Source organism: Pinus tabuliformis, chromosome 7, assembly GCF_031772625.1.
Source record: "Pinus tabuliformis cultivar Carrire ecotype Pingquan chromosome 7, CPIR1, whole genome shotgun sequence".
Taxonomy (NCBI): Eukaryota; Viridiplantae; Streptophyta; class Pinopsida; order Pinales; family Pinaceae; genus Pinus; species Pinus tabuliformis.
In genome coordinates, this window is record NC_142293.1 from 1,296,428,377 (window position 1) to 1,296,572,555 (window position 144,179).

A 144,179-nucleotide genomic window follows, 5' to 3' on the forward strand; every position below is an offset into this window, starting at 1 on the left:
ACATCCAAACACTCTAAGATGAGATACACTGTAAGACATACCTGGCCATGCTTCTTATGGCACTCTGTCCATCACATTCTTTGTAGGAGATATGTTTACCACATAAATAGTGCATGCAACTGCTTCTTCCCAATACTCATTAGATAAGTTTCTTCCTTTCAACATGTTTCTTGCCATGCTCATAATGGTTATGTTATTTCTCTCTGCTAAACCATTCTGTTGTGGTGTGTATCCAGTTGTAAACTTCCTTTTGATTACATCTTGTTTACAGTAAGCATGGAATGCATTCAAATTATATTATTCACCACGATATGATATCAATACTTTGATATGATATTCTCTGTATTTCTTAGCTAAGGCTTTGAATTATTTGAACTTTGCAAAAGTTTCAGACTTCTACTTCAAAAAATAGACCCGTGTCTTTCTACTAAAATCATTAATAAATGTGAGGAACTAACAACTTACACCAATCGATTGAGTCTGCATAGGTCCACACAAGTATGTATGAACTAACTCTAGTGTTTTGTTTGCTCTATGCAACTCCTTTCGGTAAACTTTCATGGTGTTTCTTTCCCAACATACAACACTCACAAGTACTAGAAGGTTATTTGATGGGAGGTAATCTTGTAATCATCTATTTTTGCTACAATAATCTTAAACCAGAGAAATTAAAATGTCCAAACTGAAAGTTCCATAACTAATAATCATCTGAACATGCAATCATAAAAGAACTGACCTGATCTTTGTAATTCATTATCAGAGGAAACAATATATTCCTTGTCATCTGCACCTTGGCTATAAATTTCATGCTTGGGGGCTTATCATATATAACACAATCTTGTCCCTCAAAAATAACTTTGTATCCTTTCTCCATTAATTAACCAACAATTATTATATTATGTTTGAGACTAGGGACATAATATACCTCTAAGATTCTCTTTGGCTCCTCATACTTGGTCATAATATTCACCATTTTTTTTTTCATTTATATCCACAATCTTGTCAGTGCCCAACTTTACCTTTGTCTTCATAGATTGATCCAAATTTGCTGCCGGATTCTTATTTCTTGTCATGTGGTTACTGCATCCATTGTCTAATACCCAAACTTTATCAAAAGGTTCATGCATGGTATGGAAAGCTAGGAACATGGAGTTATTATTCTTTGTAGTTACATTAGCTCTTTGATTTCGTTGATCAACTATCCTCTTTCTTCAATCACAATCATAGAGACCTAATTTACTGCAATAATAACATCTCACCTTTGATTTGTCAACTCTTTTATTTTTTTTAAGCTTCTACTATTGCTTCCATTTTCTTCCTCCTACTCTTCTCTGTCATCTCTCTAACCACTTTCTCTTCTTCCTCTCGGTCTACCTCTGCCTCAACTTGTGTCTCTTATGATAAAAACTTAGCTTTTAAAAGTGGTTTCTAAGATGGAATCCTTATTTTTGTCTATCCTCACATCATGGGATAGAAGTGATCCCATCATTTTATCAACTTCCAGTGTTGTCAAATCTTAGGCTTCTCCAATAACTGCTATTACAACAACAAACTTAGTATACAGAGATCTAATGATGTTCTGAACCATTGTTTCATATTTAATGTCATCGCCATAAATCTTTGACTGGTTTACGACGGTCAAACCCTGATTCATGAAGGAATTGTCATCCTTTGTTTCGTTCATATACAGACTTTCAAAATATCTCCTAGTATTCTATAACTTAAATATCCCCCATGTTGTCTTTTCTGAAGACGTAGTCATAATCTTTTGGAAAACTACTTGCTCCACACCTTATTGGATAAGCTACAATGGTTGTGCATTCTTTTTTTTTTCTTTCCTAAATTTCTCCCTCTCTACATTGGTGAGGGCTCATTATTTTTCTTCATTCCGAGGTTCCAAAACTCCAAACTTGACATCCTCCCAAACATCATGAGCCTTTAGCGTTGTCTCCATCTTAACAGCCCACATATCATAGTTATTCCCTGTAAATGGTGGAAACTGTGACTGGAAACTAGATAAAGCCATCTTTAAAAATCTTCTTCAAATAGTAAAGAACCCTTCCTTTTATAAAATCTTTTTTCTTTAATATATAAAAAGAAATTTTCAAAAAATCCCTTTTATAAGCTTTGCAAAACCCCTTTTTTAAAACCTTTTTTAAAAACTCCTTTAATATATTAAAAAAAAACATTTATAAATAACCACCACTCATATAACACCTTAAATATGATAGCTACATACAAATGATCACACAGAATTTGAAATCCATTACAGCTCATCCGGGTCTTTCAGCCTCCGAGATATTTGCAAATAAAATGGTAATCCTAAACAGAAGTCAATTAAATGGGAAAAGAATAAGATGATCAAAGATGAGCAGATCCTCAGAGACACTGAATTTGAAATTGAACAATTGAGTGGATTGGAGAGCTAAGGGTTTTTCTCTATTGATGCTAAAGTAAATTTGATCCGACTTGAGATCGAACGGAGTAGGATCTTGAAAGATAGGGAGGAAACTTGGTGACTCCGAAGCAGGGTCATCTGGTTAAAGGAGGGGGATGAGAACACCAAGTTCTATCATCGTATTACAAACACGCATCGGGCCATTAATACCATCTAGAAACTTGTGGATGCGAAGGGAACTCATGCAAAGACCTTCCATGAATTGGCCAATCTTGGTATTTCGCATTTTGGGAGACTATTCAAAGCTCCTCCGGAGGCAAATCTTGTAGAGATCATTAGGGTAGCTGGACTTTTCCCTAGATATGTGGACCAAGATACAAGTGAATAACTACTTACCTAATTATCAATGGGGGAATTAGAGGCCACTATAAAGTGGGTTAAGAAAGATAAGATCCATGGACTAGATGGATGGTCGATCCAATTTTACATTGCTTTTTTTGACATGATTGGACAGGAGCTACTTCAGATCATAGAAGAATGCCGGACTAGTGGTCAAACGTATGATGCTTTCAAATCTGCATTTATTTATCTCATTCCCAAGTTTGATGACCCACAAAGCTTTGAATAATATAGGCCCATATCCCTTTGCAATTGCTTATACAAGATAATTGCCAAGATCATAGAAAATCACCTCAAGCCCATATTATCTGAGCATATATTTTCGAAGAAATTTTCTTTCCTTGATCATCAACAAATTCATGAAGTTGTGGGTACAACACAAGAAGCCCTTCATTCCATCAAATCAAATAACCTCAAAGGAATGATAATTAATATTGATTTGGAAAAAACATTTGATCGCACCAGCTGGCTATACATTCGAATGCTATTAACTCATCTTGGATTTCCTCTACCATTCTTCCAATGGACTATGTGTTTCATATCCAATGTATCATATATTTTTTTGATCAATGGATCAACATCCTCCTTCTTCCATGCAGAAAGAGGACCGAGACAAGGTTTCCGCCTTCCTCCTCTACGTTTTCTAATGATCATGGAATGTATGAGTAGGCTCATCTCGACATATTGAATGCAGGGTAGACAGAGGGGTATAGAGAGCACAAACCATTGCATTCTTAGACATCTCCTATTTGTGGACGACATTCTCATATTTCTGAATGGATCATTAGGGGATTCCACTACATTTGCGGCCACATTTCGATTATTCTTCTTCGCTACAGGTATGCAATGAAACAATCATAATCCACCCTATCAACCTTCGGGTGCAACCAAAATGAGATCCATTCAACACTTCAACACTTCCCATTTATCACTCTACAGATTGAGGAAGGACTCAAATACATGGGCTTCAGGTTAAAACCATCAAATTATCAGATTTTTGATTGAGTATGGTTGGTTGCGAAAATTGAAAGAAGATTAAACATCTGGAATCATAGGTGGTTGTCTAGAGTGGGGAGACTAATTCTCGTCAAATATATCCCGGAGGCCACTCCGGTTTACTGGATGTCCTTGGCATGGATACCAAAGGGAATTATTAAAAGAATGCAATAATTATGCTACAGATTTCTCTAGGGGGAAAACAAGTGGGACACACCTTTGCCTGGGTTAGATGGGACAAAATCACTCTTCCAAAGAAATGGGGGGGATGGGGTTTGAAGAATCTAGATTACTTTGCTAGTGCTCTAGCTGCAAAAATGGGTTGGAATGTCCTATCATCCAAGAACCTTTTGATAGAGGTTATTTATCAGAAATACATTTCCCCATTACATCTGCATGACTAGATCAGGCTTCCTACATGGGACAAGAACAACATATCCACGATCTGGAGGGTGGTACTCAACACTTTGAACCATGTTAGGGATGGATTGACATGGAGAATTGGCAATGGAATATTTGTTTGGATTGGCATGGACCCCTGGATTGGTTGTGGGAATGCTCATTTACTCCCACCAAGTTGGCAGGTCAATTGGCAAAACTATATAACAACATTGATGGAATCACATGTCCGGATTACATAGTGGGAGGATGAACTAAATTGGTCACACTCACCAAATGGGAAATACTCCCCCAAACATGGATACCTACTTATTAATGTTGAACACCAACCCCTTGCATCAGAATGGTGGTGGGCTATTCTATGGAAGCTGAAGGCGACCCTTAGGGAAAAACTGTTCATGTGGTGCATCCTTCGGAATAAGGTTCCTACTGCAGACAACCTACTTAAACGCACATTTCATGGCCCGACTTGGTGTGTATTGTGCAAGAAGGAAATGGAAACATGTGATCACTTATTCCTAAATTTCACAACCACTACTTCCATTTGGATCGAGGTAACTGCACAATTACAGATTCATAATAATTGGCTAGGACAGGATACTTGGGAGGCATGGCACCGATGGTGGACAACTTCTCATACACACAAGTGTCAGAACCTACCTATTATGGTTTGTTGGTATATCTAGCTACAATGGAACAAGATAATATTCACAGATATTGTACCATGCTGGGCCAATATCATAGCTTCACTCACCACTGATTATCTAAGTTTACCGGAGGAAACCCAAGACCCACCTGCACGCAACATCATAGCTGAAAACATTGATTATGATATGCCATGGGCTTATTTTGATGGATCGACACAACAACATGGATGTGGGGGAGGCATACTCCTTCATATCAAACACACACACTCCTACAGGATTCAAATGGGATTGGGGGGGGGGGGGGGGGTACAAATAACTTTGCAGAACTTATATCTCTCTGACATTTACTATTTTTTGCACTTGTCAAAGGATGTCAAAATTTGCAGATTTTTGGTGACTCACAGATCATTATTAAATGGTTTAATCAACAAATTGTTTGTCACACACACACACTATGACACATATTGGATGATGCTTTGAGACTGAGAACACATTTTGACATATCTTCTTGTCACCATATATACAGGGAACGCAACCAAGTTTCCGATAAGCTATCCAAGGAAGCCACGCACCTACCAAGGGGGGTCTAGTTGATCCAAGAACAACAGGATATGGACTCGTACAACTACTATCACCGCCCATTCATGGATGGGAAATTTTGATGGGGCCAGGGGCCCTGATTTTTGAGTATTTTATGACACAATTTTGTTGTAAATATTTTAATTATAGCATATTTATGTCTATATATTACTGAAATTTTGTATGTAATTATTCATAGCAGTCTCTCGTTGATGGGATCGACATATATTTTTGAGACAACAACACAGATAGTGGCCAGACCATTGATAACTCATATGCTACCTAACATCTTCAACATGTAATTTTCCTTTTTATAATGAAAGTCATGATTTTTCCATGGGAAAAAAAACACCTTATGAATAAACCATTTTTATTAAAACTTTGTGAAAGGGATTGACACATACTATTTTAACTCATAAAGAAAGGAGTAGTCTAAATAGTCGACGATTTCCCCTTATTTTTTTGCGCTCTCCTCCCACCGGTGACTGTCATCCAAAAACCTCAAATTTCTTTGTGTTGCTAGTTGTCTATTCTGTCATGACATATGCTCCCAAACTCTATTAACATCTCCCACCATTTAAAAACTTTCGTTGTCTGACACCATCCATCTACATCCATGGATCCATCCAACCCAATTTAAATTTGAAATTTGAAATATTGGTGGGCTTGAAAGTACAGATTTGAAATTTGAATATGATGATTATTTACCCAGTATGATACTTCCATGGGATCATTCGTATACTAGTGACATCGAAAGAATAAGCTTGAGAATAGAATTTAACGATGTTTTTGCAGTGATTTTAGTGACCACGACTAATTTTGGTGCCTAGGTTGTTGATTCTAATAGTTTGATCAATATATTGAATGCAAAATTATTTGTCAGGTCTCTTGCAAGGAGGGGTACTCGTTTTCTTGGTACTGGAGAAGAAGAACCCACTAGGAGAACCAATAAGGATGTCAGGGATCGAAACAAGGGTGATGTGAATAATGGCAGAAGGGATAACACGGCTTTGGTACCTACTAGTAGCATTGCTATGAAAGGAAATCAAGAGAAGAGAAATGCAAGGAGAGATTATTTCATGCTCATTCCCATTGATGGAGCCCCTGAGTCAACAAGTATGCATTACTGATTCATCTATTTCATTTCATTGCAAACTCCTTGTATTGTTTACTATTTAGATAAATATATGGGAGCTTCAAGATGAAACAGTAATGGATTATTATTTAGGACATTCAAAAGTTACACTAGTACCAACAACATTTGTAGAAGAGAGGAGTTAAAAAAGATATGAGGAATGCGCTCGACCGGGGTTTAGTGTTTCTACAAATGCAGTTCTTTAAACTTGCAAAGACAACCATGTTATTCATGGGATTAATTCATGCTGTTTTTTGTCTCTGGGTACTTCTGGTGTTTGGTGTGTGGGTACATCAATTATTTGATTCATAGTTATCATGTAAAAACAAAGGCATCATGAGGATTTTTGTTAGAGCAAACTTTCACTTCAGTAAATTTATCTAAATGATCACACTCGAAATTTGAAGGGGAAAAAGAAAAATTAAGTAACTTCACAAAGTTTTATTTAGCTATAGTTGTTAACATAGTTGTAGTTTTTCTTTGTTGAAACTACTTTGCGATAATTCCCTATGATAGTGGTGGAAATTCATCTTACAGTAACCCATTTTTAGCTATCATAGTTAGGTTAGCATTATCATTGTTGTGTTAAAGACATTGAAGCGGCAGGTAAAAATATTACTTTTGACGTTGGTAAAAGGTGGGAGACAGTAAGAGATCCAGGGATAAAATGTCATGATTGAATAGACAGCTAGCATCACAAAGAAATTTGAGGTTGCGGAGGATAATCGTCGGCGGTATGAGGGCACAAAAATATAAGGGAAATCGTCGACTAGTTAGACTACTCCATAAAGAAATAACCCTCATGTGACTCCTTTATAAAACTTTTTGAATTTCCTTTCACTTTTATGATGATTAACACAGCCTTTTTAAAGGTGAGCGAGATGTCACACTTCCTAATAGACTGTACCTGCAATAGTGATCCAAAAATCCATTTTGTCACACCTTTTATACTAGCAACGTTCGGATATCGCACCAAATTGTTGCACTTTTAACACTTTAATCATGCAACAATTCTGCAAAGTAATTTTTTTTGTTTTTAAATTGTCACCTTCTTCAATTAGCTCTCTTCTATCTTGCTCTGCAGGCTCCACAGATCTTGTATGCATTCTCGATTCTGATACAAATTTGTTGGAAAGGCGAAGGAAGAAAGGCACAAATTTGACACACAAAAACAACACGAGTTGCTACTCTTCTATTGATCACACAATACTTCATGATTACAATGAACCCGATGAGGGGTATTTATAATTTTTCAACTAGTGACTCACTAAAAATAACGTCAACATGCAAACGCCCTCCAAATTTGACTTTACCAGATATAAGACCGAACTCGAACTCACTCACACTTGACTCAATTATCTCTAACTAAAACTAGTTAATTCAAACTCTAAATTTGGATTTCTCTTCATGCAGGACTAATTAGCTATCTTTAACACTGGTGGTGTTTAGGCCTTTTTGTAATGACCCATAATTTGAATATGCAACTAATTACATAAATTTATGTGATTAATAATCAACACATGACTATTCAACTAATAAGCATAGAATTTCAAAAAAAACAAGAGAAATGACAACTTACTTGTAACGATGAAATTCCTTGTGATTTCAGAGTTGAACACTATTTGAATCCCACTAAATACAACAAATTTTTGGGGACAACTCTCCACCCAACCGTAGGCTCAGTTGCACATAATCTTTCTATAGCTGGCCACCCCTGAGCCCTCAATCAATGTACTACTGCCCGGGAATCCTTTATCTCATGATACTCTTCTCCCGAAGAATGAATGAATCTCATCTTCCTCATCGTCCATTGAATAGAAAAAAAAATGGAAAGGGATCTGCATGCACACATTCCATGTGTCAACATGCCAACTTTTGTTTCTATATTTTAAGTTTTACTTAATTTAATATTTCTCTTAATTTAACTATTTCTTATTTTATTTTATTTTTACACCGTAAGGCGTTCTCCTTTCAAAAGAATTTCCCCAACTGACACTGTGTACAACTCTGAACCGTCAGATGAATTGTTAGACAATTGAACCATCATCTACCGTTTGATTGAACCTCCACCACGGTTTACAATTTCAACTGAATAGGATACATAGTATATGACCCGTCCAGTATGGTGCGCTTCACCTTCCATTTGCTAGGGTTTCTGAAACAGTTATTGCAGGGCCCCTGTACAGAGTTATGGTGGCTTGCAGAGTGAATTTTTGCATGTTTCTCATGCCAACAATGTAGCTTTGGCCCCCGACCATTCATCTGTCTTTATTCCAGCACCTGCAGATAAATGTTTTAGTGGTTTCATGATCGAATTTATCATGGGAGGGGTTTCTGGTGCAGTATCCAAAACTGCAACTACCCCCTATTGAGCATGTGAAATCATTGATACAAAACTAGGATGAAATGTTGAAGTGTAGATGTCTTGTTGAACCATACAAAGGGATCAGGGATTGTTTTTCTAAGACAATGAAGGATGAAGGTATCATTACGTTATGGAGAGGAAACACTGCAACTGTTATTCGTTACTTTCCCACTCAGGCTTTGATCTTTGTGTTCAAGGATTATTTTAAGAGACTCTTTAATTTCAAGAAAGACAGGGATGGTTACTGGAAATGGTTTGTTGGAAACCTCACCTCTGGTGGTGCAGCTGGTGCATCTTCTCTCCTTTTTGTTTATTCTTTGGACTATGCTCGAACTCAGTTGGCTAATGATAACAAGGCTACAAAGAAAGGAGGGGAGAGGCAATTTAATCGGTTGCGTTCACCTTTCACGGTAAGAAAACCCTTTTTTCTTCGAATAAAACAGTGATTTCTCGCCTATTTTCTTTATTTGATAACAGTTTTTCATTCGTAGCTAAGAACTCAGCCTTGGGTTTATTTTTGCAGTTCTTCCACCTGACATGGTTATGGTAATTTTTTGGAAGCCACCCTTCTCTGGAGCCATTAGTGTTCACCTTTCACAGTAAGAAAACCCTTTTTGCTTTGAACAAACAATAATTTCTTATTTATTCTCGTTACTTGATAACAGTTTTTCAATCGTAGCTAAGAACTTAGCCTTGGTTTTATTTTGGCAGTTCTTCCACCTATTTTGGCTATGGTAATTTTTTGGAAGCCACTCTTCTATGGAGCCATTAGCGTTCACCTTTTCACTGTAAGAAAACCCTTTTTTCTTCTAACAAACAATGATTTCTAGCTTATACTATGAGATGTGGTGTAGTTTATTTTAAAGATTTCCAATTTTTTTCTAAAAACTATAGTAACATTCTTAGCTATGGAATCTTCAAAATTTTAGTACAGATAGGAGTGATGTATGATACTCAGTATTGTGTTTTTTTCCAATTTTTAGGAAAATGTTGAATATAAAACTCCATCTGTGCATACCCGAAACATGTTGGATGATTGTTGGCTGGTCAGAGTCGCTAGTTCAAATGGTCCATTTAGTAAATATGTTGTGGGAGCATCTGCATGTTGTACATTGGACTCAGGTTTTTTTTTAATGGGACTTCTATAGTAGAGATATTATGGCATTCCACACTGAATCAAAGGCTTTTGCTTCAACCTCTAGTACCATGTCTCCAATTTTTGTTAGGAGGGACGTCTGGGGGAGAAGTTTTGGCTTTGTGAATGTTGTTCCAGAGAATCAACATTGGTGGTATAGGCCATATGGGCCTCTTTTAGTATCCACTTCAAGTCCCCAAAAGACAATTAGTATTTATGATATCCATCATGTAGATCCTATGATCAACTGGGAGACACAAAGGCATGTAGCAAATATGAACTATTATAGCCCGCTGCAATGGAGAAATAAAGGAAAGGTAGTTGTAGCAAAAACTGAGGCTATTGGCCTTTGGGATGTTAATTCTATGGATCCTCATCCTCTACAATCTGTTGTTTTTCCAGGTAGAAATGTTTCAACTCTTCATGTGCAAAATTTAGATGTTGAATGCAGTGGCAGTGTAAGACAAAGTTATGGTGAGAGATTTTTGTCTGGGGGTATTTTTTTGTGTGTATCACAAGTAATTTTTGGGTCAAATAATCATTAGTTGTCGCATATCTTAGAAAGGTGAATGTGTAATCAATCTTTATTTTCCAAATGCAAGGAAATTTCTTCAGAAATGGAAGGTAATGACGGAGTCTTCCAAAACAAAGGTGCAATCAATGTATTAGACTTATGATTGCCTTCTGGAAAAGACCACAAAATCCCAACTTTTGGAAAGACTGAGAAATAAATTTATGCTCAAGTTGATTCAATTTTTGGAGGGATTGTAAATACAAGGTTCTCTTCAAAGGCACCAGTTCGATGGTACATAAATGGTCTATTTGGAAGGGAAAGTTTATTTGTGTTTATGTGTTCCCAGTGTCTAATGCCCACTCTGAACAACTTTATGCAACTCAAGTCTAGTGTCCTTCCAACTTCATGGTGTCTATTAATGGAAACGGGATATTTTATTTTTATTCTTATCAGGAGGATGGTATGCATTTTCCAAAAATGAAAGAAAGACACGCTTAAAATTAACATGCCTAATAGCAATATGCCATGTGTACCATGACCTTTAAGTGTTCATCCATACTGTGTCAATTCTGGTATCAAACAATAAAGATTTTCATTTGGCTTACAAGTCATAACCCACTAGGCTTAGTGCTCTTATTGAAACCCATATGTAAAACATGATGACAATAATTCAACAGGGTACTCTACAACCCCCCTTAATGAAGAAGAATAAATATCAGGATAAGTTCTACAAATTACATTGGAATCTTGACCATGCACCCATGGGGTACATCTCTCTCTTTTATGATTACTTGGCATAGCTCCAGACTAGGCCCTTACCTAAGCAAAGAAGCCCAATTCTAGTGAAATCAAAGTAGCCCAATTCAAGTGAAATCCTCAGAGACCTTATTTAATAGACTTCCTGAGCACTATGCTGCATATTCAAATGGCTTAAAATTTCTATGAGCAATAACTGCATTAAAAGGGTGACTCCCCATTCTCAAAAACACTGAAAAAAACCAAATGGAGAATCGGTTTTCACTAGCTTCTTGAAGTCTTTTATTATCTCAAGCTATGTGAAGCCAGACTCATATTGAAAATACTGCACAACAAGCTGAATCCTATTGTAATATGTACCATCTCTCCATGCACTAATTGCCTTCTCATAGAACATCCTTTTGCTAAAACTCACAATACAGAGACCACTGGGCCTAAGACTCATTCATAATTGGTTGTCCAGATTTCATTCAGGAATAGCATTTTCAGGAAATATGCAAACAAATATTTTGTTGCAATTGATAGACTATTACTCCTTGTCTATGTAGGTAAGGGTAACCTGTCAGCTCAAGCATCATCTCCATCCGATCTGAATGCCAAATACCAAACCTAACCACACTATTACAAGGAAAAACACAGTCCATTATTACTTCTGTATAAAAATGATAGGAAAAATCCAATTTTTACATTAGCAATAACTAAAAGAAGTTATGTTACATCAACTAGAATAGAGCTAAAAGCAGTTCTGTTACATCAACTAAAATAGAAAAAGATGGCATTAGACCAGGCCTAGAATTTGAAGTTTAACCGATTTTTTTTAATGTATTTTTATAATGAATAAAAAAATTTAAAATAGCTAATAAAAATCACAGTAATTTTGGTGTACATACGTTTATGTTAACCACTATAAATTAATTTATAATGGGTGATTGTAGATGTGTAGGTTCGTTAAGGTTGATTCCAGTTAAAGAAAACCCCTTTTCAACCTTGCAAAGTATTGTTTTCGGTTGAGAAGGAGTTGTTCCCTGATCATGATCGTCAAATATGTTCTGAGAATCTTCTATTTCAAGGGTTTCCCTATTAAATGTGTTAGGAAATTAATGAGAAATGTCTTTTATTTTCAGGGTTTTCCTATCAATTACCTCCAAAAAGTTGGGGCGATTGTTGGCTGATTAGAGCAACTAGTTCAAATGGCCCCTTTGGTAAAATTCAAATAGTAAGTGATTGGCCCCTTTGGTAAAATTCAAATAGTAAGTGATCCATCTTCCAAATGATGTTCTCTCGCAATAACCTTGGACAAACTTGGTGGTAGAGTGGTAGTTACAACCATGCTCTCAAATATTTTTCATAACCCAGGAGGAATTCAAAAGCTTATATTAACAAACGCAAGCGCAATCATGGGCTACTTGCAGGAGAGAAAATGCCCCTTTAGCTCCTCCTTCATATCATGTACGAATGTTGGGTGGGTTTGACACATACTCTGCCAACTTCACTAGTCCAAAAAATCAATCGAACCATGGTGGATACGTAGACTGGAAAGTCATCAATTTAAACATCTATATCAAACACGTTGGGAGGTTTACCAAGTGAAAAGTAAATAACAAAAGTGAATGAAGTATGAACTCTGGAATTTGTTTGACCATGACATATGATGTAGTAATTTGTTTTTCTTTGCATTTTATGATTAATGGTTATGCATGGAAACATTTTGTGCTTTTAAAATTTTGATGGCAGTTACCTTGAATCTTTTGACAGTTTTAATTTAAAAAAATGATTTGGGTAAATACTATGAAATGTGGTGTCTTTTGACAGTTTTAATTTAAAAAAATGATTTGGGTAAATACTATGAAATGTGGTGTAATGTATTTAAAAGATTGTTAATTTTCTTACTTCTATCTTTTTTGCTACTCTTTCCTATGCTCCCGCCTTACAACATTTATATATATATATTTATTTAGAACTCTAGTTTATTATTTACTATTTTATTTATTTATTATTATTATATATATTTATTCAGAACTTAGTTTATTATGTGGTGTAGTGTATTTAGAAAATTGTTAATTTTTTTACTTCTATCTTTTCTGCTACTCTTTCCTGCACTCCCGCCTTACAGAGTTTCTATTTCCTACACTCCTGCCTTACAAAGTTTCTATATATATTTATCTAGAACTCTAGGCCTTACGCCGTTTCTATATATATTTATTTAGAACTTTAGTTCATTATTTACTATTTTATTTATTTATTGTTATCCGGCCTTACGGAGTTTCTATATATATTTATTTAGAACTCTAAGCATTACGCCTTATGGAGTTTCTATATTTCTATTTCCTACGCTCCTACCTTACGAAGTTTCTATTTCCTACACTCCTCCGGAGTTTCTATATTTCTTAGAGAAACGCATATTTATTTGGAACTCGCCTTACAGAGTTTCTATATATATTTATTTAGAACTCTAGGCCTTACGGAGTTTCTATATTTTTATTTCCTACCCACCCGCCTTACGAAGTTTCTATTTCCTACACTTCACTCTAGGCCTTAGAGTGTTTCTATATATCTTTATTTAGAACTCTAGTTTATTATTTACTATTTTATTTATTTATTATTATCCTGCCTTACAGAGTTTCTATTTCCTACTGCCTTACGAGTTTCTATATATATTTATTTAGAACTCTAGTTTATTATTTACTAAGTTATTTTTTTATTATTATCCCGTCTTACGAGTTTCTATATATATTTATTTAGAACTCTAGTTTATTATTTACTAAGTTATTTTTTTATTATTATCCCGTCTTACAGAGTTTCTATTTCCTGCACTCCGGCCTTACGGAGTTTCTCTATATATTTATTTAGAACTCTAGTTTATTATTTACTATTTTATTTATTTATTATTATCTCGGCTTACGGAGTTTCTATTTTCTATATATATTTATTTAGAATTCTAGGCCTTAGAGTGTTTCTATTTATATTTATTTGGAACTCTAGTTTATTATTTACTATTTTATTTATTTATTATTATCCTGCCTTACAGAGTTTCCATTTCCTAGTGCCTTACGAGTTTATATATATATTTATTTAGAACTCTAGTTTATTATTTATTATTTTATTTTTTTATTATTATCCCGCCTTACAAAGTTTCTACGGAGTTTTGATATATTTATTTAGAACTTTAGTTTTTTATTTACTACTTTATTTATTTATTTATTATTTACTATTTTATTTATTATTATTATTATTATATTCTTTTGGGCCTAACAGGGGTGTCGAGGAGATTTGTCCCCATGAACTCCCAACTTGGGGGTACTTAGCAATGGGAACTCGACCAACTGTACTAACCCTTGGGGATTTTTATTATTATTAAGAGCATTACAATTTACTTGAGACATATATTTACTATTTACTATTATTATCTTTTCTTTTGTTTACTATTTATTTATTATTATTATTATTTTAAAGGGGCATTACAATTTACTTAAGACATTCAAATTTTGTGTGACTTTTCTCTTTTCACATATTTGATAGTAACATGAAACCATTTATGTTCATTTATGTGATGTCTTAAATTATCATTATTTATAAATGATCATTTATAAGGGCATAGTAAAAAAATAAAATTAACTTAACCAAATTTAAGTTAATGATATGTGTTATGTTTTAGATTATAATGATGTAAAAGTGTAGAGTTTTTTGTTTTTTGTTTTTATTTTTCGTTTTTTTTTTTTTAACTTGATTTATAGAGATTTGAACATCAATTTTTATGGTTTACATTATACTTCATAACATAGTAGTGTCTAATTGAATTTCTCTTTGTAAATTTATTTATAAGTGCACAATAAAATAATAATATTAATGTAAATAAATGTGAGTGAATGGTATGCCTTAGGGGTACTCTAACTATTTTATACTTTTCTTTTTTTAAAAAGAATTTTGTAACATAAAATTCAACAAGTTTTTCCTTTATTTAAAAGTTTTTTTTAATTTATCAAGAATTTAGTTTATTGATTTTTTTTAATTAATTGGATTATGCAGATTTTCATGACTCAGACTTATGAGTTAACAATTTTAACAAATCTTTTGATGGCTAGAAATATGTTTACGAAGAAGATTATTCAAATTTAACAACAAAAATTAAAGCCATTATAGAGAAGCTCATTGTGCGACTTGCAGGAATCGAACATGGATAGGGAGGGTCCCAATCATTCCTTCAAACCACTCAAAATAGGCCCAATCAACATAATTATATGTTAATAATTAGATAACATATATAAAATCTGGACAATTTCACTTATATAAATATTACACGTTATGTGATATATGATATTAAATGTAAATAATTAAATACGAAATACAAAATAAAACATTTGAGTCATGAGGTAATGTCTAACCTGCACCTTGATTAGACACTACCTAGATGTATATAAGTTATCTGGCTTGGGCACAGTAGTCCTTAGCATGACTAACTTTTTCCCCAAAGACTTTCCAATGAATGACCTTTACACGAATAGCCCTTAGCATGACTAACGTTTCCCCACAGACTTTCCAATGAATAACTTTTACACCATTGAATACTTTAACATAACACCATGTCACCATTTACTATACACTAAATAAATGAAAATGATATATATTTTTAACAACATTTCTTTAAAAAATTAATTAAAATTATACTTTCACTATTCATTGAATTAGTTTATTTTCCTTAAATTATTTATAAAAATTTAGTGCTTATGAACATTAATTAATATTGATGTCCGTTTCATATTAAAAAACGTTAATGTAAACGTTAATTTTTTTATTTTTTTTAAGCGAAGTTGCTGATTGCTGGTTATATTATTAACGATCAAAATTCTAGGCCAACAAGCTCACACATGATGAGGCAAGGTACCGAAATCAGCGTGTTAACATAATAATCAACGTTACTCACCAATCATAAGGCATGGTACCGAAATCAGCTTGTTAACATAATAATCAACGTTACGTAATTACCATAAACTAAATTACAATCATATGTGTGTTTTTTAGCCAGTATTGAGATAATTCACACGCCTAATTTATGGTTTGATTATCTGATTCAATTTTTGTTAGTAGATTTTCCAATCACTTTTAAGTGTCTTAACAGAACATCTTCTCACCTTTTACTCTTTAATCCAAATAAATGAAAAAGATATATATTAATAATAACAAAATCTTTGGGAAAAAATATGTTGACACATTTCGAACCACCCAGTGTGGTTCATCTTCAGGACAAGATGATGAATCAGATCCAGGCAATGAAATAAATAGATGAAGAGAGCAGTTAACTAGCCGTTAGAAAAAACAGCTAGTTTGACTCAGAATAATTATTTATTTATCACTATTTTATTTTTATTTTTGATTTAATTTTTATTTTTATTTTATACATCTTAATATTAATTTTTATAGTATAGATATATTTAATTTGATGTTATTCTAAATTCAAACTTTCCAAAATACATATATATATATATATATTCTTATTATAGTATTTTTAAATTCTTTTTAAACTGGGTAAAACCTAAAAAATAAAAATAAAAATAAAAACAATAATAAATAAATAATTATTCTTAGTCAAACTACGATATTACTCCTATGTGATTTTTTCCGAAATATTAAAAAATATATATATTTTTAACAAAATTCCCTTTAAAAATTAATTAAAATACTCTACTACCAAATAAGTGAAAAGATATATATTTTTAACCAAAAAAATCCCTTTGAAATATGTATAATTAGTTGCATACTTTCACGATTAATTGCATTATTTTATTTTCTTTGAATTATTTATAAAAATTTAGAACTGGAGGATGATTATGAACCTTAATTAATATTGGTACCGGTTTCATATAAAGAAACGTTAATGTGATTGTTAAATTTATTTTTTCAGCTAAGTTGCTTATTTCTGGTTATATGATTAACAATCTATTTTCTATGTCAAGAATCCCACTCACCAATGATAAGGCAAGGTACCGAAATCAGCATAATAATGAACGTTACGTAATTACCATAAACTAAATTACAAGAGCATGTAGCGAAAGCATTGCTACGAATATTAGAATACCATAAACTAAACTACAATAACATGTAGCCAAAGCATTGGCAGCTAAATTAAAGCCATTAGGGAAAATAGGAAAGCCACTGTACATAAAACCCCACGGTACCTAGCCTCTTCCTACGCTTCATCGCTGGACTACAGTGGAAAGCTTACCCTCAACCTTGGATAAGCAAACAGCGGAACTTGCCTTGGAATCGTCAGCCCACACACTTCCGTCATATCGAGCTGCGACGGATCACCTTCAACTCTCCAGTTAAAAGTGTGCATCAGCTGAGCCAATGCGAGTTCAATGGTGGGAATAGCCATGGGTGCCCCTGGGCATCCTCTCCTTCCTGCCCCAAACGGAATCATACGGAAGTCTGATTGATCTGCTGAATTCACATGTTCATCCTTCATGAATCTCTCCGGCTTGAATTCGGAAGCATCTGCCCCCCACACATTGGGATCCCTTCCTATAGCCCACACATTCACAATCAACATTGTTTTCCTAGGGATAGAGTATCCGCCTGCTGTAACAGCCTCTACAGATTCATGAGGAATGGCTAGCGGAACCGCTGGGTATAATCTTAGCGTCTCTTTCACTACGCAGTGGAGGTATTTCATCCTCACTACGTCGGATTCAATCACTTGGCGATGTTTGCCCACTACATCTTCGATTTCTTGCTGCAATCTCTTCATGTCATGTGGATGTCTGAGCAGCTCACTCATTGCCCATTCTAGTGTAGTTGACGTTGTCTCCACCCCGCCCGCAAACATGTCCTGAACAAATACAGATCCAATTAATGCAAAAAAATTGATTGATCATGTCCTGAACAAATACAGATCCAATTAATGCAAAAAAATTGATTGATCATGTCCTCAACAAAATATATCAACGCACACAAAATGGAAAAATATATCAACGCACACAAAACTTGTATAAATTTTGTATCAAATGTTGCAAATGAAGTGGCATATCTATGAATATGAACATTGTATTAACACTATGATAAAGGTAATGTATTAATTACATGTGATTAAGTTATTTAAATGATGTGATTGGGGACTACAAGAGAATAATTGATGTTATGCAAAGGTTATATTGATGTTGCAAAGGGTTATGTATATCAGTGATATGAAAGTTATATAAATGAAGCAATAAGACGTGATATATCAATGCATTTAAATCTTTTATCAACATTGTGGTGAAAGGTGTATTAAAACAATGCGATGAGGTGATATATTGGCACACCTAAAGCTTGTATCAACGTTGTGGTAAAAATTTATATTAATAAAATGTAGCGGAGACTATATTAAATCTAGGAAATGGAGAAATACCAAACAATGTGATGGAAGTAGGTATTAAAATACATTGTGATGGATATTTCAAATAGTGAAATGAGAGGATATATCAAGGAAACGATGAGGTTGTATAAGATGTTACAAGATGATACTAGCGATAAGGTTATTAATTCCACTGATGTTATATATCAATACATGTAAGGATGTATCAGTGCATGTGAAAGGATGTATATTAAATGCATGAGATGGATAGCATATCAAAAACGGGTTGTGATGATACTATGTCTAAGGTAGTGATAAGTTTATGATGAATGTTGCATTGAAATTTATATGTCAAATGTAATTATTGCACTTTTCAATTCATAGATGGAGAATGGAAATTCTCCATGGTGGGAACTTAAAGAATTATGAAGGTGATTAGGATAATCCTTTAGCAATTGCATAATTTTGTGCTAGATGCGATATAGAACATGTAATCATGGTCCATCCTCATCATCATGAAATTATTAAAAGGTGGTAATTGATATGGTAGAATAACTAAATGTAAACACACCCTATTTGAAATTAAATAAATTACACAAACCTTCACAGAGGTAGACAACAGAATACCAATAGGAGCAACACTAACCAATATGCAAGAATTAGGATTTATTATCCACTATGTAGTGGGATTGTCAACGAAGATACATTTCCTATTATTGAGTTGCTAAATCCTCATGGTGAATGGAGGAACAATAGAGAGGAGTCATAGTTGAGCTAGTTATTGAAGAATATTTGGAAAAGAACTTAAGGATTTGTTAATTCCTACAAACTGGTTGTGTAGGATAGTATTGGTTGTGCTTTTATTGAATATATGCAACATTTTCCATACCAAAAATTAGACTGTATGAAAATTCAATGCATAATGGTTGATAGGGTCAGTTTTTTGGCAATATATCAAGAGTGGGAAGGAGATGCATATAACATTCTTTCATCACCCACTAGCTTGATCATGGAAACGATGGTCTTGAAGGAAAAGTTAAATGTCCCATTAGGTTTTCTCGATCTGAGATTGATTGTTCCTAGCTACATTCTCGTCAACCTTGGGCTCTATGTGAAGGGCTTAGAGTGACAACAACTCAGGATTAGATTATGGCATATATTAATCTTTCAAGATAGCATCATTTAGGAGGATATGGGAAATTTTTGGTTCCTTACTACATTTACAATGATGATATCTTGAAAAATCTCCTAAGTTAAGCTATACCATCCGCTGGGTGATATTGATGTGTTGTTAAACCAAAAAAAATCCAAGTTGTGCACAGTTAGGCAAGGTCACCTTATCAGGATATTAATAACTTGATCACTTGATGAATGTAGCAAAAATGTCTCATCTTACATAGAAATCATAGCCACCATTAGTCAATTCAAGAAAATAATGTGAAGGTCGGTTACAACTCCATGCAATAACAAGAGGATAAATCCACTCATTCAACAAACACTAACAACCATTTTATTCATAAGAAAGGGAGGAATGACTACTATTATTACATTTTATTTTGTTGAAATTTTTTGTGGAGTACCATAATTATTAGTTGCATGCATGCAAGAATGGAGTTTCTTGATGATTGCTACAACATATGAATTCACACAATATGGCATTAATCCATTTTGTTTTAGTTGTCTCATTAGAAATATTATTTTTTTTCTAACAGTTGATTCGAGTCGAAAAATGTCATGGATCCTCAACATTATGGTCATAGGACTATATAGAGTGAAATTTTGAAATTTCTAGAAATAAAACATTCATTTAAAAATTATTGAATAATAATGAGGCACTTTATAGAGTCTGCACCTTTGTTTGTGGCGATGATCATCATTATTTCCTATTTTTCTTGTCATTATTTCAATTATTATGGTCTAGTTATTTTTGCAAGAACATTACGGGGAATTTAAATGTAAACTCATACATTATTAAAATGAAGCTTGATTTTAAATGACAAAACTAACAAACCTTTTTAATTACAATAATACTGCAAAGACATTGTGTATATGGTTTGGGTTCACATGATGTAGTTATCTCTCATATTTTCATTGATACCATGAATCCTAAACAAGGTGTAGTTGGTACCATTCAAAGGTCAGAACTATCAGGACAGTTACTAAGAAAATAAAGCCTCATGTTATGGCATCAAAGATTATTAATTCTCTTTGGCATATTACAAATGTTATTTTATGAAAATATCAAATGATAAAATTAGTCCAAGAGTTATTTAGAATCTAAGAAGTTTTATATTCAAATGGGAAATGAGGGAATCTCAAAGTTCAATGAGCTTTTTGGGAATTTGAATCCATTTTCTTAAATACCCTCCCTTGCCTCACCCATTGGGGATTTTTGGTATTTGAATCCTAGCATACTTGTAACATTCAAGGCTTTGAGTGTGTCTTCTCTTGGTAGTTGATAGGCTAAGTGACATTGAGGCTAGGAATTTTTCTTTAAAGATGATATGAACTTCTCATTCCACTTTTGTATTTTTAGAGGCTTGAAGTGCATGTTCTTAGATTTATCAACATTTAATGAGAAGCTCTTCACTTCTTGCATTGATTCCCATACCTATTATTGGAATTTGTAATGGTTATCCAACGCTTTTTTTATGGATGCATTTGTGTTCACATATTGGTTACATGTTAATGAGCTAATTTGCTACATGTGTCTTGTATGTTTACTTAGGATCTCTGCTCTTTTATTCGACGCAAATGTTGGTAATTAATTGTAAACTAATTTTCAGTTGGTTTCTAGCACTTTTTTGCTTTTGTATGTCTTAGTTAGCCTTAGATATCTGATTCTTTATTAAGACAAGCCCCTTATCATTGTTTTGTTGATAATTCCTTCTATTATGTTCCACAAGCTATCAATTCAAGGTTGATTTCATCCTCGTTCTTTTTCCATTTTGTTGATTTGCAGTAGCATCAGATGTGCTTTAGCCGTGAAATTCGGTGCAGAGGTTTGGGCACATGAAATATCCAATACACAGAAAGGGTTTGGGAAGATTCCAAACAGTTCAAGAGATATTAAAATAATTAATATTTTTAATGGAGTCCGTAAGTCTAAACTTTGGGAAATTAAAATATTAATGTGGATTAATATAAAACTATGTTAGAATGGTCCAAAAGACATGGATCAAGCTAGATCTAATCTTAGTTGTTGATTAGGGACTTAATCTCATCCGTTGATATGTCAACAAGAAAAGTATAAGAGGAGGCTTGAGGGTCACTTGGAGAGTACACCAGAGGATCAGTCATTCTATTCTCTAGAGCAGGGTTTGCTATAAGAGATAGAATCATTGATCGGGAGGACAACTGAGGGGCATTGAGTACAGAGAAATAGAGAAGGCGGAGAGTGTGTCGAGAGAGTAGCGGAGCAGCCAAAGAGGGTGACACAGAGCCAGCAAGGGCTCACGCAGGGCCACACAGAGGCAGCCACTTGTTGCGCAGAGCACTAGAGGGGCCAGCGTGGCTGACGCAGAGGCTCCCAGAGCTGACACAGGGCCTCCTCGGGCTGACGTAGGCCAAGGAAGGCTAACGTAGGGGCAGCACTGTGCTAGGAGTGGCTGACGTAGTCCAAATTGGGCAAATGCTAGGGTTGCAGAGTGTTGGCATTATGTTTCTGGTATGGCTCTATGATTCATGTGCTGTACTTGATGGCAACTCATACAGGTGGCAATGCTCTGATCAGGCTCTCAAAATATTGGAAATTAAGAGGTATGCAGGAGAATAGTTCAAAAGGTGCGTACCCGCAGGTACGCCGGCCAGGAAGTGCGTTCATACCCGCAGGTGACCCGTTCATGAGGTGCGTACCCCCAGTTCACTCACTTCAAGGCAGAGAAGCGCGCTCACGTGGGGTTTCTTATGTTTGGCCCATGGTATTAAGCCCGTCGTTCTTGTTTCCATGGTTTTGGCCCGTGGTATAGGATCTAATTTGACTATAAATAAGGAAGGAGATCACTTGGCCAATGTATCTTTTTCAAATTGAATATCTTAAGATCTGAAATATTGGGTTATCAGTTTAGAAGCTTGATCTATATAAAAGTGAGGTTGAAAGTGAATCTATGAAGCGTGATCTCTCGGGCGCATGATCAGATCTGGGCATCTGACTATCTGTGGCACACTGGTGGACTGCCAATTCGGCCCTAATCAGAGGTACGCAGGTGATTAACGGTGCAAGTGCGTGGGTACGCAGAGCAAAAGAAGGAGCAGTGCGTGGGTACGCAGAGCAGAAGAAGGCGCAGTGCGTGGGTACGCAGCACGATAGAGGTTCAGGTGCGTAGGCACAGTAAAAGTACGCAGCGCTTCAGAAGCCGCAGGTGCGTAAGTACGCAGCGCGATAGCATCTATGGGTGTGTGGCTATAGTAGAAGTACGCGACGCGATAGCATCTGTGGGTGCGTGGCTACAGTAGCAGTACGCGGCGTGATTGAAGAAACAGTGCGTGGGTATGCGGTGCAGCAGAAGGCTCTCTACGGGTATACGCAGGGGAGTAGAAGGTGAAGTGTGGAGCCACGCAGGCCAGAGAAAGAAAAATTGCGTATCTGTATTAAGGCATTTATTTGACTGACTTTCCTCTGTTGATAAGGTGTTCTGGGTTTAGTTTACTGTTACTATTGACCTGGTTACTGCAGTTGACTGGGTGATTTACTTGTACTTGATGATCACTTGATGTTTATGGATCCAGTTTGAAAATTTATGAAAAGTGGTCCTTGAAAGAAAAAGGGGGTTGTAGCTCCCTTCCAGAAGAGACTGGAAAACGAGAGAGAGTTGTAGCTCTCTGCAGGATGCAGCCTGCATACTGGTAAAGGACTGCACCAGTACAAAACCATTGTAAAAGGAGTTTCTAATTTGAAAGAAGATAGAGACATATTGCAGCAGGTGGTTTTCACCCACATTGGGTTTCCACCTTATATCTGGTGTTCTTTGGTGTGACTATCTGTTTTTCTTGTTCATGCTCAATATATTACGGTACTGACATGCAAAAATAATTCAAAGTATAAATAAGGAAGATTTATTAAAAGAACTAGATAATACTGATTCACCCCCCCTCTCAGTATTATTTCCAGCAATTGGTATCAGAGCAGGTCCTTCAGAGAAGCTTGATCGCTTGAAGGAAGATCATTCATCATGAGCAACTATGAGAGGGAAGCATCAATCAGGCCACCAATTTTTGATGGGACAAACTTCAATTATTGGAAGGTAAGAGTTACTGCCTATCTTCAATCTCTTGGTACAGAAGTTTGGGATATCATAGATACAGGCTACACTTTTCCTTCAGCTACTCCTACAGATACGACCGAAAAGAAGAAATATGAAACAAATGCTAAAGCAGTCAATACTCTGCTGGGATGCTTATCTCAAACAGAATTCGTGAAGGTTATGCAATATAAATCCGCAAAAGAAATATGGGACAAGATTGTCTTGAGCTACGAAGGAGATGAACAGGTAAAGCGTGCTAAACTTCAAACCCTCAGGATTCAGTATGAGAATCTCAGAATGTATAATGATTAAAGTGTGGCTAACTATTTCCTTCGGGTAGACGAGATTGTTAATTGCATGAAAAACTTGGGTGAAGAAATAAAAGAGGCTATTGTGGTTGAAAAAGTTTTAAGATCATTGTCCCCCAAGTTTGAATCTAAAGTGTCTGCAATAGAAGAAAAGGAAAATCTACGAATTCTTACTATGTCTCAGCTACACGGAATTCTAACTGCTTATGAAATGAGAAAGGGAGGTCCATCAGACAGGAGAGAAGCTGCTTTCAAGGCTTCAAGCAAAGGAGACTGCTATGAAGCAAGTCACGTGCCAGAAGAAGAAGAAGAATCAAATTTTGTCAGAAATCTTCAACGGGGTACTGGAAGGTTCAGAGGTAAGTTACCTTTTAAATGTTTTGCTTGTGGAAGAGTAGGTCATTATGCTGCGAAATGTCCTCATAAGGATAAGATTGACAAAGGAAAGGAACCTGCTAGATGGAGCAAGAAACAGAATGCAAATAAGAAAAGCTACTACACTCATGAGGATAGTGATGGTCTATCAAATAGTGATGAAGATGAACGAGGTAATGACTATGAACTTTTAATGGCATTTGAAGATGATGATTACATGGATGCTATAGATGTGGATAGCTTTCATGAAGAAATTTCTAGACTCAAGACATTTATAGAAGAAAAGAATATGATCATTGATACTCTACAATTTCAGATTGATGAAAAAGAAAAATATCTTGAAGAGTTAGAAGGTGAAATTGTTGGTCTTAGAAAAGAGATTGAGAAAACAAAGGCTATTAATCTTAAGTTTGTCAAAGGATCTGAAACTCTGGATGAGATCATCAATGTACAACGTTCTCCACTAAACAAGACAGGTCTGGGGTATAATGGAGAAACTTCTCAAGCATCCACCTCAAAGAGTTATCTTGATGCAGCAAGAAGGAATGAGCAAAAGCACAATGTAGATCACCAGGTAAAGCAGGGACCAATTACAAACAAAGACTATCAGGTAAACTAGGGGCAATCCATCTTAAGGATGAACAAAAGCTACAACCAGCCACAGGTAAAATCCTCTCAATTTGCTTCAAGAATGAATGACAATAGAAATTACAATCGTTTGGCCGGAAGATTTGATAACCGCAGAAGTTTCTTTAATGGACAATGCTTTTCTTGCCATTACTTTGGTCACAAAGCAGCTCAATGTGTTGCATATAAAACGATCATGACTAGAGAAGCTCAAAAACAAAGAAGTATGACCGGGATTACAAAAAGGACCTATAACAACTTTTCGGTTCTTGAAAATGAAGTTGAATGTTCTATTTGCATTAAATTTGGTCATGAAGATTCTGAATGCAGGAGCATGTTTCAGCAGACAAAGGAACAAGCCTCAAGCACCAAAACATGGAGAATAAAGGAACCACAAACAGAAAGATGTGGGATAGCATTTTATGCAGAGGGACAGGAAAATCTATGGTACATTGACAGTGGATGTTTGAAGCATATGACAGGTGATAAAGAAAAACTTGAATCATATTCTGCTTTAGAAAAGGGAAAGAAAGTTTCTTTTGGAAATGATACTCCTGCAGCTATAAAAGGAAAAGGCACTGCTCAGTTAAAAGAAAAGGTTAAAGCTGGAAATGTTTTGTATGTTGATGGATTGAAGCATAATCTTTTGAGTGTTAGCCAAATGTGTGATCAAGGAACCGAGGTGATATTTAGATCAAATGGATGTCTTGTTCGTGATCTTGATACAGGTAAAACGGTGATCAAAGGTAAAAGAACTCCAAATAATCTATACATATTTGAAGAAGGACAACAACAATGCTATCTAAGCAAAAATGATGAACACTGGTTATGGCACCGGAGGTTGGGGCATCTAAGCTTTTCACAAATAAGGAAAGCATGCAAATATCAGGCAGTTCGTGGCCTTCCAGATATCAAAATTCCAGACAACACCATATGTAAATCATGTCAGTTTGGAAAGCAAACCAGAACTAACTTTCCAGAGAAGGAAGGATCAGCTAGCATGCCTCTTGAGCTTGTACATACAGATGTATGTGCACCATTCAGGAAAAGGACACCTCGAGGAGAAGAATACTTGATATTATTCATTGCCGATTTCTCCAGGTTTGTCTGGTTAGGACTTATGAAGCACAAAGATGAAGCATTCGAAAAATTCAAATCCTTTAAAGCCTTGGTTGAAAATGAATCAGGATACAAAATTAAGTGCCTCAGATCCGACAGAGGTGGGGAGTTTACCTCAAATGAATTTTTCGATTTCTGTGAAGAACATGGGATAAGAAGAGAATTCTCTACAGCTAGAACTCCTCAGCAAAATGGAGTTGTGGAAAGAATGAACAGAACAGTCCAACAAATGGCTCGTGCTATGCTTGATGAGTCTAGAATTCCCGCAACTTTCTGGGGTGAAGCTGCATATGCTGCGGTTGTTATTCTCAACAAAACAAATGTCTAGGTGAACAGCACTCGAACTCCTCATGAGCTCTGGTATGGTGAGACTACTTCGGTAAAGCACTTCAAAATCTTTGGGAGCAAATGCTATATTAAGAATACTGATGAGCAACTTGGCAAACTTGAACCTAGAGCAGATGAAGGCATTCTTCTTGGTTATTCTCCACACAGCAAAGCATACAAGTGCTACAATAAAATACTTGGAAGAATTGTTGACAGCATTGATGTAGTGGTTGATGAGAAGGGATACATTCCTAGGCAAGTAAATCATGAAGATATCGAAGAAGATGAAGACTACCCTCAAAGACAGAATGATGAAGAAGAAGAACCTCAAGAAGAACCAGAGGAGCAGATGAGGATAGAAGAGAAGACTCCATCCAGATATGTTCAGAAGAATCATCCAGAATCTCAGATTTTGGGGTAGAAAGAAGCAGGTGTACAAACAAGAAGAACAGTTGTAGAAGCTTCAAGCTATTTGGCATTACTCTCTTCCACTAAACCACAAAATGTGAAAGAGGCATGCAAAGATGAATGTTGGGTCAAAGCAATGGATGAAGAACTTGAGCAGATCGAAAAGAACAACACTTGGGAGCTGGTTCCTAGACCAAAGGATAAGAATGTTATAGGGACAAAATGGGTCTTCAAAAATAAATTGAATGAAAATGGAGAAGTAATTAGAAACAAGGCCAGACTTGTTTGTAAAGGGTATGCGCAGCAAGAAGGAATAGATTTTGAAGAAACCTTTGCTCCTGTTGCAAGACTTGAGGCCATCCGAATGTTCCTTGCTCTCTCAAGATTTCAAAACTTCAAAGTATTTCAAATGGACGTGAAATCAGCCTTTCTGAATGGAGACTTGGAAGAAGAAGTATACATTAAGCAGCCAGATGGTTTCATTCTTGGAAATGATCCAAATCTTGTATGCAGATTGAAAAAGGCTCTCTATGGTCTCAAACAAGCTCCAAGGGCTTGGTACTATCGCTTGGACAAATATCTTCATCAACAAGGTTTTTCAAAAGGATCAGCAGATAGCAATCTTTATATAAAAGTTGAAGACGACAAATTGCTAATACTTGTTGTGTATGTAGATGACATTATCTTTGGGAGCAATGAAGAAGCTATGAGTCAAAACTTTGCCTTGGTAATGCAGAAAGAATTCGAAATGTCCTTGCTGGGAGAACTGACATATTTTCTTGGTTTGCAAATCCAACAAAAGGAAGGAGGGATCTTTTTGTCTCAAACCAAGTATCTCAAGCAGATTTTGAAGAAATATGGCATGGAAGATGCAAAACCAGTATGTACACCCATGGTCACAGGATGTAGCCTCAGTGCAAATGATGAATCAGCAGCAGTGCATCAACCAACCTACAGATCTATGATTGGAAGTCTACTTTATTTGACAGGTACCCGACCAGACATAATGCATGCAGTAGGAATAGTTGGAAGATTTCAGGAAATCCAAAGGAAACTCATCTTCAGGCAGTAAAGAGAATCTTCAAATATATTCAAGGAACTCAAAACTATGGCTTATGGTATCATAGAGATACAGATCTCACACTTCATGCTTATACAGATGCAGATTGGGCCGGAAGCGTGGATGACAGGAAGAGCACAAGTGGTGGTGCATTCTTTATGGGTTCCAGATTAGTATCTTGGTTCAACAAGAAACAGAGTTCGATTGCCTTGTCTACAGCTGAAGCGGAATATGTTGTTGCTGCATCTTGCTGCACTCAACTCCTTTGGATGATGCAGACCTTGCAGGATTTTCAAATCACTTGTATACCACCCATGTCCATCTTATGTGATAATACTAGTGCAATCAGCATTTCAAAGAACCCAGTCATGCATTCAAAGACCAAGCACATACCGATCAAGTATCATTTTCTCCGGGAACAAGTACTTGAATAAAAGGTCAAGTTGGAGTATGTTCCTTCTAAGGAACAAGTTGCTGATATACTCACCAAACCATTGCCCAGGGATACCTTTGAATACCTCAGGAAAAAGCTGGGGGTTGTTGATGCATCATCATGTTGTTGAATCTCTTTTGATTGACGGCTGTACGCAAGGTTCATCTGGGGTATATGCGTACACTTGCTGGGTTGTGGATTGGTCGAAGATCGAATGGCACAGGTTCAGGGGGAGCATATAATGCATTGTTGGCATTATGGAGGAAGTACATCATGGATGTTGGTCTGAATATTGCTGCAATATGTCTCTATCTCTTTCATGGTCATTTATGGTGTTTGGTGGATTATGATTCTTCTTTGCAGATCTGGTTTATATTCAGGGGAAGCATGTTCTTAGGGGGATCATAACCCTTTGCCCTTGATGTCAAAGGGGGAGAATGACGTTGAAGATTTTGAGGTTGCCATCAAGTCCAAAGGGGGAGATTGTTGGCGTTATGTTTCTGGTATGGCTCTATGATTCATGTGTTGTACTTGATGGCAACTCATACAGGTGGCAATGCTCTGATCAGGCTCTCAAAATATTGGAAATTAAGAGGTACGCAGGAGAATAGTTCAAAAGGTGCGTACCCGCAGGTACGCCAGCCAGGAAGTGTGTTCATACCCGCAGGTGACCCATTCAATTGATGAAGTTGCAGAACTCTGTTTTTTGTGCAGAACCAGAGAGCGACCACTGAAGGAGATTTTTTAAGTTGCCAGGGTAACCTGTTTTTTTTTTCAAGATGAATTCTCAGATGGCAGATTATTTAAATGAAAGCAGCAAATTGGATGGTTCCAATTACATAAATTGGAAATTTAAGCTTCAGACTTTGCTTGAAGGTCAGAATACCTACAGCATTGTCATCGGTGATGAAGGTAAGCCAATTGTTGCAAATGGTGGAACGAATGCAACAACTCAAGAATGGGAGAAAAGGGAGCTGAAGGCAAAGGTCCTACTAAAATTGTCAGTTAAAGATTGCATCATCCCTCATATTCGAGATTGCAAGACAGCGAATGAGATTTGGACAACTCTCAAAGACATGTATGAAATCAAGAACACCAGCCGAACCTTGTTCCTCAAGAAGAAGATCCTCTCAATCAAGATGGAGGAGAATGAGTCTGCTTTGTCATTCTTATTTCGGATAAAGGAAGTTAAAGATAAGCTATCTGATATCGGTCAAACCGTGGCAAATGATGATCTGGTGACAATCACCATGAACGGTATGACAGATGACTATCAGATGTTTATAACTGGATTGAATGCAAGGGAAAAGCCTCCAAGTTTTGAAGAGCTTACTGGAATTTTGCTACATGAAGAGGAAAGGAGGTCGTCTCTCAAGCCTCAAGATCCAGATCTTGCATTGATAACAAAGTTCAAGCCAAAAGGGAGAGCGATGGCTGATCAGAGGAGGGGCAACACATCAGAAATGACACCACAAGGTATGACCTCGTATAGAAATGACTCTGCTCCTGAATGTTTTTATTGTGGTAAGATAGGCCATATTGCTAAATTTTGTCGCAAGAAGAAGGCAAATCAAGAGAGGTACAATCAGAAAAGGCATGCAGGTCATTTGGCAGATGCAGATGCAGATACAGACCCAGATCAGAATCTGGATGTTAGACTATTTATGGCCGAGGGTGACACTGCTACTGAGGAGGATGAATCAGATATTTGGATCGTGGATTCTGGAGCCTCCTCGGATATGTCAGGTAAAAAGCAATGGTTCAGAAATTTTAAAGAATCCAACACTGGAGTAAAAGTCTATCTTGGAGATAATAGTGGGTACGAAATCAAGGGACATGGAGATGTCCTTGTTACTCTGCCTGATGGTAAGATCAGGAATATATCTGATGTGTGGTATGTTCCTGGCATTAAGAAGAACCTGATTTCTGTGTCCAAGATTACAGATCAGGACCTCAAGGTAGAATTTTTTAAATCTTATTGCATTATTAAAGATTTGTTGGATCAGATGAAGCCCAAATAAAAATAAAAACAATAATAAATAAATAATTATTCTTAGTCAAACTAGCTGTTAGAAAATAAAAATAAAAACAATAATAAATAAATAATTATTCTTAGTCAAACTAGCTGTTTTTTCTAACGGCTAGTTAGTTGCTCTCTTCATCTATTTATTTCATTGTCTGGATCCGATTCATCATCTTGTCCTGAAGATGAACCACACTGGTTGATTCGAAACGCGTGAACCATATTACTTCTATGTGATTTTTTCCGAAATATTAAAAAATATATATATTTTTAACAAAATTCCCTTTAAAAATTAATTAAAATACTCTACTACCAAATAAGTGAAAAGATATATATTTTTAACCAAAAAAATCCCTTTGAAATATGTATAATTAGTTGCATACTTTCACGATTAATTGCATTATTTTATTTTCTTTGAATTATTTATAAAAATTTAGAACTGGAGGATGATTATGAACCTTAATTAATATTGGTACCGGTTTCATATAAAGAAACGTTAATGTGATTGTTAAATTTATTTTTTCAGCTAAGTTGCTTATTTCTGGTTATATGATTAACAATCTATTTTCTATGTCAAGAATCCCACTCACCAATGATAAGGCAAGGTACCGAAATCAGCATAATAATGAACGTTACGTAATTACCATAAACTAAATTACAAGAGCATGTAGCGAAAGCATTGCTACGAATATTAGAATACCATAAACTAAACTACAATAACATGTAGCCAAAGCATTGGCAGCTAAATTAAAGCCATTAGGGAAAATAGGAAAGCCACTGTACATAAAACCCCACGGTACCTAGCCTCTTCCTACGCTTCATCGCTGGACTTCAGTGGAAAGCCTACCCTCAAGCTTGGATAAGCACACAGCGGAACTTGCCTTGGAATCGTCAGCCCACAAACTTCCGTCATATCAAGCCGCGACGGATCACCTTCAACTCTCCAGTTAAAAGTGTGCATCAGCTGAGCCACTGCGAGTTCGATGGTGGGAATAGCCATGGGGGCCCCTGGGCATCCTCTCCTTCCTGCCCCAAACGGAATCATACGGAAGTCTGATTGATCTGCTGAATTCACATGTTCGTCCTTCATGAATCTCTCAGGCTTGAATTCGGAAGCATCTGCCCCCCACACATTGACATCCCTTCCTATAGCCCACACATTCACAATCAACATTGTTTTCCTAGGGATAGAGTATCCGCCTGCTGTAACAGCCTCTACAGATTCATGAGGAATGGCTAGCGGAACCGCTGGGTATAATCTTAGCGTCTCTTTCACTACGCAGTGGAGGTATTTCATCCTCACTACGTCGGATTCAATCACTTGGCGATGTTTGCCCACTACATCTTCGATTTCTTGCTGCAATCTCTTCATGTCATGTGGATGTCTGAGCAGCTCACTCATTGCCCATTCTAGTGTAGTTGACGTTGTCTCCACCCGGCCCGCAAACATGTCCTGAACAAATACAGATCCAATTAATGCAAAAAAAATTGATTGATCATGTCCTGAACAAATACAGATCCAATTAAAGAATGATGATAAAAATGATAAAACAATGGCCGAGGGCGTAGAGACACACTAGCACAAGAGCCTTGATAGTTTCCCGTGTGATTTTGGAGTCGGCCTCAGATTTCTCGAGCAGCACATCCACGAAATCTTTGACGTGATTGGAAGTCGCGGCCATGCGATGAGCAACGTGGTCGTCTATTATTTTCTCCGCAAATTCATCGAATGTTTTATGGATTTTCTTCATGCGCGGCTTGATACCTTGCAAATCAAGCCAATCCAAATAGGGAATAAAGTCTCCAATGGAAAAAGCTCCCACCGCAGTTATCAGGTCTACTAACAAATCCTTGAAACCTTTGAAATCGCCACCCAAATCATCGTCAGAAAATTTCCTCCCCGCCAGTATTCGCCAAACAATATTGGAGGTGAGAGTAGAGACGGCCTTGCTCACATTCACGCCCATTTTTCCCTTCTCACTCTCCTCCCAAATTGAAGGGATCATCGCAGACACCTCTTCCTCTCGCACACTCTTGAAGGACTCAATTCTTTTGGCAGTCAGTAGTTCTAACACGCATATTTTCCTCATTTGCCTCCAGTGATCTCCATAAGGAGCGAAGACCACATCTTTAGAGTTGAAAAACATCAATCTCCCAGCGGCTGTTGGAGGTCGGCTGGCAAAAATCAAGTCATGAGTTTTGAGAAACTCTTTGGCTATTTCAGAAGAAGAGACGACGACGGTAGGGACAGAGCCTAAGCGCAGAAATAATCGTGAAGCAAATGGTAAATAAATTTCAAATAATTCCAAACCTTGCACAAGTCTATTTTATTGGATATATTAGATTATTCAGAATTTTTCAATATTTTATTTTCATGCTAGAATTATTTTTTATATTAATTTCACTTAGGGTATGAAAATTAAAGTTAATAGACTGGTTTATTTGATGGTGTTTTTGGAATTGATCACTTTCCAATTTCACCATGAAATTCATGAAAATTTGTTCTTATTTTAATAATGTTCATTTTCTTTTTAATATTAGTCAAAGCAAAAAATGTTTTTTTAATTTTTGAAATTGGGTTTGATCATACTTTCTTATCATATCTTAGTTTTCTTTTTTCTTCTCACATGTTCATTATTTCTCCTAAAATTTTAAAGTAATAATAATTTTAATATTATTTTTATTTTGTGAAATTATCTCTTCCTTTATTTAGCAATGGTCTAACCAGGAAAATACATCCCTTTGCTGAAAGTGGGGATTTTGGCTAGAGTTGAAAGCAATTTTAGGAAACCTCTTCGTTCCCATGATGTTTAACTTCTTCGTATATACAAGATACCTAGTCATAGCCATGCTTTCAATGGGGAAAGACTATCTAGGTTATAAACTACCTTAAGGTATGCTCTATCTTCCTCCATGAATCTTTATAGATATTGCAACCCTGAACTTCACACTCGTGATAAGATTCCCAACGAAGAGTTTTTTTTTATGCTATACCTAAAAATATGCAAACTTATAGTTATTTTCTAGCCCATAATAAGTTTTCTATCTTTCATTTATCTTTTTCTGATTTTCTCATTGTGATAATGCTAATGGGGCTTATGATGGATATATATTCGAAGATATTTGTATGGTGGAACTTTTTCCAAATAGTTGTTGTAATATATGAAAGTATCATAAGTGATTTTTTAGGATTTAATTGTCATGAATTTTGTCTTGACAGTTTTAATAGTCATAATGACTCATAATCAAAAGAAAAAGATTAGTAACATAAAGAAAGAGGGTTACAACAATACTATTGAGTGTTGGGCCAACACAACCTATATCTTCATGTAATAAAAAAACTAAGTGTGAAAAAAATAAAGTTAAAAAATTATGAAATGTATTGCTAAGTATGAAAGAGTTGTGAAATTTTTTCATGGTCAACATAAATCTAAATCTTATTGCATTTATGTGAACAATTATTTGGTACACATATCAGTAATCGTATGTTAAAAATGCTAGTGAATTACATAAATGTGAATATTAAAAATATGGAATAATATAATTTTATTTTTGTACCAACCCTTAGTCAAGAAATTTTTACTCATTAAGCCAAAAGGGAGAAATTTTATTAATTTTTTTTTATTAATTAATTATAACAAGCTAGGAAATACGCTAGAAAATTAATATATATATATATATATATATATATATATATATATATATATATATATATATATATATATATATAATTGAAATTAAAAAAAAAAAATATTCTTAAATTTAGTCATTAAAAAAAATAATCTTGATTTTTAATGTTTTTATATTCTTAATCTTATTTTTAATAAACATATATTTGTCAATATAATATATATTTGTCCACATAATAAACATATATGGTTAAGAGAAAAGGAAAATATATGATAAATGTTTATTATTAAAGGAAAAACTATAATGAAATGTATTATTAAATTTAGTTTTAATTTTCTAAAAAAGTCATTTAATCATTATTACTTTTTCATAATTTTAGATCTTTTATCAATGAAGATAGATAAAATCCCTTAAAACGCAAGAAAAAAATTGAAAGTTTCTTTTTATTCTTTTTAATATATTCTAATTTGTTTATTTTTTTAATATATCCCAATTGATACATAATAAATTGACATTAAATTATATTTACGTAATTAATGTATTTTCAAATATTACATATCAAATGCATTTTGTGTTTTTCTTCCATATTTTTAAACAAAATAATTCAATATTAATATATAATCCAATCTTCTTTAAAATTATATATAAAAAGCAAATTACCTCGTATTACCTTTTATAACTATTTATTTGATAGGTGAAAAATGAAATTTATTTAAAATTTACCTGAAACCAAATCAACTAACGTTATCATCTCCAATCAATATTTTTTTTTATTAGAGTAGTATACTATCTTGCAACGTAGGATTGAAAACAAGTGATGGTGATTATTAAAATTAAATTTAAAATATTTTTATTTAAATAAAAGTGAAAAAGATTTATAATATAATAAATATTTTTAAATTAAAATTTAATTTAAATATATGTTAAATATTATGAGATTTTCAATTTTTAACATAGGAAATATAATAAACATATCTGTGTTGAAATTAAAAAGTTATATATCTTCTTTAAAATAATTTATAAAACGTAATTTTCAACCCAATAAAAAATTAGTTTAATAACTAAATTTACAAGCTATCATTATGAAACAAATTACAACCTAAAATAAAATCTATTTAAAATTTACAATAAAACAAATCACTTAATCATTAATTTTTTTTGTTATTAATGTATGATATCTAATAAATGACTTTTCCACATCTGGTGCGAAACCATTGGTTCCTCTTGCATCCTAATATCTTTAGGGATGTGTTACATCTTTACATTAAAATAATATCAATAAAAACAATGCATTAAGAGAAATAGTAAACACTATACCGTAAGTCAATAAACGATTCATCTAATAAATAAAACGAAGAAACAGTAAGCCAATTATTATTTTATTAGGGATGTGTTACATCTTTACATTAAAATAATATCAATAAAAACAATGCATTAAGAGAAATAGTAAACACTATACCGTAAGTCAATAAACGATTCATCTAATAAATAAAACGAAGAAACAGTAAGCCAATTATTATTAATTTAACATATACTGCTTAATATTTACGATACATTGAGCCAAAATCATAATTCTTGTACCGCTCAAAAATATTCTGCTGATTTTGCTAACTACTCATAGGGATTTGTGTTTACATAATATTTCATAACTATATCATTTCCAATTAAAATTTCTATGTTTTTTTAATATTTTTTAATAAAATAATGTATTTTTATTTTAAAAAGTTAGATTTATTTATTTACAGAAAAAGAAAAAATAATATTAAATTATTTTAATTAATATTGATATCAAAGTATTTTTATTTTTTTTTCCGAAGGTGGCAAAACCTATCAAACTCAGGTGTCAAACCAACAGTGAGGACAGCCATCTCTGGCTGCTATCCGTGAATGTCGGTTTGACTCATCACTGTTATCAAGGAAAACCACGCCACCTGTAATAACCCGCTGGTGGTCCGTAAGGGAGCAGGCTTTCACTCCTGCCAGATGCCTCTGGGTCTTGGGCCGTTAACCTGTTTCCTTACGTCCGAGGAAGACGAGCTCTTAGCCAAGCAGAAGCAGTTTTACGGCATACTCCAGGCCGATTTAATCATATTATGTTTGTTATTTTCTTTTTAATATTAATTTTAAAATTTATATTTATATATATATATATATATATTTAAATTATATATTTTTCTACAAAGTAAATATTGTAAAGTTACATTTTTTTATTAATAAATTATAGTTGAAATTGAAATATTATTTTGTTATTAATATTTTTTGAAATTTTGTGTCAATTTTTATTATTAAATAATCACATCTTCTTTATTAAGTTTAGAGACTCATTCTACAACCTAGTATAAAAAGATGTGTCATTACCCCTTTCAAAAAAATATTAAAAATTATATTCTAAAAAAATATATGATTAAATTATGTTTTATTTAGCATTCAAAAATAAAATTTAAACAATAAAAAAAAAAAAAAAAAACATTTTAAAAAAACTTAGGCCTAAAAATTTTAATCCTTCTGTAATATAAATCTTTCTATTTTTTGAAAAACTTTCGATATTATATGCTATGCGTGAAAAAGAAATAAATAATCAAAAATCTAAAACAGCTCGGAGTGCAACACAAACTTCACTTTGCGTACTCGACCCATTGATTTTATCATATGGAGACCCTGCATCCACCGATCATTATCTCTAGTACCAACCAAAGCGATGTAACGATGCAAAAGGAGGCCAAACTCATAATGCACGAACAGTCCAAAATAATACTCTGCCCACGTCGCTGGCTGCCTTGGAGAAGAGATCAAAATATGGGAAACTGACGAACATCGTTTTGGCAGGAAGCGAAAATGATTACACCCTATTTTACATTTCTGGCAAATCTTATCGTGTCTATATTTCTATCAATATAGTTGAAAAATTATACGTTTTGTGATGTCCCTCGTAATTTCTTATTTCTCTAAGATACCAAATATCTTGTTACACTTCATTTCAATGTTTTCTTTCTATATTTTCCAAGCAACACCCACTTAATATAAAATATCTTTTTATATATATTATCGCATACATCAATTTGTTACTACATTAGCTTTTATGGTACATGCGACATATAATTTTCTTCTTCCTCATTAGTAGGACATAAAACTAAAGAAAGCTTAAAATGAAAAGCTAAAAAGAAATTTATAAGTTTAATATTATTTATTTTAAATTTTATAAGTATTTTTTTGTTATAGTTTTATTGTGAAAACTCAAGTTTATAATTTTGCTTGTCTCTATGTATTTCTATGTTTAAGATTCGTTTTGTTATTATTATATCCTTTGTATCAAAGGTCTTAACTATATGAGCCTTCAACATGCTATATAATCCATCTTTTTTATTGCAAAAAACATATTTTCAATATATAGACCAAGATAATGAATATACCATTCAAAATTTTGAAGTAAACACAATGGCCATATTCATTGCCAGTATACTCCTGGCTCATTATGAAGGAATCCGTTAAACTCACATGGAATGTAAAGAGTCATAAATGATAGACATTAGATTGCATATATTAATGACATGATATACATTTATAGTACATTGGAGTGACTGTTGGATTCCATATTCCAAGGTCTCTTGGACTCCAATGGTTGCTCACATTCCACACCAAATCATAGAGGATTAGGTGTCCAACATTCCCCCTCTTAATCCGAAGGGGTATATATGAGTCCAAGAAGAGAGTTGTAATACAAAATGTGCAAAAATGTATGGCAACACGAGACTGAATATGCTCTCTGAAATATTGCTATAAGGGGTTGGTTTAAGGATGACCACCAACACTGGAACTCTTAGTGCAATTCACGGAACTCTTCAAGTCTGGCAAGAAACTAAGGTCTTCTGCTACAGGAAATACTCCTCATATTTTGAAGAGGGAAACCTTCAACCTTGAAACGGAGGTCTCACCCCGCATAAAAAGGGAGAACCTCAACCTAAAAAGGGAGGTCTCAACCTGTGATGGTTTAAGGATGACCAACAACTCTGGAATGCTTAATGCAATTCTTGGAACTCTTCCAAAACTAGAAAGAAGTTGAAGTCTTCTGCTAGAGGAAGTGTCCCCAATTCTTTGAAGAGGCATCACCAACTGAAGGCATGCTCAAGGGCATCTTTGTCTCTGGCTACAACTCTGAATCTGGTATGGCAAGTTGTGGTTCAGGCTCGCTTGATGTGGCTTTGAAGCTTGTAGATAACCATCACTTCCCCCCTATCAGATACAAGGTGAGATGATGGCATAGAAAATTTTAGGGGCGAATGTTCGCCCTTTGGGCGAAATTAAGGGGTTTTAAATTTTTAGTGGGCGAATATTTTGTATCATAGTACATTTTTACAAATCACCTCAAATAGCCCACCTTATTTTAAGGGAGAGGGTAAAAAAGGTAAATTTAGCCCTTGAAATTAGGAGTTACAACCTTCCATTCGCCCATTTTCAAGAATAGGTTTTATTTAAGTGAATCCTATGGGCCAAAGGCCCAAATACCATATTTATAAAAGAGGTATGGTAAATTAATAAAAATATAAATAAATGAGAGGTATGGTAAATAAATAAAACATTTTTTATATTTACTCCTTAAGTCACCTTATATACATGCAAGGGTGTAAACAAATAAAAATATAAGTAAAGTGGAGGTATGGTAAATAAATAAAAATATAAATAAACTAAATGCATGGTAAATAAATAAAACCACTTTTTATATTTAGTCCATAACCCTCGTTCTATTTATGAAGGCTCAAGAAAGAGGTTTTATTTAAGTGAATCCTATGGGCCAAATACCATATTTGTAAAAGAGGTATGGTAAATTAATAAAAATATAAATTAACCAGAGGTATGGTAAACAAATAAAAAGTTTTTTATATTTACTCCATAAGTCACCTTATATTTACGAACACTCAAAAAATGCGTTATATTTAGGTGAAACCTATGGGAAAAATACTATGGGACAAATACCATGGACTAGATTGTTTTTAATACCATGCAAAAAAACATTATTAACCCTAATATTAGTATTAATAAAAATAAAAATGGCACATGGTATTGACCCATGGTATTCACCAAAATGGCACATGGTATTGACCCATGGTATTCACCTAGAATGTAGCCTATTTAAATGGGGGAATTGGTATTCAACTAGAATGTAGCCTATTTAAATGGGGGAATTAAACCAGCATAGATCCATCTTTACTCTGGATCTACTAACCCCCGAGAGGTATCAAATATCGTGATATGCAAACTAGCATAGAGTGAAAAAATATTTGATCCGATCAAGAGTAAAAATGGATGTTGTAATTTAATGTATGTTAGACATTTTAGCTTGGTTAAAATAAAAAATAAAATAAAAATCAACTATTAATTTTATTCAATTTTATAAATTACTAATAGTAATTTTTAAGCTCTAGGTTTATGATAACCCATGGTATTGACCCATGGTAATACCATGGTATTCATGTGAGCATAGACTATTTAAAGGGGAAATTCTATCATCTTAGATCCATCTTAATTCTGGGTCTACCAAGTGCTCAGAGGGATGAATAGATTTCATCCCCCTAAGAGTGGTATATGTGGAGTTAAGATGGATATAGGTTGGTTTTTATGATAATGAAGATATTAAATAGACTTAGGAAATTATATTGTAAAAACATCTTAAGGTGAATGGTTAAAGCATAGACACTGGACAAGTATATTTGTATACTTCTATTTTAAACTGAAACAAATCCAGGGCTAAAAGGAATGGATTGATTGCACTAGTCATCCTTCTATAACTTTCCAACATATGCTGGAGTAAACAGATTGTAATTTGGGTAATTTTTCTAATTGCAAATAGGAACATACTTGTGTATTGGCAGGGCGGTTACGAGGTCCCTAGAAGTGATGAATTTGAATTTTTCTTGGTTTTATATATAGTATTAGGTTTTTTCTCATGCTTTTTGTGAATGGCACGAGTGATTCGCCATGCCTGGTGAGAGATTCGCCAAAAAATTATATATACATAGCATATTATTGATAAAATCGCCTTCCATTTTTCCTATATACCATGGAGATTCGCCCATTTATTATACATGTAAATTTAGGGGGGGTTCTTAAAATTTTACCTGGATGATGGAGAAAACCCAACGGTAAGATTGTTCAATACTCTAGAACAAGTTCTGACATATGACTGAAATATATCTTCTTGGTTGTTGAAAGCCATTGCCAAGAAGCGATTCATCCAGGATGAATCTTTGCTCTTGCAGGAGGGTTGTTTTCGAAGCGTCTATTTGAAGAATGATTGGTTTTATGATAGTGCTTGCATGGATGAAGATCAAAACAGTGATCTTTCATATGGTCAACTCTTTCACAATGTTGGCATTTCACAATTTGTTGTTGTCGTTGTGGAAGAGGAGCAAAATCTGGAACAACTGAAGTTGAATTGTCATGAAGAAATCCAGCACTCTGAAACTGGATGGGCTTTAAGTAATCTTGAATATGAAAGGAAACATCATTTTCATATCCAAGGCTGGTTTTGTGTTTGTTATGGACAAGATCTTCCCAAGGTCTGATGATTGGCTTGGGAAGTGCAGACTGAACCTCTGCATCTTTCTGCACATCTGCTCCTGAAATGGGTACTGTATCTGCCATTTCTTGTCACTGATGGGAGTCTGTCTCAATGTTATTGATTTGATCACTTGTTGGCTGCTGATGGGTGTCATGATGCTTATGTTGTTGTAACTCATCTCGTTGGAATTTAGATTCAAGTTGCAGAAACTCGATCATTTCCTGTGCATCTTGTAGACATATTTGAATATCGACAAGACTGGATTTGCTAATTTTTACCATATCATGAATAGTGGAATGAATGAGGGTATTCAATAATTCTATTGTATCATTAATTTTAGCCATTTTCCAAACAATTCAAGCTGAGAAAAAGAAACCTTCTAGCTGTAATGAATAAAAACAATGTTACTTTCACTCGAGTTCTATCTGCATGCTGCCATGTGAGTCTAGTGGATGATGGCTGGCAATACTTTCGTTGCATGAATCGAGATTATGGAATTTCCCCTACATTGGAGCATTATTGCTACATGGTTGACCTTCTTAGTTGTGTTGGGCAACTTGAGGAGGCACAAAGCTTTATTGATAAAATGCCAGTTAAGCCCAATGTTGGTATATGGGTATCTCTGCTTGCTGCCTGTAGAGTCTATACAAATATGAAGTTAGGAGAACACGCAACAAAAAACCTTATAGAATTGTACCCTATGAATTTTTCACATTATGTGCTTCGGTCAAACATTTATGCAGCCACCGGCAGATGGGAGGACATGGAAAAAGTGAGAAAAATGATGGAAGACAGGGGAGTGAGAAAGGTTACAGGATGCGGCTGGATTGAGGTCAACAACAAGGTTTATCCTTTCTTTGTCGGAGAAAGATTGTGACCAGAAACATATAAATTTTATGTAGAGTTGGAGAGTTTGAATGGGTAGGCGAAGAGGGTAGCGTATGATCTGAAAGCGGATTTTGTGCTCCATGATATGGAAGAGCAGAGAGAACATATTCTCAGCTACCATAGTGAGTAGTTAATCATATCCTCCTGGGCTCTACACTTAGACCTCGACACTCTCAGGAGTCTGTAAAATCTACGCTCCATGTTCCTTTCTTCTGCCTCTTATCAGATTCGTTACTTTACCAACACCTAAATTTGCAATATCTCTATTGTGAAATTCAGTCAAATACAGTGTAAAGATTTTGAAAAAGACAATTTACCTCTTGAGTATGAATGTAATGGCTCAATCCCGAATTTGTGCCCACTCTATCATTATAGGCATTCTCTACACATGACAGATTTGTCGTTGTGTATTCTTCATCGAGGAAAGACATTTCAACTTCCCTCCACTATGTTCCATGCCCTCAATCGACTAACAAACTGTCTGTTACCTTCCACTGCGTAGTGGAGAGAAAAATCCATGTCGCTCTTGGTTCAGGGATGCCACGGGTTGGTTCAACATATAGTTCAACATATAATTGTTTCCAAGAATAACTGGACCCAAATGCCTACCTTTAGTGGTAGCAGTCTTCAGACAAAGTGTTTGCGCTATGTTTTATTCCACCCATAGCTTGTTCGCATCGACATAAAATAGGAACACTCTCAGAGTTGATCATGCGCCAACAAATAATAAAATTTATGGACAACAAAATCTGACACAAAATCCCTCCACCAGCTCCGAGCTTCTATGGAAGCACCCAGCAGTCTGTTTGGTCACACAATTATTACCATTCACTGCATAGATAATATGCTCCACAACTTCACATTGTATTCAATTCAAGGTCAAGGCTTCAACAAGCATGTTTTGGTGACAAGAGGCAATGGCGTTACACAGACAGAAGATACAAAGTGCTCGAATAACTTATCAAAGGCAGAAGGTGTGTGGGCAGCCTTATATGTATATAACGCGATGATAAACACACAAAAATGCACGCTCGAACTTCAAATAAACTCTCAGAGAATATACACCAGAGGCACGAACTTGGAATTACCATACAATTATTCCAGATTGAGACAGAAAGCCAAGGCAATAAATGGCAGGACATAATATCCTCTCTCGGCTCTTAGGAAGTACTCGGGCCAAGAAGAAGATGATAAATTCCTCCCTTAGATGAATTACGCATACTGGAATCAGAGTTACCACTTGCACTCTAGTTTCTCAGTGTGTTACCATTCTAAAAAATATTGTGAACGGTGTGTAGAGATGGGATGTAACGCACAGGCTGGGGAGAAGGCAGATGGGTCAGGTTTCAGACTAGAGGAGCGCCCAGGTGGAGCAGAGTAATGTTATTTCTATAGTTGACTGACCAAATAGAGAAATGGCACACAAATTTTGGAAAGAATGCAACACTGACAAGTTCTGAAAATGTTGAGGCCTAACCTATGCTCTGATACCATGTTAAACTCACATGGAATGTAAACAGTCATAAATGATAGACATTATATTGCATATATTATTGACATGATATACATGTACAGTACATTGGAGTGACCGTTGCATTCCATATTCCGAGGTCTCTTAGACTTCGGTGGTTGTTCACATTCCACACCAACACATAGAGGATTGGGTGTCAAACATAATCAAACTTCTAATGATGATGACGGTGATCATTAACATCCAAAAATACCTATATGGTATACTAAATTTTAAGAAGGTAAGAGGTTAATTAGAATTATTTAACATTTTCTTTTTGTACTTGAAAATAAGTGAGATAAGTGTTCCTAGGTCACCAAATTTTTGCTAAGTTAAAAGGTCAAGAAGGTTAGTATCAAGGAAAATATTTTGAAAATTATATCAAATGTGAGTATAAAAAAAGACAATTTAAGAGAAAGTGATTTTCATCTTCAATGCTCTTGGCATCGCATAGGTGATAGACTCTTTCATCCCAATGTGTTTTGGGAATTTACCAACTCCCAATTTTATTATGAAGCTCATGAGAATTAGTTCTAATTTTAGGAATGCTCATTTTTTTCTTAACACTAGTTAAGACAGAAAGATAATTTTGGTTTTCGATATTGAGGTTGATCACCTCCTAATAATATATTACTTTATGTTTCCCTCTAACTCCTTATTTCCCCACAAATTTAGATTAAATGTGGAATTAATAATATCTTTAATATTATCCTTATTCTACAAATCAATATCCTTGTTTATCCCTGGATGCACTAGCCAGGCTTGGGCATCTTTATGTCATCCTCACTTGAGTGGAAGGCAGAGGTTTTTACTAGAATTATAATTAATTTTAGGAAATCTCTTCACTTCCATGTTGCATAAATTCTTACTTTCCATGAGGTACCTAGTAATTTCCATGCTTTCGATGGGGGAAGGGATGACTTCAATCAGGAGGATAGAATATTGAGTATTTCCTTTAATCTTGGTATTCAAGGCTATAAGCTACTTTTGAATCTGATCAGTCTTCCTCTAATAATCTAAGGATGTAGTCACACATCAAATCCATGTAAAATAATAGGATTTAAGAGAACCTCAAAGAGGAGCTTTTTACCTATATCCAAATATCTACCAACTTACAATTGTTTTCAAGCCCACAGTAAACTTTCCAACCTCCAATTATCATTTTATCAATGTTATAATTTCAATTGAGCTCATGATGGATGTTGATTCCTAGATATTTGCATGAATGAACTTCCTCCAGGTAGTGGTTATCATAAATGAAAGTATCATAGGTAATATTTTTGGATTAAATTATCAACACTTTATTTTTTTTCAATATTAACAATCATACACATCTTTGAGTAGAAATCATGGAGGGTTCTTATTTGGTTGTTAATATCATAACGGATCCTTTCCAAAAGAGAAATATTATACCATAAAGTAGAATATTTATGACTATACAAGTGAGTGTGGAGCCAACACAGCCTCCCTCCTCCAAACACTCTTCTAGCCTATAAATGTATATGCCAAAAAGAGAAGGGGATGAGGGACACCCTTGCTTGAATCTGATATTGCAATCAATTTATTTTGGCTCACCCTTAGTGATCTTAATCTTGGATATAACATTCTCATACAACCTTTTGGCCTTTTCCATAGAATTGTTCTAGGAATGGTGTCAAAATATTTTTAAATTTAAGAAAACAATAGAAGAGCTTAGGTTTATTGTTGCATCATTCCTCAAAAATCATCTTAAGTGTAACAAGATGGTCCACAGTTGAGTGATGTCTCTTAAACCTTGTTTTTTCTTTGGCTCTTTTAGCATGAAAATTAATTAATAAATAGTTTACACTATATTATGACTATGATTGCGAATATTTACATATTTTCACATTTATTTTTATAATAATTAGAAAAATAAATTAAAGTTAATGAAATTCAAAAATTAATGAAACATCAAAGGTAAAGATAATTATAAAATTCAATGCATTGTATATTTATTAATCCCTCCCATGTAGTGATTATATCAATTGACTAGTCATCAAAATTACTTGATTAAGATGGGATTATAATGATTAATTAGTTGTTAAAATAAATTGATTAAGATAAATTATTTTAAATCTTGTAAATGTCCTAATATTTTTTAATGGTTTTGTCTAACTATTCTAGGCTTTGGAGCTTTTCACTAAAATAATTGTTTGGTTAGATCATGATTTTTAGCTGTTTAAAATGTGTTTTTAAAGCTATAACAAGTAGATTATGGTGTTTTTAATTATTAAAAATATTTTTAGGATGTGTGTGTGAGGAAATACATCAACCTCTCTATGATCCCAAGAGTTAGAGTGAGGTTGCTAGTACCAGTTTAGAGTGAGATTGCTAGTACCAAGCTAGCCCACATGTGAACTCACTTAAAAGTTCAAAAGGCTCAAAACCAATACAACAATATTTACCAAAGGAATTATAGCTCATCATGTCACTTGTAGGGATTTTAAGATGAGTGGGAAAATTATTGTCATTCTACCCAACCACTTGAGATAACCCCAATTGAATATATATATACAATTATAATTTTGAATTTTTGGTTCATTAAATTGGTTGACTAGACTAATATACCAAGGTTGGTTGGATGTGATTATTAAAAAATAATAATAACAATTAAGAAAAACAAAAAATGTCATGTGTTTGTTTTGTTTTGGGATTGATGTGCAGGTATATAACGTATTCCTACAACATTTTGTCATCTTTATGGTGTGGGTGATTGTGATAATAAATCGAACACCACCACAACTTCTACAACAACATTGGATTTGTAGACATGTCTACAATTTTTCTTGAGTGTGGAACATTTTAAGATATACACATCTCCATCAATAACTCTTGTTACAAAATGATGTCCAATATCAATACACCTACACTATGACTATCACAAATATAACATATGTTTCTTGAAGCTCTCACACCCAACTAATAGATTCGCTTACAAAAATAAAAACATAACCTAAAGTATATCTCCTCTGGTCCAAATTACCTACAAAATATGAATCAATTTTATTTAAAATGTAATATATAGAAATACTAATATTTTTAATTAATTATAAATACAAATATTTTTAATTAATTATATCTAAAATTAAAAAAAAAATTAAAATTAAAAATTTGAATTGTAAAATATATTTTAAATAATATAAATAATAATTTGATCAAACAAAAATTATTATCAAGTTTTTAAATTAAAAAACCAAAACATTATAATTTGTTAAAATAATTTTAATTAATACATATTATATTTTATAATAAAACATATTATTTATTAAGTAATACATTTTATTTCTTCTCATGATAATTATTAATTAATTTCTCATTTTCAATGTATACCTATTTTATCTTAGAAATTTTGTACATAAACAAAGTTATATATTTATTTATGTAAAGTTATCTAATATTCTTCCATTAACTCTTTACACATTAATCTACATTCAGAGAAAAAATGATATTTCCGTATATTACCATTAACATGATTTCTCCGGTTCAAATACATTACCATACTTAAAACATGTAAAGTGATCAAGAAACTACAATTAATACATTAGAGACTTTGAATTCTAGTTATCTTAATGTAATTTGTCTATTACTAGATAAATAGCTATTGTGATATTTAATTATTCACATTCTGAAAAATGATCTTTCCGTGTATTACTAGGCTTAAAACCCGATGTCTTCGGCTCAAATACATAACTATACTTAAACATGTTTTAAGTCATCTAGAAATTATAATTAGCAATTTTATTAAATTTTGCAAAAGAAATTTCCAAAGATATAAATTCGAGAAGAATTGTGACATATAAAAAATAATTTAAAATAAATATTCTATGGAGATTAAATATAAAGTTTTAGTATTTGACTTCCACTCTTGAATTAATATTGAATATTTTACTTCAGCCTTTGCTTTGAGACGTGGACCCATTTCAGGGTTTTCCATCAAAACATTGCATATTCCTCTACAATGGATCACTCGTTATTTGATTCCTAAAATCCAAGAGAGATTGTCGGTCATCGTGAAATGAATGCGGAGAGAAGGATACGGAGAAGGGAAAAATGAAGAGGAAAAAGAGGATATGATGAGGCAAAAAAAAAATAGAGGAACGACATACCACTATTAAACTATTTGGTATGCAAACAACCCTCAAGATATTGTTAATTCCACAACACAATATTGATTGATTAAAAAAATAGGCCCTTGAAAAATTTAATCAGTGAGCAGAACATCTAATTTCAGAATGGATACCAGAGAACAACAGACAGACATGAAACAATACAATAATATTGAATCTATATACAATAATATATTTAAAAAGCACGATCTATAAACCAAGAATTTTTTAATTTCATAATAACCATGACAATAGAAACATGAATAACATGGTAATCTAGAAAAAGCTTGCAACTTATTCTTATTGCAGAATATCTCACATTCAATGACCCAAAAATTATAAATGTCCCCAACCCTTCCAACAACCAATGAAGGGTTGACCTTTTAGGGCCAACACTTCACCATCTCAGTTGAGGAGTCGAGGTCGCCTCCTATTATCTTGGTATTCATTCCCAACCCAGCCTACCTGGTTAGAATATAAGTGAATATGTATGCAAGTGTGTGGAAGGAGAACCTCGTTTTTTCTCCAAATTAATAAATAAGAAATAAATTAGTGAATGGAATTGGATGAAAAATCTTTGTCTTGAAAGTCAGTGAAAGAGATGGAGGACAAATTCTTAGATTTATGTGATCATTTTTTGACATTGGTTAGAAGGTAGTTGAGCATAGTTTTGGTAAGATGCCTGTATCGAGTACCTTTTTAATAGGCTAAAACAACAGAATCAATTATTCCTTTTGAAGTCAAGAACAATTTTAACATGAATGTGTGAGTTTGGTAATAGTTTGATATTGTGAATGCCTGAGTTTCCCAAATAATTGTCTCATGGCCATAAAAATTCTTGTTTGTCATAACGAATGGTAATATCTATCTTACTTGGTTGAGGACAAATTTCACTTAGAAAATCATTCTCTAATGTCTATCTTGTGGATGTTTAATGAACATTGCCCAAACCGTCCTCCTGGAAATGAGCTAGCCAAACTTAATGTTGAAACATATCTCCATGATTGTATGCATCGATGATCTCAAAGTCAATCAATGCACTAAAAACAAAATATTACTATAAAACAAAACAAAACATTGGTTAAAGTAACATAGTAGGCCCTCCAAAAATTCAATCAGTGAGTAGAACATCTAAAACTAGCAATGGAAATTTTCCACATTGTCATTGTTTCGAAATTGAGCAGCCCTAACTTAAGACTCAAGCACACTTCATGATTATAGGCACTCATGTTCTCAACATGGCTTAGGAGGTTCCACACTAACCACTTATTAACTATTCAGTATGCAAACAACCCTCAAGAAGTTGTTAATTCCACAACATAATATTGATTGATTAGAAAATATGCCCTTGAAAAATTTAATCAGTGAGCATAACATCTAATTTAAAAATGGATACCAGAGAACAATAGACATACATAAAACAATACAATAATATTGAATCTATATACAATAATATATTTAAAAAGCACGATCTATGAACCAAAAAAAAAAACATAATAACCATGACAGTAGAAACATGAATAATAGGGTAATCTAGAGAAATCTTGCAACTTATTCTTGTTGCGGAATAGGTCATATTCAATGACCCAAAAAATATAAATTTCCCTAACCCTTCCAACAAGCAAATAGAGGGTTGACCTTTTAGGGCAAACAACACTTCACCATCTTAGTTGAGGAGTCGAGGTCGCCTCCCATTATCTTGGCATTCATTCCCAACCCAACCTACCCAATTAGAATGTAAGTGAATACATATGCAAGTGTGTGGAAGGAGAACCTCATTTTTGTTCCAAATTAATAAATAAGAAAGTAATTAATGAACGAAAATTGATGAACAATCTATGTCTTGAAAGACAAAGAAATAGATGGAGGAAAAATTCTTATATTTATGTGATTATGTTGTTGGGGGACCAAATATTTGGACTAGATATTTCATCCCTTTAAAATTCCCTGAACATGAGACTAAACACAAAGTAACAAACACAAGCATCCCTAGTGTTAGAATAAGGTCACAAATGCCACTATAATCCAACCAGGTGTACAATCATCCCTATTGTCAAAATAGGTCATAAATGTGACATTGATCCAACCAAGTATACAATCATCCCTAATGTAAACAGAAGTCACAACATGAACCTATCACTTGAGCCTTCACCCAAATGTATTGAAACACCAGACTAGACAAAGTTGATTTATGAGCTATAAATATTCAACCATGATGTAAGGTGGATTAGCTACATTTATCTTACTACATTCCTAAATCCTAGAGGACACTGAAATTCCAAAACTAGATCAGACGAATTAGATGTATGAGATATAAACATCCAACCATACATCGAGATGCTAATCTTAGACCATGAAACTACTCTGTGGAAAATAGAGGAAACTCACAAGAAGGTTGCATCAATAAAAGCTTATCTAATAGCACCTAGAAGACACACTTAATAAAAGTTCTTTCGCAAGAAATTACATAACATTATTTAAATAAATAGAAACCATAATAACATTCTTGCAATAAACTAAGAGAGGATGGAAATCCTCACTACTTGAAACAAACCAAAATCCATTGTTAATTATGAATCAAGCACCAAATTCCACTTTTAAATGTACAGATAGACACCACATTCATTTATATCATATGAGATTAATAGATCACCATAATTCTCAATATTATAGAATCAACAATAATTTTCATATCTTCCTAACTTGAGGAAGATTCAAACTTGATACAGGCAAAACCAAGTTTTCATGAACTGCAAATTCTTCCTTGGCTTTGATATGACAAGAGTGGAATCAATTCATGGCATAATTTTGAATCCATGCTCTTGTTGTCTCCTCATAATGAGACCTTTGACTCTTGTATATATGAGAAATTTTAGGAATAAGAGGATCATCAGGATTTGGGTCAGTCAAAAGAGAGAAAATTGACAAAATCACCTTTGAGATTGTCAGTGCAGGACTCCACTGTTCCTTGAGGATATCCAAATAGATGCTACCATTGGAATTGATGTTTGGATGATAAACCTGATTAAGAACAAAATGGTGCTACATTAGTCTTATGAATAACTATTCACATTATGTTATTTGTGGCAAGAAACATTTTAACACAAAATACCACCAAAAGACTGACATTTCAAGACCACCCACAAATATAAAGGTTCAACTAAATTCACAGGATCCTTCTCTGCTATAAGATCATAAAAAATTGAAGTGATACTAAGTATCAACTAATCTCCATAATGCAAACATATGACAAAAATCAATATTTAAGAGCTAAACAAATTACAACAAACTCAAATCTGTTAAGAGGAAAGGGCAATTGGAACTGATTGAAGAGAATGCACACAATGAACACATAAAATATGCTTTAGACTACACTAAATGAGTTTTATTAAGAGTGAAGCAAGAGTTGATAGTTGCAGCTGAGCTGAAAGAAATGGCTTCCAAGAGACTGCAATTAAGATTAAATTAACTTAGTCTAAACTAGTTCTTGGCCACTTGTTAGGATATTCATAGTAAATCTGGAGATCAATCATTGTATCCAAGGCATAGCTTTCCTGAGAATAAGATCCAAGGGATTTGGGACTCAAGAGGTTAAAATTTCAATTAGATAGCGGTATTATTGTTCTAACCACATTAGCATGAAAAACGCCTACCAAGGATATAAATTGTAGCAAATTTTTAGCTTTGGCATCTTCATCTCTGATTTGATTAATGCATCAATCCCATGGGATTATTCTTATGTGTGCAACAAAAATTTTCATTCTTGCTGACTAGGTCTGCAAAGTAAAGAACTTTTCCAATCAGATATCCAGTTGTTGTAGCCTATGGAGCAACTATTCGAAGTCCTTGACTTGGGATACTAACAAATTTCATCATACATTAACCATGTCATCGAATTTTCTATTATGTATTAGCAACAACCCACAAACATGTCTCATTCACTCCATTTACTGATACGATTGCATGGACGGTTATGCTCTCTGAATTGTTAAGCGTGTTGTTCCACAATAAATTCTTCTTTGGTTTTTTCTTGCTCTTATCCAAAGTAACTAACAAAGATCATTGGCGAGGCAAAATACCTCAGATATTCAAACCCAAAATCGGATAGCTTAGCTGTATAGTCCTAGAGAATACAAAAAGAATGAGCAGGGGATTTAATTACATCTTGAATAGAAGTAAATTTTTAAAATTATAATAAGATGTATCAAAACACTCACGCTGAGCTTTTAAAAGAAGCCATCCTATAATGATATGTATCAAAACACACACATTGGTTTGTTGTTAGTTCAATCTTTTTGGTGGTTGAACCTAGTGATTATATCAAAAGACAATCAACATGAACATAAGCCAGTTGGTAGAAAATGTATTTAAAATAAATTGTTTAAAGGATTCCAGAAACATCAACCTTCTATTGGGATCATACGTACGTATGGCTTGGTGTCCATCCAGTGCTAGGCAAGGAAGTAAAAGAAAACATCGATCCTGTCTGGTTTTAGTAGTAACTATATTTTTTGGGGTTTTCTTTGTTATTGGTGGATATATATATATATATATATATATATATATATATATATATATATATATATATATATATATATATGGCTTTGATTGTGGGGAACAACGCCTATTTATTCCCACACAAAACCTGTAGACCAATCATTGTTGCAGAATCAATGGTTGGATCTGTTACTTATTCGTGTTGTTCATTTAAAGAATTAAAAAGGAACTCTTTAACCTATGTCGTTTTCAATAGCGAAGAGATTTGAATGGAAAAAGGTGCATGCATAATTTTACTTTACAATGTCATTTTGCACTACTGCTGATTGGGAGTTGGTGGGCAGGTTTTGTTCACAGTTTCTAATAGATAGGGAGACTTTGAAATTAAAAAAAAAGTAATGGTGGGTACAACAGACTGTTTTCAACCGCCTTTCTTGTTGGCTAGTAAGATGAGAACTTAAAAGAATTAAACAATGAGGACAAATTTCAAAGTGGGACACTTATTTCTAAAAACATTTATCCTATTTGGAACAGCATGCAATGACTAAAATAGAGTATCGGGTGTTTAGATTTTACAGTAGTAAGAGTTGCTAGGATTACCTTGTGTTTGGAGCTTTAAATTTAAAATAATCCTCTCTAAACATAATATTATCCCATTATACCATAGATTGACATCATCAAAATATTACTCCATGAAATTTCTTGCATCGCCATTATGAGGTGAGAGATGACTTGCACTAAGGTGGGAGATGATGGTTATTGGTTGATGCCCCATCGTTCATCTAGAGTTTGAAAGTCAGCCCTTATTTTCTCAAGCTGGGCAACAACATCTTTCATGTGTGGCATGTCATCACTCTCTGACACCAGACATCTAAAGGCCAGTTCTGCAACTGCACTTACCATGACCTTCACCTCATCATTCTTTTCAATGTCTAGTTGTGGATCCAATAGTTCATGCAAAGCCCCTCCTTGTATATTTGATATTGCCATGAATATAAGGTTGATTTCCCCTCGATTCTAATTTATTTGGAAAATATGATCTCCACCAAAATGACCTCGAATTTGTACAAATCTTATTTCTCTGTCAGTTGATAGAAGTGATCGTACTCTACATCCACATACCCTAGAGTGCCTTGTGGGGTAGTAGTCATATGTGAGTCATTTAAAGGCACTACTCCGCAAAGACCAAAATCTACAATCTTGACATTGAATTTATCATCCAAGAGAATATTAGAGGATTTCACATCTCTGTGGAATATAGGTGGATTGATGCTATGAGGGAACGTGAAGGCGTTGGTTTTTTGAATGGAAATGTTCAAGCAAATGGTCCATGGTAATCCTTTGGGACATTTGCAATCACCATGAAGATGATCGGCCAAGGTCCCATTTGAAACAAATTTGTATACCAGCAATAACTCTGAACTCTTTTCAAGGATGTAGCAATAAAGACGAACGAAATAAGGATGATTCAATGATACAATCTCTTCACCACCACGGTTCATCCATCCTGAGGTTTTCCCAGATAGATCGACCCATATCCCCCACCATCAATTTCATTTTCCTCATGGAAGTAATTTTTTTTCTGTCGAAGTTCTTCAAAAGATAATGGTCGCAAATTTCTTATCAGAGATCCAGGGGGTACAATTACTTCAATGTCCCTTCTCTCATAACTAGCAAGACCCCGACCATGTGTTTTTTTCCTCTTTGCGTAATAAGTTAAGAATATTTCTATTATTGCAACTCCTCCAATGGAGCAACCTGTAGTGGAATGAAGATATTGAAGTCAATGTGATCTTTGTCAAGTAGAAATTCACCTGCACTTTAAATTACAAAATTGGAAACTGGATAGGATGGAATCATGTTTACCGATTAGAATAGATTAATTCCTTGTATCTCTACCATGATGGGTAGTTTGAGTATCTGCAACAATCCACAATTTTCTAAGAGAGAATGCTTGACACTTCGGGAAACATATCAAAATATTTACATATTGGTTATGGGGTTTTGAATTTACAGTGAATATGTATACTGTTAAAATATATTTACTAAAATATTAACAGTTGAAATCCTCCATGAAGTAGCCAACTAAAAATACCCTAAACTCAAAAGACCATAAAATTGATATATAATCCTAATAGATTGAATACTCAACACTAAGCTTTGTAATAAAATTTGCCAAAAGAGAGCAAGAAACGTACAAATAGCATTGGCGAGGCATTTCTCTGGATATGAGGTGTTATCTAGATAATAGCAAAGAAATGTTGAACTCAGTTCTGAAATGTCTTTACCACAAATTCCCTTACTATCCAAACAAGCACCACAACTTCGAGATTTGTTTTGGTTGAGTTGCCACATTATCTCAGAACCCAACCGTTTTAAAGTTTCATTGGGTAGTTTGAGTATTTGAAACCATCCATAATCTGCTAAGAGAGAATGCATGACACATTGAGAAACATATTATAATATTTACATATTGGTTATGGGGTTTTGAATTTACAGTGAATAGGTATACTGTTAAAATATCCTTACTAAAAAATTAATAGTTCAAATCCTCCATGAAATAGCCAACTAAAAATACCCTAAAATAAAAAAACCATAAAATTTATATAATACTAATAGATTGAATATTAAGCACTAAGATTTGTAATCAAATTTTCCAAAAGAGAACATGAAACATACAAATAACATTGGTGGGGAATTTCTCTGGATGTAAGGTGTTATCTGGATAATAGCAAGAAATGTTAAAATCGGTTCTGAAATGTCTTTACACAAATTCCCTTATTGTCCAAACAAGTGACATAGCTTTGAGATCCATTCTGGTTGAGTTGCCACGTTATCTCAGAAGCCATCCATTTTAAAGTTTCATTGTTAATCAACTATAGAGAGTGGTATTCCTTAATGGGTAGCTGAAGATGTGTTCTACAGAATCGTGCCCCCTCTGCATATAATTTTGGAATTAAAATATAGTACCAAACATCACCACTAAACCTAAAATTAAATGCCCCTAATACATATATGTTACTAGGCATAGGCATATAGAGAGAGACATTGAATTAGGAAAAATATATTGCAAATTCTCATGCTCTGACCTATTCCTCTGTCATCATTATAGACACAACCATAGAGGCTCGGGGGTTCTACAAATAACCTAAGACAAACGAGATGAAATGGGAAAGGAAACATTAAGGGAAAACACCATGAAATTGTAGGGAAATAGTTCACAGTCAACAAATAAATTAAACCTTCGGTTCACTTTCATTATCAAAAATTTGGGGAAGATTCGGTGATGCCTTCCCTATATAGTTAATAGTATATGTCATTGAGTTAACCTACTTAAATCAATAATTGATTGAAAGTTGAAGCAATGAGATCTATGGTAGGAAAACTCTCAATCGTCTAACATTTGATCGGATGGTCAAGACAGGTGTAGAGTGGTAGCTGGGGGAGTTCTTCTCAGAGGGAAACTCCTTACGACATAATTAATACATTATAAACTTTGAATTCTAGTTATTGTAATGTAATAATACTATATAAATAACTATTGTGATATTTAATTGTTCACTTCGAAGGGGTTACAAACAATATTTCACAGATATTTGATATAGAACAAAGAAAGGTAAACATCTTTTCACTTTTATTTGCAATTTTTTTTATTGCGTATTTTTTCTCAAGCAAGAATTTAGTATAGTTATTATATTAAAGGACACTAAGTTAAATATAAGTTTAGATATATGACTTGCATAATCAAGTTGAGACCAATGGACATAGTCAAAATGAAGTATGTATCAATGACCATCTACAGAAATTTGACCTTGAAGTTTTTGAACAAAATGCTACAATATCTACAATATTCCACTTGTAAATTTACCAATATTGGCCCAACAAAAACTAAAACTTACAATGCATCAAAATGTTACATTAAACCATGAGTAATTATTTCATCGATTTGATTTTTTATTAACAATTAAGGAAGGGGCACATACCCCTTTTCCCCCTACCACCAAAGTTCACCTTGATATATCCTTAGCCCCAAATTAGCCATGTGATCATCCTTGAAGTTGTTTGATCTGAGAATGTGGAGACATTTCTTCTTATGGATAGACTGATACAACTAATAAATGCACTTGAAATAATGAACTAACATTGTATATGATGGGACAGATCTTGAGTATAAATGGTGAATTATATTCAAGGAATGACAAAAAACAATCACCTCCTAAATTCCCAAATTCACAATTTTCCACAAACCCTGATGTAAGGAATAGGTTTCAACAATTTTGTTGGAAGTGTCACCTAAACCCAAGCATACTTATGTTCTTCTTGATTCTCAAGGAAAAGTATTACACCCTCACTTCCCCCTGCCACCTCTTCTAGGGGCATTTTTTTTAGCAAAGTTTCTCTTCGAGATTTGAAATTATGATTTAAAATGGATTTGAATAATAATAATATTTATAGTGAATTAATTGTCTTTATATTTTTTCTTATTTTAATATTTGATTATTCCAATTGCATAAAAAAAATTGAAAACTTATATTAAAATTATGGGATTGGAGGAAGATTGTGATGTTTTATTATTTTGTAATGTTAACAAAACTTGAATCTTAATATCAATTTGGATCCATATTAACCTTATACCTATCAAACATTATTAGGGATCAAATCTCTTGAGGTGAAAACTTATTTTAGAGTGAAAAAGAAGAATAAAATTGTGCACCTTAAAGATATTTGATTCCTTTCAGTGCTTGATAGATATTGGGTTAAGATTAGGGGAAATTTTAAGGATGGAAAATTATTTGAAGCTTAAAAACATTGGTGAATCTCACTAGTCCCTAATATGCAAACTATAAAAAAAAAAATTGGTATATTTGTAAAACTATTCAATTTTATAATGATTTTTTATATAGACTCTATATAATTTTGGTGATTTTTAAGGTAAAAGAATCTTATATTGTAAAATTTGGGCGAATCATTTTTATAAAAAATGGAAATTGACGAATTTGTTTTGTGGAAAAACCATAAAAAATTAGCCCACCTGCTAATATTAGCCCCTAAAATTTTTCATGGTTAAGAAGAGTATAAGTTGGTTTCAATCATGGGATGTCACATAAAATTGTAGATGATGAATATCATGTATATGCCTAAGACTAATTTGATCACTTGAAATTTACTCACTTTCCTCAATTGATTAAAGGTATAGATAGTATTATCAAGAAGGATCAATTTCAATCTATCTTCTCCAATGTTTATTATAGTGACACAATCTATAAATGATAAACAATATGTATATGTTAATGGTCAATCTAGTCATTTTAAATCTACTTAGCTTCTTTGGTTTATTAAAAACCTAAAGTATTATTTAGAAGTATATTTGAAGAATTATATGAGGAATAAGTTGAATATAAATAAAGTAACAATGAAAATCAATGCATTGATTACATTGTACTATTGTAGTTGTTATATCATGACCCAAAATGTTTATCCTAACACCCAAATTTTGGGTCCCCGTCTTATTTTCAATGTTTTAACAGGTATTCCTAGATCTTAAACTGGTCAAGTCCTTAAGTGAGCTAGCTATCATCAAGATCTTTGGTTTCTCATGCTTTCATGATGCATATTTGTATATATTGGTTTATATCCTTTTGAATGCATTAGGGTTTAGGTAATGTGTTGCTCTAATGATGCATTTTAAGTCTTATATCCCCTTAGCATGCAATGTAAATTGTAGGCATGAATCTTGTGTTGTTGACCACACTAAATTTGGCTCCCGTTCTTTGATTTTCATCTTCAAGCCTCGATCATCATAAGAATTTCGTAAAATTTAAAGTCATATTAATTGCATCATCATGTTGGAAGTTGAATTTCACATCAATGTCGCTTTAGCCATTAAGCTATGTTTGAGTATTGAATTGGTTTTCAAGCTTCGGTTTATTTTTCCATGCTAATGCAACTTCTAGTACTTTATTCTTGGATATTGAATATCATTTTGTCTTAAGGGGATTTAATGGAAATGCAATATTTAAGTTCTCATGGGTCTTGTTGATTTTGAGTAGAGAAGAAAGTTTGCATATGCATTACCATGAATCATGGAATAGATCTTCAAATCTTCACCTTATGCATTGAATTAGTTTTCAAGTAAAGACACATACGGCATCTCAAACATATTATGCTTTAAATATCAATAAATTGTTAGGCATCCAAAGTTTTAACACTAAAAATAATAAAATCCTATTATATGTCACATAATATTACTAATTCATATTATGTTTTGGGCATGCATGGTAGCTTTTCAAAGTTTTTTATATGCAATGAACTTTGACATTTGAGGAGATCTTGGAAGGATGGTGCCATAGTGAATAGTTATGCCAACACATAGTGAATTTTTGAAAATACTATGAAATGCTTACAAAGAGATTTGTCCGTTGGGAATGGGACTTATTCTATATTATGAGAGGGAACTTGCTCTATATTGTGAAAGAATCTTTCACAATAATACTCTATTTAGGATACATTGATGTCCCTATATGGTTATCAAATGATGGTGATTCAACTAAAGATATTTGTGAGAAATCCTATTCCTATAGGTCACAGTGTGTTGTTATTTATTTCCAATACAAATGTACAGTTCAATTAAAGGAGCTGATTGGTATAAGTGGAACACAAATATAAATGCACACTTGATTGAATTGCTTGAAAATATGAACAACATCATGGAAGCTCTTAATGTGCCTTTCGCAGAGACACCCTATATGTGTTTGGAGTTGATATTGGTGAAGAATAATGTAGAGTTTCTTGCATCAAATGGTTATGAAGGGCCATAATCTTGGTCGTGACATCTTGTGAGGATAAAATTATTGACAAAAAAATTACATTTTTAACTAAAAAAGACAGAGGAAGCAATAATATTATGACCAAGACTATGATAAAAAGAATGATAATGGTTATATCAAAACATGTGAGGCAGATCAAGTGTACAAAACATACAAGTAGACTATGTCAAAAAGTTGTGAAAGGTTATACCAAATTGTTGTGATGATATTATAACAAAGGCTATGAAGATATCATGACAAAGGACTGATGAAAACCATGACAAAATCTGTGTTGAAAGACTAATATAATGGTGTATCAAAGATATATCAAAACATAGCAAATGAGGTTATATATCAACATATGGAAAACTTGTATCAATGTTGTATCAAAAATATATCAAAACGCAACAAACGAGGAAAAATATATCAACGCACACAAAACTTGTATAAATTTTGTATCAAATGTTGCAAATGAAGTGGCATATCTATGAATATGAACATTGTATTAACACTATGATAAAGGTAATGTATTAATTACATGTGATTAAGTTATTTAAATGATGTGATTGGGGACTACAAGAGAATAATTGATGTTATGCAAAGGTTATATTGATGTTGCAAAGGGTTATGTATATCAGTGATATGAAAGTTATATAAATGAAGCAATAAGACATGATATATCAATGCATTTAAAGCTTTTATCAACATTGTGGTGAAAGGTGTATTAAAACAATGCGATGAGGTGATATATTGGCACACCTAAAGCTTGTATCAACGTTGTGGTAAAAATTTATATTAATAAAATGTAGCGGAGACTATATTAAATCTAGGAAATGGAGAAATACCAAACAATGTGATGGAAGTAGGTATTAAAATACATTGTGATGGATATTTCAAATAGTGAAATGAGAGGATATATCAAGGAAACGATGAGGTTGTATAAGATGTTACAAGATGATACTAGCGATAAGGTTATTAATTCCACTGATGTTATATATCAATACATGTAAGGATGTATCAGTGCATGTGAAAGGATGTATATTAAATGCATGAGATGGATAGCATATCAAAAACAGGTTGTGATGATACTATGTCTAAGGTAGTGATAAGTTTATGATGAATGTTGCATTGAAATTTATATGTCAAATGTAATTATTGCACTTGTCAATTCATAGATGGAGAATGGAAATTCTCCATGGTGGGAACTTAAAGAATTATGAAGGTGATTAGGATAATCCTTTAGCAATTGCATAATTTTGTGCTAGATGCGATATAGAACATGTAATCATGGTCCATCCTCATCATCATGAAATTATTAAAAGGTGGTAATTGATATGGTAGAATAACTAAATGTAAACACACCCTATTTGAAATTAAATAAATTACACAAACCTTCACAGAGGTAGACAACAGAATACCAATAGGAGCAACACTAACCAATATGCAAGAATTAGGATTTATTATCCACTATGTAGTGGGATTGTCAACGAAGATACATTTCCTATTATTGAGTTGCTAAATCCTCATGGTGAATGGAGGAACAATAGAGAGGAGTCATAGTTGAGCTAGTTATTGAAGAGTATTTGGAAAAGAACTTAAGGATTTGTTAATTCCTACAAACTGGTTGTGTAGGACAGTATTGGTTGTGCTTTTATTGAATATATGCAACATTTTCCATACCAACAATTAGACTGTATGAAAATTCAATGCATAATGGTTGATAGGGTCAGTTTTTTGGCAATATATCAAGAGTGGGAAGGAGATGCATATAACATTCTTTCATCACCCACTGGCTTGATCATGGAAATGATGGTCTTGAAGGAAAAGTTAAATGTCCCATTAGGTTTTCTCGATCTGAGATTGATTGTTCCTAGCTACATTCTCGTCAACCTTGGGCTCTATGTGAAGGGCTTAGAGTGACAACAACTCAGGATTAGATTATGGCATATATTAATCTTTCAAGATAGCATCATTTAGGAGGATATGGGAAATTTTTAGTTCCTTACTACATTTACAATGATGATATCTTGAAAAATCTCCTAAGTTAAGCTATACCATCCGCTGGGTGATATTGATGTGTTGTTAAACCAAAAAAAATCCAAGTTGTGCACAGTTAGGCAAGGTCACCTTATCAGGATATTAATAACTTGATCACTTGATGAATGTAGCAAAAATGTCTCATCTTACATAGAAATCATAGCCACCATTAGTCAATTCAAGAAAATAATGTGAAGGTCGGTTACAACTCCATGCAATAACAAGAGGATAAATCCACTCATTCAACAAACACTAACAACCATTTTATTCATAAGAAAGGGAGAAATGACTACTGTTATTACATTTTATTTTGTTGAAATTTTTTGTGGAGTACCATAATTATTAGTTGCATGCATGCCAGAATGGAGTTTCTTGATGATTGCTACAACATACGAATTCACACAATATGGCATTAATCCATTTTGTTTTAGTTGTCTCATTAGAAATATTATTTTTTTTCTAACAGTTGATTCGAGTCGAAAAATGTCATGGATCCTCAACATTATGGTCATAGGACTATATAGAGTGAAAATTTGAAATTTCTAGAAATAAAACATTCATTTAAAAATTATTGAAGAATAATGAGGCACTTTATAGAGTCTGCACCTTTGTTTGTGGCGATGATCATCATTATTTCCTATTTTTCTTGTCATTATTTCAATTATTATGGTCTAGTTATTTTTGCAAGAACATTACGGGGAATTTAAATGTAAACTCATACATTATTAAAATGAAGCTTGATTTTAAATGACAAAACTAACAAACCTTTTTAATTACAATAATACTGCAAAGACATTGTGTATATGGTTTGGGTTCACATGATGTAGTTATCTCTCATATTTTCATTGATACCATGAATCCTAAACAAGGTGTAGTTGGTACCATTCAAAGGTCAGAACTATCAGGACAGTTACTAAGAAAATAAAGCCTCATGTTATGGCATCAAAGATTATTAATTTTCTTTGGCATATTACAAATGTTATTTTATGAAAATATCAAATGATAAAATTAGTCCAAGAGTTATTTAGAATCTAAGAAGTTTTATATTCAAATGGGAAATGAGGGAATCTCAAAGTTCAATGAGGTTTTTGGGAATTTGAATCCATTTTCTTAAATACCCTCCCTTGCCTCACCCATTGGGGATTTTTGGTATTTGAATCCTAGCATACTTGTAACATTCAAGGCTTTGAGTGTGTCTTCTCTTGGTAGTTGATAGGCTAAGTGACATTGAGGCTAGGAATTTTTCTTTAAAGATGATATGAACTTCTCATTCCACTTTTGTATTTTTAGAGGCTTGAAGTGCATGTTCTTAGATTTATCAACATTTAATGAGAAGCTCTTCACTTCTTGCATTGATTCCCATACCTATTATTGGAATTTGTAATGGTTATCCAACGCTTTTTTTATGGATGCATTTGTGTTCACATATTGGTTACATGTTAATGAGCTAATTTGCTACATGTGTCTTGTATGTTTACTTAGGATCCCTGCTCTTTTATTCGACGCAAATGTTGGTAATTAATTGTAAACTAATTTTCAGTTGGTTTCTAGCACTTTTTTGCTTTTGTATGTCTTAGTTAGCCTTAGATATCTGATTCTTTATTAAGACAAGCCCCTTATCATTGTTTTGTTGATAATTCCTTCTATTATGTTCCACAAGCTATCAATTCAAGGTTGATTTCATCCTCGTTCTTTTTCCATTTTGTTGATTTGCAGTAGCATCAGATGTGCTTTAGCCATGAAATTTGGTGCAGAGGTTTGGGCACATGAAATGTCCAATACACAGAAAGGGTTTGGGAAGATTCCAAACAGTTCAAGAGATATTAAAATAATTAATATTTTTAATGGAGTCTGTAAGTCTAAACTTTGGGAAATTAAAATATTAATGTGGATTAATATAAAACTATGTTAGAATGGTCCAAAAGACATGGATCAAGCTAGATCTAATCTTAGTCGTTGATTAGGGACTTATTCTCATCCGTTGATATGTCAACAAGAAAAGTATAAGAGGAGGCTTGAGGTTCACTTGGAGAGTACACCAGAGGATCAGTCATTCTATTCTCTAGAGCGGGGTTTGCTAAGAGAGATAGAATCATTGATCGGGAGGACAACTGAGGGGCATTGAGTACAGAGAAATAGAGAAGGCGGAGAGTGTGTCGAGAGAGTAGTGGAGCAGCCAAAGAGGGTGACACAGAGCCAGCAAGGGCTCACGCAGGGCCACACAAAGGCAGCCACTTGTTGCGCAGAGCACTAGAGGGGCCAGCGTGGCTGACGCAGAGGCTCCCAGAGCTGACACAGGGCCTTCTCGAGCTGACGTAGGCCAAGGAAGGCTAACGTAGGGGCAGCACTATGCTAGGAGTGGCTGACGTAGTCCAAATTGGGCAAATGCTGGGGTTGCAGAGTGTTGGCATTATGTTTCTAGTATGGCTCTATGATTCATGTGTTGTACTTGATGGCAACTCATACAGGTGGCAATGCTTTGATCAGGCTCTCAAAATATTGGAAATTAAGAGGTATGTAGGAGAATAGTTCAAAAGGTGCGTACCGGCAGGTACGCCGGCCAGGAAGTGCGTTCATACCCGCAGGTGACCCGTTCATGAGGTGCGTACCCCCAGTTTACTCACTTCAAGGCAGAGAAGCGCGCTCACGTGGGGTTTCTTATGTTTGGCCTGTGGTATTAAGCCCGTCGTTCTTGTTTCCATGGTTTTGGCCCGTGATATAGGATCTAATTTGACTATAAATAGGGAAGGAGATCACTTGGCCAATGTATCTTTTTCAAATTAAATATCTTAAGATCTGAAATATTGGGTTATCGGTTTAGAAGCTTGATCTATATAAAAGTGAGGTTGAAAGTGAATCTATGAAGCGTGATCTCTCGGGCGCATGATCAGATCTGGGCATCTGACTATCTGTGGCACACTGGTGGACTGCCAATTCGGCCCTAATCAGAGGTACGCAGGTGATTAACGGTGCAAGTGCGTGGGTACGCAGAGCAGAAGAAGGAGCAGTGCGTGGGTACGCAGAGCAGAAGAAGGCGCAGTGCCTGGGTATGCAGCGCGACAGAGGTTCAGGTGCGTAGGCACAGTAAAAGTACGCGGCGCTTCAGAAGCCGCAGGTGCGTAAGTACGCAGCGCGATAGCATCTATGGGTGTGTGGCTATAGTAGAAGTACGCGGCGCGATAGCATCTGTGGGTGCGTGGCTATAGTAGCAGTACACAGCATGATTGAAGAAACAGTGCGTGGGTACGCAGTGCAGCAGAAGGCTCTCTGCGGGTATACGCAGGGGAGCAGAAGGTGAAGTGTGGAGCCACGCAGGCCAGAGAAAGAAAAACTGCGTATCTGTATTAAGGCATTTATTTGACTGACTTTCCTCTGTTGATAAGGTGTTCTGGGTTTAGTTTACTGTTACTATTGACCTCGTTACTGCAGTTGACTGGGTGATTTACTTGTACTTGATGATCACTTGATGTTTATGGATCCAGTTTCAAAATTTATGAAAAGTGGTCCTTGAAAGAAAAAGGGGGTTGTAGCTCCCTTCCAGAAGAGACTGGAAAACGAGAGAGAGTTCTAGCTCTCTGCAGGTTGCAGCCTGCGTACTGGTAAAGGACTGCACCAGTACAAAACCATTGTAAAAGGAGTTTCTAATTTGAAAGAAGATAGAGACATATTGCAGCAGGTGGTTTTCACCCACATTGGGTTTCCACCTTATATCTGGTGTTCTTTGGTGTGACTATCTGTTTTTCTTGTTCATGCTCATTATTTTACGGTACTGACATGCAAAAATAATTCAAAGTATAAATAAGGAAGATTTATTAAAAGAACTAGATAATACTGATTCACCCCCCCTCTCAGTATTATTTCCAAAAATTGGTATCAGAGCAGGTCCTTCAGAGAAGCTTGATCGCTTGAAGGAAGATCATTCATCATGAGCAACTACGAGAGGGAAGCATCAATCAGGCCACCAATTTTTGATGGGACAAACTTCAATTATTGGAAGGTAAGAGTTACTGCCTATCTTCAATCTCTTGGTACAGAAGTTTGGGATATCATAGATACAGGCTACACTTTTCCTTCAACTACTCCTACAGATATGGCCAAAAAGAAGAAATATGAAACAAATGCTAAAGCAGTCAATACTCTGCTGGGATTCTTATCTCAAACAGAATTTGTGAAGGTTATGCAATATAAATCCAAAAAAGAAATATGGGACAAGATTGTCTTGAGCTACGAAGGAGATGAACAGGTAAAGCGTGCTAAACTTCAAACCCTCAGGATTCAGTATGAGAATCTCAGAATATATAATGATGAAAGTGTGGCTAACTATTTCCTTCGGGTAGACGAGATTGTTAATTGCATGAAAAACTTGGGTGAAGAAATAAAAGAGGCTATTGTGGTTGAAAAAGTTTTAAGATCATTGTCCCCCAAGTTTGAATCTAAAGTGTCTGCAATAGAAGAAAAGGAAAATCTACGAATTCTTACTATGTCTCAGCTACACGGAATTCTAACTGCTTATGAAATGAGAAAGGGAGGTCCATCAGACAGGAGAGAAGCTGCTTTCAAGGCTTCAGGAAAAGGAGACTACTATGAAGCAAGTCACGTGCCAGAAGAAGAAGAAGAATCAAATTTTGTCAGAAATCTTCAACGGGGTACTGGAAGGTTCAGAGGTAAGTTACCTTTTAAATGTTTTGCTTGTGGAAGAGTAGGTCATTATGCTGCAAAATGTCCTCATAAGGATAAGATTGACAAAGGAAAGGAACCTGCTAGATGGAGCAAGAAACAGAATGCAAATAAGAAAAGCTACTACACTCGTGAGGATAGTGATGGTCTATCAAATAGTGATGAAGATGAACGAGGTAATGACTATAAACTTTTAATGGCATTTGAAGATGATGATTACATGGATGCTATAGATGTGGATAGCTTTCATGAAGAAATTTCTAGACTCAAGACATTTATAGAAGAAAAGAATATGATCATTGATACTCTACAATTTCAGATTGATGAAAAAGAAAAATATCTTGAAGAGTTAGAAGGTGAAATTGTTGGTCTTAGAAAAGAGATTGAGAAAACAAAGGCTATTAATCTTAAGTTTGTCAAAGGATCTGAAACTCTGGATGAGATCATCAATGTACAGCGTTCTCCACTAAACAAGATAGGTCTGGGGTATAATGGAGAAACTTCTCAAGCATCCACCTCAAAGAGTTATCTTGATGCAGCAAGAAGGAATGAGCAAAAGCACAATGGAGATCACCAGGTAAAGCAGGGACCAATTACAAACAAAGAATATCAGGTAAACCAGGGGCAATCCGTCTTAAGGATGAACAAAAGCTACAACCAGCCACAGGTAAAATCCTCTCAATTTGCTTCAAGAATGAATGACAATAGAAATTACAATCGTTTGGCCGGAAGATTTGATAACCGCAGAAGTTTCTTCAATGGACAATGATTTTCTTGCCATAACTTTGGTCACAAAGCAGCTCAATGTGTTGCATATAAAACGATCATGACTAGAGAAGCTCAAAAACAAAGAAGTATGACCGGGATTACAAAAAGGACCTATAACAACTTTTCGGTTCTTGAAAATGAAGTTGAATGTTCTATTTGCATTAACTTTGGTCATGAAGATTCTGAATGCAGGAGCAGGTTTCAGCAGACAAAGGAACAAGCCTCAAGCACCAAAACATGGAGAATAAAGGAACCACAAACAGAAAGATGTGGGATAGCATTTTATGCAGAGGGACAGGAAAATCTATGGTACATTGACAGTGGATGTTCGAAGCATATGACAGGTGATAAAGAAAAACTTGAATCATATTCTGCTTTAGAAAAGGGAAAGAAAGTTTCTTTTGGAAATGATACTCTTGCAGCTATAAAAGGAAAAGGCACTGCTCAGTTAAAAGAAAAGGTCAAAGCTGGAAATGTTTTGTATGTTGATGGATTGAAGCATAATCTTTTGAGTGTTAGCCAGATGTGTGATCAAGGAACCGAGGTGATATTTAGATCAAATGGATGTCTTGTTCGTGATCTTGATACAGGTAAAACGGTGATCAAAGGTAAAAGAACTCCAAATAATCTATACATATTTGAAGAAGGACAACAAAAATGCTATCTAAGCAAGGATGATGAACACTGGTTATGGCACCGGAGGCTGGGGCATCTAAGCTTTTCACAAATAAGGAAAGCATGCAAATATCAGGCAGTTCACGGCCTTCCAGATATCAAAATTCCATACAACACCATATGTAAATCATGTCAGTTTGGAAAGCAAACCAGAACTAACTTTCCAGAGAAGGAAGGATCAGCTAGCATGCCTCTTGAGCTTGTACATACAGATGTATGTGGACCATTCAGGAAAAGGACACCTCGAGGAGAAGAATACTTGATATTATTCATTGACGATTTCTCCAGGTTTGTCTGGTTAGGACTTATGAAGCACAAAGATGAAGCATTCGAAAAATTCAAATCCTTTAAAGCCTTGTTTGAAAATGAATCAGGATACAAAATTAAGTGCCTCAGATCCGACAGAGGTGGGGAGTTTACCTCAAATGAATTTTTCGATTTCTGTGAAGAACATGGGATAAGAAGAGAATTCTCTACAGCTAGAACTCTTCAGCAAAATGGAGTTGTGGAAAGAATGAACAGAACAGTCCAACAAATGGCTCGTGCTATGCTTGATGAGTCTGGAACTCCCGCAACTTTCTGGGGTGAAGCTGCATATGCTGCGGTTGTTATTCTCAACAAAACAAATGTCCGGGTGAACAGCACTCAAACTCCTCATGAGCTCTGGTATGGTGAGACTACTTCGGTAAAGCACTTCAAAATCTTTGGGAGCAAATGCTATATTAAGAATACTGATGAGCAACTTGGCAAACTTGAACCTAGAGTAGATGAAGGCATTCTTCTTGGTTATTCTCCACACAGCAAAGCATACAAGTGCTACAATAAAAGACTTGGAAGAATTGTTGACAGCATTGATGTAGTGGTTGATGAGAAGGGATACATTCCTAGGCAAGTAAATCATGAAGATATCGAAGAAGATGAAGACTACCCTCAAAGACAGAATGATGAAGAAGAAGAACCTCAAGAAGAACCAGAGGAGCAGATGAGGATAGAGGAGAAGACTCCATCCAGATATGTTCAGAAGAATCATCCAGAATCTCAGATTTTGGGGTAGAAAGAAGCAGGTGTACAAACAAGAAGAACAGTTGCATAAGCTTCAAGCTATTTGGCATTACTCTCTTCCACTGAACCACAAAATGTGAAAGAGGCATGCAAAGATGAATGTTGGGTCAAAGCAATGGATGAAGAACTTGAGCAGATTGAAAAGAACAACACTTGGGAGCTGGTTCCTAGACCAAAGGATAAGAATGTTATAGGGACAAAATGGGTCTTCAAAAATAAATTGAATGAAAATGGAGAAGTAATTAGAAACAAGGCCAGACTTGTTCGTAAAGGGTATGCGCAGCAAGAAGGAATAGATTTTGAAGAAACCTTTGCTCCTGTTGCAAGACTTGAGGCCATCCGAATGTTCCTTGCTCTCTCAAGCTTTCAAAACTTCAAAGTATTTCAAATGGATGTGAAATCAGCCTTTCTGAATGGAGACTTGGAAGAAGAAGTATACATTGAGCAGCCAGATGGTTTCATTCTTGGAAATGATCCAAATCTTGTATGCAGATTGAAAAAGGCTCTCTATGGTCTCAAACAAGCTCCAAGGGCTTGGTACTATCGCTTGGACAAATATCTTCATCAACAAGGTTTTTCAAAAGGATCAGCAGATAGCAATCTTTATATAAAAGTTGAAGACGACAAATTGCTAATACTTGTTGTGTATGTAGATGACATTATCTTTGGGAGCAATGAAGAAGCTATGAGTCAAAACTTTGCCTTGGTAATGCAGAAAGAATTCGAAATGTCCTTGCTGGGAGAACTAACATATTTTCTTGGTTTGCAAATCCAACAAAAGGAAGGAGGGATCTTTTTGTCTCAAACCAAGTATCTCAAGTAGATTTTGAAGAAATATGGCATGGAAGATGCAAAACCAGTATGTACACCCATGGTCACAGCATGTAGCCTCAGTGCAAATGATGAATCAGCAGCAGTGCATCAACCAACCTACAGATCTATGATTGGAAGTCTACTTTATTTGACAGGTACCCGACCAGACATAATGCATGCAGTAGGAATAGTTGGAAGATTTCAGGAAAATCCAAAGGAAACTCATCTTCAGGCAGTAAAGAGAATCTTCAAATATATTCAAGGAACTCAAAACTATGGCTTATGGTATCCTAGAGATACAGATCTCACACTTCATGATTATACAGATGCAGATTGGGCCGGAAGCGTGGATGACAGGAAGAGCACAAGTGGTGGTGCATTCTTTATGGGTTCCGGATTAGTATCTTGGTTCAGCAAGAAACAGAGTTCGATTGCCTTGTCTACAGCTGAAGCGGAATATGTTGTTGCTGCATCTTGCTGCACTCAACTCCTTTGGATGATGCAGACCTTGCAGGATTTTCAAATCACTTGTATACCACCCATCTCCATCTTATGTGATAATACTAGTGCAATCAGCATTTCAAAGAACCCACTCATGCATTCAAAGACCAAGCACATACCGATCAAGTATCATTTTCTCCGGGAACAAGTACTTGAACAAAAGGTCAAGTTGGAGTATGTTCCTTCTAAGGAACAAGTTGCTGATATACTCACCAAACCATTGCCCAGGGAGACCTTTGAATACCTCAGGCAAAAGCTGGGGGTTGTTGATGCATCATCATGTTGTTGAATCTCTTTTGATTGATGGCTGTACGCAAGGTTCATCTGGGGTATATGCGTACACTTGCTGGGTTGCGGATTGGTCGAAGATCGAATGGCACAGGTTCAGGGGGAGCATATAATGCATTGTTGGCATTATGGAGGAAGTACATCATGGATGTTGGTCTGAATATTGCTGCAATATGTCTCTATCTCTTTCATGGTCATTTATGGTGTTTGGTGGATTATGGTTCTTCTTTGCAGATCTGGTTTATATTCAGGGGAAGAATGTTCTTAGGGGGAGCATAACCCTTTGCCCTTGATGTCAAAGGGGGAGAATGACGTTGAAGATTTTGAGGCTGCCATCAAGTCCAAAGGGGGAGATTGTTGGCATTATGTTTCTGGTATGGCTCTATGATTCATGTGTTGTACTTGATGGCAACTCATACAGGTGGCAATGCTCTGATCAGGCTCTCAAAATATTGGAAATTAAGAGGTACGCAGGAGAATAGTTCAAAAGGTGCGTACCCACAGGTACGCCAGCCAGGAAGTGTGTTCATACCCGCAGGTGACCCGTTCATGAGGTGCGTATCCCCAGTTCACTCACTTCAAGGCAGAGAAGCGCGCTACGTGGGGTTTCTTATGTTTGGCCCGTGGTATTAAGCCCGCCGTTCTCGTTTCCATGGTTTTGGCCCGTGGTATAGGATCTAATTTGACTATAAATAGGAAAGGAGATCACTTGGCCAATGTATCTTTTGCAAATTGAATATCTTAAGATCTGAAATATTGGGTTATCGGTTTAGAAGCTTGATCTATATAAAAGTGAGGTTGAAAGTGAATCTATGAAGTGTGATCTCTCAGGCGCATGATCAGATCTGGGCATCTGACTATTTGTGGCACACTGGCGGAATGCCAATTCGGCCCTAATCAGAGGTACGCAGGTGATTAACGGTGCAAGTGCGTGGGTACGCAGAGCAGAAGAAGGAGCAGTGCGTGGGTACGCAGAGCAGAAGAAGGCGCAGTGCGTGGGTACACAGCGCGACAGAGGTTCAGGTGCGTAGGCACAGTGAAAGTACGCGGCGCTTCAGAAGCCGCAGGTGCGTAAGTACGCAGCGCGATAGCATCTGTGGGTGCGTGGCTACAGTAGAAGTACGCGGCGCGATAGCATCTGTGGGTGCGTGGCTACAGTAGCAGTACGCGGCGTGATTGAAGAAACAGTGCGTGGGTACGCGGTGCAGCAGAAGGCTCTCTGCGGGTATACGCAGGGGAGCAGAAGGTGAAGTGCGGAGCCACGCAGGCCAGAGAAAGAAAAATTGCGTATCTGTATTAAGGCATTTATTTGACTGACTTTCCTCTGTTGATAAGGTGTTCTGGGTTTAGTTTACTGTTACTATTGATATGGTTACTGCAGTTGACTGGGTGATTTACTTGTACTTTATGATCACTTGATGTTTATGGATCCAGTTTGAAAATTTATGAAAAGTGGTCCTTGAAAGAAAAAGGGGGTTGTAGCTCCCTTCCAGAAGAGACTGGAAAACGAGAGAGAGTTGTAGCTCTCTGCAGGTTGCAGCCTACGTACTGGTAAAGGACTGCACCAGTACAAAACCATTGTTAAAGGAGTTTCTAATTTGAAAGAAGATAGAGACATATTGCAGCAGGTGGTTTTCACCCACATTGGGTTTCCACCTTATATCTGGTGTTCTTTGGTGTGACTATCTGTTTTTCTTGTTCATGCTCATTATTTTACGGTACTGACATGCAAAAATAATTCAAAGTATAAATAAGGAAGATTTATTAAAAGAACTAGATAATACTGATTCACCCCCCCTCTCAGTATTATTTCCAACACAGAGCAGTTTTGTGCTGAGGAACTGCCGGAAGGGTTTTCCGGGGTTTCAGCCAGGAGATTTATCTCAAACTGTGAGGTATGGCTACTAAGGAAATTCTCTATTGGGTAGGCCAATTTCGGCACCCAAATTGTACTTTGATATTGCTTAATAAGAAAACCCTCATATAGATGCACCGGTTTTCCCACATTGGGTTTTTTTGGGGACATTGGTCCAAAAATAGTGGTGTCATGTGGTGTGTTTGTTCTTGTTTCTTTTAGTTGTTGATCTGTAATATGTTGGGCATGCACTGGTGTTTATTTTCAGTATTTACTTTGTAAATAACTTGTTAAAGAAAAATAACAAGTAGGTAGGAATAAATCAGAAAAAGTTCATGAAGGGTTTCTAAACTAAGTAAACTTAGAAACTTCAAGACATTTTACACTTGGTCTCACATTATTTATCTACATTGAAAGAAAAAATTAACACACATGCATCGTGGCAGTTGAGCCCACATACCAGATGGGGCTCCTATCCCAAACAATGTGTGGTATGATTGGGACTTTTCACCAGAGAGACCCCCTGACTGTTGGCGGTGCATTTCGTCTGATCAACATATTTATCACTAGAAGGAGGGAAGATGACAAGCTAACCCTTTCAAGTTTTGTTTTAAATTTTGATTTTGAAGTGGCTCCTTCCCAAATATTTATTCCGAGTCATTTTTCTAAGAACTTAAATCTTTTAGTCCCTATGGAGATATTTAGTCTCTTGTAAAAGAATAATTTTGATTGTGAAGGGAAAATATCTACATATGAGCATATCCTTTAATTCTTTGATATGCGTATCTCTAGCGATGTTCCTCATGACAGTGCCATATGCAAGTTTTTCTTTTTCACCTTTCAAGGTCATGTCAAGTCATGGTGTAGGATCTTTTCATATGCTTCTATTCATTCTTTTGAACATTTCATAGATGGGTTCATGTCTTCTTTTCAAAAGTCTATTTCTGAGAAATTATTTAATGAAATTTATGAACTCATAGTGAGACCAAATGAATCAGTCAAATATTTTTCTGATAGATTTATCAATATTTTCTATACAATTCTTGAGAAATATAAGGATTTCTATCATCTAATAAGAGAGTTTCCACATCTAGTTGAACTTTCTAAGAGAGAATGTAAATCTGAATTCAACATTGACAGTCATCCATCAGAGGATTTAAGTATTTGGCCCTAATTTCATTATGCCTACTTTTGCTTTGAGTGTTAGTCAAAGAAAAGCTCAGAGTTCAGAGGAGGAAATCCCCCCCCCAAACTCCCTTATCCTCCTTCATCTTCATTATCCAATGAAACATATTCATGTACTAACACACAAATATTTGTTATTGATGAACGAGGTAATGAGGAAATTTTTCCTAAAAGGGAGCAGGGTTGTATTTCTTTAGAAGTTACATTGAACCCTACTGAAGTGGAGCAAGCTCAAACTAAAATTCACATTGTTATACCATCCTTTGATTATCATGTTCATGAAAGCATTGTTGATTCAGTTAATCTTCCATCTTCCCATGGTAGGCTCTCACCTTTGCCTCCCTACCATGACCAAAGTATTGTCTTAGGTGACAGTGGAATTTCAAATCAATCCATAGAGCATAACATGTTTTATTGTTTCCTTAAGTTGATGTGAATGTGCGAAATTTGATTTTTGAATCTGATTTAGTTTGAATTGATGTTTCTTCACCTTACTTATATCATCTTCCTTTATCCTTAACAAACTACACATTGTACCTTTATTTTTTTATGAGTTTGTTGCATTAATAATTTCTCTAAATCCTTTAGATCTTTACTTTTCTAATCTTGATTGCAATCAGGTACATGATGATGTTGTATCATAATTACAAGATTAAAATACTAAATCCATTCCATATGTCCCTTTTAATATGAAATCTTTAATAAGTAAAGTGGAAGATTCTATAGTTCTAAAAGTTAAAGAAAGTACTCTGATTGATTCACCCTCATTCTTAATCCTTGAAGAGTCTCAGGTGTTAGATGTAAAATTTGATCGAATTAGTGGCTTTAATAGTTGTCATACTATTCACAATGTCTTCACTAAAACATCTAATGATAGTCATTCATATTCACTTGTTGATATTTCTAAGCCACCGAAATTTGATGATCCACCATTTGAAAGATTAGATACTTGTCAGGAGGTTGATGCACTTTGTCTTTCGTTGATGGTTATGTCAGGTCCTCACAATATTGACAAGATCCCTGAACCAAATCAACATAGGGTTTCCTCGTGAGATTCTTATCCTAACACTTTCTCACCGAATGAATTCTCATATTTGAATGTGTTTTAGACTCTGCATGTTCATCACTTTGACTATCATCCTAGAATTGTTGATTGGTTGGAAGAGTGCTCTCTAGCAAACTCTTCTACTAATAAGAAGCTTCAATTTTATCTTGTGCTTTCTATGAATGAAAATGTAGATAAATGAACATTTGTGAGAGGTTTTCAAGGTGTTCATGCTTATCATTCTATTTATTAGGATAAATTTATGGCCTAGTTATAACATTCTTTTTTGGTTAACTCTTTTGCTTGCAGATGTGACCTTATCTCATTTGTGCAAGAGATATAGATAAACATCTTTGTTTTTACACATTGTTTCAGGTTGGTACTAATTTCTTACCCCTTTGTGATTGTAGGTTGGGAGAAGACCTTGTGGCTACATTGTAAATTTGACTTTACATAATCCTAAACTTCTATTTCACTAGATTAGGATTCAACTTTAATTTCAGTTATTTGTTAGTTAGGACAGTTTTGCATGGATGTTTCTTATGTACATAGTTGCATTTTCTTTGCATTTACTTATATTTTGTTTGCTTATTAGAATAGTTTTACATGATTCATTCAATCTTCATGTAGTTTTGTTTTCTAGTACTGCTTTTCATTTCATTGCATCTAATATTTATAGGTTCCTTTGCATTACTCTCATGTTATGCATTTAATTTCATTTTTCCGCATTATTTTCTTTGCATTGCATTTAGTTTTAGCATCTATTTTATTGTGTTACATTACTTATTTTTCATTCAAAATAAGTTTCTTGCATTTCTCTTCACTCCATTAGGAATCGTTTACATTGCATTGCAGGACTCTTTTAGTTTAGTTTCATTTGCATTTGCATGTATCCTTTCACTTGCATTATTTTCCATCATTTCCTTTTGTCATTCATTTGTACATAGATGTTGTTTTCTTCATGACATAATTCTTGTCTTTACATTCTGCATTTGGCATCATTTCATTGCTTTACTTCTCATCTCATTGAACCTAGTATTCACATTGTCCATTTAACTCCTTTTCTTCACATAATCTTCTATTCAATCCTTGTATTTATTTTATGCCTTGCAATGCTTGCTATTTTTACATCTAGTGTCATTTTACTATATTTCTTTCCATTTCATTGCATTTACGAATTACTTGCATTGCATTGGATGGTTCTCTTAGTTGCATTTAGCTTATTTTCCTTGCATTTCATTTCATTGCATAAACCTTTCATTCTCTTCCACATTGCTTTTTTTTCTTTATTGTATTTATCATCATGTTCCTACATTTCTTTTCATTTCATTGCATTTCATGACATTTTCAGTTCTCGTCTTGCTTTATTCCTTACATAGATTCTACATTCCATGTAGGTTTTTCTTATTTCATTACCTTATGTACTGAATTTTACTTCCTTTCCAATGAATTTAGCATTGTTTCCTTTGCATTGTTGAGTTCATTTCATCCCGCATTCATGTCCTCGCATTGCACTAGCTTTCCTCTTTTCATTTAAGATTTGTTCTCGAAATTGACTTTCCAAGCTTGTACATAAATGATAGGGGAAAATATTCCCTTATCTACCTTGCTTTTCTTATTGTTAATGCTCAAATCTTGATCCATGGTTATGTGTTATCATGTTGGTAACTCCAAAAGGAAATCCCTAGTATTGAAACCTCATCCCTGATATATTTTTCATGTGTATGATATATTAACAAGGAAAATATGATTTGATGCTTGTGGGAAACACTAATTAGTTTATTTGGCCTATCTCCATATCCTAAACTCTATTTCTAGTCTAGTCATGAACATATTTCATTGTGTGCTTTCATTTTCCACTTGTTAGTTAGAGATGTGTTGTAGTGGCATGACATGAGAGAAAACCTAAGTCAAAAAATCTTTTAGTTTTTTCCAAACAAGAAATAGCCTCTCTTTCCCATAAAATAAGTCGGGATCCCTCTTCTTATTTGGAGCAATTAAAACCCTAGTAAATAATGCCAAAGTGCATGCAAAAGAAGACTAACTAAAATAATTGTAAAGGAAAGAGAAAGACTTCATGTGTAGAGAGAGGATGCAAGAAACTTCACTAAGGCTACGAATGCTTTCTAGCAGTGAATATATAGTTGTGATTTCTTGAATGAATTTGCAAGGGCTATGGATTTTCATTGGTAGCGAAGAAACATTAGAAACTCACATTAAGTTATAAACACCATAAAGCCTTTGTAATGTTCTATGCATCATCATCAAATACTTACATGTGCGAGCTTTTGATTTAGTGTTTAACAACTAATAGGATCTATCTAAGGAGACATATGATTGGCCAAGTAATCCAAGTGGTACATAACATCTATTTCAATAATTCCTTGCAATTTTATTAATACTAACTCTATTGAAAGTATTAAGGCAAAGATGTTGGATTCTACCAGTAGTCCACCAATTATTGTAGCTGCTACAAGACTACCCAAAAATTTTAGCCTAACACCCAAATTTTGGGTCCCCCTCTACTTTTCAAGGTTTTAATGGTATGCATAGGTCTTAAATTGGTGAATTCCTTAAGTGACCCAACTATCATCAAGCTCTCTAGTTCCTCATGCTTTAACAATGTATATTGTATATATCGACCTTGCTTCATCTTGGTTCACATCCTTCTGAATGCATTAGGTTTTACGGAAGTTACTTCTCTAATGACGCATTTTAAGCCTTATATCCCCTTAGTATGCATTGTAAATTGTAGGAATTAATCTTGTGTTATTAGCCACACTACACTTTGGATATTTCCCTCTTATTTGAATCTTCAACCCACAATATTTATGAGAATTTCATGAAATTTTATTTCATATTAATTGCATCATCATGTTGGAAGTTAGATTGCACATCAATGTCACTTTAATCATTAAGCTATGTTTGAGTATTGATTTGGTTTCTAATCTTGAGTTTATTTTGCTAAGATAATGCAACTTCAGGTGCGTTTTTATTGGCTACTGAATATTATTTTTTCTAAGGGGATTTAATGAAGATGCAATCTTTAATTTCTCATGGGCATTCTTGATTTTGGGTAGAGAAGAAAGTTTGTGTATGAATTTTCATGAATACTAGAATAGATCTTAAAATCTTCACCTTATAGATTTAGTTGTTTTTCAAATAAAGAAATGTGAGGTATCTCAACCATCTTATGCTTGCAATATCAATCACTTATTAGGCATTGAAAGTTTTAGCACTTAAATTTAAAAAGGATTATCATATGTCCCATAATCTCAGTAACCCATATTATGTTTTGGGCATGTAGGGTATCCTTTTAGATTTTTGTATATGCAATGAGATTTTCCATTTGAGGAGATATTGGAAGGATGGTGTCATGGGGCACAATTATACCAAGACCTATCAAATTTATGAAAAGGCTATGGAATGCTTACAAAGAGCTTTATCCATTGGGAATAAGACTTGCTCTATATTTGGAGAGGGAACATTCTTTATATTGTGAAAGAAGTTTTCACAATAATATTACATTTAGGAGACATCGATGCATGGATCATGATGAATCCATTGAATATATTTGTAAGAAACACTATTCCTATATGTCACAATATGTTGTTATTTATTTGAAATACACATGTACAATGTAATTAAGGGAGCTAATTGGTATAAGTGGAACACAAAGATATTAATTCACGCTTGATTGAATTGCTTGAAAATATGAACCGTGACATGGAAGCTCTTAATGTTCCTTCGATAGAGACACCCTATATGTGTTTGGAGTCGATATTTGTGAAGAATAATGTTGGAGTTTATTGCATCAAATGGTTATGAAGGTCCATAATCTTGGTCATGACACCTTGGGAGGATGAAATTATTGAGAACGAAATTACATTTTTAACTAAAAAATGATAAAGGATGCAATAATATTATGACCAAGACTATGATAAAAGGAACAATAAAGGTTATATCATAAAAACATACGTTAATACTATGTCGAAAAGATGAAAAAGGTAATGCCAAATTGCTGCGATGATATTATAACAAAGGCTATGATGATATCGTTACAAAGGAGCGATGGAAGCCATGACAAAAGTTGTGTTGATAGACTAATACAATGATGTATCAAATGTATATCAAAACACAAAAAATAAGGTGAAATTTCAACACAATAAAAACTTAAATCAACGTTGTATAAAATGTATATCAAAATGTAGCAAGCAAGGTGATATATCAACACACATAAAACTTGTAGAAAAGTTGTGTCAAATTTATACTAAAACACTGCAAATGAGGTGCCATTGTAGTGCATACAATGTTGTTTTAACATTGTGATAAAGGTCATGAATTAATTGTATGTGATGAAGTTATTTAAATGATGTGATGAAGGACTACAAGGGAACAATCGATACGATGAAAAGGTTATATTGATGATGCAAAGGGTCATGTATGTCAGTGATATGAAGGTTATATAAACATTGCAATAGGAGGTGATACATTAGTACACTTAAAGATTGTATCAAAGCTATCGTGAAAAGTGTATTAAAATAATGCAATGAGGTGATATATCACTGCACTTAAAGATTGTGTCAATGTTGTGGTGAAATGTCATAATAATAAAGGTAGTAATAAAACTAGGAAATGGATAAATACCAAATAATGTGATGGAAGAAGGCATTAAAATACATTGTGATGGATATTTCAAATAGTTCGATGGAAGGATATATCAAGGCATCGATGATGTTGTATAAAATGTTGCAATATGAGATTGTGACAGTGCACATGATAAAATTATATATCAATGCATGTCATTGAGGTTATATATCAACGAATGCAAAGATGTATCAGTGCATGTGAAAGGTAGTATATTAAATGCACGTGATGGAAATAATATCAAGAGGGGTTTGCAATCATATTGTGTCTAAGGAAGTGATAATTTTATAATGAATGTTGATCTAAATGCTTATTTGTCGAATGCAACCATTGCACTTGTCAATTCCTAGATGGAGAATATAAATTCTTCACGATGGGAACTTAAAGAATTATGAAAGTGGCTAGAATAATCTCTGAGAATCTGCATAATTTTTTCTCACACCCAATAGAGATGGTGTAATCATGGTTCGTCCTCATCATCATGAATTGATTAAAAGGTGGTAACTGATATGATGAAATACCTAAAGGGAAGTGTGCCATATGTGACATTGAATATGTTACACAAACCTTAATAGAGTTAGAAGACACAATACCAATAGGAGTAGCATTAAATAGTATGTAGGCACTAGGGTCTATTATCCATTACATAGATAGATTGTATTCAAATATCCATTCCCTACAATTGAGTTTCTAAGTCCTCATGGTGCATGAGGGAACAATAAATAGGAGGTTGAGCTTGTTATCGAAGAATATGTCGGAAGGATCAGAATGATTTGTTAATTCCTTCACAATCATTGTATAAGACACTATTAGTTGTGTTTGTATTGCATATATGCAACAATTGTCAGACCAACAAGTATACTATCCAAAAATTCAAAGAATTGGTTGATAGGGTTGGTTCTTTGGAAATATATTAATAGTGGGAATGACATGCATATAACATTCTTTCAGCACCCACCAACTTGATCATGGCAATGATGGAATTGAAGGAAAAGCTCAATGTTCCCTTAGGTTTACTCGATCTAAGATTTATTATTCCTAGATGCATTCTCATCAACCATTGGATTTATGTGAAGGGCTTAAGGTGGCAACAACTGAGGACTGCATTATGGCATATATTACTCTTTTGAGAAAGCATCATTTAGGATGATATGGGAAACTCATGGTTACTTACTACATTTAGAAAAAATGCATCCTAACAAATATCCTAACTTAAGCTATACCATGCACGGGGTGATATTGATGTGTTTCTAGACCAACAAAAAAAATTGCATAGTAATGCAAGGTCATCTTTTCAGGATATTACTATCTTGATTGCTTTATGAATGCAATAGAAATATCTCAGCTTAGATAGCAAGCATAACCACCATTAGTTAATTCAAGAAAATAATGTGAGATCTAACTACAACTCCATACAATAACAAGAGGAGCAATCCACTCATTCAACCATCACCGACAACCATTTTATTCATAAGAAAGAGAGGAATGCTTACTATTATGACATTTTATTATGTTGAAATTTTTGATCAAGTACCTTAATTGTTGGTTGTGTGCACGAAGAAATGGATTTACTTAAGGATTTCTACAACATATGAATTCACACAATATGGCATTAATCCATTTTGTTTTAGTTATCTTATTAGAAATATTATTGTCTTCTAGCCGTTGATTTGAGTTGGAAAATGTTATGAATCCTCAAGATTATGGTCATAGGAATGTATAGAGTGAAAAGGTGAAATGTTTAGAAATATAACATTCCTTTAAAAATGATTAAAGAATAGTGAGCCACTTTCTAGAGTTTGCACCTTATCTTGTGGCAATGACCATCTTTATGTCATATTTTTCTGGTCATGATTTCAAAGGTGAAATTTTTAGAAATATAACATTCCTTTAAAAATGATTAAAGAATAGTGAGCCACTTTCTAGAGTTTGCACCTTATCTTGTGGCAATGACCATCTTTATGTCATATTTTTCTGGTCATGATTTCAATGATTAGGGTTTAGTTATTTGTGTAGGAAAACTATGAGGCATTTAAATGTAAACATTATTAAAATGAAGCTTAGTTTTAAATGAGGAGACTAATAATCTCTTTTAATTACAAGAATATTGCAAAGATTGCAAAGACATTGTGTATATGGCTCGATTGCATATGTTGTAGTTGTCTCTCGTATGATCATTGATGTCATGAATCCTCAACAAGGTGGAGTTGGTATCATTCAAAGGTTGGAACTATTGGAATAGTTACTAATAAAATATGTCCTCATGTCATGGCATGAAATCTCATTAATGCTTTTTGGCACATTACAAATGTTATTTTATGAAAATATCAAATGATAAAATTAGTCCAATAGTCATTTATAATTTAAAAGTTTTAGATTCGAATGGGAAATGGAGGAATCTAAAATTTCATGGATGAGGTGAAAACTCACCCATCCATTTTCATAAATACCATCTCATGCCTCATTCATTTGGCATTTGAATCCTAGCATAGTTGTAGCATTCAAGGCATTGAGAACATTTTCTCTTGGTAGTTGATAGGCCTAGTGATTGCGAGGCTAGGGTTTGTTCTTTAAAGATGATTTGAACTACTCTCATTCCACTATTGGATTTTTAGAGGCTTGCAATGCATTTTCTTGGATTTATCAACATTTACTAAGAAGCTCTTCACTTCTTGCATTGATTCTCATGCATGTTAATGGCATTTTTAATGGTTATTCAATGCTTTTGTTGTAGATTCATGTGTGTTTACATATTTGTTACATGTTAATGAACTAATTTGTTGCACGTGGATTATATGTTTGCTTAGGATATATGCTCTTTTATTCCATGCATATGCTAGGAACTAATTGTAAACTAATTTGTAGTTGGTTTTTAGCACTTTCCTACTTGTGTATGTCTTAGTTAGTCTTAGATATCTGATTCTTTCTTAAGACATGCCCCTTCTCATTATTTTTTTGATACTTTCTTGTATTTTGTTCTTCAAGGTATCAATTCAGGGTTGATTTCATCCTCATTCATTTGGAATTTTACACTTGGTCTCACATTTATTTCTCTACATTTGAAATCCAAGAGTAAAACAAACACACACCTGGTGGCAGTTGGGCCCACATATCAAATGGGGCTCCTATCCCAAACAATGTGATGTTTGACTGGGAATTCACACTAGGGAGGCCTTTCTATGTATTAATTACTATGTCAGTTCAAATGGAAATGTCAATGTCAATATGTATTTTAGTTTCTATGTCAATTTATATGCCAACATCAATTCTAATTTCAATTTTAATTTCTATTCAATTTCTAATGTATTGATTTCAGTGTTCATTTCTCAATAAATGATAAAAATAATGTATAATAAAATCAATGCATGTACACACAATGCATTGCTTTTAGTGTACATGTTGATTTATATTTCAATTTATATATTAATTTCAAATTCAATTTTTATTTTTCTATGTTTCTATAGAGAGTATTTTTTAGAATAATTAAAGTCAATTTATCTTCTTCAGTGTTTATTATATACATGTTTACCTCGATGATTGTTATAGGTATAATTTGGAATATTTAGGCCTATCAAATGCAGGAAGCATCAAAGAGGATACAAATGTGTGGCTAAAAAACCAAAGATATGGAGACATGGTCTTGTTACTGGAAGGAAAAGAATGTCTAGGGATATGTTATTACAAAGGGGATGGGAATGTAATATCCTAGTTTTGATCCTCAAATTCAATAATAAATGTTGTATTTTATGTAAATTGGATTATGTGATGGAATAAAGCCATGTTCGTTGAGATATAATGACACCATGTTGTAAATATGTGAAATGCATTGTAAATATTACTAGTCTATAATTGAAGGCTAAGATGCATAAGGGTCCCAATGATGGGATATGTTTACATTGTGGTGCCTATATTTCCCATGAGAGGCTTCTGGTTTTGTAAAATCATGCAAATAGTAAAATGCATACTAATTTAAATCCACTAAAATGATTCTTTGAGGGAGAAACGAGGGGACTAGTTGTTATGCAACTAGATCACAAAACAGACGAAAAGAAACATCAACGACTTGAAAATTAGCCTCTTCGAGGGGGAAACCTCCTTTACATCACCTAAATGAACAATGTCAAGGAAGAACAATAGCAATAATGGCCTTCCATGGAGCACAACAATAACAATATGGGGGGGGATACATTAATAATAATAACAAGGGGGCTACCCTAGTATTATAGGGACCTAACATTCCCCTCTCCTTCAAAAAAAGTGTTGTCCTCAAAGCTTGAGTACTTTTGGATGTTTCTGTATAAAATTCTCATGCTCCCATGTGGAATCTTCAGCAGGTAAGTTCTTCCACCTAATGAGATACTCTGAAATTGGTTAATTTTTTAGCTACCAAGTTCTTGTTTCTTTGACTTCTTCAAGCTCTATTATGATTTTTACTTCTTCATCAAGTTCTGGAAATATTTTTTGAATTGGGAACTTGTCACCGATAAACTTATTTGAAAATGAGGCATGGAAAATTGGGTGTACTCGAGAAGATACAAGAAGCTCTAATGTGTATGCCATAATACCAACCTTTTGTAACACCTTGTAAGGACCTGTTGTAGTGGCTACAACCACCCTCCAAAATTTTGCCTTAGCCTCATTTTGGAGCCTCCCTTCCAACCTTCACAGCAGCTTGCCTTACTTCATAAAGTTCACAAGCTTCAGTGTCTTTCTTGCATAAACGCAGCATGTCGGTCACAACTTAATCCATTCCCCTCACAGGTTGTTCACTCAGACTTGGTCCAGTTGTAGGCTAAGCAGTTTCTTCTTGAAAATTACACATTTCTCGAGGGAAACCAACCTCCCCTCCAAAAATTGCGCAATCCTCTCTGGCAGCCTGCTGGGCTCTATGATTGCATAATCTTGCCTGCCAACACTTGCAGCAGGATTTGCGCAAATTTCCCCAGCAAGGGTGCTTAGCCCAGAATTTGTTCAAATCTGGGTAGGAGTCTATTTCTCTACCCAGAAATTGCACAAATCTCTTGGGCAACCAGCCCAGCTCCCAGCCGGAAATGCGTATTTTTCTCCAACAGTCGAGAAGTCTCTTGCATGTGCAGTTGAGATGACCGGTTCCCTCCGGGACTGAGAAAAACAGACTTGCATGCATGTGCTTCTTCTCCCAAGGCAGCATGTAAGGGCATCCCTTGTTTCAAGGATCTATGTTTAGCAGTTGGAGGTTACATCGAAGAAGCAATTCTGAAACCTCCCACCAAGTGTCGCCTCCCCTAGATTTGTGGCATGCACGTCACAACCTCGATGTTATCAAAAATCATCAATCGGATGCTGTAGAGCTCATTCGTCACATCAACCTTGCAACTCTAACATCCCACGTCACATCTAGGAGTAGTCGGCACATTCAACTCAGTTGTTTTGGGGTAAGCCCGCTTCCCATGCCTTGTGCTGCATTTTTGTCGCTTTTTGTGTTTTCGCTTGTGGGAGTATTGTTTGCTTGATTTATTTGAATGCTTGTTGTCATTTACATATATACTAGCTTGTGCTAGCTCTGTTTCAGTTTTTTTTGCTATCTCATTGTTGTTGTGTGCATGAAACTATTTTGCACGGATGTTCACCCAACCGGTGAATTGCCTCCCCAACATGCATGTTGATTTGTTTGCTGAATATTTCATTCATGTTTTGCATGAACTGTTAATCACTTTTGCTATCACTTAGTGTCGCCATGTATTCAATGACTTTCTTGCTTTTAGTTTCCCGTCAGCGAGTCGGACCAACCTTGGCCCAGGCTCTGCCTTCACCAAGGCTGCATTATGCAATCTGGGAAAGGAAGGCTCACCTTCCTCTCAAGATTTGTGAATTCCTACCTAGCACTGGCCTCCAAGACTGTTTTACAGATTTCTGGAGGATAGTGGTTGCTTGGCCCAAGAAATTGCTCAAATTTTTCCCTAGGCTAGCAGTCCTTCCCAGCTGGAATTGTGCATTGCATAATCCCAGTAGTCAGCATCTAGACTGGACTGTGCATTATGTAGTTCCAATAGTCAGTCTATCTCCTGTTGCACAAAATATTGTCACCGTGACATTCTGCAATCGGTGTGAGTCTATCACCACTCATACCTTCCTCCTTTGCAAGTCTTAAACCTCAGTTCTCATGTCAAGCCTTGAAAATAAGAGAAAGCCCTTAAAAGTCTCTAAAACTCTGGTTCCGCACTTTCTCTTAGCATTACCTGCGGTCCCGCACCTACTAGTCATGTCCCCTATGTACCTAACCGCTCTGTCTTTATCTAATGGGTGCGGACCCCTGTAAAAGTAAAAAAGGCACAAGTACATTCTTAAAAACTCACTTTGAGTCATTTTTGGAAGCTTCTAGAAGGACTCTTGAGGTGGCAAGTTCGCTCCTTTAAGGTTCATGCATCCCATACCTTAAGGAGCTAACCCCTTGATGTGAGGAGCTTATCCCTTTGAAGGAGGACTCTATCCCTTCATAGGTGGACCTATAACCTCCTTCCTTTGCACTATAAAATGAAGCATTGGGCTAGTTAATGGGGAGGTTGAAAGCTAAATATTTTTGCGGTGAAATGTTGTTGGAATTTAGTCTTCCTAATTGAGCTTGAGAGGAGAAATTACATACCTTTTTTGATCTCATTGGGAAGAGTGTGAGGCTTTTCAAAGTAGAGGAGATTCCTGTTTGGACCCTGGGAAGGGCTTGTACAGCATCAAGACACCAAAGGTTGTAAAGTTCTTCTATTTTCAAAGTTAATACAATCAAGTTGATTTTTCTCAATAAGCTGTGTTTTATGGTTTATTTTATGAACTCGTTGATCATCATAATGAACATGATTTGTTATATCAGCTATGCAGTTTTTATTTGATGTGTGGTTGTTTGTGTTTGCAGATTCTCAAAAGGAAACTCTTTTAGACGGTCGAAGCATGGCTGCCACAAACTAGCATTGGACTTAAGGTAGGGTCTAAAACACCTCTTAGTTTTTATCAATGTATCGCAATATATTTAGATAAAGGTAGATTTGCTTGTCCTACTTGTTGTTAGATATCTGTTGATACTAGGGAGATTGGTCTTGTCCGCAAGAACAATTTATCCGGCCAACATCTCCCAACAACCCAGATTGTTCCCTCTGCAGTCTTGGCAGTCTCTCTCCTGACCTCCTGGCTGAAATTGCGAAACCTTCATGATCATGCACCTAGGTATGCTGCAAGTCACTTCTCATGTTCATTTCGATTTTCGACTAACAAATTGCTTGACATGAGTGTTTCAATGTCCTCGGGCATCCTAGGTGTTCATATGCCTCTCAACAGTACATGTACAATGGTTTCCAGGAGATTAGAGACGAAGACATCATTTAGAGCACACTTGGGGATGCAGTCGATCAAGTGTCGACGAACTTGCCTACCCACGAAGACATCAAGATGTTCGTAGACAAGGACATCAAGATATGACAGCAGCAGCATCACAGTGAGCAACATCATGAACAGAAGCTGAAGACAACATACCAAATGCAACGAATGCAAGAGGAGGGTTGTTGACAACACGGAGGCGGAACAAGGTTGTAAGCTCAAGCAGGTCCATTAATGATGAAAGCAACTTTGGAGACTCCGAATATGAAGTGACGGCATGCCATGAAGATCGCGCGAAGGTAGAAGATGGAAAAAAGGAGTTACATGTGTTGAAGCAACAACCCAGGAAGAACATGAAGCTACACAGACAAACGAATAAGTTACAAGAGGAACAGGAACTGCAGTGGGTGCAACATGCACTAATGGATGAAACTGTTCCTGTACAAGTTAAGGATCCATCCTAGTAGTTGACACAGAGTAGATATGGTGTACAGTTTTGTTGATCGCATGCAAGGGATTCAAGAGCATATCATTGAGTGCATGCATGCAATCAAACCCATTCAACACACTCACTAAGGAAAAGACAAGAAGCAAGTCCAACTGGGGTTTAACATGTACTTCGGCAAGTTGATGTGCATGACCACTAGCACACACTTGAAGATCAGCATGGACACTATGCATTAGTGTGTTGCCGGTTCAACCATACCCAAGAAGACCATGTGCATGTTAGCAAACAAGTTGGATGAAGGGGCCGAACCAATGCACCAGTTGCAACAGAGGCAAGAGTTCTCTTCAGCAAGATGTCACCATGAGGTGCATGCACACCATCATGGATGACCAAGCTTGGCATCATCTTACCACCTTCACCATCACAGGCATGTTAAAGAGTTGGTCTCACCACAGTGGACTGAGTGTCAGTGATGTCTTGCTTGGCTTTCTCAAGCCATGTTGTCTCACATGAGTACATGTGCATTGTAGCATCGAGTCATGTCAAGTGTAAGTCAAGTGTCAATAGTTGGGCGTAACAGTCATAGAGTAGGTGAAGAGTCATGAGGGTAGTTGAACTGTCACAAAGGGGAATGTCAAGGGTCACCCCATCCTTTGCTATAAATAGTCCCTCATAACTCATTATATAGGCTTTTGGTCAGCCAAGCTTCTACTAACACTATCTTGAAGAAGGCTTGGACAATATTGTAACGCACCTTGGCTTTTCCACTGCACAGAGCTAGTACAACTCTTTGGAGGAGCAGGTGGATTTGGTTGTAATGTTTCACTGATGGGTCTAGGAGGTTTACATGGATGTATTGTATGATTGGAACTTACACTTTTATATAATAAGAGGCAACGCATTTGCATGCATATGTTTTATTGTAGTTGGAATACTCTGGTTGCCTTAATGATATAAGTTGTTTAACTTAGGTATTTGTGTATGAACGGATTCACATGCAGTTATATGAATCTTGTTTCAAATGTGTTGTATATGTTGTTAATGTTGTCATTGTCTGTGTCGAATTCTCCGTCGGACACCAAACAGACCTTTCACATGAACCTTGTTGTAACAACCGTCATGCTTGTCTCGGACTGATCTATGAGTGTTGTACGTGTTATCTTACCTTGTATGATGTGACTGCTACATTCGAGTGGACTGCTCCGCCAGAAGCTATGCATGTCCTTTTGTGTTCTGTGTTCCTAGCCGAGTTGGGACAAATCCATTTCAACCTGGAACTCACCTTCACCTTCTTCTCCCTTCAAAGTGTTAGAACCTCTCATACACCTTCCTTCACCCACTGCATCAGTCACACCCTTTCTACTGATCGCCAAGTTATCTTACTTGCCTCTGTGCAGCATCGCAGCCGAGGAATTACCTTACGACCTGCTGCAGGGACTCCTACACCAAATGGTCTGAGGTCTAATTGGGACTTCTTAATGGGGAGATTCCCTTGACATGTTGGTGAGTCCAGCACCTTCAACATTTCTGGTTCTAGAAGGAGGGCCCGATGACAAGCTGTGTCCTCTCATCCAGTATTGAACCTTTGTATATCTTTCATGGAGTCTTGCATTCTTCTTCCCCCAAGGTGTTTTTCGAATCATGAAGAATTCTTCATCTCGGGGAAGCCTTTTGATCTCTTTTCCACTCACACGTATGATGGTGAAGGTGAAGTGGCCTGGCCTGAGCACTTACATAACTTTATTTCCATGGTTTATGAGGAAGATGAGTTTTCTAATGAATAGGTCAGTTTGCTACTTGCATACACACTTCGCGAATCTCCATTTTGTTGGATGCTCAACCTATCGGCTAACACCGTGCACTCATTTGAGCACTTCAATGATCTTATTGAATACATGTTCTATCATTTTTATCCAGACCATCTTGAACAAAAACTATTACAGCAATGGAGGGCTCCACATGAATATGTTATCTGATTTTTGGCAGCGCTTCCATGACTTGTAGTTTCAAGCTCCGAGGAGCCAGATGGAATTTGATTATCTTTTGGACTGGTTCGAGTACTGCCTTAAGAAATATGCGTGTCCCAAGATAAAGTTTGAGATCAATCCTCAATCAACATTCTTCGTTTATGGAGCTACGCAATCTCATGTGGAAGCGGGCATAGTATCAACTGACTGCCCACCTTCCTCTTATTCAACAACTCCACCACTTCCCAGTGATGTTGAGGATCATGCTCACACACCTGTTCATCCTTCACACCCTCCCAACATCACTTCACTCAATTTTCGCACATATTTGGTTGTGATTCCTTCGAGTCCTCATATGCATTCTTTTCTACGACCTTCGTCTTCGCACCCGGGTGTTCCTCCGGATGATGTTGTCTTGTGTTCGTCCATTCCAGACTCTTCACTTGTTGTGAACAAGGAACAACCCACTGATGGAGTTGGTGTTGCACAACCAACATGTGTTGTCATTCATGAAGAGTATGAGTGGGAGCTTGAGCATCAACACTCGATGAAGGATGACTCCCTTCCATCTGAGCCCCCTCCGTTATTTCCTAACATCGTTGGTGAACCTGCCATCCATGATTTTGCATGTGTGTCTTCATCCATGGATGCACCCATTGTTGATCTTTCGTAGGACACACCATATGTTAGCCCACCATCCAACAACGAAGAGGACCAAACATTCATTGAAAATCCACCTGATCTTTCATCTGCTTTTTTCAGAAACACAGAGGGTGAACATCCTTCTTCCTCATGCACCCATCTGTGTGATTCATCAAACCAAGAGGATGCTGACCAACACCCTGAATTTTCTGATCGTGGTTGTCGTGATCTCTTCACCTCGTCACCCGATCACGATGTTCATTCACTCGTTGTTAATCTGTCTAAGCCACTAGTTTACAAAGATCCATCTGTCAACAAAGTCGAAACCCCAGAGACCATTGAGGCACTTCAGCTCAAGCTAATGGTTATGTCAGGCCCTCGCTCTCCTGAGGTTGGTTTCGCTTCCGATAAGGAAATTGTTCAAACACTCAAGGCTCCTCATCACTCATCTGTATGCACTCAAGATCAATCTAACACTCAGATTTTACTTCCTCCACTTGAACTATATGATCCCATTGCTCATGCATTGGAGGAGTCTTACATTGCAAGCACTCGTGCACGACGCAAGTTATCTTTGTTTCTTCCATTTTCTTGCATGTCACAGTCAATATTGTGCTTATGCTTCAAAGTTACACATAGTGTCACACAACACCATGATAAGTCCACAGACTGCCCGTCATGCACATGCACTCACTTATGTCCCGTGGGCACTTTGAATCATGAAGTGTGGTTGCCTTCCTTGCTATATCTTTCTTGCTTGCTGGTTCACACAATTGGGTTGCTCGTGGACCAAGCTTTCACCAACATGGGTATACCAATGCGCCGGTGGCTGCATTGGAAGTATCAATTCACGTGATTAGGCCCATGTACTGTTAGTGTAGGAGTAGGAGTAGTGTTTGCTTTCATTTTTTTTCTTGCATGCTTGTTTTCTTACATGCTTTGTTTGCTTTCTTGTTTGTTTTCTTGTTTGTTTACTTTCTTCACTTTAATTTTTTCTTCTGCTCTTGCTTTTCTTTGTTGATTTTTAGTTCGTTCACTCGTTTCGTTAATAGGTTAATTTTGCATGAAACCATGTATGACCCTTGGAGCGAGCTGGGTAAAGTACAAGAGGGCTTGTACAACTATCACTACTTGGTTATCTATCATCTTGCCTCTGTATGATGAGCTTGATAATTTTAGTCCATGATACGTCGAAGGAAAATATGTATTGCTCAAAGTGAACCTTAGTGTAAACACAACACTTGCACGCTAACTAGTCTCACCTTCTCTAGTCGATTGTTTTTGGGTTAACCCTTATCAGCTCAGTCAAGTAGAGTAAGGTAAGGGGGAAAACCTTAACAGGCACATCAGAGATACAATAAACTACTTCTCTACTGGAACAACCACTTCTGCTCTCAATAAGTTGCGATCCATCCTCCGCCTTTGAAATGAATGTGTTATGCACATTGAAAAATAAAAAAAGGAAAAGTCAAAAATGAAAAATGAAAAATGAATAAGGCGAAAGAGGGAAACCAGCCTCCCCTCCAAAAATTGCGCAATCCTCTCTCGCAGCCTGCTAGGCTCTAGGATTGCGCAATCTTGCCTGCCAACACTTGCAGCAGGATTTGCGCAAATTTCCCCAGCAAGGGTGCTCAGCCCAGAATTTGAGAAAATCTAGGCAACAGTCTATTTCTCTACCCAGAAATTGCACAAATCTCTTGGGCAACCAGCCCAGCACCCAGCTGGAAATGCGCATTTTTCTCCAACAGTTGAGAAGTCTCTTGCATGTGCAGTTGAGATGACCGGTTCCCTCCGGGACTGAGAAAATCAGACTTGCATGCATGTGCTTCTTCTCCCAAGGCAGCATGCAAGGGCATCCCTTGTTTCAAGGATCTATGTTTAGCAGTTGGAGGTTACATGGAAGAAGCAATTCTGAAACCTCCCACCAAGTGTCGCCTCCCCTAGATTTGTGGCATGCACGTCACAACCTCAATGTTATCAAAAATCATCAATCGGACGTTGTAGAGCTCATTCCTCACATCAACCTTGCAACTTTGACATCGCACATCACATCTAGGAGTAGTCGGCACATTCAACTCAGTTGTTTTGGGGTAAGCCCGCTTCCCATGCCTTGTGCTGTATTTTTGTCACTTTTTGTGTTTTTGCTTGTGGGAGTATTGTTTGCTTGATTTATTTGAATGCTTGTTGTCATTTACATATACACTAGCTTGTCCTAGCTCTGTTTCAGTTTTTTTTTCTATCTCACTGTTGTTGCATGCATGAAACTATTTTGCACGGATGTTCACCCAACCGGTGAACTGCCTCCCCAACATGCATGTTGATCTGCTTGCTGAATATTTCATTCATGTTTTGCATGCACTGTTAATCACTTCTGCTATCACTTAGTGTCACCATGCATTCACTGACTTACTTTCTTTCAGTTTCCCGTCGGCGAGTCGGACCAACCTTGGCCCAGGCTCTGCCTTCACCAAGACTGCATTGCGTAATCTGGGAAAGGAAGGATCACCTTCCTCTCCAGATTTGTGCATTCCTACCTAGCACTAGCCTCCAAGACTGTTTTACAGATTTCTGGAGGATAGTGGTTGCTTGGCCCAAGAAATTGCTCAAATTTGTCCCTAGGCCAGCAGTCCTTCCCTGCTGGAATTGTGCATTGCATAATCCCAGTAGTCAGCATCTAGACTGGACTGTGCATTGCGCAGTTCCAATAGTCAGTCTATCTCCTGTTGCACAAAATATTGTCACCATGACATTTTGAAATCGGTGTGAGTCTATCACCACTCATACCTTCCTCCTTTACAAGTCTTAAACCTCAGTTCTTCATGTCAAGCCTTGAAAATAAGAGAAAGCCCTTAAAAGTCTCTAAAACTCTGGTTCCACACTTTCTCTTAGCATTACCTGCGGTCCTGCACCTACTGGTCATGTCCCCTACATACCTGACCACTCTGTCTGTGTCTAATGGGTGCGGACCCCTGTAAAATTCAAAAAGGCGCAAGTACATTCTTAAAAACTCACTTTGAGTCATTTCTGGAAGCTTCTAGAAGGAATCTTGAGGTGGCAAGTTCGCTCCTTTAAGGTTCATGCATCCCATACCTTAAGGAGCTAACCCCATGATGTGAGGAGCTTATCCCTTTGAAGGAGGACTCTATCCCTTCATAGGTGGACCGTAACCTCCTTCCTTTGCACTATAAAATGAAGCATTGGGCTGGTTACTGGGGAGGTTGAAAGTTGAATATTTTTGAGGTGAAATGTTGTTGGAATTTAGTCTTCCTAATTGAGCTTGAGAGGAGAAATTACATACCTTGTTTGATCTCATTGGGAAGAGTGTGAGGCTTCTGAAAGTAGAGGAGATTCCTGTTTGGACCCTGGTGATGAGCCCCCAAATTAGGTAACCTATGGGCTCATTTTGCCTAATTATCCTTGTTCAGTCCTTGTTCAATGCTTCATTTTTCATAGCTTATGCATTATTTTTTAGTATGTTTATGTCATTTGTACGAATAAGGGTAGTCACTCTTCCTAGGTGGTTAACACGTGCTCATTTCAGGTTTTTTGACACATGTTGGAGCAAAACCGAGCAATCATGGGCTAGACGACAACCAAGCTTGAGGTGAGGATTCGTAGGGGGGTTGTCTATGGCATTCAATAGCCCTTCCTCGAGATCTTCACCCCCAACTCCGAGCTCCAAAGGCCACCAAAACCAGATCTAGAAGGTAGCCAAGCAGATTTTGGAAGGGGCTGTCTACTCACAGTTTGGACAGCCAAGTCCCATAGATTTAGGAGGCCAGCTAGGGCCCTCGTGGTGTATAAATGTTAAGGCCTCAGCCTTCGTAAGGGAATTTTGAAACCATTGCATATTTTGCACTATAGTGTTGTTAGCTTTACTTTGTTCTCTTGTAGCCATTTTGGCATAACTCTTGACTTATGACTATTTTTTGATAATGAGAAGCAGTCCGATTTTATATCAACTCTGAGTTTTCTATAGGAGCCATAGCTCTAAGGGCTGGGCCCAACCTGCGAGCCTAGGGCTTCCTTTTTGTACTGTTACCTTTCCCTTATGCATCGTTGTTTTCCTTTTATGCATTTGAAACGTATTTCTGTTGGGCAAATTTAGTTGTGTTGGTTAAATAGGTCACTGTTTATGAATAGAATTGCTGCAGATGTTTAAAATAGATTGGTAGGATAATAACAGGAAAAAGGCCCCAAGAAAAGGGTCAAAAACACTCTTAGTTTCACCTCATCCTCATTGGATCAGGGGCTGGGATTGAAGAAACAATGATGCCCCAACAAAAACACTAGTTTTCTTGACCATGCAATACTTAGTGTACTGTTTTCATTTGCAGAAGTTAATTATGGGTTCAGATCTATGAAATGTTTCTTTGCATGATTGATGTCCATGGTTTTCTTTCCAAATAAAGCTGCTATTCATTCGTTTTTTTGACAGTTAGATTAGATTAGCTAGGACTTTGATTATTTGTAAGACTTTGTTGATTCGGTTAAATGTACACCATGCAGGGCATCTCTACCACTCTCTCATCCACCTAAGCTTCATCAGAGCGAGTTTTTCCATCTCCTAGCTAGGTTCCTCGTCTCACACCTGTCCTTTTGCCCACGTAACCCTACCTTCTTGCTCCATCATTGTCTTAGCCTTCTTTAAGCCAAGTCAGCCTTCTACACCCTCTCACCACTCCATCCACCAGTCCATAGGTCACTCTAGGCCCCTATCCTACCTCCCTATCCATTCATGCATCTTCCCTCAGTCACCCATCCTCTAAAATCCACTTTTTAAACATCCTGTAGAAATTTTTGAACATCCTGTAGAAATCTCTGAACATCGTGTAGAACCCATGCAGACTTCCTGTAGAAGCTCACAAATGAGGTTTCTTGATAGCCAAACTTTGTGAAACTCTCTGGAAGGGTGTTAGGGACTCCTTAGACCCTATCTGAACCTTCCCAACCTTTTCCAAGCATTTCTCCTCCTTGATCCACCCCTGCACAGTAAAAAGCCAGTTAAAAGCACATGTATGATAATTCTAATAACTTATTCAAAAATACAAAAAGATGTTTTCTTCAGGTAGAGGTAGTCTAGACACATGTATTTTGCCTTCATAGAAGTAATGGCATCCCTTCCAGTAATTTGCATTCTCTCCTTTGCATCAGTAGGACTAGCTGGTAGAATTAGGGTTTGCTAGGGTTTGCGTTACATTTTGGCTTTCAGTTTCTTTCCGCAAGTAGATTAGCTTCCTTTGAGTTAGCTTTCATCCATCAGTTAAAAAGATTCTTCTAAGAGCTCATAAAAGTTGGCTTAAGCCCCTAGCAGACTTGTGCCAGCTGACCAAGTGACAGCTGCGGCAAGAGCTAGTACTTGTGCATATAGCACCGTCGCTTCCAAGTTTGTTATGAACTACCGGGTTGATAAAAGTAAAGAAGGGAGTCCGAAGAGTTGTAGCATTATTGCTGCAATACTGGAGCCCACCATCTTTTTGGCGCCGTTGCCGGGGAAGCGTCAGAGTATTGGTGATTGTTGCTTTTCTTCTATTTTCTCCTACAACCTTCTGCTAAGTAGTTTATTTCATTTCATTTCCACAAAAGTAGAGTAGATATTTCCTGCTTTCATAGATTAGCATTTCAATTCCGCAATTTCAATTCTGCAAGCGTAGATTAGCATTTCAATTCAGCAAGCGTAGACTAGCATTTAATTCCTACAATTTCATTTGAGCAAAATAGATTAGTCCTTTCGTGCTTTCATTTCAATTCTGCATTTTCATTTCAGCAATATAGTTAGTTGCAGTTCAATCTATTTTAGTTTTGCAGGTACTAGAAGAAAAAAAACAAAAGCAATCAAAAGTCTTTCCATTTCATGCCTCGTAGGAACAGAGATAAAACCGGCAAATTCTTACCCAACACCCCCACCACATCACTGAGTCAACCTTCTCTCTTCTCTGGTGACAGTGAGCCAGAAGAACCTATAGGTGAACTTCCTGAGATATACGAAGATCCTATAACAGAAGAAGAGTTAGAGAACACTCCATCTGAAGCCATGGCTAAAAACCGAAATGGTAGAAGAGAAGATGAGAGAATAGAAGGTGCCTTTCCCATCCGAGAGACCAATCGAGACATGAAAATGAAAAACATAAGCCCCTCTGCCTTACCTCACTTCCATGGATTGACTACTGAAGACCCTGATACCTTCCTGTTTGGGTTTGTTGTCCTTTGTCGAACTTATGACTATGCTGAGGATGAGCAAAAGTTGAAACTCTTTCCCTCTACCCTCAAGGATGCAACATTATGCTGGTTCATGGGGTTACCTGGAAATAGTATCACCACTTGGGCTTAGATGTAGCAAGCTTTCAATGCCAAATACCAGGACTACTGTAGATCCAAGGAAACTAAGGGAGAAATCTTCCGGATGACCATGGGAAACGATGAATCTTTAGAAGACTACGAGGAAAGGATCCAACTCAGTTATAAACGGGCCAGGTGCACACTTGACCCGGAATCTCTGAAGCTGGTTCTGCTCCGAGGAGTCCCTGAAGACCTTCTGGACACCCTTAACATGCTGGCTGGAGGAGACATCTACCAACTACCTTATGAGGACATAAAGACCGTGTTTAGAAACCATTCTAGGGCGACCCAGAAGAGAGGTAGGGGGAATCATCTTTCAGCTAGTACCACCTTCTCCAAGCATGAGTTTGCTAACCAGATGGAAGACCTCAAGAGTGAGATGACACAGACTATTGCCATGCAACTTGATACCTTCCAAATTCAGCAAAAGAAAGAGGAAGCTGAGAGGGCTTTGGCCATTTTTTGTCCTAGATGCACGAGGAAGCATCCCAAGAATGAGTGCCCATTACACTCAGTAGAGGTATGTTTCGTTTGTGAGGAAGACCACCCCACCAACCGATGCCCTACCTTGCTTGGATTTAAAGCCATGTATCTAGGGGCTGAGGTGGCTACTGAACCTCTCTACTTCCTCAACCAGAGGAGGCCACATGGACCTAGACCTTACCAGCAGGGGATGCAAGGGACATCCCAAGCTTATTATAACCCCAACCAATCCACTCATATACCTTCTTAGGGCCCCCCTGCTCATCCTTCCTGGTCCACACCTCCTCCGTGGTCTTATCCATCTCCATACCATACTCAACCTCCTTCTCATTCGTTTCACTCACATGCCCAGCCACAACCTCAGTGGAATGCACCTCAACCGGGGTGGAGGCCCCAGTACAACACTCCTCCCGCCATTTTGCCTCCACCACCGGCTCAACCACAACCATTACCTCCTGCTCCTCCAAGACAACCCCAGATGCCTGCTCAACCGAACCCGAACCCCAACAACAGACAGGCCCAACAGGTATATACTGGGGAGACAACATGCCCTACCTATGCTGTGGAGATCCAGGAGATCAACCTGCGATCTGGGAAGGTCCTTCCAGAGCGCCAACCTCCTCCCCTAGAGGAGGAGGAAGAGAAACAGGAAAGTGAACCCCAAGCCATTCCACCCTTTCCTGAGCGACTCACAGTAACCACACAACCCAACCCAGAAGAGAATGAGCTTCTGGGAGAACTCAAGCAGTTGTGTGTGAAAATACCACTTCTCCAGGCCATAAAAGATGTACCGATATACAACAAATTGATTAAGGAGAAGTGTTTCAGGCACCTAGGCAGGCGAAAGAGAGATGCCTCAACCATCAATGTCATAGGACAACTATTCGATCTCATGTTGGGGCAAGTAATCTGTCCAAAGTATTTGGACCCTAGGAGTCTTGTAGTTGATGTCCACATCAATGGCACCATCATACCCCACACCTTGATTGATCTAGGTGTCGCCATTAATGTGGTGACCAGGGACACCATGCTTAATCTCAACCTTCAGAGTTCCTTAAGGAAGACTTCGACAGTCCTGCAGTTGGCAGATCGCTCCACCGTGACTCCCGAAGAGATTGTGGAGGATGTCTTGGTCTCTGTTGACTCTTGGGAGTATCCTGCGGACTTCTTGGTCCTTCAACCCAAGGCAAAGCTTACTAGATACCTCCTCATTTTGGGAAGGCCTTAGTTAGCCACTGCGGATGCTTACATCAGCTGCCGAGCGGGAAACATGACCATCAAAAATGGTCCTATGTCCAAGCAGCTAGTCCTATACCCTCCTGCCCAACCTCTGCTAGAGCATGACTTACCACTTTGGTTGGAAGAAGGAGATGAGGATGAGGTCTACTCTCCACCCTTGTGCACGATAGAAACCACTAAGGGAGGTCCTTAAACCGAGGATGATTTGATTGAGACGTTGATTCAAAATCCACCTCCCAGTGCACTCTCCTTAGAAGAATTGATGGAAGATACCCAAGCCAGCACCTTAGTGGACCTTTGTGTGACTGATCCAACCTCTCCCAGAGTTAAGAATGTGGAGTTTGGTCCCGAAAGAACTCTAAAGATCAGCTCCTCCCTATCTCCTTCCCAGGAGAAGGAGCTGTGTAGCTTACTAAACAATCACTTAGATGCTTTCTCTTGGAGCTATAAGGAGATGAAAGGAGTCCATCCTTCGGTTTGTACCCATCACATCTACATCAAAGATGATTGTAAACCAGTCAGGCAGCCCCAGAGGAGAATGAATCCAGCCCTTAAAGACATTGTCAAAGAAGAGTTGCAAAAATTATTGGATGCAGGATTCATCTACCCTATCTCTGATAGTGAGTGGGTTTCGCCTCTAGTGCTTGTGCCCAAGAAGAACGGGAAGTGGAGAATCTGTGTAGATTACCGAGAACTTAACAAAGCCACCAAGAAAGACCATTTCCCTCTGCCTTTCATAGATCAAGTGTTGGATGGACTGGCAGAAAAGAAGTTTTTCTCTTTCCTAGATGGGTTCAGTGGGTATAATCAGATCCAAATCAGCCTAGAGGACCAAGATAAGACCACCTTCACTTGTCCATGGAGTACCTTTGCCTACCGAGTCCTTCCCTTTGGGCTATGCAATGCCCCTGCCACTTTCCAGAGAGTTGTATTGAGCATCTTTGCCGAGTTGGTTCATGATTCGGTGGAAATCTATATGGATGACTTTACTCCTTACGGGTATAGCTTCCAAGAAGCCTTGTCCAACCTGGGAAAAGTTTTAAGCAAGTGCATTGAGATGAACCTATCCCTCAGCCCTGAAAAATGTGAATTCCTGATGACTGAAGGGACCGTGTTAGGTCATACCATTTCTCGCCAAGGATTACAGGTGGATCCTAATAAAATTTCTATCATCAAAAAGGTTCCACCTCCTCAGAAGGTAAGAGATGTTCGGAGTTTCTTAGGCTTAGCGGGATATTATAGAAGATTCATTAAAGACTTCAGTAAGCTAGCCTCACCATTGTTTGGCCTCTTAGCAAAAGATGTTGAGTTTAAATGGACGGACGACTGTCAGAGGGCTCTAAATGAATTAAAGGATAAGTTGGTGTCCGCCCCAATTTTGAGAGGCCTAAACTAGGCCCTACCTTTCCACATCCACACTGATGCCTCGAACAAAGCCATAGGGGCAGCCTTAGGACAAGTTGAAGAAAAACTTCCATATGCCATATACTTTGTCAGCAAAAACTTATCCAAGGCAGAAATGAATTATACTGTAACTGAGAAAGAATTCATGGCCGTGGTCCATTCCCTGAACAAGTTCCAACACTACATCACTGGCTATCAAACATTTGTACATACTGACCATGCTGCAATTAGATATTTAATGAATAAGCCTGATGTGAATGCTCGTATTATTAGATGGTTACTTTTGTTGCAGCAGTTTGATTTGACTATCGTTGACAAACCAGGTAAATAAAATGTTGTTGCTGACTTCTTGTCTAGATTGGATTTGCCTGTAGGTGAAGAAGGAACAGTGGATGACCAGATGCCAGATGAACATCTGTTTGTTATCTCAGTACTCTCTCTGTGGTTTGCTGATATAGCAAATTATCTGGTCTCAGCACAGTTCCCTCCGCATCTATCCTCAAAGGAGAAGAGTAGAATTGTGAGGAAGAGTGCCTCACTCACTTGGATTGGGGGCAACCTGTTCAAACTTGGCCCCGATCAGATCTTAAGGCATTGTGTAAGGGAGGAGGAAGTCTTTAACATCCTCCTAACCTGTCATGATGGGCCTTGTGGAGGACATTTTGCAGCCAAGAGGACTGCCTTCAAAATTCTACAGGCAGGCTACTATTGGCCCACTCTTCATCAAGATGTCAGAAGATATATCAGCCAATATGATCGATGCCAAAGGATGGGGAAACGGACTCGAAGGGACAAAATGCCTCTCCAACCTCAAGTGACTCTTGAGCCATTTGAGAAGTGGGGTATGGATTTTGTGGGTCCTATCAACCCTCCTTCAAGGCAAAGGTCTTACATCATTGTGTGCACAAACTATCTGATAAAGTGGGCGGAAACCAAGGCAATCAAAACAGCAACAGAAGAAAAGGTGGCTGAGTTTTTAAGAGAAAAATCTTCTACAAATTTGGCTACCCAAGAGAGTTAGTCATCGATCAAGGAAACTAGTTCACCTCCAACTTAATTGAAGACTTGCTCACTCATCACAAGATCAAGCATAGGACTTCCACCCCATATCATCCTCAAGCAAATGGGCAGGTGGAAGTCACCAATAGAGCATTAGAAGGGATTTTGACTAAGGTGGTGAGCAGCAGCAGAAAGGATTGGGCAGATCGCCTGGTTGAGGCCACTTGGGCCTACAACACCACTTGGAATACCACAACCAGTTTCACACCTTATGAGCTGGTCTATGGGAAGAGAGTTTTGCTGTCAATCAAGTTTGAGTACAACACATTGAGGATGGCAGCTTAGCTGGACCTAGATCTCAGCCATGCTCAACAAGAAAGGTTATTGCAGCTGAATGGTTTAGATGAACACCGAATGTAGGCCCTCCTCCACTCAGAAGTGGTTCAACTTCAAAGGAAGATATGGCATGACCGGCACCTCAATGACAAACAATTCCAGCCGGGAGATTGGGCGCTGCTGTATGATTCCAGACATAAGGATTTCAAGGGGAAGCTGAGGAAAAGATGGCTAGGACCATATGCAGTGGAGAAGTGTAATAACAATGGTTCTGTCCTTATCCGGACCATTGATGAAGAAGCCATCCCCATGCTCATCAATGGGCATCGACTAAAGATCTATAGGAAACCTCTTTCGAGGTAAGAGTTCATCAAAACTATGGAAAAATGAGTGTTGGTCATAGAGAAGGGTTCTGCCTCTATTTTGGGCACACCCTAAGCATCATTATATATATCAAAAAAAAAAAAAAAAATGCAATAAAAAATATCCTTGGGTGAAAACCTTTCTGAGGCGCCCAAGGCAGATGGTAGGGGTGAAAACCTCATTGAGGCGCCCCTGCTGTCTCTCTGAAAAAAGAATTGGAATAAAAAGATCCTTGGGTGAAAACCTCTCTGAGGCGCCCAAGGCAGATAGTAGGGGTGAAAACCTCATTGAGGCGCCCCTGCTGTCTCTTAAAAAAAAAAAAAAAAAAAAAAACAAAAACAAAAACAAAAACAAAAACAAAAAGAAAGAAAAAGAAAAAAGAAGAAGGAAGAAACAGAAAAAAACAAGTTTAATCTCTGGAAATTGTTGCAGGTTGCAGGAACACAATGCAAAAAGGAGGCCTCTCAACTCAAGGACAAGGGTCCCTACCAAGCTACCAGGCAACCTCACATACACTCCCTCCATGAACACTCATTTTTTCCAAGGTTTGGGCACAATCTAGTCATGGTTTAGCCTTCTACAGGAAGCTATAGGAATTTCTACAAGAAGTTCTGTATTTCTACAGGAAACATCCTATAGAGCCTTTGGGCGGGCCAGGATCGATTTTGGAGAAGGATTTGAAGCTTGAAGTCCGTTGAGGAGGCATGCAACCACTCTTTTCTTCCATCCTCCACTTGTTTCACCTCCTTTCACCACCATTGCTGCCATCTGGTCGAATATACCTGCACAGTCATACCAGAACCCTGTTTTCTCAGATAAAAAAAAAATAAAATTAAGTGGGAAATAAAGCATGCAGAGGCTCGCACACTTTACCTGTCAAGGTGACCTCAGGACCCTGAACCTGTGAACGTGACTCATTTATTTCAGCATGCACCCCACGAGGAGAAACGTCTACAAGATGTCCTACAGGAAGCCTGTAGTAGCTGATTCGGATGGAGCACATACCATGGAGACACCAGCAGCTCATGAAGCCAGTGCATGCAGCATTCACCACCAGGAAATCGGGTCTCAAGGTCTCGTAGCCAGCAGCAGCCAATGAAGAGGAGCTCCAGCACCCGTGCACGAAGCAGCAGCAAGCAGATCCAGCATTCCTCATCCCGAAACCTGAAAAAACCATGTCCACGGCCGCACAGGTAAGTGCCTAACCTTATTTCGTCAAATTACATAAGCTATACTCTAAATGTGCATGACTGTGAGAATGGACGGATTGAACAAGTCTGGTAGCCATTCAACTGGCCACCACAACCAGTCAGACGGCCTCGTAGGATCCGAATGGGCTTGGTTATGCCGAAAAGATGGGCAATTGACATGTGGGAAGTGTCCGGTCGGGGAGAAGCGGCAGTATGACAGGAATGGTGGCGGTGAATGCAGAGGGAAGAATTCGTCGGTCAGGGAGACACCGAGGAATGATGGCTGTAACGTCGGCCAACAGATCGACCAGGACAGCTCACCCCCACGCCATGAATTCCGCAGCAATTCAAAATCAGCCGATTGAATAACTTATGATACACTGCAGTCATTTACACTCACAACCGTTTTGCAGCCGAGTACGCATCCTCCTCCTCTACAAGTTGTTAGCCCGAGTTCTCGGTCTGTTCAACTATCCTACTGCTGCTCAGACTCATCCAGAACCACCGTAACATCCTCTAGAAGCCGTGCACGATTTCTACAGGAAGCTGCGCTACAGGGAGCCCGACATTACGAATAAGCTTGGACTGTTCACGTCGAGGGTGGAAATTCTCAGTGAGGTAGGCCTGAACATAACTTTCCCATGCAAATAATTCAAAAGGTGGTGAATTCGATGTGTTGAGGGGGTAGGGAAAATGTGAATGCAAGTCTGTCTATGAATTCAAAAGCCATTTTCTTATCGCTGCATGAAATTGTCTTCATAGTCTGCATGCGAGATTTTCTCCAGGGTCTTGAATTAAATTCCCTCCTGTAGAAAAATTGAGACACTGTCAAGGCTCACTGGTGAAAGATTGTGAACTTTATATGACTGTGTGCATAACGGAGACGTAGCTCTGCGCTCTGTGTAGAGAAATCCCGAAGTCCTCCTTCTGTACACGAGCAGGCAAGTTCAGAACAAAAAAAACAGAGTTTTTTTACCATGCTGAGAGGGTTCATTAGAAAAGAACCTTCGGACTCCAAGAAATTACGGGAAACCCCTGAGGTGGTGGACTTGTTTTCCCGTGCACACTGGATGTCATTCTGTGACAAGCTTCAAGGTCACGATGACAAAATTACAGAAGAATTCCTAAGGTCCTTGAAGCCGAAGTCAAAGACATTGGCCATTGTCAACTTCAGAGGATTAACCCTCAGACTCACCCCACAGCTCATTAGCAGAGTAACTGATCTACCGATGGGGGTACCCTAGGATAAGGGGGAGAGAAAATTGGGTCAGAAAGCTAAAAAAGAGTTCTTCTTGCCAGAGGAAGAATTTTCAGAGGACAAGAATGGAGTTCGAAGAACTAGCCTACAACCATTATGGAGTGAAGTCAGCCTCGAAATTATGAAGTATATTACGTGTGAGGGGAGATTTAGCATCGTGTATGGCTATCATTTCTGGTTGCTCACAGAACTCAGGCACCAAATGGGCCTACCCTCAGAACAAAAATTGGGCATTCCTTACTTCCTCCTGTAGTCCATGATTGAGTGTGCCACCAAACTGAGAGAGGGGACACCAGACCAGCTAGCCCATCATGGGCTTATCAAGCTCCTCGTGGAAGATGCACTCCACACTTACACTGTCCCTCTCTTTTGGGAAATTTTTCGGAATATGTCTAAGAATGATGACATCCGAATTTTGGCCGAGGAGCTCACTTCCTCCAGCAGTGAAGAGAAGGGGCACACTCAGGCAGAGAAGAAAGCTAAAGTATAAGAAACCCCGGGCAAAACACCAAAGAAAGAATAGAAAGGAACACAAGAAAAAGGCCAAGCTACCAAAACAGGGGGTGGTAAAATTACACCAACACCCAGGGAGAAAAGACTACAGAGCAGGGTAGAAAGGACTGAGAAAGTCCAAGCCAGTGAGGGCACCCCTAAGGCAGCCTCAGCCAAGCTAAAGGAAAAAGCACCCTCAGCCAAGCAGGCTAAAACGGTGCCATCTGCTTCTACAGGAAACCAGAAGGCTATTTCTACAGGAAGTTTAAAAATGGCTTCTACAGGAAGCCAGAAACCAGCCACTACAGGACTTTCTACAGGAAGTCTAGAAAAAGGACAGCAGAAGGAGAAATCGGCCAAAATTCTAGCTAGGGAGGCAACAGCTGTGCTGGCCACCCTAGGTACCTCTCCCAAGCCAAAGGAAAAACGAAAGAGGGAGACTCCTCTGTATTTTAAAGCAAGAAGGAGTGTGAGAATTAAGACTGGCAGACCCCAGCCTCCATCAAAAGAGCCAATCACAATTGTGGATACCCCTACCACACCAAAGGATAGGTCCCCCTCAGAGCTGGACTAGTTGCTCAGAGGATGAGCAACCGATTCAGCAGGGGGGTGATAATGAGCCCCCAAATTGGGTAACCTATTGGGCTCATTTTGCCTAATTATCCTTGTTTAGTCCTTGTTCAATCCTTCATTTTTCATAGCTTATGCATTATTTTTTAGTATGTTTATGTCATTTGTACGAATAAGGGTAGTCACTCTTCTTAGGTGGCTAACATGTGCTCATTTCAGGTTTTTTGACACATGTTGGAGCAAAACCGAGCAATCATGGGCTAGAAGACAGCCAAGCTTGAGGTGAGGATTCGTAGGGGGATTATCTATGGCATTAAATAGCCCTTCCTCGAGATCTTCACCCCCAACTCCGAGCTCCAAAGGCCACCAAAACCGGATCTAGAAGGCAGCCAAGAAGATTTTGGAAGGGGTTGTCTACTCACAGTTTGGACAGCCAAGTCCCATAGATTTAGGAGGCCAGCTAGGGCCCTCGTGGTGTATAAATGTTAAGGCCTCATCCTTCATAAGGGACTTTTGAAACCATTGCATATTTTGCACTACAGTGCTGTTAGCTTTACTTTGTTCTCTTGTAGCCATTTTGGCATAACTCTTGACTTATGAATATTTTTTGATAATAAGAAGCAGTCCGATTTTATATCAACTCTGAGTTTTCTATAGGAGCCATAGCTCTCAGGGTTGGGCCCAACTTGAGAGCCTAGGGCTTTCTTTTTGTACTGTTACCTTTCCCTTATGCATCGTTGTTTTCCTTTTATGCATTTGAAATGTATTTCTGTTGGGCAGATTTAGTTGTGTTGGTTAAATAGGTCATTGTTTATGAATAGAATTGCTTCATATGTTTAAAATATATTGGTAGGATAATAACAGGAAAAAATCCCCAAGAAAAGGCTCAACAACACTCTAAGTTTCACCTCATCCTCATTGGATCAGGGGCTGGAATTGAAGAAGCAGTGCTGCCCCAACAAAAACACTAGTTTGCTTGACCATGCAATCCTTAGTGTACTGTTTTCATTTGCAGAAGTTAGTTATGGGTTCAGATCTCTGAAATGTTTCTTTGCATGATTGATTTCCATGGTTTTCTTTCCAAATAAAGCTGTTGTTCATTCGTTTTTCGACAATTAGATTAGATTAGCTAGGACTTTGATTATTTGTAAGACTTTGTTGATTCGGTTAAATGTACACCGTGCAAGGCATCTCTACCACTCCCTCATCTGCCTAAGCTTCATCAGAGCGAGTTGTTCCATCTCCTAGCTAGGTTCCTCATCTCATACTTGTCCTTTTTCCCACGTAACCCTAGCTTCTTGCTCCATCATTGTCTTAGCCTTCTTTAAGCCAAGTCAGCCTTCTACACCCTCTCACCACTCCATCCACCAATCCCTAGGTCACTCTAGACCCCTATCCTACCTCCCTATCCATTCATGCATCTTCCCTCACTCACCCATCCTCTAAAATCCACTTTTTAAACATCCTGTAGAAATTTCTGAACATCCTGTAGAAATCTCTGAACATCCTGTAGAACCCCTATAGACTTCCTGTAGAAGCTCACAAATGAGGTTTCTTGATAGCCAAACTTTGTGAAACTCTCTGGAAGGGTGTTAGGGACTCCTTAGACCCTCTCTGAACCTTCCCAACCTTTTCCAAGCATTTCTCCTCTTTGATCCACCCCTGTACAGTAAAAAGCCAGTTAAAAGCACATCCATGATAATTCTAATAACTTATTCAAAAATACAAAAAGATGTTTTCTTTAGGTAGAGGTAGCCTAGACACATGTATTTTGCCTTCATAGAAGTAATGGCATCCCTTCCAGTAGTTTTCATTCTCTCCTTTGCATCAGTAGGACTAGCTGGTAGAATTAGGGTTTGCTAGGGTTTGCGTTACTTTTTGGATTTCAGTTTCTTTCCGCAAGTAGATTAGCTTCCTTTGAGTTAGCTTTCATCAATCAGTTAAAAAGCTTCTTCTAAGAGCTCATAGAAGTTGGCTTAAGCCCCTAGCAGACTTGTGCCAGCTGACCAAGTGACAACTGTGGCAAGAGCTAGTACTTGTGCATACAACACCATCACTTCCAAGTTTGTTACGGACTACCAGGTTGATAAAAGTAAAGAAGGGAGTCCTAGGAGTTGCAACATTATTGCTGCAATACTGGAGCCCTCCAAGGCATCCATTACTTATGAGCGGGGGAGCCCGAAAACATCCTCATGGAGGGAAAGGATGGAGAAATTGAACTCGGAAGCCTCTCTACAGGATGCTGAAGCTGTTCTACAGGAAACATTGGCCAGGCTCAAGGAGACCAAAAGAATGGAAGGGGAGGCAGCCAAATCACCACAAAAGGAAGAAGAGGTAGAGCACATTATGGAACCTAGCCCCCAGCCCAGCCTGGGCTCTTATTATAACTTCTTGGAGGTCGGAAAGATCATTCCGCAGAAATTCACAGTGCCACTTTTCTTTGCACTAGAGGAAGAAAGAGTGAGGACCCACACATGGATGAAAATAGCCAAGTCTAAAGGAGTAGCAGATATAGGTCCCTTGGAGGAACAACTCAAGGAGGAAAGAAGAGAATTGGCTATGGAAAAACATGTGGGAAACTGCCAGCGAGTCAGGCTACAGGAAGAAAATGAGCTGCTTAGACAACAGCTACAATCACAGCGATGAGGGAGGCCTTGGCGAGGGTACCTCTCTACAAACAGTTGAACCAGAACTTGCAGGCCAATTGGATTGGGTTCAAATTCAGTCCCCCTTTACTTTTGGGATTGCTAGAAGGAGTGAAGGAAGAGGAAGAAGGTAGACAGTGGGAGGAGGTGGAAAGGAAGGCAAGATTCCATGATCATGAAGAGGATATCACAGCAGAGGCTTGGGACATGAGGGAGGTGCTCAAAGCCAAGAAGGAGGCGATTTTGCACTACAGTGCTACAGGAAGAAAATGAGCTGCTTAGACAGCAGCTACAATCACAGGGACAGAGGAAGGAAGATAGGCCTCACATCCTGGGGGAACAAGAGCAACAAGAGGGGCCCACAACAGCCACAGATACCCCTTATGAACAGCAAGGAAAGGAAGGGACACAGACTGAAATTGAGACAATGAACCAGCAGCTACAGGAACAAGAATTGCAGATACATTCTCTGAAACAACAGTTGCAAGAAAAGGAGGCCCAACTGGCCTGCATGGCCAGTTGGGCAATGGAGGCCCTGCAATGTAGACAGCCTACCAAATCTTATGCCCTATACCTCAAGGACCAAAGGGGCATCACCCCTTTCCAAAATTATCATCAGTTTGCAGCTTTATGTGGCAGCAGTTCATCTGAGGATAGGGCCAGATTGGCAGAGTTCTACTTGCACAACTTCGCCCTTCCAGACATGAACGCATGGGATCCTAACACGGTGATGGGAGATGTCCATATGATGGCCATGGCCTCTTGGATGAGCCATGAGGAGAAGAGAGCAGAAGAGGTCTGCAGTATCATAGGCAGAGAGCTCAGTGAGCCTCTCATGATTAGAGCAGAGCCAAATGACCCATTAGCAGTGATAAGCGCCCACCAGCATTTGACCAACAGTCATCAGGACCTACCGGAATACATTGAGCAACAGGCTCAAGCCATTGCTCATTTTGAGGACATGGAGAGGTTGTTAGGAGAACACTGTATGCATGCTTGCACAAGGGGGTGGAACACACTACCTCACAGCCCGAAGATAAGGGAATATCACTCTCCCACTAGGATGAGGGAGGCCTTGGCGAGGGTACCTCTCTACAAACAGTTGATCCAGAACTTGCAGGCCAATTGGATTGGGTTGAAATTCAGTCCCCCTTTACTTTTGGGATTGCTAGAAGGAGTGAAGGAAGAGCAAGAAGGTAGACAGTGGGAGGAGGTGGAAAGGAAGGCAAAATTCCATGATCATGAAGAGGATATCACAGCAGAGGCTTGGGACGTGAGGAAGGCGATCAAAGCCATGAAGGATGATGAGCTGGACAAGTTGCTCAGAGGATGAGCAACCGATTTAGCAGGGGGGTGATGATGAGCCCCCAAATTGGGTAACCTAGTGGGCTCATTTTCCCTAATTATCCTTGTTCAGTCCTTCATTTTTCATAGCTTATGCATTATTTTTTAGTATGTTTATGTCATTTGTACGAATAAGGGTAGTCACTCTTCCTAGGTGGCTAACACGTGCTCATTTCAGGTTTTTTGACACATGTTGGAGCAAAACCGAGCAATCATGGGCTAGAAGACAGCCAAGCTTGAGGTGAGGATTCGTAGGGGGGTTGTCTATGGCATTAAATACCTCTTCCTCGGGATCTTCACCCTCAAGTCCGAGCTCCAAAGGCCACCAAAACCGGATCTAGAAGGCAGCCAAGCAGATTTTGGAAGGGGCTATCTACTCACAGTTTGGACAGCCAAGCCCCATATATTTAGGAGGCCAGCTAGGGCCCTCGTGGTGTATAAATGTTAAGGCCTCAACCTTCATAAGGGACTTTTGAAACCATTGCATATTTTGCACTACAGTGCTGTTAGCTTTACTTTGTTCTCTTGTAGCCATTTTGGCATAACTCTTGACTTATGACTATTTTTTGATAATGAGAAGCAGTCCAATTTTATATCAACTCTGAGTTTTCTATAGGAGCCATAACTCTTAGGGTTGGGCCCAACCTGAGAGCCTAGGGCTTCCTTTTTGTACTGTTACCTTTCCCTTATGCATCGTTGTTTTCCTTTTATGCATTTGAAACGTATTTCTGTTGGGCAGATTTAGTTTTGTTGGTTAAATAGGTCACTTTTTATGAATAGAATTGCTTCATATGTTTAAAATATATTGGTAGGATAATAACAGGAAGAAAGCCCCAAGAAAAGGGTCAACAACACTCTCAGTTTCACCTCATCATCATTGGATCAGGGGCTGGAATTGAAGAAACAGTGTTGCCCCAACAAAAACACTAGTTTGCTTGACCATGCAATCCTTAGTGTACTGCTTTCATTTGCAGAAGTTAGTTATGGGTTCAGATCTTTGAAATGTTTCTTTGCATGATTGATGTCCATGGTTTTATTTCCAAATAAAGTTGTTGTTCATTCGTTTTTTTGACAGTTAGATTAGATTAGCTAGGACTTTGATTATTTGTAAGACTTTGTTGATTCGGTTAAATGTACACCGTGCAGGGAATCTCTACCACTCTCTCATCCGCCTAAGCTTCATTAGAGCCAGCTGTTCCATCTCCTAGCTAGGTTCCTCATCTCACACCTGTCCTTTTGCCCACGTAACCCTACCTTCTCGCTCCATCATTGTCTTAGCCTTCGTTAAGCCAAGTCAGCCTTCTACACCCTCTCACCACTCCATCCACTAGTCCCTAGGTCACTCGGGGCCCCTATCCTACCTCCCTATCCATTCATGCATCTTCCCTCACTCGCCCATCCTCTAAAATCCACTTTTTAAACATCCTGTAGAAATTTCTGAACATCCTGTAGAAATCTCTGAACATCCTGTAGAACCCCTACGGACTTCCTGTAGAAGCTCACAAATGAGGTTTCTTGAGAGCCAAAATTTGTGAAACTCTCCGGAAGGGTGTTAGGGACTCCTTAGACCCTCTCTGAACCTTCCCAACCTTTTCCAAGCATTTCTCCTCCTTGATCCACCCCTGCACAGTAAAAAGCCAGTTAAAAGCACATGCATGATAATTCTAATAACTTATTCAAAAATACAAAAAGATGTTTTCTTCAGGTAGAGGTAGTCTAGACACATGTATTTTACCTTCATAGAAGTAATGGCATCCCTTCCAGTAGTTTGCATTCTCTCCTTTGCATCAGTAGGACTAGCTGGTAGAATTAGGGTTTGCTAGGGTTTGCGTTACTTTTTGGCTTTCAGTTTCTTTCCGCAAGTAGATTAGCTTCCTTTGAGTTAGCTTTCATCCATCAGTTAAAAAGCTTCTTCTAAGAGCTCATAGAAGTTGGCTTAAGCCCCTAGCAGACTTGTGCCAGCTGACCAAGTGACAGCTGCGGCAAGAGCTAGTACTTGTGCATACAGCATCGTCGCTTCCAAGTTTGTTACGAACTACCGGGTTGATAAAATTAAAGAAGGGAGTCCCAGGAGTTGCATCATTATTGTTGCAATACTGGAGCCCACCACCTGGGAAGAGCTTGTATAGCATCAAGGCACCAAAGGTTGTAAAGTTCCTCTATTTTCAAAGTTAATACAATCAAGTTTATTTTTCTCAATAAGCTGTGTTTTATGGTTTATTTTATGAACTCCTTGATAATCATAATGAACATGATTTGTTATATTAGCTATGCAGGTGTTATTTGATGTGTGCTTGTTTGTATTTGCAGATTCTCAAAAGGAAAATCTTTCAGATGGTCGAAGCATGTCTGCCACAAACTAGCGTTGGACTTAAGGTAGGGTCTAAAACACCTCTTAGTTTTTATCAATGAATCACAATATGTTTAGAGAAAGGTAGATTTGCTTGTCCTGCTTGTTGCTAGATATCTGTTGATACTAGGGAGATCAGTCTTGTCCGCAAGAACGATTTATCCGGCCAACAAATTGGCGACTCCACTGGGGAAAGAACTTGTTGTTTTTGGTTCTCTTTTATTTTGATTTGAGGAAAAGTTTTTCCTGGTTTTTGATTGATTGATATCTGCCTGGGTAGCTTAGGTTTTCTCTGTTTTTGAAAGTTTTGAAGTCTTTTATGTTTTTCTTGAAGTTTTCAGGGGACCGCACTTTCTTTTTACAAGACAGTGCGGACATCTCCGCACTGTTCCTTTAGTGCACAGAGCGGTACCACACCTGTTACTTCTAGGGCCTGCGGACCCTGTTTAATTTCTTGAAAAACTTAGATTTCTTCTTTCAGTTTAGTTTAGATTTAATTTAGGATTCTTAGCATCTACCCAGATCTGTATTTTTCTGTCAAAAAGCCTTGTTTATGAGTTTCTTTCAGTAAATTCTTCATCTCATCAATCTCCATTAAGTTAATTGGGTGTTTTGAGTCTCTTTTTTGAGAAATTCTTAATTTTATTTCCTTTGGTCATTGCTTGGAGGTTTGTCTCAGTCTTTTCACAATTTTGCATCTTTTTGCTTTTGTTTTTGCAAAAAAATTTCCCCCTCATTCGCCGGGCTAAATTGTGTATGAGTGTTAATCACCTTTGAGTGTTTTTATTTTTTGATCTTTGGAACTCTCACCCAATTTTCTTGACTTGCACTTCATTGGTTCTTAGATTACATTAGAATCATCTTGTGTTTGAGAATTCTCTTGCATAGATCACATTTGCATAATTAGAATTCTCATTTTTAGAATATGAATGAAAAATGTGCATAGATTACATTTGCATACTTTTCAAGTGAATTGTGCATAGATTACAATTGCATAGTTTACATTCTGAAAAATCAATCGTAGATTTAGATCAGTTTTCTTTGATTTAAATTTACATATTTTTATGCTTGTTTTAAGCACACAAAAATTAAAATAAAAACTGTTTTGGAATTGATTTGCATTAGTTTTTCTTGATGAAATTAGTGCATTAGAGAATTTGTTATATTTTCTCTTAGTGATCAATTTTTTGCATTGTTGGACATGAATGGAAACTCTCTCCTTACTTTAATTAGGATTCATCGAATTGAAAAAATTACACTATCATATTCGATTGCATTCAGTTTTGGGTTGGGTCATAACACTATTGGTTTCATATCCATTTATCCTTTTGAGTAATAACAGCCTAAATAACACAGCGCCTAATTAAAATTCTTCTAGTAATTTTTACATTTTTAGGGCTCTTTCCACCAATCTAGCTTATGCTAGTGTCTTGGAATAGGTTTTAGTTAACTCTCCAAGACAGTAAAACAAACAAGTAGTCGATCTTGCGGTAGGAAAAATTCCAATTGTTGCATGTATGCTCTAGGAAGCTCCTCCTAAAGGAGTCAAACACAAGATCATATCTGAACCAGGGAGGTAATCAATCCTTCCTCATTGGGAATGATAGAAGATATACATGTATTAAAAATGGTAAACCTCGGATTGACCATTGTCGAGGAGCTTGGAGTCACTTGTTGGTAAACCTTGGATTATGTCAAGGAGCCTTCAAGGGGATTGAGCTTTGTTACTCTGCCCTTGCGTGTGTATTGGATTGTAGACTGTTCCCCCAGGTATATTTGTTTTTGTTGGTAACCTTAGTGGCCATAATCTATAGGATTCTTTCCTAAGGTGACAGTGGAGGGAAGATCCCACTGTACCTGGAGCAGACGTCAACTAGACTCACTTGGACTCTCTGGGGGGTTCTCTTCACTCGAGATGGTTATGTGAAGAAACTTGTCCCAGTCTCTTTCATTAAGCAGGTTGTCGGGGTAACTGTTCCAACTGCCCTTTCTGTATTAAATTTCTACTAAGTTGGATTTCATCACCAACTAGTGTTTTTAGTACAGGAAGTTACTGTTTGTGTGTGGTTTGACTGCTAGATTTGATAGCGCTTGTTAATTTGTTTGTTTTTACTTTTAGAGACCATAGGTGTGAATTGTGAATTTTAATTGTTAGGTGTGAATTGTGAATTGTTAATTTTAGTTTTAAATTGTTAATAAAATTCACTGAAGTTGAATATAATGGCAACTGTTCCGGAATTTACCAACCAAGGAACCCCTCTTAACGAGAATCCTAGTACTTTTCATTGCTTTGGAAATGTTGGTCCTCCTTATATGGCTACATTTTCATTACCTGGATTTACAATAAGTTTACCGATATGGTTATTTTCAACTTCGTTGGCCCCAAACACTCCAATTGTTCCACCTCAACTGAATGCTTCACCTCAACAGAGTTCACCATCTCAACATCACCAACCTTCTGTTGACCCTTTACCTTCTTCGCCTAATATTTCTTCCTCCATTTCTTCCTCTTCGCTTGGTAAAAGCCTTGACGCTAGTAACCAGGTGGCTAAGAAGAAGAAGAAAGGGAAGAAGAAGAAGAAGAAGAAGCAAGATAAGAAAGAAGTCAACCAACCAACCATGGCTGTAAGTGTTAGTTGTGTTGAGGAAACCTCCAACATGCATCGTAAACCCAAATACCCTTGCAGGCTTTGTAAGGGTGACCACTTCCTTATCAATTGTCCTGGTATTCCAAAGGTCTTGGAAGTATGGTCAGAAAAATCTCATCAACTTTCCATTGATCCATCAACCAGTGATAGTCAGGTTCCTGGGAAAAAGGGTAAAGTTAGGTTTCCTTGTAAGTTATGCAAAGGGTGTCATCAAACTCACATTTGTCCTCACATGGATGAAGCCTCAAAATTGTTGGAAAACCTTACTATTCCACAACAAGAATTTCCAACTGGTTACCGTAAACTTTCTCCCAACCTACCGTCAACTGACGGAGTGATTGATCTAATTTCAAGTACAGTCGATCCCACTCTTCCATTGGAGAGTGAAACTCATATCACTCAGGTTGATGATCCATTAGTTGATCAAGTGGTCGATTCAATTTCACATTTGGTCGATCCCACTCTCCCTTTAGAGAGTGAACTTCATACCACTCAAGTTCTTCTTGTTACATCAGATTCTTCTATGCCGGGGGGCATTTCACCTATTTCTACAGAACCTCCTCCAAGTACTGAGGTCTTTTCCTTTGATTGGAATAGACTGATAGAACCTCGTCTTCCTTCCTCCATCCCTTTCCAAATCATTGTCAAGGCTGGTGGTAGGGACATACACCGCACACAGGTAGATGAAGGTGCTTCTGTTAGTATTTTATCCTCAACTGCTTGGAAAGCTTTGGGTTCCCCTCGGCTTGTACCTATTATGCAGAATCTGAAAGCTTTTAACAAAACCATTAGTAAACCTTTAAGGATCATTCCTAAGTTTTCTATTACCTTGGAAGGTAAAACTGTCTGTATTGATCTTATGGTAGTTCAAGGTCCCTTGCATTTCAATTTACTCCTTGGGCAAGACTATGTTTATGCAATGAAAGCTGTCGTATCGACACCCTTTTGCGTGATGTCTTTCCCTCACAATGGAAATATTGTGACTGTAGACCAGCTTTCGTTCCCTAGTATTGTTTCAACTACCAATAATATGCCACCCCTAAATGTTCCTGATTCTAAAGTGGTATCTACCCCACCGCGGGTTAATTATGTGGCAACTGGTCCCATGTTTTCAGTTACCGATGTAAGTGAGCCTCTCACTATTTGCTCATCTTCCTTTGATTTAGATCTGGTAATTGACATGGAAAACTCTATGGGATTACTTGAACGTGATGTTCTTATCCCTTTTGAGTCCCTTGACATGTGTTCCTTCCAGAGAACTATTCTTCCTTCTGATGAAGACCTTTTGGAAGCCATGATCAAGGTGTGTCCATTGACATGTCTTTCTTCCAGTTGGAAGCCATAATCAGTTGGTCAGAGGATAGTTCCTGTTACTGAGTCAACCTCGTTAAAAAATGAATCAGGTATGAGGACAATTATTTTCCTGTGTCAACCTCGTTAAAAAATGAATCAGTTTGTTCGAGGAAAGTTCCTTTTACTGTGTCGACCTCGTTAAAAAATGAATCAGTGAGTATGAGGACAGTTCTTTTCCTGTGTCAACTTCGTTAAAAAATGAATCAGTTGGTCAGAGGATAGTTCTTGTTACTGAGTAAACCTCGTTAAAAAATGAATGAGGTATGAGGAAAGTTCTTTTCCTGTGTCAACCTCGTTAAAAAAATGAATCAGTTGGTCAGAGGATAGTTCCTGTTACTGAGTCAACCTCGTTAAAAAATGAATCAGGTATGAGGACAGTTCTTTTCCTGTGTCAACCTCGTTAAAAAATGAATTAGTTGGTCAGAGGATAGTTCCTGTTACTGAGTCAAGCTCATTCAAAAATGAATCAGGTATGAGGACAATTCTTTTCCTGGGTCAACCTCGTTAAAAAATGAATCAGTTGGTTCGAGGAAAGTTCCTTTTACTGTGTCGACCTCGTTAAAAAATGAATCAGTGAGTATGAGGACAGTTCTTTTCCTGTGTCAACCTAGTTAAAAAATGAATCTGTTGGTCAGAGGATATTTCCTGTTATTGAGTCAACCTCGTTAAAAAATGAATCAAGTATGAGGATAGTTCTTTTCCTGTGTCAACCTCATTAAAAAAAAATGAATCAATAGGTTATATAAGTAGATTGTAGAGAGTAGTTGCGAGGATAGTTTTGTTCCTGTGTCAACCTCGTTAAAAAATGAAACAGGGTGTTGCGAGGATAGTTTTGTTCCTGTGTCAACCTCGTTAAAAAATGAAACAGGATGTTGCGAGGATAGTTCCTTTTCCTGTGCCAACCTCGTTAAAAAATGAATCAGTTGGTCAGAGGAAAGTTCCTATTACTGAGTCAACCTCGTTAAAAAATGAAACAGGTATGAGGACAGTTCTTTTCCTGTGTCAACCTCATTAAAAAAGAAATGAATTAGTAGGTTATATAGGTAGATTGTAGAGAGTAGTCGCGAGGATAGTTTTGTTCCTATATCAACCTCGTTAAAAAATGAAACCGGATGTTTGGAGCATAGTTCCTTGTCTTGTGTCAAGCTCATTAAAAAATGAAACAAGGAGTCATGAGCATAGTTCCTTATCTTGTGTCACGCTCGTTAAAAAATGAAACAAGGGTTTTGAGGATAGTTCTTTTCTTGTGTCAACCTCATTAAAAAATGAAACAGCTCCCTTTCCTAATCGAGTCTTTGAGTCTTTCCAAGATCTCAAAAGTGAACCTTCCTTACATCCACCTGGTTGAATGCAATGAAGCTTGGGGGGAATGTACCTCATTTTGCCTCATTATGCTGGGGGCATGCAAACTTATAACAAGCATAGTTTTTTCGTTTCAAGCTTGGTTAAACATGAAACTGAATCCAAGCAGAGTTCTCTATGGTTCAAGCTTGTGTAAAAATGAACCTATACCCGCTTTACATCTCGTGATTGTCATTTTTATCTGCTAAATTCTGCTAGATGAGCCTTGGTTGTTTTCATCCCATCACCACCATCTCTTTGGCTGATCATATGCTTTCACTTGGTTGTTTTTCCTTTCCTGAGGTACCGCATCTATGAGTGGTTTTGTTAGCCAGCCTCTTAACCATTACATGTTTTGAGCACTTCCACCATTGCTGGAACCAGTTGCTACCCTTTATACCACTCGTTCCTCTAGGACAAGTCCTCTTTAAGCTCTTTTTCTGACTCGTAAAATATGAAAAGATTGCCGAGTTTTTCCTTTTTAAACTCGTTAAAACGGAATTAAAAATACGGTCCACTTACAACTCTTTTCTGACCATATAAACATGAAAGATTATGGACTTTTGCCATTTCAAGTTCGATATTGGTAATAAAACGACGTGTCTTTGATCGCTTTTTTACTTTTTCAGATCAGCACCACTAATTATGAAAAGTACTCCTTGATCATAATTGTCAAGCGGTTCTCTCAAGTATTATTTTATACTTTTTCGAGCTTGAGGGACACAAATTTACGAAAAAGGACACCCATGGAATTTCCTTAAGTTTTTCTTCTGACTCCCTAAAATTGAAAAACACCGAGTTTTTCCTATACTGGACTCGTTAAAATTTAACAGTAAAGGACCTGTTCAATTTTAAACAGGAACGAACTACTCCTTCTTAGGGTTCGAATTTTAAACTAAGTTGGACTCATCTGAAGGATGAGCTTATAACCAAGCAAATGTTGTCCTCCTCAAGCTTGTCAAAAATAAAGAGGTACTTACCAGAAATGGTGGGGAAAAAGAGAGAAAAATGAACCTGTTTGTTATACTTTGTGTTTTAGAAAAGCATTTAACCACTCTTGAACATGACACTTTTTGTTCACCTGGGTTGGGAAATCCTTTGCCTAACAGTTAATCAAACCATATTGAAAGTCTTCAGCCAGTTTTTGGGTATTAGCTTTGGGTCAATTGTCACCAAACCATCTGCAGTGTCGTTATGTGTTCAAGAGGTCAGTTCAAATAAACCATTCATCTGCAAAATATTTGTCATCCATCTTGACCATCCCTGAGTTAGTCCTTGCCAAATATATTTCTTCAAACTTGATCTATGATTTCGTGTTGTGGGCTTTCCTACGACAGATCGCTTTCTATCGACTTCAGCTCATTATCTAGAAAGATGATCTAGAAATTGTCAGTACCTTGGAATCTGCATGCCCTAATGGCAGGTTTCTCGCCTTCGATGACAGGTTGCATCATTGACCTTCGATCAAAGGATTCTGTGACATGTTCGACATCAGCTCATTTATTCACATTTCATGGATTGTACTGAGTACTTTGAGAGCCATTGACATTACTGGTGGTTTCTCTCACACTTGTTAACAGTTCACATCATTGACTGGTAATCAAGTGGTTTCTACCATGTTCGACTTCGACACATTCATTCACATGGATAGAATCGTACTAGTTCGGGAAGCAGAAATCAAGACCCTGGATCTAGTTTCCACCATCCAGGCTGCGAGGAATTTTGTTATTCATTATACAGTGGACTGTTCATAAACAGATGGCTGCGCCCATACTATGTCTACATATGTCTATACTTGTGATTTATTACAAATCATTCTTGTATCAGAGCAGTTTAGTTAGTTTTATAGTCAGTTTTGATCTGAGTATGGGAATTCCTACCTCAGCGATGATATGTTCACATATATATATTTTGTATTGAATTTTTTTACAGGTTCCAACCAGGCTGTCCACAAGATGATCCTTGAAATGATAAAGTACTTCAATCTTCTTAGATGACAAATGCTATCCTCATCTATTACAGATTTCGCACTTTAGGGGGCAATCTGTTGCACAAAATATTGTCACCATGACATTTTGCAATCGGTGTGAGTCTATCACCACTCATACCTTCCTCCTTTGCAAGTCTTAAACCTCAGTTCTTCATGTCAAGCCTTGAAAATAAGAGAAAGCCCTTAAAAGTCTCTAAAACTCTGGTTCCTCACTTTCTCTTAGCATTACCTGTGGCCCCGCACCCACTGGTCATGTCCCCTGTGTACCTGACCGCTCTGTCTCTGTCTAATGGGTGCGGACCCCTATAAAAGTCAAGAAGGTGCAAGTACATTCTTAAAAACTCACTTTGAGTCATTTTTGGAAGCTTCTAGAAGGAATCTTAAGGTGGCAAGTTCGTTCCTTTAAGGTTCATGCATCCCATACCTTAAGGAGATAACCCCTTGATGTGAGGAGCTTATCCCTTTGAAGGAGGACTCTATCCCTTCATAGGTGGACCTATAACCTCCTTCCTTTGCACTATAAAATGAAGCATTGGGCTGGTTACTGGGGAGGTTGAAAGCTGAATATTTTTGAGGTGAAATGCTGTTGGAATTTAGTCTTCCTAATTGAGCTTGAGAGGAGAAATTACATACCTTTTTTGATCTCATTGGGAAGAGTGTGAGGCTTGTCAAAGTAGAGGAGATTCCTGTTTGGACCCTGGGAAGGGCTTGTACAGCATCAAGGCACCAAAGGTTGTAAAGTTCTTCTATTTTAAAACTTAATACAATCAAGTTTATTTTCCTCAATAAGCTGTGTTTTATGGTTTATTTTATGAACTCCTTAATCATCATAATGAACATGATTTGTTATATTAGCTATGCAGGTGTTATTTGATGTGTGCTTGTTTGTGTTTGCAGATTCTCAAAAGGAAACTCTTTCAGGCTGTCGAAGCATGGCTGCCACAAACTAGTGTTGGACTTAAGGTAGGGTCTAAAACACCTCTTAGTTTTTATCAATGAATCGCAATATGTTTAGAGAAAGGTAGATTTGGTTGTCCTACTTGTTGCTAGATATCTGTTGATACTAGGGAGATCGGTCTTGTCCGCAAGAACGATTTATCCGGACAACATCTCCCAGCAACCCAGATTATTCCTTCTGCAGTCTTGGCAGTCGCTCTCCTGACCTCCTGGCTGAAATTGTGAAACCTTCATGATCATGCACCCAGGTATGCTGCAAGTCACTTCTCATGTTCATTTTGATTTTCGACTAACAAATTGCTTGCCATGAGTGTTTCAATGTCCTAAGGTATCCTAGGTGTTCATATGCCTCTCAACAGTACATGTACAATGGTTTCCAGGAGATTAGAGATGAAGACATCATTCAGAGAACACTTAGGGATGCAGTCGATCAAGTGTCCACGAACTTGCCTACCCACGAAGACATCAAGTTGTTCGTAGACAAGGATGTCAAGATATGATAGTAGCAACATCACAGTGAGCAACATCATGAACAACAGCTGAAGATAACATACCAAATGCAATGAATGTAAGAGGAGGGTTGTTGACAACACGGAGGCGGAACAAGGTTGCAAGCTCAAGCAGGTCCATTAATGATGAACGCAATTTTGAAGACTCCAACTATGAAGTGACGGCACGCCATGAAGATCGCGCGAAGGTAGAAGATGGAAAAAAGGAGTTACATGTGTTGCAGCAACAACTCAGGAAGAACATGAAGCTGCACAGACAAATGAATAAGTTACAAGAGGAACAGGAACAGCAGTGGGTGCAACATGCACTAACGGATGAAACTGCGCCCGTACAAGTTAAGGATCCATCCCAGTAGCTGACACAGAGTAGATATGGTGTGCAGTGTTGTTGATCGCACGCAAGGGATTCAGGAGCATATCATTGAGTGCATGCATGCAATCAAACCCATTCAACACACTCACCAAGGAAAAGACAAGAAGCAAGTCCAACTGGGGTTGAACATGTACTTCGGCAAGTTGATGTGCATGACCACTAGCACACACTTGATGTTCAGCATGGACACTATGCATCAGTGTGTTTCCGGTTCAACCATACCCAAGAACACCATGTGCATGCTAGCAGACAAGTTGGATGAAGGGGCCGAACCAATGCACCAGTTGCAATAGAGGCAAGAGTTCTCTTCAGCAAGATGTCACCATGAGGTGCATGCACACCATCATGGATGACCAAGCTTGGCATCATCTTACCACCTTCACCATCACAAGCATGTTAAAGAGTTGGTCTCACCATAGGGGACTGAGTGTCAGTGATGTCTTGCTTGGATTTCTCAGGTCATGTTGTCTCACATGAGTACATGTGCATTGTAACGTCGAGTCATGTCAAGTGTAAGTCAAGTGTCAATAGTTGGGCGTAACAGTCATAGAGTAGGTGAAGAGTCATGAGGGTAGTTGAACTGTCACAAAGGGGAATGTCCAGGGTCACCCCATCCTTTGCTATAAATAGTCCCTCATAACTCATTGTATAGGCTTTTGGTCAGCCAAGCTTCTACTAACACTATCTTGAAGAAGGCTTGGACAATATTGTAACGCACCTTGGCTTTTCCACTGCACGGAGCTAGTACATCTCTTTGGAGGAGCAGGCGCATGTGGCTGTAACATTTCACTGATGGGTCTAGGAGGTTTACATGGATGTATTGTATGATTGGAACTTACACTTTTATATAATAAGAGGCAACACATTTGCATGCATATGTTTTATTGTAGTTGGACTACTCCGGTTTCCTTAATGATATAATTTGTTTAACTTAGGTATTTGTGTATGAACTGATTCACATGCAATTATATGAATCTTGTTGCAAATGTGTCGTATATGTTGTTAATGTTGTCATTGTCTGTGTCGACTTCTCTGTCGGACACCAGAGAGACCTTTCACATGAACCTTGCTGTAACAACCATCATGCTTGTCTCGGACTGATCTATGAGTGTTGTACGTGTTATCTTACCTTGTATGATGTGACTGCTACATCCGAGTGGACTGCTCCGCCGAAAGCTATGCATGTCCTTTTGTGCTCTATGTTCCTAGCCGAGTTGGGACTGATCCATTTCAACCTGGAACTCACCTTCACCTTCTTCTCCCTTCAAAGTGTTAGAACCTCTCATACACCTTCCTTGACTCACTGCATCAGTCACACCCTTTCTACTGATCACCGAGTTATCTTACTTGCCTATGTGCAACATCGCAGTCAAGGCATTACCTTACGACACGCTGCATGGACTCCTACACCAAATGGTTTGAGGTCTAATTGGGACTTCTTAATGGGGAGATTCCCTTGACATGTTGGTGAGTCCAGCACCTTCAACATTTCTGGTCCTAGAAGGAGGGCCCGATGACAAGCTGTGTCCTCTCATCCAGTTTTGAACCTTTGTATATATTTCATGGAGTCTTGCATTCTTCTTCCCCCAAGGTGTTTTTCAAATCATGAAGAATTCTCCATCTCGGGGAAGCCTTTTGATCTATTTTCCACTCACACGTATGATGGTGAAGGTGAAGTGGCCTGGCCTGAGCACTTACATAACTTTCTTTCCATGGTTTATGAGGAAGATGAGTTTTCTAATGAATAGGCCAGTTTGCTGCTTGCATACGCACTTCGCGAATCTCCATTTTGTTGGGTGCTCAACCTACCGGCTGACACCGTGCACTCATTTGAGCACTTCAATGATCTTATTGAAGACACGTTCTATCATTTTTATCTAGACCATCTTCACCAGAAACTGTTACAGCAACGGAGGGCTCCACATGAATATGTTATTGATTTTTGGCAGCGCTTCCATGACTTGCAGTTTCAAGCTCCGAGGAGCCAGATGGAATTTTCTTACCTTTTGGACCGGTTCGAGTACTGCCTTAAGAAATATGCGTGTCCCAAGATAAAGTTTGAGATCAATCCTCAATCAACATTCTTCATTTATGGAGCTACGCAATCTCATGTGGAAGCGGGCACTATCTCAACTGACTGCCCACCTTCCTCTTATTCAATAACTCCACCACTTCCCAGTGATGTTGAGGATCATGCTCACACACCTGTTCATCCTTCACACCCTCCCAACATCACTTCACTCAATTTTCGTGCAGATTTGGTTGTGATTCCTTCGAGTCCTCATATGCATTCTTTTCTATGACCTTCGTCTTCGCACCCGGGTGTTCCTCCGGATGATGTTGTCTTGTGTTCGTCCATTCCAGACTCTTCACTTGTTGTGAACAAGGAACAACCCACTGATGGAGTTGGTGTTGCACAACCAACATGTGTTGTCATTCATGAAGAGTATGAGTGGGAGCTTGAGCATCAACACTTGGCGAAGGATGACTCCCTTCCATTTGAGCCCCCTCCGTTATTTCCTAACATCGTTGGTGAACCTGCCATCCATGATTTTGCATGCGTGTCTTCATCCATGGATGCACCCATTGTTGATCTTTCGCAGGACACACCATATGTTAGCCCATCATCCAACAATGAAGAGGACCAAACATTCATTGAAAATCCACTTGATCTTTCATCTGCCTTTTTCAAAAACACAGAGGGTGAACATCCTTCCTCCTGATCCACCCCTCTATGTGATTCATCAAACCAAGAGGATGCCGACCAACACCCTGAATTTTCTGATCGTGGTTGTCGTGATCTCTTCACCTCGTCACTTGATCATGATGTTCATTCACTCATTGTTAATCCGTCTAAGCCACTAGTTTACAAAGATCGATCTGTCAACAAAGTCGAAACCCCAGAGACTATTGAGGCACTTCAGCTCAAGCTAATGGTTATGTCAGGCCCTCGCTCTCCTGAGGTTGGTTTCGGTTCTGATAAGGAAATTGTTCAAACACTCAAGGCTCCTCATCACTCATCTGTATGCACTCAAGATCAATCTAACACTCAGATTTTACTTCCTCCACTCGAACTACATGATCCCATTGCTCATGCATTGGAGGAGTCTTACATTGCAAGCAGTCGTGCACGATGCAAGTTATCTTTGTTTCTTCCATTTTCTTGCATGTCACAGTCAATATTGTGCTTATGCTTCAATGTTACACATAGTGTCACACAACACCATGATAAGTCCATGGACTGCCCGTTATGCACATGCACTCACTTATGTCCCGTGGGCACTTTGAATCATGAAGTGTGGTTGCCTTCATTGCTATATCTTTCTTGCTTGCTGGTTCACACAATTGGGTTGCTTGTGGACCAAGCCTTCACCAACATGGGTCTACTAATGCGCCAGTGGCTGCATTGGAAGTATCAATTCACGTGATTAGGCCCATGTACTATTAATGTACGAGTAGGAGTAGTGTTTGCTTTCATTTTTTTTCTTGCATGCTTGCTTTCTTATGTGCTTTGTTTGCTTGCTTGTTTGTTTTCTTGTTTGTTTACTTGCTTCACTTTAATTTTTTCTTCTGCTCTTGCTTTTCTTTGTTGATTTTTAGTTCGTTCGCTTGTTTCGTTCATAGGTTAATTTTTCATGAAACCATGTATGACCCTTGAAGCGAGTTGGGTAAAGTACAAGAGGGCTTGTACAGCTATCACTACTTGGTTATCTATCATCTTGCCTCTGTATGATGAGCTTTTTAATTTTAGTCCATGATACGTCTAAGGAAAATATGTATTGTTCAAAGTGAACCTTAGTGTAAACACAACACTTGCACGCTAACTAGTCTCACCTTCTCTAGTCAATTGTTTTTGTGTTAACCTTTGTCAGCTCAGTCAAGTAGAGTAAGGTAAGGGGGAAAACCTTAACAGGCACATCAGAGATAAAATAAACTACTTCTCTACTGGAACAACCACTTCTGATCTCAATAAGTTGGGATCCCTCCTCCGCCTCTAAAATGAATGTGTTATGCACATTGAAAAATAAAAACAGGAAAAGTCAAAAATAAAAAATGAAAAATGAATAAGGCGAAAGAAGAGAAAGGCTACCTGCATAGGGAGGTGATGCAAGTAACTTCACCGGGGTACTGACCAGGCTCGCTGGTAGTGGAGCCATGCTTGTGTTCCTATGTGACTCCATTGGGGTACTGTCCAGGCCTGCACATAGTGGAGCAACACCAGAGATGAAACTAAGACTCTGACGACTATACTACTTTTGCACCTATATTCCCCTCGACCCCAATCGAAACAACTATTTTTCCTTGGAATGTGTGTCAATTGACCAAGGGTTTGGTAGATGCTACATCTTACAATCAAGTTAGTGTGAAACCAAGATGAGCTGAAAAATGAACAATACTTCTGGAGGAGTTAGATTTGCTTTTCACGAACAAGGTCCATTCAGAGAGCTAGAGTTCTACCAGTGTGTCACCAAGTGTTGTAGCGGCTACAACCACCCTCCAAAATTTTTCCTTAGGCTTGCTTTGGAGCCTACATTCCAACCTTCACATCACCTTGCCTTGCTTCATCAAGTTCACAAGCTTCAGTGTCTTTCTTGCACAAAGGCAGCCTGTCGGTCATAGCTTGATCCATTCCCCTCACTGGCTGTTCACCCGGACTTGGTCCAGCTATAGGTTGAGAAGCTTCCCCTTGAAAATTGCACATTTCTAAAGGGCCACAAGCCTTCCCTCCAAAAATTTTCCAATCCTCTCTGGTAGCGTGCTGGGCTCCAGGAATGCGCAATCCTGCCTTCCAACACTCCGATCAGGATTTGTGCAAATTTCCCCAGCAAGACTGCTCAACCCAAAATTTGTGCAAATTTGGGTAGCAGTTAGTTTCTCTACCTAGAAATTGTGCAAATCTCCTGGGCAGCCAGCTTAGCTCCTAGACGAAAATGTGCATTTTTCTCCAGTACTCGAGCAGTCTCTTGCATGTGCAGCTGAGTTGACCGGTTCGCTCCGGGACTGAGAAAAAAAGACTTGCATGCATGGGTTGCTTCTCCCAAGGTAACATGCAAAGGCATCCCTTGTTTCATGGATCTATGTTTAGCAGTTGGAGGTTACATGCAAGGAGAAATTCCGAAACCTCCCACCAAGTGTCGCTTACCCTACGTTCGTGGCATGGACATCACAACCTAAATGTTATCAAAAATCATCAATCGTATGCTGCAGAGCTCATTCCTCACATAAACCTTGCAACTCTAACATCCCACATCACATCTAGGAGCAATCGGCACATTCAACTCAGCTTTTTTGGGGTAAGCCCACTTCCCCTGCCTTATGCTGCATTTCTGTCGCTTTTTGTGTTTTCACTTGTGGGAGTACTATTTGATTGATTTATTTGAATTCTTGCTGTCATTTACATATATACTAGCTTGTCCTAGCTCTGTTTCAGTTTTTGTTGCTATCTCACTGTTGTCGCATGAATGAAACTGTTTGCAGGGACGTTCGCCCAACCGGCGAACTGCCTCACGCACATGCATGTTGATATGTTTGATGAATCTTTCATTCATGTTTTTCATGCACTGTTAATCACTTATGATATCACTTAGTGTCACCATGCATTCACTGACTTACTTGCTTTCAGTTTCCTGTAGGCGATTTGGGCCATCCTTGGCCCAGGCTCTGCCTTCACCAAGGCTGCATTACACAATCTCGGAAAGGAAGGCTCACCTTCCTCTCCAGATTTGTACATTCCTACCTAGCACTAGCATCCAAGACTATTTTGTACATTTTTGGAGGAAAATGGTTGCTTGGCCCAAGAAATTGCTCAAATCTATCCCTAGGCCAACAGTCCTTCCCAACTGGAATTGCGCATTGTGTAATCCCAGCAGTTAGCAACCATACTAGACTATGCATTGTGCAGTTCCAACAGTCAGTCAGTCTCCCAGTAGCCCAAACTATGCCTTCTGCAGTCTTGGCAGTTAGTCTCCCAACCTCACGGCCGAAATTGTGCAACCTTTATGATCATGCACCTAGGTATGTTGCAAGTCAGTTCTCATGTTCATTTTGGTTTTCGACTGACAAATTGCTTGCCATGAGTGTTGCCATGTCTTGAGGTATCCCAGGTGTTCATCTTCCTTTAAGTAGTATAGGTACAATGGTTTCTAGGAGAGCAGAGACGAAGACACCTTCCAGAGCACACTTGAGGATGCAGTCAATCAAGTGTCCACGGACTTGCCTCCCCACAAAGACATCAAGTTGTTCATAGACAAGGACATAAAGATATGACAATAGCAGAATCACAGTGAGAAACATCATGAACAACAGCTAAAGACATCATACCAAATCCAACGAATGCAAGAGGAAGGTTGTTGACAACATGGAGACGGAACAAGGTTGCAAGCTCAAGCAGGTACATTAATGATGAAAGAAACTTTGGAGACTCCAGCTATGAAGTGACAGTGCAACATGAAGATTGCATGAAGGCAGAAGATGGAACAAAGAGGGAGTTTCATGTGCCGAAGCAGCAACTCAGGAAGAACATGAAGTTGCACAGACAAATGAATGAGTTACAACAGGAATAGGAACAGTAGTGGGTGCAACATGCACTTGCGGATGAAACTGCGCCCGTACAAGTTAAGGATCCATCCCAACAGCTGACATAGAGTAGACATGGTGAGAATTATTGTTGATCGCATGCAAGAGATTCAACAACATGCATATCGTTGAGCGCATGCATGCAATCCAACCCATTCAGCACACTCAACAAGGAGAAGACAAGAAGCAAGTCCAACTCGGGCTGAACATGTACGTCAGCAAGTTGATGTGCATGACCACCAACACACACTTGAAGATCAGCATGGACACTATGCATTAGTATGTTGCTAGTTCAACCATACCCAAGAAGACCATGTGCATGTTAGCAGATAAGTTGGAGGAAGGGGCCAAACCAATGCACCGGTTGCAATGGAGGCAAGAATTTGCTTCAGCAAGATGTCACCATGAGGTGCATGCACACCATCATGGATGACCAAGCTTGGCATCATCTTACCACCTTCAACATCACAAGCATGTCAAAGAGTTGGTCTCACCACAGCAGACCGAGTGTTAGTGATGTCTTTCTTGGTTTTCTCAAGCCAAGAATCTACGAAGACTATCTTGAAGAAGGCTTGTCCAGTATCTTAATGCACCTTGGCTTCTCCACTGCATGGAGCTAGTACATCTCTTTGGTGGAGTTGGCGGATGTGACTATAATGTTTCAGTGATGGGGCTAGCAGGTTTACATGGATGTATTGTATGATTGGAACTTACACTTTTATATAATAAGAGCTAGCACATTTTCATGCATATGTGTTATTATAGTTGGACTGCCTCGGTTGCCTTAATGATATATGTTGTTTAACTTATTTATTCGTGTATGAACTGATTCACATGCAATTATATGAATCTTGTTGCAATTTTGTTTTATATGTTGTTAATGATGTCACTATCCGTGTCGACTGCTCTGTCAAACACCAGATAGACCTTTCACATGAACCTTGTTATAACAACCGTAACGCTCATCTCAGAGTGATCCGTGAGTGTTGTACGTGTTATCTTACCTTGTATGATGTGACTGCCACGTCCGAGTGGACTGCTCCACCAGAATCTGTGCATGTCCTTTTGTGTTGTGTGTTCCTGTTACACAACATTTTATCACTGTCCTTGTACTCCCCGTTCCTTGATCCTAGAAGACCTCTACAGTGAACCCCGCATGCTTTACCTTCATGAAGAAACTCGCATTGTGTCCTTCATGAGCAGATCAATTCCCTTTTGCACCATTTCCCCTGAAACTTCTGTTTTTCCCAGTTTACAAGACCAGCACTAATGTCCCTTGTCTCCCCCACGCCGATGTGCAGAGATTAGCACTACTCCTCGCGTTGACCAGAGCGAATGAGCTGTGTTCCAGTCGCGCCTGTCCTGTTATGGAAATTTTTTTAAATTAGGAGCCGAAGCTTCCAGCTCTAGAAGCTTTGCAATAGAAGTCTGGTAGATGGTTTGGCCAGATGGGGTCGAGGATGTCAGTTTGGGCTCCTTTCCCCTATAATGATGGAACTACCTCAAGGGATAAGGCCTTCTCCCATGAGAAGAGGATCCATCTCCCATCCATTTTTCCTATATAAACCTCCCTTCTTCCCAAGAACAAGCTAATTAGAGTGTTGATATTAGTGTTCTTATGCTATTTTGGTTTGGAGTAGACAGGAAGCTATTACTAGTTGTAGCTATCTAGTAATGTGAGGGAGAAGTGTGATGTGGTTTGGAGTGAAGCCTAAAGGGAAGAGCCGCAAAACTATTGTTGGTTGAGTCCATCATGGAATGCTAGAAAAAGTGTGTGGGAACCTAGTTTTGTTAGAGGAGGACTGCAATGTCAAGGAAAATGGTTGTAATCTCTCTTTGATATTAATATATGCAAATATCGATTGATTTCCTACATGTTTTGTAACATTACATATTCATGGATTAATGTTTCTTGACTTGTTAAGTAGGTTGAATTGCAATTTCTCTATTATCATGTTTTCTATCTGTTGTTGTTTACTTGTTTTAGGTTCTTGAAGAAGGAAGCAAGAGATAGCTGGAGTGAGCAAGCAAGGACATCATCAAGCAGGATAAATAGACCAAGAGGTAGGCCCTCTTGATTGATTCTAACCTAAGGAAATCTTCCATAGAATGTATATGTTGTGGCTAGACCCGTTATTGGGCTAGAGGAATTCATTCGTGTCCGCACTTATAATTTTACTTCACTAGAAATTAGCGACTCCACTCGGGATCCCATCCTTTTGTTTGTCTCGGATTTCATGATTTCATGAGAACTTTTCTAGTTCCACATTTTCCCTTTGGTTCTATTTCTTTTCTCCTGCTTACTGGTCTGAATCTAAAATTCATAGTAGCAGATCTGGTTCCTGTTTCATTTTTTTTTTAATTTTTCCCTAGCTCCCTCGATGAGCACGTTTAATTTGCTGACAGTCGCGCCGATCAGTGCGAGTTGCTGAGAAATAGTCACGCCAACCAGCCTTTGGCGCTTGTTGTCAGTTAGGAAGTCACGTCGATGCCTGTAAGTGGAGATTAGTGCTTGACCCCAATCTTGGCTAGTGTGTTCTGCTCTTGTGGTTTTGACCCCGTAAGCCTTTTGGACTGTTTTCTCCTTAATTAGAAAGCTACTTTTCATTTGGTTTTGTTTTCTTGTTGGCTTATCATCTTTCTGCTTGATTGATTGAGTCATTGAGTGGCCAGCGACACTAGAGCCTCTAGTTGGTCATCCATTCAGCAGTTTGCAAACTCACTGAGTCAGTTTGTAGGTGTGCTTACTCTTTGCATTTTGTTTTTGGTCCTTTTTATGACTTTGACCTCTTTTTGCACAAGTTTGAAAAGTTGTCGTTTTCTTGCCTAAATGTTTCTTTTCCGGCATGGATTACATTGCTTGTCTTATGTTTGGTAAAGTCGGTGTTTCATTGATCTGAATGAATGTCTCTTTTCATGTTTTCATTTGATTGAAGAGCTTATTGTCTCGATTTTTTTTTCATTGGAAGATTATATGTGAAAAGATTGTTTTGTTGTTTCATGAAAAAGTATGAAATTCTAGCTTGTTGCATCATTGTGCTACGATAATTTGCATCATTTAAAAGACTAGAATTGCATCAGCATTTGAAAAAGGAAGATAAATTTTTGTTTTTGAAAGGACTAATAGATAAGTGCTTGTTAGGAAATTAGGAATTGGAATGCATTTTTCATTATTTTATTTTTTGAAAAAGTAAGGTAGTGAAAGATCATTTCATTTTTAGTTGCTTGATTGTTTGCATTTGATTGAGTAGTTTCTACCCTCTCTAGTGTAGGCATTTCATCGAATTGAAAGGGTCTTGTCTCATTTAGTTGCATTTAAGGTTTTTCGAGTAGCATCGCTAAGACCTGAAAACTAAAACATAACTCAAGATCAACTTTAAAATGAAGTCAATTAACCTAAGGCGCATTTGATATTATCGATCATATCTAGAAGGTCTAGGCTAGGGACGTGTTCCAGTGTCTTTAAACCTAACAGCTGTCATTAGATTTGGCATTAGACAACACTAGTACAGATTTGTGCTCCTCGTACCATTGAGTATATAATGGGAGACACCACTAGGCTGCAATCCTTTTATCCTTAGGAAGCCGAGTCGACTGCCTTGCAAATGTGATACATCGAACACAGCATTCGGGGAGATTTCCAACTCGTGCTTCTTGGTTCGCTAGGAGGTATTTTTCAGTTCACGGTTGCCTGGTAATCTTGTTTACCTAGATCATCGAGAGCAGTCATTTTATCTTTTTGAGTCATTAAAGTCAAAAGATCATTCGAGCACTTGTCCTTTCGAGCTTGTTTCCAATCGAAAGAGATAGGGCCATATTTGTTTCTTTCTCGACTCTTAAAAGATGAAAGAGCATCAGTCTTTTATGCGTCTTAATAATTGATTGGCCATGAGCCAAAACACCCTCTTAGTATTTTTCAAAGACCAAATCGTGAGTTTCCTTAAAAGAACATTTTAAAGCCTTGAAGTTAATTGTTCTATCGACTAAGACAAGGTCATCATGGCTGAACCACCTGGTTCACCCAATTCCTCTTCCTCTCCTTCGTCTGAAAGATTGTATGAGGAGCCATTTCCTAAGTTACTAGAGTCACTCGATGACCAAGATGTTGAACTCACAATTTTTTTGAGTATTCAACCATTGTCATCTCGTCCTTCGCCTACTTTCGATACTGGTTCATCTGCTGATCTTGGCCCAGAATCTCCAGATAACCCTGTTCGAACTCCAGAGAACTTGTCAACCACTGACAGTTAGCCTGGACTGGTTATCTACCCTTCGAACCCTCCGTTTGACGATGTTGTGATATCACCACAGCGTCCTTACAGTTCATACGACAAGCTAGGTGTTCCTTTGGAACTATCCCCTCGTACTCATTCGGCCATTCGTCGTTGTTTGTTTTTAGACATGGAACCCGAAGGTGATGCTCTAGTCACATCTCCGGATGAGTCTGAAGTTTCTACTCCACACACTGTTGAGGGAGAAGAATTGTAGTTTCCTCCCGATGGTTTCCCCTTTTTAGAAGGCATTCCCGCCAGTTTTCCACCCAACTACACATCTTTGGCGCAGTTGGTTTCTGGTACACTTAGTGCCTGATCAGTTTACCATAATCCTATTTGGTCATCAGGTGCCAAGCCTACTTTGGGTCCATTCATTACAAACACAACTTCCCAATAGGCTCTTACTTCAGTCCCGGTGCAACCCACCATTCCAAATACTCTTGTATAGTCAATCCTAGTTACTCGTGAGGCACAACCGGGAGTTTCAAATATTTTCTTTGTCAGTTCCTCCGCCCCGCTAGTTAGTGGCCAGATTGTGCCACTGCCTGGGGGGTAGAACCTCAATGTTTCTGTGGTGTCAGGTGCACTAATGTGAACAACTCACAAGCTCACATGCTTGGTATAAACTAGCCTTCTTCTAGTATTATTTATAACCCTACTGATCCTACTGGATCAAGCAATATCCAGTACCAATAGGTTCAGAATCCCATTGGTCCATCTGGATTGAGCAATGTTCAGTATCAACAACCCTATGGGGCTCAGGTCCAATACCAAAATTGTTACATTCCATATGGTTCTTAAGGAATGGTTAATCAACCTTACACCCTCCAATCTAGGCAGTACATCTAGCCTGGGTGTGGCCAGATTTAGTTTGGCAATTTCCCAGGCATTGTTCAAGTACCCTTGCAACACCAAGGATAACCTCTACAACAACAAGGGCAGCCTTTGTTACCACAAGTGCAACCTTTGTTGCAGCAAGGACTCTCTGCACAACAACAAGGGAAAATTATCCCACAGCAAGGTCAACTGCAACAACCACAAGGTCAACCCTTACAACAATTGCAGCAAGCCGTGTGATCCAGATTTAAATAGGCACGCAACAAAATACAAATATTACCATATACACAAAGATGTAGCGGAAATAATACTTCATTTCATTAATGTAAAATACTGAAATATGCTTACAAACAGAAATGGAAATAAACCATCGAGGGTGATGGTAGCTTATCTCTGAGAAGAGATGTGGCAGCTACATGCCTCTGAAGTGTGTTACAATGAGGATCGAAGGCCTATTTATTGTTTGAGAAACAACGGAAAACCCTTAACATCCCAAAACCTAACCCTAGAAGATGAAACGCCAAACTGTGGGCCCCGTTTGGGTAAATTGGTACATCAATTTCCCAGGGTCGTAACTTTGGCACCCGATCTCTGTTTGACGCATACAATAGCTCATTAGAAAGATCTATTTGAGAACTATAACATTGGGAAGAGCAACATCAATCCATGAACCCATGTTGCTCCCAGATTTCCCAAAAAACGTCATTTAGCGCCTCAAAATGGCTCCGGAAGTTCAGGACCCGAAAAACTGCTAAAAATAGTAAATTGTACTACAATTACGGAAACTAAAAAACTGAAAGAGATAGTTGTGGGGGTCCAAATTGGATAGGTGGGTGGCCACCAACATCCACCTGGATCATTCCTCCCCCCTTAGGAAGCAATGGTCCCCATTGCATTGAGTTCCTCCATCTACTGAACTTGGTCCCTGGTGAGCTGTTCTGCAATCTCGAATGTGTCCAGTAATGGTGGGAAGCATGGTCGAGGGTAGTACACATTGAACACTTGGTGCAGGCAAAGGAATGGAGGAATGTTGTGCTCCAAAGCATTATTTCCCACAACCTTAGTAATGGTGTAAGGACCATGTCGGCGTGGTCAGAGCTTCTGATGGGCTCTTGTAAGGCGTTCTTTTTGCAGATGCAACCAGACTTTGTTGCCCACCTGAAGCTTGTGTGGTACCCCTGTGGGTGAGGAGAAGTTGTTCCTGTGTTCTGTCATGACTGTATTCCTTTGCTGTTGTTGCTGCGTGGAGGAACCCTTCGCGGGGGTCATGGATGTGGTGATGATCTTCCCCTTACTTTAGGAGCGAATCAGACAAAAAATGAATTTCCTAGTCTGGGAGATGAGCTTTCTACCTTTCTTAGTAGAGACCAAAGAGGTGGCAGTAGGTGGGGTTACCTCCAGTATCCTGTATAATGAATTATCCAAAGAAATAATGACAGCGCGATGCCTTGACTCATACACAGCATGTCGCCTCCACAAGTATGGCTGGCCTAATAGTACATCACAAACATCCAGAGGTGTAACATCACACAATACCTCATCTATGAAGGGCTTGATGTTGTAGGGAAGGCGGCACTGTTGGCGAACTTTGAGATCTCGTCCTTCATGAAGCCACCCGATACTGTACGGCTGCAGGTGTGGTGTGGTCAGTAGGCCCAACCGCTTAACGACCTCTGCTGAAATGAGGTTCTTTTGGCTACCACTGTCGACAATGAATTGTAGCGGTGAACCCTTCACCCACATCTGTGAGTGGAAAAGACGTTCCCCCTCCTTTAGATCTTCAGGCTCATTCTTATGGATCTTGGCAGTGGCAACAGTGACGCTAGGCTCCACATCAATGATCTGCTTCCATTTGCCATTCCCCTTGTCGGGTTCTGACTCAAGGTAAGAACATGCATATGATTCTGAAGCCTTCAACTCGGCCACCAGCGACTGCTTGGTCTGACACTCACTTGTGTTATGAGTGGGACTCTTGTGGAACTCACACCACTTTCCTATGTCCTTCTTCGACTTCGTGGTGTTGTTCTTTTCTTGCAACTTTGATAGGTTGTCTTGGGTCACCCCACCTTGGCTTTATCCTTTGGTCCTCGGATTTGCAGATCCAAAGTCTCGCTTCTTCTGTTTGAACTTTTGCTCGATTTTGACAGTGTATCGGTACACCGTGCCGAGCAAGGAGATGTTCAGGAACTCCATCTCTTCTTGGATGTATCTGCGTAGGCAGCCGCGATATTTGAGTACCAAATGCAGCTCAGAGTCCTTGATACCCAACTGTGTGTGAAGGATATGAAAAATTTTTGTGAACTCCGGTACATCTTGGTCCCTTCCCTGCCGCAGTGCGGTCCATTTGATGTATTTGTCCTCATAGCTTTTGACAAGGTAGTACTGCTCCTTGACAACATCCCATAAGGAATCCCATGTGGGTGTGGCTGAAAATAGTGAGCCTGTACTTTCATTCTTCTACTTGCAGTAGGTTTCCCACCAGTCCTTAACGTGGGGGGCTGCTTTGAGAAAAGTGAAAACAATCTTTTCCTGAATCGAAAATTCGTGAACAGATAAATACCCATCTAGCAGATTTAACCATTTATCTACAGCATCTGCGTCTATTTGACCCTCGAAGATGGTGATTTCAAAATTAACTTGTACCTTAAACAGTGTGGCGTTTCCACAGTAGCTGTTGGAAGGCGATGCGTCGCCTCTTGGTAGCCGCTGAAGGATCTGCGCAAAGCTATCCATCATCGCGTTCCTTTGCCACTCTAGGGCTTCTTCGAGCAATATTTTGATAAGATCACCTACCCCATTGTCTTTCTTCTCATCCGCCATGGGAGGCCGTCGGGATTTGCGACGTTGGTCTTGCAAAGGTTCGACCAGTTCAAGCCCTAAATCCTTATATCCCGACCTCATTGGGGACATGCAAAGAAAAACAGAGAAAAAGCAGACCACTCTGATACCACTGATCCAGATTTAAATAGGAATGCAACAAAATACAGAGATAACCATATACACAAAGATGCAGCGGAAATAATACTTCATTTCATTAATGTAAAATACTGAAATATGCTTACAAACAAAAATGGAAATAAACTAGCTAGGGTGATGGTAGCTTATCTCTGAGAAGAGATGTGGTGGCTACATGCCTCTAAACTGTGTTACAATGAGTCTTGAAGGCCTATTTATTTTTTGAGAAACAATGGAAAACCCTTAACATCCCAAAACCTAACCCTAGAAGATGAAACGCCAAACTATGGGCCCCGTTTGGGTAAATTGGTACATCAATTTCCCGGGGTCGTAACTTTGGCACCCGATCTTTGTTTGATGCGTACAATAGCTCGTTAGAAAGATCTATCTGAGAACTATAACTTTGGGAAGAGCAACATCGGTCCATAGACCCATGTTGCTCCCAGATTTCCCAAAAAACGTCGTTTAGGGCCTCAAAACGGCTCTGGAAGTTCAGGACTCGAAAAACTGCTAAAAATAGTAAATTGTGCTACAATTACGGAAACTAAAAAACTGAAAGAGATAGTTGTGGGCGTCCAAATGGGATAAGTGGGTGGCCACCAACATCCACTTGGATCACCGTGCAGCAGCAAATGCAATATGCTCTGCATGCCTCTCAACCCATATCGTTGCAGGGCCAACCTCTGTAGCCCCAGGGACAAGTTTTGAAACCACAAGGTCAACCCTTGCAACAAGAAAACTAACTAGGGCAGTAGAAACCCTTGTATACATATCAACAAGGTCAACCCTTGCAGGGGCAAGGTCAAGGTCAAGTCCTGCAGCAACAGGCTCAAAATCCTCATGTCCTAGGTCAATAGGTTTAGAATCCTGCCGGCCAAGGGAATCAGGTACAAAATCCCTACATCCAAGGGAAACAAGTGTATCAACCTTATTCCCAAGGACTGTAGGTATAGAACCCTCTTTTTCAGTCACAACAGGTTCATCAGTCGTATGTTCAAGGACAACAGGTCCCATCTCCATATGTCCAAGGTCAACATGCTCAACAACGTTTTAACCTATATGTTTCTTATCAACAACCGATGGTTGGACAGTTCCAAGGTATTCAAAGTAAAAATCCTCCCTATGGTCAAGGTAATCCGCAATGGGGGCAGCCTTAGATGCCATATGGCCAAAATCCCCCACTGTCGGGCCAAAATCCTTACCAGAAGGGATGGGCTCCTTCCTATGGTTCTACTTATCGACCTCCCATGCCTTTTAACACATAATTACCTTTCTTGGCTACACTCGAGTTGCCAGATGTATCGTGCCTTACAAATGATCCAATCCTTCATTCGCCGTACTAGCCTCTGGTGCCGTCCAAGATACCAAGTGATTGGGCAAAGTTCAATGGGAAAGCTAAAGATGATCCTCAGGCCCATGTGATGACATATCACCTCTGGTGCTCATCAAACTCGTACGTGGATGATTCCATTTGTCTTTGTATTTTCCAACGAACCCTCACGGGTGCTGCAGCAAAATGGTACATCGAGCTACCTCGAAGTACCTATCATTACTTTAACTCTTTAGCCATGGCTTTCCTCACACATTTTTAGTTTCCAGTTCGCTATGAAACTGGCACCTATTTTCTCACATCGCTTAAGCAAGATACTGCGATGCACATCTCTAATCACATCCATGAATGGAGACAAAGATGTCGCCTGATCAAATTCGAGATTGCTGATAAGCTACTCACTGATTGGTTCACCAAATCATTCGTGGCCCCAATTGCTCGCGATATAGCTATGGGTGGATGCATCACTGAAGAGTAGGTCAACGCTCACGCCCAGTACTTGGATTTGGTTTACTCTCAGTATGGTACTTTATACGAGTTATTACCCAATGCTCCATGGCCATAATCTGATCCTGCAGCATCAAAGTCGCCAACTATTCCTCCTGTTATTGGAGTTATTGGTTCAGTATCCCAGACCCCTGCTAAAACTTCTTCCAAATAGAAGTCGGTCTCAAATGTTGTACCTAATACTTCATCCCAAAATCCACCTGGCCCTTGTAAAACCTCAGAGGTCCATGCTGTCTAGTCTACCACAGTGGACAAATCCTCGAAAGGAAAAAGAAAGGCAAAGGAAAAGCTAAAGTTGATGCCCCGAAACAGGGTCCTCCCAAATTGTCTGTTGGCAAATCGTCGCAACGGAAATCTAAGTATTCCTGCCTCATTTTCGAGGATGATCACTACACTAAGGATTGTCCCCGATGATCCAAAGTTAGTCGCCTGCTCAAAGGGACCCCTGCTGTCCTCAAAGAGCCGTTTCCGTCTCAGCAGACCCAAATGGTAGACCAACCCCAATCTTCTTCCTCTAGATCTCAAGTGTTCATGATGAGTACACCTATTAATGTGGCTACTAGATTGAAAGACTATCAAACTCCCTTGGTAGCTGGGAAAGAGAAAGAAGTTGCACCTTCTTCTTCTACCTTGAGTTCTAGCCCTCTGCATATTGAGTGCCCTAACCCTGATTCCGCTATGTGGCCACCCTCTCGAGGTGTACTACGGAAATCCTCATATAATCCCAATGCCCAAGCTGCTCAGCACTATAATATTGTTGAGGATATGGCTCAGGCGCCATTAGCCATGTCGGCTCTCGAGGTACTCCAAAGCTTCCCATCGCAGCGGAAATATTTGTTGTCAACTATCGGGGGCATCGATCCCACCAACTCCAATTGGATATGTTCTGATCTATAGAACCATGTTCCACAGCTCCCTCATCAGATTGCCTTTCTTATTCAGGTAATCATCAATGAGAAGACCATCCACCGAACTGTCATCGATGAAGGTGCTTCCACTTGCATCATGTCAACCGCATGTTGGAAGGCTATTGGTTCCCCTGCACTAAGCCAATCTCCAAACACTTTGGAAGATTTCGATGGGGATGATTCGTGACCCTTCGGTGTTTTACCTAACCTTGCCATCACCCGGGAAGGCAAGACAGTGCAAGTCAAAATAGAAATTGTTGACGCCAATCTCAACTATAATATTCTACTCAGCCGAAGTTGGACTCATGCCATGCATGTTGTGGCTTCCTCTTTATTTTGCATGATCCATTTTCCCCATCAAAGGAAGATTGTCACCATCGACCAGCTGTCTTTCTTTGCATATTCCTCCTCAGATGGCAATGTTCCGTACATCAAGCACACTAGTGCTCCCTATGAGACTGTGGGGGAAGGTATCTTTAAAGATTCTTCCTTAATGGGAATTTTTCCACTCCCACCTCCTCATGTTGCCTCTGTCAACATGATCTCGGTCAAATATGATCCTTGGGTCATACCTGCACCAGATCTTGTTGATACTTGGGGCGAGGTTATGCCTCTTAGTCCCGCTGAAGTCAATTATGTGGAAATTGTTTCGGCTTCGAACTCTGCATCCTCTGATTCTCATATGTCGAAGACCTCTCTCGATACGTACTCTCAATCCCCTTGGCTTGGCACTTTGGAATCGCCTAATCCCTTAGCCAAGACCTTCCTTGCTAATGAAGGTATCATGGAAATCATGTCTCTTGAGGAACCACCATGGATCGATACTCATCATCACTCCTCGTTCCTGCCTCGCCCAGCGGTCATGTCTACCGCTTTCAAAGAGTCCTCTTCTCTGTTTCTCCCACCGATTGTTACTCATGAAGTATGGTCGGAAGGAAATCTGGGTAATATTACCCAAACGATTCTGATTGACATCTCTATCAAACCCAGTATCGTTGAACACGTTCATATTGGGGTATCTTGTTCTCTGGATGAGATCAAGACATATGCTCATCTATTTTAGGAATTCCATGATGTGTTTGCATGGTCCTACAAAAAAATGCCCGGCATTGATCCTAGCATTGTGGTGCACGAAATACCAACATATGTGCACGCAAAGCTCGTTCGTCAACAGCTTCGCCCGGTGCACCCTAGGAAGGTCGCCGCTATTAAGGGTGAAGTTGAAAACCTTCTCAAGGCTGGGTTCATCTAACCCATTCCCCTTACAGACAGGGTGTCCAATATTGTCGTGGTGACTAAAAAGCAAGGAATGATACAGGTTTGCGTGGATTATTGAGAACTTAATCATGCCTATCCTAAAGACAACTATCCTACTCCCTTCATTGATCAAATCATTGATGAATTTGCTAGGAGCGAGATATTTTCCTTTATGGACGGTTTTTCTGGTTATAACCAGATCAACATCGCAACAGTCGATCAAGAAAAGACAACCTTTATCTGCCCATGGGGTACGTTCGCATACGAGAAGCTCCCCTTCGTCCTCAAAAATGTTAGAGCCACGTTTCAACAGGCAATGTCCTATGCATTTCATGATATTCGCAACATTGACCAGCCTTACTTGGATGACCTTCCCTCTCATTCTCGTAAGTGCCAAGGTCACCCAGACCATCTTCGGCAGATTTTTCTACACTGCAAACACTATAACATTCGGGTAAATCTGCACAAATGTGTTTTCTGTGTGGAATTAGGATGGCTCCTCAGATTCATCATTTCCAAGGATGGTATTCACCTAGATCCGTTAAAGTCGAGGCCATTGTAAATTTACCCCCTCCATCCTCACTGCACTAACTCCAGAGTCTGCAAGGAAATGCCAACTTTCTCCATCGTTTTATACCCAACTATGTCGGACTAGCCACAGGATTTACTCAATTGCTCAAACAAGGAACACCCTTTGTATGGGATGAGGTGGCCCAAAAATCTTTTGACAATCTCAAGATTGTCCTTGTAAATGCTCCTCTTTTGCATCCACTAGACTATTATCGAGATTACTTCTTTTATCTAGCTGTAGCCCCTCACACTATCGCTGTGGTCTTGGTCCAAGACGATGACGAAGGTAGTGAACATGTAATCTACTACCTTAGTCAGAATCTTCTCAACACTGAAACACGTTATGCACATGTTGAAAAGTTGGCTTTGGCGGCCATTCAGGCTGTTCAACGCTTTGAGCACTATATCCTTTTGCGTACAACTACAGTGATTTCTGAATGCAACCCTATGACCTATATCCTGACTCGTCAGTTGGTAGGGGGCAAGTATTCTAAATGGATCGTCATCTTGCAATAATTTGATTTGGTATTCACTACAACCAAATATAAGAAGTCACTTGTTTTCGCTGAATTGATTTGTTCCCTTCCCTCCAAGGCTCTCCCTACTGGTGTAGATGAACAACTTCTAGATGAGTCCCTTTTTCTGATTAGCACCCTTGATCCATGGTATGGTGATATCATCGTGTATCTCCAGATGTCCATGTTTCAGTCCACGTTGACCAAGGATGATTGCCAAAGGATTCGGCATCACTCCCAACCCTACCATATTATTGGCGATACTTTATACCGTGTTGGTGTCAATTCATTTCTTCGTTGATGCCTTATGATCGAGGAAGATGAAAGAGTTCTCTATTATTGCCACTTTGGGGCATGTGGTGGTCATATGTCTGGTTATGCTATAGCTCAAAAAATCCTTCATGCTGGTTATTTCTGGCCGTCTATCTTTAAGCACTACATTCTTGTTATTCGTAAGTGCCACAAATGCCAAATTTACCAATGCAATATGTGCACCCCACCCGCTCACCTAGACCCCGTCATTACCGTTGGTCCCTTTTCCAAATGGGGCATCGATTATATGACATGTAACCCTCGTTTGGCTAGGGGCATGGCTATATTATCATCACTGTGGATTATTTCACCAAATGGGCCAAAGCGATGCCTACATATTCTGCAGATGGTAAGATGACGGCTCAATTCCTTTTCAACCATGTTATTTCCAGGTTCAGCGTACCCCAAGCCATTGTCACAGACCATGGCTCCCATTTCAGAGATTACATGATGGCTGAGCTGACATCTGCATTGGGCTTGCGCCACGATGGCTTGACCCCATATTACCCTCAGGCCAACGGCCAAGTTGAAGCTGTGAACAAGGTCTTGGTCACAATGCTTCAGCGTACTATTGGGATGCACAAGTCAAATTGGCATCTCATGCTCTTTTCAGCTATGTGGGCTTACCGAGCCTCAACCAAAGACGTAACTGGTTTCACAACATTCCAGCTAGTCTATGGTCTGGAAGCAACATTCTTGATCGAATGCAAGATTCCTTCACTCAAGTTAGCTATTGAACTCCTCCCTGAAACTCCACCTCAAGAGGAATGCCTCTTATACTTAGAACAACTAGAGGAGACTCATTGTCTCGCTGCCTTGGTCATCGAAGCACAAAAGAAATGGGTCAAAAACCATTTCGATCAGTTGGTCTCCCCTCATGCATTCTCTAAGGGTGATTTAGTCTTATTATACAACCAAGCTAACAATAAGCTGGGGGCAGGCAAGTTCAAACCTATGTGGCATGGGCCCTATATCGTGAAATGCGTTTTGTAGAAAGGAGCCTATGAGCTTATTGATTATGAAGGAAATCCTCTCGATAAGCCCCGAAACAGGCTTTACCTCAAAAAGTACTATGCCTAGGTCATCTTGCATGGTTACTTATGTACATTAGTGTGTGATTCATTTTTGTACAAGCGTGGTTTTGTGTGATAGTTTTCAAACAACTTTCCTATTTACTATGCTTTTCTTGCTTTGCAGATGTCTGCGACTCCCCACGTTGGTTTCGCTGATGGTGCTTGTCATAGTACCCGGAACCTATCATCCATGGCATGGGCTATTTATGACCCTAACGGTGAGTTGATTGACCTTCAAGGTATCTGTCTAGGTCACACAACCAACAACATTGCTAAATACAATGCGGTCATCGAACTGTTGTCAGAAGCCATCACTCTGGGCATCAGAGAATTAGTTGTCAACCTAGATTCACAGCTTGTCGTCCTTCAACTCAATGGGCAATATTCCATCAGGAACCCTATGTTATAGACATTTTTGGGCACTGCAACCCCAATCATAAATGTCAATAAAACAAGGGCTCTTAAGTCCCTAAAAGTGTTGTTCCAACCCCTAAAAGAACAAGGTCAACTAATTACATCTTCTCCCAGAAGTTTTCCATGAAAAACTACTCAGAACTGGTCAAAACTGGACCATTTCACCTGCTCCATAGGCAAAGTGCATTGCATCTCACCTGAATACACACAGTAGGTGCGATGCATTTCAAAAAGCCCTTCTATGGGGTGCGATGGGCGAGAAGGGACAAATGGCAGGGTCAATCCGCAAGGTGGAGGAGCATGGAATCTTCCAGAAACCTCTCCTGTGACACTTGCCTCTCTGAATTCGACCAGGGATGAGTAAGAGATCATCAATCTCCAAGTGGAATCAAGAACTATCAGAGAGAAGACACTAATCAAATCTCAAAAGCTGACTCACCTCCCATGTAGACATCTATATATGGATCCCTCATCCCAGAGATCCAGGGGCTAGAATTTTGCATCTTGTAAGGAAGTGCTGTTGGTTTCGTGGTGCAACATCATAGTGTTGGGTGATCTAAGCTTGTCATGAGGTGAAGAAGGGCTTCTTGCTGAGAGGATGATGCTGGGTCAGAACAATTGGTTGTAATTCTCTTGGCTCTTTCTTGATTATCAATAAAGCTATTCAAGTTTTCCTCCATACACTTGTGTGATTGATGTTTTATGCATTTATGTGGTTAATATACATCTGATCCTATATTTCTTATGATAATAGATCTATGTTCTCGTATAGTGTTATGCTTCTTTGATTCTACAAGTACTCTGTGAAGCTGGGTACACAAGAAAGCAAGTAGCAAAGGACTATCAGAAGAGAGAGGAATCGAGCAAGGAACCAAGCGCAAGACAGAGGTTGGTCTCCTTTATTCTTCTCTCATCTATCTCTCATAAAGGAAAATGAAAGTAGTTTTAGTTTGTTTGTTTCTAAGGTAGCTACCAGCCTTAGTGGGATTAGCAGCTCTGCATAGACACTATTCCCGGTAACAAAATGGCGACTCCACTGGGGAGTGAGTAGATTGTTTGTTCATCTACATTTGTTTACTTTATAAACTTACAGACGGAGCCTGAAGTCAAGCCAGCTAGCCTTCGAACTGCATTTGCTATGCAAGTGCAAAGTAGATCAACGTTGCTTCAGTCAATCTCCGGGTTTTGTTTATGAATTAAACAATTGATTTACAAGCTCTCTAATTGCCCTTGTGGTGGCTCTAGTAACCTCCTTAGATCTACCCCTGTGATTGATTTACTGATTACCACTTGCTCGGCCAAAATCCCTGAACTGAACTGCAAACTGTGACCCAGAACCCAATCAAAGTCTCGTCCCTAGTCCAGCACACTGTCTGTTCTATGAACTTCAAATGCAGCGCACTTCTCGAGTGTAGTAGGTGTGTTGCATTTCAGTTTCACTGTGTTACAGGTGTGCTGATCAGACAAGGCCTTGTTCCTAAATTTTGGTTTCTGTGTTCATTATTTTCAGCTCTATTCAGGAGTTTTGCTGCCTGTAGTCAGTACACCTCTGTTTGAAACCCCTTTCCTTGCTGTTATTCCACCTCCATTGTGCAAAGAACTGTAAATGTTTTTATGTATTTTTTGAGTCATTTTCAGTTCTCCTTTACAAAGTGGTAGCGTAATTGTACTGTCGTTTCTTGATTTGAAAGTGTCGCAAGTGTCGTTTTCAGTCATAGAAGAGAATCTGATTGTTCTTGATAGTCAATTACCCTGTTACTCTTGTATTTGATCTGAATTAGTAGTTTTTCTAGTGTCAAAAGCAAGTTTTCAATTCCAAATCGCAAAGTGTTGTTATTGTCCTCATTTTGTCTTGAAAAGAAACTTGTTAGTAATTGTCGCTTTGAAAAATAATTCAGATTTGCGCTTAGCTTTCTTTTTATCATTTACACATTAAGAAGGCTGAAAACAAATACATGCATGTGCATTTTCATTTAGACTATTTGTTGGTTTGATTTAGGACAGTGCATATAGTGTGTGCTCTTTGCTCTATGCTGAAAGAACGCCATTTCTCTTTCCTTAGTAGCTAGGATTTTCATTGCACAAAGAAGATAAAATGATTGTTTGTCATCTTAGATTGCATTTTAGGAATTGTACATCTACATCACGCGGTGAACCTGAAAGGCAAATTTCTTAAGCAAGATCAACTATAAAATAAATTTAATGAATCTAACAACGCTTTGGAACCTAACGCACAACATCTAGAAGTCTAGGCTAGAGACGTATTCCGGCATCGTAAAGCCTGGTAACTATTGTTTTCACTGTTGGTTGGGTGATTCCTCCACTTTGAGACGATAAGTGCCAGTACGGACTTGTGCTCCCACGTACCGTCGAGTATATTTTGGGAGACCACAATAGGCTTAATCCTTTATCCATAGGAAGCCGTGTCTGCCACCCTATCGATCACAATGCACTAAACACAGCATTCGGGAAGATTGACTGCCGTACCGTAAAAAGTATTCTGCAGTTTTGCGATTGGTTTGGTAATCGCTCTGTCTAGATTTCCAGAGCAGTCCCTTTCGTTCCTTTTCGGACTCCTTAACGGAAAAGGTCCATCTGAGCACTTCTCACTTCAGGCTCATTAAAAATCGAAGGCGACTAGAGTCATCTTTTGTTTTTTCTCGACTCTTAAAAATTGAAAAAACAAGTTGTGTCAAAGAGTCTAAAATTTATTTTAAACAGAATAATTATCACCTTTCCTACGTTGGTCTTAGGTTGAGGAAAATGGAGTCCACCAACCAAGGAGTCCCCTTGGAGGAAATCCTAGTCCCTTCTCCTCTTGGGGAGATGTTGGTGCACCCCATATGGCCACATTGTCACTTCCAGGATTGACAATTGGCTTGCCCGTATGGCTTTTCTCAACCTCTGTCATTCAGAACACCGCGATTCCTGAACAATCGAGTCTGCAACTAAACGATTCCAGAGTTACCCCCCAACCCTCTACTTCGTCCAATTCTTCCTCTCCTCCTTCCTCTTCGCTTGATGAAGCTGGTAAAACCAAAAATCAAGTACTTGAGAAGAAAAAGGAAAAGAAGAAGAAGGAAAAGAAGAAGAAGGAGCCAAAGGCGAAAAGGGGCAACCAAGCATCGTCTAGCGAAAATCCACACACTGCACCGACCAAGCCTAAATCGCCATGTGTCATTTGCAAAGGAGACCACTATCATCGAGATTTTCCTTGCATCCCTCGGATCTTAAGGGACTGGTATCCTCGTTTGCACAACCCGGTGTCATCAACCTCTGATGATCATGTTGTGCATACACTGTCAACTAGTGAAAGTGAAGCCCTGGACAAAAAGGAAAATATAAATTTTCTTTGTAAATTATGTGAAGGCGATCATGCCTTCCATCGTTGTCCCTTCTTAGATGAGGCTAAAAGAGTTTTGGACGACCATATGGTTTCACCGTTACGGCTTCCTCCTGGATATAAGAAACTCTTGCCCAGTCCGTCACTAGTTGAAAATCCGGCTGACACGCCCTTATGGTCGGCCGAAGTGTCTATCATTGAAGATAAACCATCTGAATCCACACCAGATGAAAGTCAAAAGGTCGAGGCGGCAGTTGACCCGGTCTTGCCTTCAGAGGTTCCATCTTCAGACGATACAGTCACCGAAGAGAACAAGGATGACACCATCCTAATTCTTTTCGTAAGCACAGACTCTGATGAACATGGGGGCAATCTACCCATTCCTTTACCGCAGGAAGGAAGTTCGTCAGAGTCATATCCGGCCGTCTATTCGGTCCCACCTCCAAGCAACCTGGTTGTTTCCTTTGACTGGAATCTACTAGGTAGACCCCGTTTACCGGCTAGTGTACCATTCCGAATCATCGCTCAAGTATATAGAATGGTTATGGCCGGTACCATCATAGATGAGGGGGCTTCTGTGA

The 144,179-nt window shown here is 38.1% G+C and overlaps 3 pseudogenes; 1 reads left to right on the top strand and 2 right to left on the bottom strand.

Annotated features, from left to right (window-relative positions):
• The first annotated feature begins 2,804 nt into the window (after positions 1-2,804).
• LOC149252254 (ADP/ATP translocase 2, mitochondrial pseudogene) lies at positions 2,805-9,364 on the top strand (annotated as a pseudogene).
• Positions 9,365-17,525: 8,161 nt separating this feature from the next.
• Positions 17,526-18,146, bottom strand: LOC149252255 (cytochrome P450 750A1 pseudogene; annotated as a pseudogene).
• A 13,241-nt stretch (positions 18,147-31,387) lies between these two features.
• On the bottom strand, positions 31,388-100,710 carry LOC149252256 (cytochrome P450 750A1 pseudogene; annotated as a pseudogene).
• Between the last annotated feature and the right edge of the window lie 43,469 nt (positions 100,711-144,179).